The sequence below is a fragment of the Indicator indicator genome, chromosome 6 (genome assembly GCF_027791375.1).
Source record: "Indicator indicator isolate 239-I01 chromosome 6, UM_Iind_1.1, whole genome shotgun sequence".
Lineage (NCBI taxonomy): Eukaryota > Metazoa > Chordata > Aves > Piciformes > Indicatoridae > Indicator > Indicator indicator.
Window position 1 is genome coordinate 38094381 of NC_072015.1, and position 119742 is coordinate 38214122.

The 119742-nt window shown below is 40.4% G+C and overlaps 1 protein-coding gene across 1 annotated transcript; it reads left to right on the forward strand.

Moving 5' to 3' along the window:
* Window positions 1–45133: 45133 nt before the first annotated feature.
* On the forward strand, window positions 45134–109592 carry LPCAT1 (lysophosphatidylcholine acyltransferase 1). Its single transcript, XM_054381726.1, has 14 exons — window positions 45134–45424; window positions 52930–53072; window positions 54414–54628; window positions 60979–61091; window positions 62617–62677; window positions 64945–65003; window positions 70039–70073; window positions 72668–72722; window positions 78129–78211; window positions 90702–90827; window positions 97734–97887; window positions 98969–99067; window positions 102949–103087; window positions 109408–109592. The coding sequence occupies exons 1-14, from the start codon at window positions 45308–45310 to the stop codon at window positions 109590–109592; spliced, it is 1584 nt and encodes a 527-aa protein (XP_054237701.1). The 5' UTR covers window positions 45134–45307.
* The last annotated feature ends 10150 nt before the right edge of the window (window positions 109593–119742 follow it).

Sequence of the window (119742 nt, forward strand, 5' to 3'; positions counted from 1 at the left end):
CTAGGGAGTGCCCTGTGGTACAAAAAAAATAACAAAGCCAGCTACAAACTTGTTAGCTTAGTACTAGGAGTCATTTGCCATGACAGAACAGACATGAATGGGGTCCCAGAAGCTAACATAGAAGAAGGGAAAACCACCCTGAAATCAGAAATAATCATCCAAATTAAAGTTTCATAGAGAATTAAAAGGAAATCATTTCTGTTTTTCAGGAAAACTGAGCAGTTCAAGGTGGTTGTTGGTCTCAAGCTTCTGTGGACCCTAAGAGCTGACAAATGGCTAGGTCCTGGCCACAAGCCATGAGCAGATCAGTCTCGCTGAGAATTCTTACATGAAAAACACATAAAAGCATCAGCAGAGATATTGGTCTGGCAGAAGGTGAATAGTTTTCACATCTACTTGTTCTGCTTTGTAGCATCACAGCATCAAAGTAAGAAAATTAGCTAACCATTTTCCATCCCTCAATCATTAGCAACCTTTGTAAGAAATGAGTTAATATTCAGAATACTCTTAAAATAATTTGTCAACCCGAAACAAAAGACTCAAGCACAGAAATAATAAGATATACTTCAGTTTTATATAAATTAGACTTAGCTGCAATGAAAACTTCATAATCATCTAATTTAAAGCACAGTACCACAGGGAAAAAGTCATTCTAGACAGCTATTTAGACTGGTTTTCTCTGACATTAGCAGAGATGGAAACTGATGGAATGGATCTAAATGCCTCCTTCCAAGCCACTGACTCTAATGAAGATCCCAAATCCACTTCCAGCTAAGCATCTTCCAGTTACAATGTTGAACTGCATTTCAGTCTTTTTTAATAAAATATGAGAAATCTAATTGAGGCATTTTATCACTACAATATGGTATCTTATAAAAAGGAGTTATTAAAACCATCATACAGGTTGTTCTAGTAGATTCTGAAATATTAGAAGCTTTGGAACATCTGAAATCTGAAGGTATCTTGAGAGCAAGCCCTCCCTTCAGCACAGTGTCTGCTGTAGCATTAGGTTTGCAGACGTGGGGTTTCTTTGCAAATGAGAAGTTCAAATGCTTTCCAAACTGCTTTTGTTTATGAGAGATGAATTAAAGTCTTTGTTACCAGCTCAGTCTAAGAGCAGCATCATCCTCCAGATATTTACACAGATTTTTAGAAAGGATTCAGCAGTAATTTTCAGGTTCTACACAGGTCCATGCAGTTGATGGTTACTAAAATCCTCTCACACTGCATATAAAATGCTTTCTCCCACTTTGCTTCAGGAAATACTCACAAAAGTAACAATTCAAGTGCACTGATTGATAGAAACTGTTCTGTGGCAAGTCAGTCAGAGACTCAAACTAAACCAATGTCAAAGTAAATCTATTCTAATCAGCTTCAGTATGGCACTCAGGCTGAATTGCCAAGGTGGTCATTTCTAGGGGTACACACTACATGAAAAGTGTTATCTAACTGGAAAAGACTGCAGTGCTGTGAACCCTGAAGCCCCTTTAACAAAGAGCTGCTGAAACCCCATGCACACCTGTAGGTAGGACAGCAGTAAGACTGAAGCACAAATTATGTGCTGCTTTAAATACAACCCTTTAGGGTCTGAGAAAGCCCAGTGATAAAACCCCATCCATTACTCTTGCTGAGGCATAACAGAGGCAGATGTTCTTTGAAGACAAGTAGTCACTCCCACCTGAAGGAAAACAGAATGGCTAAGGGAGAAGCAGAGACAGAAAGCTTCCCTGTCTGGCCAGCTTCCATACAGCTGCTCAAAAATAAAAACTGCACTGGAATGCTTCATGTTCATGATCTAGTGTGGGATGTCCCTTCCAAGCCTGACTGATTCTATGATTCTATGTTGTTTGGAGTAAGGTGTGAGTTTCCTTCTACAGGAAGGAAACTTTCCTTTTAAAGGCTATGCCTTTAAAAAAATTTCACAGATCTTGAACAGAAAATGGTAAAATGTAAATAAATCACCAGTGGGTGTAGAAAGGGAAATAATGATAGTTCTAAACAATCCCATTGGAGAAGATAACAGACTCAAACTAGTTGTGCAAAACAATCTTGCTCTCCCTTCTGGCCTCTTCACTCTGGGAGATACTAACTTTGTGCTTCTGCTGGCTTCTGCTTGACCTTGGCTTCATTGTTTTGGCTAAGCCCCAACAGCTCTCTGCTCTTCCACTTGTCCCTTTGTGTACAGGGGAGTAAGGGGGAGGAAGGGGGAGAGAAGCTATTAGCAGCTCCCCCTGGTCTTTGACCAGGGGGGTCCTTGTGCTGTTTATTAATTGTAAATACCTGTAAATATTGTAAATACCTGTAAATATTGTAAATGCCTGTAAATATTGTAAACACTGTATATTTGTATATATTCATTGCATTTCATTGTAGATTGTAGTTTTGCTTGTAAATACAGCTTTCATTTGCTTCCAACTGAGCTGGTCTGGCAAATTTAATGTTGAAGTTGAGGGGGAATTTTTAATCCACCCCACCTTGCAAGTCGGAAGGCTGGGTCTGAGGGCATGAGGGGGTTCTATTTTATTTTAGATGTCTGCTGTGTGGAAGTCTACAGTTAAACTTTCAAGCACATTGTACAATGGAAATGCCAGGATGTGCTAGTTAATCTGCCACCTAATTAACATCTTAGCGACTATTACACGGTGGTCATCTATCCCAAGAAAAACTTACAGGCACAGGAAGGATAAATTCACATCTTTTGGACCCAAATCCATAAGACTGTCAGTGGCTCTGGTGGAAACAGCCAGCACTGAGGCTGTGGCCCTGGCAGTGTAATACAGGTTTGTGCATTCATATACATATTGCAATGACAGGGGGGAAAGGATGATCTGGGAGGGTTTTGCTACTCTAGACAGATAGCTAGATAAACAGGTAGATAGATAGATAGATAGATAGATAGATAGATAGATAGATAGATAGATAGATAGATAAAAATAGATAAATACAGATATTTAGATAGATAAATACATATAGATAGATAAATATAGATATTCAGATAGGTAAATACATATATAAAGATAGATAAATAGATAGATAAATATAGATAAATACATATAGATAAATACATATATAAAAATAGATAAATATAGATATTTAGATAGATAAATACATATATAGACAGATATATATAAAAATAGATAAATATATATATATATAAATAGCTATATATCTCTTAACATCATTATGTTTAAGGATCTAAAAAATAAATAGCTGTAGCAGTTTGAATAAAATTTCGCTCCCTGTGTTCCACAGTTATGTCTGTGTGGGACTGGGGTTTTTTACCTCTTTAAATCCTGTCATTTACTGTCTTATCTGAACTCAAAGCAACGTATATTTTAACAGATGTCTGAAAAAATATTCCAGTCAAGATTTGTCTGGAAGCAATTCTAGGAAATCTAACTAAAGTTCTGCTTTAAATAATGATATGGCCTTCTGAAAGCTATTCTTTTCACACTTCTTTTTTTTTTTCAACACAGTTTTGTGAGGTTCTAGTGAGTGATCTGAACTGCTGTTGAAAATACTACCAGAACTGAGTGCATTGGAAAACCCACAGCCTGGTTTTCTTAATTTTCTAATTTTTAATTTTTCTAAGAATTAATATTAAAAGATAAAAATGATATTTTTCTTTTCCTTTACAAAATGAAAACATTCATTGCTATACATGAACGGAATTTTTGAATTGGAAAAAAAAATATTCAAATTACCTCTGTTTAGCATATGTGAATTTCAGAAAATGAAGATTATGGAATCAGGAATGGGCTTTCACCACTCTTTTCAGTGGAGCTGCCTTAAAAAAAAAAAAGTAGTCTTTTTAGCTATAATGCATTTTTGCTTTTCACTGGCATCCGTCTAACAGACAGAACTGGTCCTTCCGCAGCCCTGCAGCTTAAAAACTGATATGCGCCCTGCCAGCTCCTCTTGCCGCATCAGTTTAGGAGCAGTGACATGATCGTCCTCATTTCTCAAAGCAACAGCTCCACCATTTGTTGGCCAGGAGCAGTGCATTCCCTGACGGCTTGTCAGGCCCTGGAAGCGCTGCCCAGGGAGGTGCTTGAGTCATCCTCCCCGGATGCGTTTAAAATGTAGATGTGGTGCTTGGGGATATGGCTCAATGGTGGACTTGGTAAACCACGGTGAATGGTTGGACCTTGAAGGTCTTTTCCATCATAAATGGTTCTACGATTCTACCGAAGGAGAGGCACAGAAAGTGAAGCTGGAGAGTTTCCCTAAAAAGCAGGGTCACATTTCAGAAGCGACCTGTATCTGTGTATCCCCCCACCCAGTCAACCTTGCAACGAACTGCCCTGTCGAATTGCTGCTCCCCAAACGGTCTCACGGTAGGGTAAAGTCTCTTTTTTCACAGTGCCAAGGGATGTGAGTCGAAAAGGGTGAGCAGGAATCGTGATTTGTGTGTTGCAAAGCAGCACACACTGCAAGAGAGTCGGTGGCATCCTTCCCTGGCACCAAGCGATGGTGGCAGGGTGGCATACAGGGATAGAGAAGCTGGCCCTTAGACAGCAGCAGCATGGGGCGTGCATACCAGTGGCATTAGGAAGTTCCCACTTCTGTGACATGATGAAAGGTACAGAACAAAACTGAAAGGCCAGCAATCATCTCTGATTTCTTCTATAAACCCATTCGGATTTCAGCAAACCGTACAGGCTGCAGAAACTGAGGAGTATTAAGCTTTAAGCAAAGACCAGAGCAAATGTGGTGCTGTGGAAACCATTTCAGAGGAAGAGTGAACTGAGGATAGCATCATACAAGGTACTGCTGAGTTTGCCTGGAGTAGTAAATGCCACTGAAAAATTACATGCAAATGGTAGAGGATGTTGTGAGTGGTTTCCTACAGTCCTAACAATACCACTATTACAAAATTACAGACTTTGTGACTCAAACAACTGGGTTTGGTGCTTAAGGAAGGATTCCAGTTTCTCCAGAAATAAAAGACCTAAACTGTACCTTATGCCTTTCTGCAAGGTTTCAAGGCTATGTGTGTCTGCATTTCAGAATCTTAAATTTATACCCTTACATTTCCATCAAGGAGCAGGAACCAATCTAGTGATCTCCTTGGGAAGCTCCAAAGACAAGCACTGTAACCTCAGTCACTCAGGAATCCAGTTCAGGTGTGTGAAGAACCGAAGAAATTGTGAGGATTACCAAGCAACTGGAGTGACAGAAGGTCCCTCAATAACTTTTCCTGTCTCATACAAACCATTTTCTTATCTATCTTACACACTGTGTGCCTGTACATTGATATAGGCTGAGCTTCACATGTTATGGGCAGCTGGGACAGGTCAGCACAAGAGAAGCGTAGCCTGCAGATCGAGGGAGGGGATTCTCCCCTTCTACTCTGCTCGGGTGAGACCCCATCTGGAGTACTGCATCCAGTTCTGGAGCCTCTATTACAAGAAGAGTCTGGATGTGCTGGAACATATCCAGAGAAAGGCCACAGGGATGATCAGAGGTCTGGAGCTCCTCTCCTATGAAGACAGAGTGAGAGAGTTGGGACTGTTCAGTCTGGAGAAGAGAAGATTCCAAGAAGACCTTATTGTGGCCTTCCAGTATCTTAAACGGGCTACAAGAAAGCTGGGGAGGGACTTTTTAGGGTGCCAGGTAATGATAGGACTAAGGGGGAATGGAACAAAACTAGAAATGGGTAGATTCAGATTGGATGTTAGGAGGAAATTCTTCCCCATGAGGGTGGTGAAAGACTGGAACAGGTTGCCCAGGGAGGTGGTGGAAGCCTCACTCCTGGAGGTTTTTAAGTCCAGGCTGGATGTGGCTGTGAGCAACCTGATGTAGTGTGAGGTGTCCCTGCCCATGGCAGGGGGGTTGGAACTAGATGATCCTTGTGGTCCCTTCCAAGCCTAACAATTCTGATTCTGTGACACAGAGGCAGAGAGAGCACATACCCACTCTGACACATTCTGCCTTTTTTGCCTTTGTAGAAGTGACCTCCCTGAGGTCTTTACATGGTTGTCTGATGTATGCCCATGGCTCTCAAGCCAGTCCCTGCTCAGCCTACATCGTTGCTTATGTAAGTATTATCTACCTACAGACCATGCCTTGCATTATGTATTACACATTATATACAACAGAGGTTGTTATACAAGCCAATCTTTATTTCAAGCTTACAAGTGGTTTGAGCATGTTTATTCTTAAAGACAGATTTATTTATAAGGCTATGTGTCTGTTGGAGGCCCAGCAGCACTGACGGATGCTGCATCCAGACTCCAGCAGCTTGCACTGTGATGGAGGCTGTATTGACAAAGGAGTTCCCCCTCCCCTGTTATTTTCCAGGTGATAGTCTCCCATGAAGCATGAATAAGCAGGTACTGCATTCATTCTTCTCATGGCATAATTTGAAGCACATCTGAAGCCCCATGCATTAGCAATTCAAAAAAGAATATTTTCAAACTCAGCGTAATGCCAAACATAGCTACAAAAGTTGCCCAACTTGTGGAAATAATTATCCTCCAGTGAGAACCTGAAGAAACACCAAATGGCAAAAGCTTTTACAAGAAAATTAATGAGAACATTCCTACTGAACTATCTGCTTCATATTTAAAGAAATGAGACATGTTTTCTTTGGGCATTGGTTAAGGCAACAAAATTTTTAAATCTGTAAAATCACACAAGATTGAAATGTAAATGCATTAATAATTAAGAAACCTTTATAATACTCTACAAAGGATATGAGGGAGATCATGTTAAGAGCACCTAAACGATTCTAAATGTTTAAAAATAATAGTGAAGCCTGTGATATGAATGGGGAAAAATAAATCTTTTTTATGGACATGCTATGGGCTTCTTGTATCCTGAAAAGACTTCTGGATGTCAACAGCTTTTACCAAATAGTGACTCTACATCTTGATTGTTTTGCCATTCTAGTACAGGAAATACACAGCAACATCATTTTATAGTTTTCATCTGCACCTTCAAGCCATAATCTGCTGGGGGTTTCACACATGACAAGGACTCAGGATTGTTCTCACAAGACTGGCAGGTCAGTTAAACTTGCATAATGCACTATAAGAACAATGCATTTATTACCATAACTTAATAATAAATAAATCAGAATATTTCTAGAGTCAGATTCTGTTGTGCTTTTTTTTGCCTCTTGAGAGAAGGAGAAGGGTGGAATGTCACACTGGTGTGACAAATGAAGATGACCTGAGCCCTGGTGCTTTTATGATCTGTCAATATCTTCCTGGTAATAAGATGCCCACAACTGAACACAGCATTGCAAGAGCATGTTGTGCATCCTAAAACCACATGAAGAGAGATTATTAGTATTGTACTCCAATATTTGATGATAGGGTGCCTGGTGAATGCAACCCAAAACCACATTGACCTTTTTCTCATAGGCACAATACATTGGAAGCTTATGGCTAATTTGTTACTTAATATCTGTTGGGAGTTTTAAAATTGGCCTGGGGGGAAAAAAAAAAAAAACACAAGGAGAAATCCATGAGTAAATGGATGGAATTTTCATTTTAAATGACCCTTTCTATTCTGATTTCTATTCTCTTTTATTGTTGTTTCGAAACAATAATTTGACAAATAAAACCCCACACTGAATGGCTGTTTACTGTACTTTCAGTGGATTGCTTTATATGACCCAAATCCTGATTGGTTTGGTAATATGAGGTGAGCCTTAAAATCAAAGTTACTAGCTCAGTGTGTTAAGTAGACTTGCAGTAAATACAGAGGCAACATATAATCAGTGAGGGGTTTGTTGTTGTTTTCTGTTTGTTTGTTTATTTGTTTGGGGGTTTTGTTGTGTTTTTTTTTTCTCCCAGAAATTACAATTTCTATTAAACTACTTTAAACAAAAACATAAATTAATTAAAAGGACAAGTAACATGATTAAAGAGACTCTTTTTTTTTTTTTTCCCCTGAATTTAGACAGCTGAAAGTTTTTTCCAAGTGAGCATCCATCTCTATTAATTGCTGTGGCTGAACCCTTGAAAGCTCAACAGAAGTCAGTCACCTTGTTTACTGTTAGCAGAGCCTGGTGCCCTAACTTTGTCTGCCTAAAGAGAGTGTCTAATGCAGCTGGAATGCTAATGGGTGACATGTTGCAGGGAAGAGGAAGCAGGTTATCGTATGCAGAACATTGACAACCCAAAGTGTTGGGTGATATTAAGCAACAAACACTTGATGAGCATGATAACATTGGAAAAGCCAAGTCTGGACCTGTTGCTAAGGTATGTCATGCTCAGAGAGTGGATTGAGTTCAAAAGGAAATGTCCTGAGTTGAAAAAAAAATAAATAAATACCAAAAAACCCAAACCAACCAGCCAACCAACCACCCTCCCAAGCAAAAAGACTCAGGGGAGGTACTATAAATATGGAATCATAAACCAGTGGATTCATCCTATCTCTGCAGTTACAAACACAGTTCTGTACTAGCCAGTCCATCTGCTTTCCTACTGGTATCTTTGGTGTTACCTTCCTCTTAGGAAACACAACACAAAAGACAGAGTGCAAGGAAGGGGGCCAAGCTCTTCTTGGTGGTGCACAGTAAGAAGACAAGGAACAATGGATGCAAACTTGAACACAGAAGGTTTTACCTCAACATGAGGAGAAACGTCTTTACAGTGAGGGTGACAGAGCACTGGAACAGGCTGCCCAGGGGGCTTGTGGAGTCTCCTTCTCTGGAGACTTTCCAAACCCACCTGGATGCATTCCTGTGCAGACTCCCCTAAGTGATCCTGCTCAGGCAGGGGGGTTGACTGATGATCTTTGGAGGTCCCTTCCAGCCTCTAACATGATTGTGTGATTCTGTGAAAACTGTGAGGTGTTAGTTTCAAGCATTCACATGTAAACCTAGTGGGAGAGCCAAAGGAGTTGTAAGCCTCCAAGAGCACCACCCAGCAGTGGATGAGCATGCTGTGACACAGACAGGGCAGCACAGCTGGGTAGATCTCAGTGCCCTTCATCTCAGAGCTACAAACACCCTCAAAGAAGTAATGCCCTACCAGAAGGGCTGCAAAAAGCTTCCTGCATACAGGAAGAAAACAGCAGCTGTGTGAGATCTGCACCTCGTTACACCAGGTGATGTAGATCTCTGCCAGCATCTTGTGAAGATGCCCACAATGTACAAGCATCTCCTAGACACACCATAGATTGTAACTGATTTTTTAGTACCATTAGTCCCTAAAGAAACTGCTCAAGAGTCCGAATAAAATCAAATATTTATTTTATCAGAACAAAATACTGGGTTTGGGTTGTGGTTTTTTTAAGGATGATCTACTTTTCTCATGAAAGGATTGCTGCTTCTTCCACAGAGTCAGACCAGCATGTCCCCATCCCCTCCCTCTTTTTCTTGGTTATGTCTCGATCTTCTAATTACATCATTCATATCAGGAAAGGAACAGGACACAAACAGTATGAGCAAAGCTCCATCAGGAACCTGTGGTTTCAAGGTCTGTGTAATAGTAGCTTTTGGGTAGTCTAATATTGCCTTAAGCTTTCGTGTTAGAAAAGCTAGGAACAGCAGTTTTTGATCACCCACTTCAGAAAGACATTTTTGAGGCTTAATCCATTACATTGCTTCGTATTTTGTGAAATCTAAAAATACAGATACAGAAGTTATTATTGCCCTAGGCTCGTGTACTTCATATGCATCATATGGATACAAGAGCTCATTTTTCATGAGACAATAGTCCAGATCTGTATTTTGTTCTACAACAGAAGCTTTTACTTCATCATGGGGCACACACCTTCCTTTCACGGTAACCCTGCTTGCATCAATCCGGACTTCAGTCACATTTGCACCTTCTTCATATGCCTGCCTCACAGAGCTGAAATGTACAGCAACAAGGACTAATGTGAATGATGACTAATTATCATTAGAGCTCAATAGTCATTTGTGGGAAAATATTCTGGCATATATTGCTTTCCCATTAAAGTAAAAGAAGGATCAGTGCAAAGTCTAACATTGTTTTAACATAGTCACGTGCTTGAGAAACAGAATCAGCAATGACAAAGGGATGATGACTACAAGCAGATAGGCAGTGTGATAGGTGATAATGAGGATTCTGGATTTAGAATCATTGAATCAGTCAGGGTTAGAAGGGACCACAAGGATCATCCACTTCCAACCCCCCTGCTATGGGCAGGGACACCTCACACTACATCAGCCTGGCCAGAGCCTCATCCAGCCTGACCTTAAACACCTCCAGGGATGGGGCCTCAACCACCTCCCTGGACAAACCATTCCAGGCTCTCACCACTCTCATGGGGAAGAACTTCTTCCCCACATCCAGTCTGAATCTACCTACTTTCAGCTGGGCAAGATCATAAACCTCAGGACTGAAAAGGTTTTTCAATTTGTCATCTAGTTTGTTTTCCACTCCCAAACCAAGATTGGGGATGCTTCTGTCTCCCTCAGAGAACTTTCTGCACTTTGAATCTAAGCAAGTCCCGAGAAGGAGGCTCTCTGGCATGCTGAGAGAATCTTTTCCAGGGTTCCACCATCCTCGTGAGAGTGCAGAACCTTTCACTGGTGTCTAAGCTGAGTCTCATGATATGCAATTTGAATCATTGATTCTTGTGTAGTTCTTAATGCACCTGTTCTCTTTAGCCAACATCACCTTCTGTAAAGGCTGCCAGTAAAGTTTAATGCTGCCTTCTCTTCTTGAGAAGAAGCTCACTTATTTTTCAAACTTCCTTCACAGGACATTCTCCAGACCTCTGATCATTTCCAGTTTCTTTCTCCAGTTCACCAGGCTCCTGCTTTCACAGTCCTGTCCTCTTCATACCCTCTGCAACTTTCTTTAACCCATCCTCTAAGTCAGCTGTAAAACTCCTGGGCAGGTAAGGCTGTCCATTTTGACAGTGATAGCAGTCACAAACAATCTTTAAACAGAGTTTTCCAAACAATTTCTACCATTTTCTTGCAGCCTTTCCAGAACATGCTTCCTTATGACAGCTGTGTCAGTGTATCACACAAGGCTGTGATGAACACCACCAACTGATGGGAGATTCATCATCTTGAGGCAGAATTTCACCAAACTGACACAACTTCTTCCTGACAAGCCTGCACTGTTTGCAGCTCATTTTGCTGCTTTCGTAGAGGTGCTCACAGGTGTTGGTTCCAATGTTTTTTTACTGCCCATGGGGCTGTGAGGAGACAGAAAATGGTCCCGCTGCAGGGGGCCCTGGGATGTGGGAGTCACAAGGGGCTGAGCAGGGATGTTCAGGGCAGGCAGCATGCTCATGACAGTTTGCTTACTTTGTGCCAGAACAAAAATCTCATCACTTAGCTGCACTGATTTCTTCTGACACTTCCCACCTTTTTTTAAACTCAACAGAAAAGTTTGTGTTGATGCCATTAGTACTGCTTTTCATACAGCCACTGCCATCTCTAAACCTGGCCTCCCTGAAAGCACAGTTTCATGGTTCTTCCTCCATCATTTTTGAGATATTCCACTCTTTTTTTCCTCTTTTACCATCACATTGTCAGGCAGCTACTCCTTGCTGGCAAGGATCAGCCCTTGGAGACCCTTCCACTGCTTGCCTTTTGCTGGCTCCCAAACCAAGGCACATCACTTCTGCATCCAGATAGAGCTGGGTGATCTGACTCCTCACCTAGTCATCTCTCAGCAGGTGCCTGGCTTGCTGTGGTCTTCAGATTGCTTGCTTGGTTTGATTCTGCCAGAGTTGCTCATCCAGCTGATGTCCTTCCTGATTTTCTTGCTTGTGGCAGATTTCCTCCCTAACTGTAGACATGACTGTGCTTTCTTCCAACAGGCAGAGATTTCTTAACTGTTGTCAGTTTCAGGGTAAGGGTTTTAAAGTTCTCTTCAGGAAGTCTTTTACTCATTCTCACAGCACAAGCCTTGTGTATTTGCAGGCTAATAGATGCCACCACAAGAGACAAACAACAATGTGAATTGGTCTACTGCAGTTTACCTTTTTGTCCCCAAGCAGGTGCTTGTATGCCAACAGGAGAGACTTCTGCCTACATACAGGCAGTGCCATCACTGAGGCTTTATATCCAGCTACTGCTAAGGGCTGGATTCTTTCTCAAGTTCTTCCCCACTTCATAGTGCTCCCCCATCCAGTCCTCATGCCCTCTGCATGCCTCCATCCTGCAGAGTAGCACTCTTCCTCTTTCTTCTTGCCTCCATCTGCTGCTCCAAAACCCACCCTTGACCAGCACAGATCACTCTGCTTGTTGCTGCTCACAGGAATGGGTTTGGCTGAGGCATAGGAAGTTCCATGGAAACAGGAGGAAAATTTTTTTCACTGTGAGGGTGACAGAACACTGGAACAGGTTGCCCAGGGAGGTTGTGGAGTCTCCCTCTCTGGAGATATTCAAGACCTGCCTGGATGAGTTCCTGTGTGATCTGGTGTAGATGATCCTGCTTTGGCAGGGGGGTTGGACTGGATGATGTCTCAAGGTCCCTTCTAATCCCTGACATTCTGTGATTCTATGTTCACAGGGATGTTCAGCATGGACTACTGATATGGTGACTGCCTGAGCTTCACTAACTGCTCAGCAACATCTCTGCTACCTCCTCCTGGGACTTTGCAGCAGCCTCCACTTGGTCCTTACACCCCTTCCTCTGGGAAACCATATGTCACTAGATAGCAGTAGGACCCATCCACCACCCGTATTTACCTCCAGGGAATGCTCATCCTCACATTGTGGTCCTCAAGATGTGTGTTTTCTACCTTTTAATTGGGTCTGGATACTCCCTGTTTCCCTCACTGCATCATGTGCTTGATTCAGCAGGAGACAGCTATGAGTGAATGCAGAAGTTGTCTGGCCTCCTCTGCTGAAATAGTGAAAGAACTGCTTTGCCAGGATGGCCAACAGACACAACTTCCTAAGAAACTTCTGCTTTTCTAAAGAAGTTCTGTTTTGGGGTTTTTTGTTTGGTTTGGTTTTTTTTTTTTTTTTTCAGCTAGTCACTGTGAGTAAATCCCAGACAAGTTTCATGTCATTTTTTTCAGCTTCAACTTTTGGGAGAAAGAAAAAAAAGCACAAACAAACAAAAAAAAAAACCAACAATAACTGTAAAAGTAAAAATTAGCTCATTCAGATTTTGAAAAACAAAATAATTATAAGATGCAGAGATGGGCGTGAGGGGAAAACAAGGTAACAACTTCAGAGTTTTAATTTTTGCAATTTTTATATGCATTGTTAAGTTTATTGGACTGTTAGCTTTTTGGACAAGTCTTATATTTTACATCATTTTGTAATGCAGCAAGTCACTCCAAAGCAGCTAAGTATGGTGGTGAAAATTGTTTCTTTGGTGACTGCAGTAAATAGTCTTTATGCCTAAAAAATCACAGAATCAGAGTCAACCAGGTTGGAAGAGACCTCCAAGGTCACTCACCCAACCCTAATCACCTAGACCATGGCTCCAAGTGCCTCATCCACTCTCTTCTTAAACACCTCTGGGAACACTGACCCCACCACCTTCCTGGGCAGCCCATTCCAATGGCCAATCTCTCTTTCTGGGAAGAACTTCTTTCTAAGATCAAGCCTAAACTTCTCCCTACACACCTTGAGACTGTGTCCTCTTATTCTCTTGCTGGTTACCTGCGAGAAGAGACCAACCCCCACCTGGCTACAACCTCCTTTCAGGTAGTTGTAGACAGCAAGGAGGTCTCCCCTGAGCCTCCTCTTCTCCAGGCTAAACACCCCCAGCTCCCTCAGCCTCTCCTCACAGGGCTGTGCTCCAGACCTCTCCCCAGCCTTGTTGCCCTTCTCTGGACACATTCAAGTATCTCAATGTCCTTCTTAAACTGAGGAGCCCAGAACTGGACACAGTACTCAAGGAGTGGTCCAAGATAAGAGGAGAACTCACAGTGCTCAGTTACAGTAGAGGATTAGCCCTGTGCTCCAGGGGTACCTCACCCTGCCCAGCTGCCTGGATCCAGCCCTGCTTCCCAGCTCACAGTCACACTGGGCTCTGTCATTCAGTCATGATTTATTTACCCAGACTGTTAAGTTGTCTTGGCATTTCCACAAGAACTTGTAATGGCTATGTAGCTGGCAGAGGGCGTGTGTACACAGCACAGCACAGCACAGCACAGTGCAGCATCAGATACCCATCTGGCTGGGAGGGAGCCAGCACACCTACGTGGAACAGGGGAGCACACTGCAAGAATGCAAACCTGAAATGCCCAGCCACATTCAAGCACATAAGGGAGTTAGCTCTGCACATGCATGGCTGATGTCCCCCAGACTAGCAGGATGAGTGCCAGCAGAGAGCTTTTGGTGCTGATATCTGGTGTGGAAGGCTGGTGTTCCCTGCAGAGGTAGTTGCGTTGCCCTGAATTCTCCTGGTGGCAAAAGGAGCTGATCTCTCAGGCTCTGCTGTGCAGCAACTGCAGAAATATCATCTGCTCTTTCCTCCTTCTTACTGAGTAGTGGCTACAACCAAAACAACCTTTATCAGAATATACTTATAATACTATTTATATCTTGAATTGTTGACATACTTTGTCAAATAATAGCTGTACATCTCACCCAGCTGACGTATGAAGTCCAAACCTGATTTACAAGTCATGACACTTTGCATGCTATTGCATTCATTTAAGAATCATAGAATCGTAGAATCAGTCAGGGTTGGAAGGGACCACAAGGATCATCTAGTTCCAACCCCCCTGCCATGGCCAGGGACACCTCACACTACATCAGGCTGGCCAGAGCCTCATCCAGCCTGGCTGCAAACACCTCCAGGGATGGGGCCTCAACCACCTCCCTGGACAACCCATTCCAGGCTCTCACCTCTCTCACGGGGAAGAAATTCTTCCTCACATCCAGTCTGAATCTCCCCACTTCCAGCTTTGTTCCATCATTGAATTGATTTATGGCTTGAGCTTTCGAATTATAAAGCACACTTGCATTCCACATTCCCTGTAACTTATTTGCATTACAGGACTTTTTACTTTGGTTATAGCATTTGCTTTACTAACTTGTTTATACAAATAGAAAAAAGGTGCTGTGTTTACTGAGCTGAAACTCTAGGCTATCCCTGCAATGCACAGGGCACCTTGTAGAAAGCACCACTGCTTTCACCATCCCACAAAAAAACCCTATTCTTGCCCTTGTAGAAGGCACCACGGCTTTCACCACCCCAGAAAAAGAAAGCTATCCTAGCCCTTGTAGAACCACACCACACACAATCCCATCAACCATTATGCAGCCCTGCAAAGGTCATTGCCTGATTCAAACCAATACCTTTGAGGGTGGCCTGCTTTGAACCACTGTTTCCCTAGGTCCATGCTTGTGCCTGACAGCCCACAGAGGACAGCCAGCATCCATTTGTACTGGTTTGTTGCACCAGAACTGAGCCCTGGGTACCTTTTTCGGGGACAAGCTTAATCTCTTTCTGTACTGATTAGGTTTCATTGACTATTTGTCAAGCTTCTTTTTAATCTCACACTTTTTGCTTTGGAGTCTGAGGTTCTTCAACTGTATAAAGAGTACATGTCTTCTAGGTGGGGGAAAAAATTAAGTGCCACATTAACATCCTGATCATTCCCATGTAAAATCTGAATTTTCTCACCCCCCAGTACCATATCTTTATAGAACCATAGAATCATAGAATCAGTCAGGGTTGGAAGGGACCACAAGGATCATTTAGTTCCAACCCCCCTGCCATGGCCGGGGACACCTCACACTACATCAGACTGGCCAGAGCCTCATCCAGCCTGGCCTTAAACACCTCCAGGGATGGGACCTCAACCACCTCCCTGGACAACCCATTCCAGGCTCTCACCACTCTCATGGAGAAGAACTTCTTCCTCATGTCCAGCCTGAATCTCTCCACTTCCAGCTTTATTCCATTCCCCCTAGTCCTGTCACTACCTGATAGCCTAAAAAGTCCCTCCCCAGCTTTCTTGTAGCCCCCTTCAGATACTGGAAGGCCACAAGAAGGTCACCTCAGAGCCTTCTCTTCTCCAGACTGAACAGCCCCAACTCTCTCAGTCTCTCCTCGTAGGAGAGGTGCTCCAGCCCTCTGATCATCCTGGTGGCCCTTCTCTGGACACCTTCCAGCATGTCCATATCCCTCTTGTAATAGGGGCTCCAGAACTGGACACAGTACTCCAGGTGGGGTCTCACCAGAGCTGAGCAGAGGGGGAGAATCACCTCCCTTGACCTGCTGGCCACACTTCTCTTGATGCAGCCCAGGCTCTGGTTGGCTTTCTGGGCTGCAAGTGCACACTGCTGGCTCATGTTGAGCTTCTTGTCCACCAGCACCCCCAAGTCCCTCTCCTCAGGGCTGCTCTCCAGCCAGTCACTGCCCAGCCTGTATTTGTGCTTGGGATTGCCTCGACCCAGATGCAGGACCTTGTTGCAGGGTCTTGTTGAACCTCATGAATTTGCCAAGGGCTCACCTCTCCAGCCTGTCCAGGTCCCTCTGGATGGATCCCTTCCCTCCAGCCTGTCTGCTGCACCACACAGCTTGGTGTCATCAGCAGACTTGCTGAGGGTGCACTCAATGCCTCTGTCCATGTCACCAACAAAGATGTTGAACAAGCCTGGTCCCAGGACTGATCCCTGAGGGACTCCACTTGTCACTGGCCTCCACTGGGACATGATGCCATTGACAGCCAACAACACCATGCAGTATGGCCATTGGCATTATCACTACATGCTGTGCTCTGTAGCTCTACACAGAGGGCAGTGCAGGATGCAGTAGAAGAATGCCTTCACAGAGAAGGAGTCCCTCCTTTAGGACAAGGAGACCTCAGCATCCTTCCTAGACCTTTTTCTCTGTTGTCATCAGTGCTCACCACTACCAGCTCCAAACTTTCATCTCAGCACAGAAGCAGGGTCCTGAGACAACTCGCAGCTTTAGTTGTGAAACTGGCAGAGCGTGAGTCTGGGTATGGAAAGACAGTGCAACAAAGCCAGTCTCACAGGGGAAAGCTATAAAGGCCTGCTGGGCACAGAGGAAGAGTGCTAACACAACCCCAGGAAGATCACAGGCCACTAAAGCAGAGGTTTTGCACAAATGAGCATCAGACAACGGGTACTGCCTGTGCTGCACACTGTGAATGTTAAAAGTGGGAGCTACCGTCTGAATCTTTTGGTTGTTAATTCTGCTTTGGCTTTGCCAAACTCCTGAATTACATCTCCATGTGACTGCCAAGTGCCATATTAATTTCTTCCAATCTGCTCAGAATGTTCCTTGGTTTTCCACCAAGCATGGATTCAGGGTGCTTTCCTGAGTCCTCAGCAGACCACGAAAGGGCATGTTCAGCACACTAGATTCATTCTTATATCAGATAACTTAGAATCATAGAATCAATCAAGCAGGTTGGAAGAGACTTCCAAGATCATCCAGTCCAACCTATCACCCAGCCCTAGCCAATCAACCAGACCATGGCACCAAGTGCCTCATCCAGGCTCCTCTTGAACATCTCCAGGGATGGTGACTCCACCACCTCCCTGGGCAGCACATTCCAATAGGCAATCTCTCTCTCTGTGAAGAACTTCCTCCTAACATCTTGTCTGTAGTATCTCCTGTTCTGCTTCCAATTTCTGGCTCAATGCAAGGCTCAGATAAGACTTTCCACTTGTCACTATTGCTGTTAAAGGTTAAGTCTTCAGCTCATATCAGCCCCACTGACAGTTTGCCATCTTGACTTCATATGGCCTCTGACATGGGGGGCTTTAAATCCACAATGTGTCTGCAGCATGTAACCCACTGTGTAAGCTGACATATTGGTCTGTTAACAACTAATAATTCATTGGGAGGAAATTCCATTGCTATTTAGTATGTGTGCACATTTGTAATGACAACTTCTGCTTTAACAAGTAAAAAATAATCCAGAGGCTCTTATGAGCAAATCAAACGGGTTGTGGCAGAGACTGTCTGCACCTAAGAATAAAGCAATAGTGGTGAATTATCCCAGAGAAAAATAAATCAGATTTACTACATGGGAGTATGTGCAGCTTCTCCTGAATTACTCCTATGTCATATACTGTGCATGCCAGAAGTGCAAGAGAGCTCAAATGAAAGCTAAACTGCAAGTTGGGTATTTCCTGACTCATGCACAGCAAACCAGAACTATTATTTTAATCACTCTGACATGTGAATGTATTGATGTAGCCTGACATCCTGCATTTCCCTGGGGAAAACAAGCTATGAAAAGTTCTTTTTGCATCACTTCACAGGTGCCACAAATGAGCAGAATTCCCTAAGAGAAAAAGAAATAACCCAAGTTCATGACTTGAGCAATACAGAAGTTCTCAGCATATATCTCTACTCTGCCTTCGTGAATTTGTAGTCTTACAAGAACAAAATCAGTACTCAGGCATTTTGCCTGTGTTGGGAGACTGAGGTAAGGAGGCATGCATGTGTTTGTGTGCAGTGGCACCTGACTGACCAGCTAGATCTGTCTCAGAAGAGAGTGACTTCTTTAATTAGCTTTTTGATTAGCAAAAACCTCAGTGATGATGTCATTAGGTACTATATGGAAATGTCCCTCCAGTGACTCAGGGTTCCCAGAGTGCAGGAGGTGGCATTGATGCCTACTTCATTCCTGGGTGGGAATGAATGGGGGGGGGGGGGAAGGGTTGTCCTAGTTTAGAGCAGGACAGATTGCTCTGTTGCTCCAAAAGGGGCAAAAGAACAACGCTCACACAAACAGAATGGATAGTCATGGAAAGTCTAAATGGGAAAGCAATTCACATGCTACAAAAACTACAAAGCATAGTGGTGAGCACAGCAAAGCATGTAAAGTTCAAAGAAATCTCCCCAGTCTCATCTTAACACACAAGTTCCTTTACACTGCTGAGATGAACGTGATTAAAGTGAGATAGTGCTGAAAGATCATTCTTAAAAATTGTGTAGATCTGTTTTCTGTAGGGTCCAGTCTGGGTTGTAAAGGACCTCCAAAGGTCATGGTTCAGTGAAATATTTTTTCAAGAATACCTGGATTTGCCACCAGATAGACCTAGGTGGTTGGCTACAGATTGAGATGCTGCTATTCAAGCGGGTGTGCAGCACAAACCATCGAAGAACCAGAGCCTGGAGGCAAATGAAGAAGCAAAATATGCCAATATGAGGAGCAGTTTGCTGTTTTGGGGAGCAACGGTGTGGGAATGATTAGTGGGAACACAGCTTCACTGATATAACTGAGCTCTGGGTCAGGATCATACAAAAAAAAACCTCTGATGAGCAAAACAGGTGACACTGGTAACATCACCCCAGTCTACATGAGCAGATTCTGGTTCCACTGCCCAGCAACAAGACTGCAGAGTCTCTTTTACTTTAAAATATGTAGTAGCTCAGGAAATGAGACTCTGACTGAAACACTTTGCGTTCAAATCCAAATCCTCAAATTCAAGTCTTTCCTGGGGTAAGGGAGAGTAGATAACAGGTCACTCAGGACTCTGTAATTTCTGGGTCTGGAGCAATAATCTTCCCAAAATAAAACAAGTCAGAAGGGAAGGAAAGAGAGGAAAACATAACTTAGCAAAAAGGTGATGGATGTGGTGTTGTAAAAGGAGAGGGGAAATGTGTGCGTCTGAAAAGGACTCGGGAAGTGACTTGATAGAAAAATAATTTTTCTAGAAAAAGTGGACACCACGCAGAATTTATTTGTGCAAATGCTCTGTCTTTTGGGAAAAAAAAGTCATATTTATAAAAATAATATACCAAGGAAAATCATATTTATATCACTGTGTTGGATAATCATCTGTCTTTGCTTTTTATTTTGCATAATGTTAAGAGGAGAAGACTGAACTGGAAACTGATGATCTATTCAGTGTCTGAGAGTGCATCAAGCAACACAGAAATATCAAGCTGAAATTTTAGAAGAACTTTTCCCCAGAATGCCTAAATAAAAGTGCTTGATAAGACAAGGATGATTAGGGGACTTGAACACCTCTCCTATGAAGAGAAATTGAGATCCCTGGGGCTATTTAGTCTGCAGAAGAGAAGACTGAGAGGGGATCTGATCAATGTGTATAGCTGAGGGCAAACCAAGGGCAGAGATACTCAAGTAAACATAATCCTCAATGATCTTGTGGCCAAGAGAGCCAATGGGATCCTGGGATGCATCAAGAAAGGTGTGTCCAGCAGGGCTAGGGAAGTTCTTCTACCTCTCTACTCTGCCCTGCTGAGACCACACCTGCAATCCTGTGTCCAGTTTGGGGCTCCCCAGTTCAAGAGAGACAGAGAACTGCTGGAGAGAATCCAAGGGAGAGCCACGAGGATGCTTAGGGGACTTGAGCATCTTCCCTGTGAAGAGAGACTGAGAGCCCTGGGGCTGTTTAGTCTGGAGAAGAGAAGACTGAGAGGGGATCTGATCAATGTCTATCAATATCTGAGGGGTGGGCGTCAAGTGGAGGGGGCCAGGCTCTTTTGGGTGGTTCACAGTGGGTTCAAACTTGAACATAGAAGATTTCACCTCGACAGGAGGAGAAACTTCTTTACAGTCAGGGTGACAGAGCACTGGAACAGGCTGCCCAGGGGGGTTGTGGAGTCTCCTTCTCTGGAGACTTTCCAAACCCACCTGGATGCCTTCCTGTGCAGACTCCCCTAAGTGATCCTGCTCAGGCAGGGGGGTTGGACCTGATGATCTCTTGAGGTCCCTTCCAGCCTCTGATATACTGTGATACTCTGAGATACTGAGATGCTCTGATATACTGTGGTACTCTGAGATACTGTGACACTGTGATACTGCGACTCTGGACATAGATAGGACTGTATTTTCAAACAATTGTTTCTGGGGAGCTGGTTGGAGATCTGGGAAGCTTGGTTGCAGACACATACCAGCTATTCATATTGCTAATGCAGAGAGTATCACAGATTCATGAGGAAACCCTGGAGCAAAACAGTTAATAATATCATGTAAACATTTGCCACACCGAGGTCACATATGACTGACACACAGCACTGCCGATTTGATAAAACACTTTTGTAGACTAAAACAACATAAACCAGGCTGTCACTCATTTAAGCCTTAGCCTCAAGGCTTATTTAATACATAGAAGTGAAAGCCAAGTGTGTTTTACTGAAACTCTGTCCTGTTTCTCTTCCATTGGTGCTGGAAGGACCATCAGGAGTTCAGTACATGTTGGAGGAAATTGTGGTACCTATCGGTGAATGACACTGCTATTTGTACTCTGTGCCCTACATGACCCAATCAATTCTCTGTTGCAATAAACACCACTGCCTGACTAAAGAACTTAACCTGAGAAATGCTGAACCCCCCAAAAATGTCATTTGACCTAGATTGGATTTTTTTTGTTGTTCTTGTTCGTTCATTAAAATTGTTCATAAGGTTCCATTTCCTGAGGCAAACCAAGGGCAGAGATACTCAACTAAACATAATCCTTGATGATCTTGCATTGAAATATCAGTGCTCACCTACTGACAAACATCTTAATTAGACTCTTCTACTCAAGCATTCAAATCAGCATTTCCACCCAGGAATTCATAAGTATTAAGCCTTACTTTAAAAGCCTACCTTCTGTGCTTCTCTACTGTATTACTATGCATCAGCCCTTCTGTCCCAGCTCAGGATTTAAAACAGAATGCCTTTGCATCTAAACTTAGAGTTTTGGTTGATGTAACAGCAGACTATTCTTGTCCCTTCATGCCTCTTTTGCAAAAATGATCTGTTCCTACAGAGAAATGTGTGGTGCTATTGCAGTTATCTATCTAGGTGAAGAGTTTCCTTGCTGTGGCTGTTACAATCAGCTTCTCAGGATGCTTTCGCTCATTCAGCCTCCTGGCTAAGATAAGAACAAAGTACCAGTAAACCTGAGCTAGGCAAAGACTAAACAAGGGTATTTTTCTCATTCCTTGCAAATTCAGCTATCTAGAAAGGTTTAGCAATACTCTACTTGATATCAGCTTGCAGATTAGTTGTCTAACCTACCTCAGCGAGGGAATCACAGAATCACAGAATCAACCAGGTTAGAAAAGACCTCAGAGACCATCAAGTCCAATCTATTATCTAATACCTAACACCTCCTGACAACTAAACCATGGCTCCAAGTGCCACACCCAATCTTTTCTTGAACAATTCCAGGGATGGTGACTCCACCACCTCCCTGGGCAGCTCATTCCAATGGCCAGTTATTGTTTCTGTGAAGAACTTTCTCCTCACCTCCAACCTAAACTTGCCCTGGTACAGCTTGAGACTGTGTCCTCTTGTTCTGCCACTGGTTGCCTGGGGAAGAGAAGGAGGCCACAGAGTTGAGGAGGCTGTTTATTCCAAAGACAGTGTTATATGTTTCAGTCTATGCTAACTGCCTCATCATCTGTTGCATTAAATCTTGAAGACTTTCATAATTTATGTAAGGAAAATTAAGAGTAAAGAGCAAGAAACATCCATTTTAAAGCTCACTGTTTCTCAGAGAGAAAAGTCATTAAAAAACCCTTGAGAACTGAGAAAAATGCTTTTAAGATGTTGTGGGAAAGGGTACATTTTTTGATGTTTGTCAGGTACTGAAAGACAAAGGCTGTACACAACCTTTCTTTGCAGACAGCATGCACAGTGCTTTAGTGCAGTGGTTGCTGTGACAATCTAAGGACATAAGCACAGCAAGATCAGTAATCATCATCCCTTATTAGATCAACTCATATTTGGTAAAAAAAATAATGTTAGGTTTTTGGGCATAGAGGCTCTTGTGTACATGAAAGCTTGTCTTCATTTTCCAACACATGATAGCGTTGGGGATATCACAGAATCACAGAGTCAGCCAGGCTGGAAGAGACCTCCAAGGTCATCAAGTCCAACCGATCCTCCAACCCTATCTAATCAACTAGACCATGGCACTAAGTGCCTCATCCACTCTCTTCTTAAACACCTCCAGGAAAACACTGACCCCACCACCTCCCTGGGCAACCCATTCCAACAGGCAATCTCTCTGTAATGAACTTCTTTCTCAGATCAAGCCTAAACTTCCCCCTGCACAGCTTGAGACTGTGTCCTCTTGTTCTGTCGCTGGTTGCCTGGGAGAAGAGACCAACCCCCACCTGGCTACAACCACCCTTTGGGCAGTTGTAGACAGCAATGAGGTCTCCCCTGAGCCTCCACTTCTCCAGGCTCAACACCCCCAGCTCCCTCAGCCTCTCCTCATAGGGCTTATGCTCCAGACCCCTCCCCAGCTTTGTTGCCCTTCACTGGATAAATATTATGAAAAACACAACAATGCAGTTTCTTCAGGTTTAGGTTCTTTGAAACCTCTTTTAAAGAATCTTAGGGGGAAAAAGGAAAAAAAAGGCCTTTTTTTGCCTGCCTCACCACTGTTACAATCACTGTGACTGACTTCAGTTGTTCATTTTTGTCATGGAGGTAAACACCAGTGAGTGGCATGAGTCCACTTGTCACCATTGTGAAGATTTGTCATGGAAATGGATTAGCCTTCACTTTCATCTTTGGCAAGCATGATGACATTGTGCTTATGTTGCACATCCAGCAGTGCAATTTTGAGTGGGGACTTTCTTATAAGAAGAGAAGATCAACCAGCAGTGAAAAGGAATGCTCATGTGGGGACAATTTCTCAGTCAGATGGTGGACCACAGGCAAGGAGAAAAGGGTTATGTATTATTCTTATGAATGTTTTTTCTGGTTCTGGGTTTGGATGTATCCTTTAGCAGTGATAGCAGGTCTCTTTGGTTTGAGCTTTCCCCAGCAGAAGGCAGAGAGAGGCTTCTTGCTGCAGCCATCACTGTTGTGGCCATCCTGAAGGAATGGTGTAGGCAAAAGGGGAAAGAGCAGTGGCTTTGAGACTGGCCCTGGGTACACACAGGAGGAACTAACTGAACAAAAAAGGCTGCTGCATTTTTTCTCTTCTTTACTATCACTCCCATCTCACTCTCAAGGCCTGGTATTCCCAAAAGATCTAAAATCAGTAATATTCTTCCTTGCCAGTGGACTCAAATCTCAAAGAAGGATGTTTGAATGAAGAGGGCAGACATTGCTTCTGGCTTACAGTAAGAAAAAAGAGAAGAGCTTTGTGTAACAAAAAGATGTCAAAACAGCAAAACTCAAGTACTATTTAAACGAATAGTAAGTCTTTCAAATTCTTAGCTTGTAATATTGTGGGATAGTGTGGTTACATCACAATGATTTAAAATGTTAAAACCATAGGCAATTATACCATACAAAGTTGTACTAATGAATATAATGTATAGAGTCTTCCTAAAAGTAGAAAACAAAAATTAAACAAAAAAAAAACCAAAGACTTGTAATATTTTAAAAAGTGAGTTATATGGGGTTTATTACCCAAATTTTGCAAGATATTTTGGGAATTAAAAAAGAAAAAAAATATATACATTTACTTCTACTCGTGCAAAGAATGAAACACTACAACAATTTCCCAGAAAATCCTGGGTACCCTGGCTTGTATTAGAAGGGCTGTGGTCAGTAGGTTGAGAGAGGTTCTCCTCCCTCTCTACTCTGCCCTGGTGAGGCCACTTCTTGGAATATTGTGTCCAGATCTGGACCCCTCAGTTCAAGAAGAACCTCAGAGAACTGCTTGAAAGAGTCCAGCACAGAGCCACAAAAATGATTAAGGGAGTGGAATATTTTCCTTATGAGGAGAGGCTGAGGGAGCTGGGGCTCTTTAGCTTGGAGAGGAGGAGACTGAGAGGTGACCACATCAATGTTTATAAATGTGTGAAGGTTGAGCACCAGGAGGATGGAGTCAGGCTCTGCTCAGTGATGCCCAATGACAGGACAGGGGGCAATGGGTGGAAGCTGAGGCATAGGAAGTTCCATGGAAACAGGAGGAAAATTTTTTTCACTATGAGTGTGACAGAACACTGGAACAGGCTGCCCAGAGGGGTTGTGGAGTCTCCTTCTCTGGAGATATTGAAAACCCACCTGGATGAATTCCTGTGTGACCTGGTATAGGTGATCCTGCTCTGGCAGGGGGGTTGGAATTGGATGATCTTTCAAGGTCCCTTGCAGCCCCTGACATTCTGTGATACTATGACTAATCTGAATGCTCATTTTCAAAACTGCTAATATCAAAATAAGCAGTAGCTGCCTACATAAATGAAGTTTTTAAGTGTGTGATTTTTCTATATTAGTTTTTCCAACATTTAAATGAAAGCTACAATCCAGAGAAAGAAGGCTTTCTTCAGTCACTTATTTCCTTTTGTTATTAGTCTTCCAATGATAAGCAACTTGTTTATTGCTGAGGAAATGCAAGGTCCATATCCAATGGAAATATGTTTGCTAACAGACTGCATGGAACAGAATAAACATTTAATTCTGTCATTTTGAAATTCCAAGAGGATCAGCTAAGCTGTAATTTGTCATGTTATTCTGGTTTTGAATATTTCATAGTAAACTGTCTGATTATACAAATTCACTTGGCTCTCATGTTAAAGGAATCTTTGCTTTTAAGTAATACAAGACAGAAGAAGATTGTTCTCAAGAAACTGGGGAGTGGGAGTTCTCCTATGGAAACAATCCTGCTTCTCAAAAATCCCACCAGTTTACAAAACACTGCAAGTGACTCCACTCTGAACTACTTTTGCTTGCCAAAAGACTTTCATCTGCCTTCATCCATTTAGAAATTATCCTAGAGAGTTTTGGGTTATTTAATAGGAGATTAAAGTGGAAATGATAGAAATGTTCCCTATAATTGATTTTAGTCTCTTTAGTCTGAATAATACTTTCCTTTATCTAAAATGCATGAGCCCATCTACATCTGTGGTTCATTTTGTCACAAAGCTACACTGAAGCTCCTTTCTGAAAAGGAGCTGATTTCTGCCCATATTGTTTACTCTCTTCTCCTCCTTCTTCAAATATTAAAGCAGTACCACAATCAGTTTCAAATTCTCAAGCAGCAGAGTTTTGTTTCCCTGATGAATTGTTAGGTCATGCTGCTCAAAAGTGACACACAAACCCCAGAGACAAATAGAGACAATAAGCAAACGTGCTGTGATATATTTATGCAAATAAGCTGATGAAAAATGTGCTCAGTTATCAACCTTCCTTGTGCCTTTTGAAGTCTGTAATCACAGCTGATGTGTAAAGTCAAAGAAAGCTTTGAAGAAGACTACCATTTAGATTATATACAGCAGTTGTCTGGCATCATTGTAACGTTATTGGTATAATTGGTGATCTAACAAAATGTTTAAGTTTCACAGAGTCTTGACTTCACCACAGTAAGTTGACTAGAATAAGTCAACTTGGAGGCCTGTGGCCAGTGGTGTCCCCCAGGGATTGGTGCTGGGTCCAGTTTTGTTCAATATCTTTATCAATGACCTGACTGAGGGGATTGAGAGTACCCTCAGCAAGTTCTGATGATACAAACTGGGGGGTGGCTGACACCTGTCAGGCTGTGCAGCATCCAACGTGACCTGGACAGGCTGAGAGCTGGGTGCAGGCAAACCTCATGGAGTTTAATAAGTGCAGGGTCCTGCATCTGGGGAGAAATAACAACAGGCACCAGGACAGGTTAGAGGCTGCCCTGCTGGAAAGCAGCTCCACAGAGAAAGACCTTGGAGTGCTGGTGGACAGCAAGTTCTGCATGGGACAACAATGTGCTCTTGTGGCCAAGAGAGCCAATGGGATCCTGGGGTGCATCAAGAAAGCTGTGTCCAGCAGGGCTAGGGAAGTTCTTCTACCTCTCTACTCTGCCCTGCTGAGACCACACCTGCAATCCTGTGTCCAGTTTGGGGCTCCCCAGTTCAAGAGAGACAGAGACCTGCTGGAGAGAATCCAAGGGAGAGCCACGAGGATGCTTAGGGGACTTGAGCATCTCCCCTGTGAAGAGAGACTGAGAGCCCTGGGGCTGTTTAGTCTGGAGAAGAGAAGACTGAGAGGGGATCTGATCAATGTGTATAAATACCTGAGGGGTGGGTGTCAAGTGGAGGGGGCCAGGCTCTTTTGGGTGGTTCACAGTGATAAGCCAAGGAACAATGGGTTCAAACTAGAACATAGAAGATTTCAGCTCAACATGAGGAGAAACTTCTTTCCAGTGAGGGTGACAGAGCACTGGAACAGGCTGCCCAGGGGAGTTGTGGAGTGTCCTTCTCTGGAGACTTTCCAATCCCACCTGGATGCCTTCCTGTGCAGACTCCCCTAAGTGATCCTGCTGTGGCAGGGGGGTTGGACCTGATGATCTCTTGAGGTCCCTTCCAACTTCTGATATACTGTGAGAGTGTGATAATGCAGAAGTGATTTTTTACAGATGGAAATCTCCTACTGAGTTTGTGTACCCCCCTTGAGTCCCTAGCCTGCATCCCTCCCCACCACCTGGGGAGGTCATCTGCAGAAAGAAGAATGATGTTTCTCTGTTTCCTGTATTCTTGCTCCATTTTCCTGCCTTTGCAGATTCAGGTTCACACACATTGTGTTCATGCACATTCAAAAGATGATTTGGGCTACACTATCAAAATAATGAAATTTTGATAGAGTTCAACAGGGTAAAAATAGCAAAAAAACTCAAGACCCAAACATATCAGCTCTGTCCCAAAGTTCTTAAGAAGTCATTTTATGCCTTGACTGAATGGCTTAATTCAGAGATCTGAATGCATAAAGACTGTCTAACCTCACTGAGAGATGAAAGCTGCACCTACAGCATGCATGGAAGTACTGGACCCTCCCAGGAAAACCAAGTTGTTCATGTTGGTGCTGAGGAAGACCAGAGAGGGAATGCATCTCAAACTGAAGTGATAGAAGAAAACATTTCAGTATATATTCATGCATTGGATAGGAAAAAAAAAATCACAAGGATTTCCTTTCCTTTTAAATAAACACAGAGAAAGCATCACCTTGTCATTTGCAGTGCATAATTCAGAGGTCGATCAAAAGGTCAAAAAAATAGTTTAAAACTGCCTCTAAGAGTGAGAGAGAGACTTTAAGACCTCAATCTCTTTAACCTATCAAGGAGAAAATTGAGAGGAGAAATGATTACACAGTATAATTATCTCCAAAAGGGAACAATACTAGTACAGATATTAAGGAGATTTTCAAACTGGCAGAGAAAAATGCAACAAAAACTAAAGGCTGAAAGCTAAAGCCTAACATACTCACTTTAGTAAGCAGGCAGAATATCATAATGGGGAGGGTAGTTTGTCTCTGATGCATGGTAATGGAGGAAGTAGCAGATTACCCACCTCTGATGGTCTTCAAATTAACTATTTGACCGAAATCACAAAGGAACTACAACTTCTTATTGAAGCAAGCATCAAGAAAATGTTAATAGGTACAAAACAGGCTTCTTGTAATCTCACTCTGGGAAATGACCAGACTACTTCAGGTGAAAAATCAGACATGCACAAACACCAAATCAGCTTGAAGCAGGCTTCTGAAAGTGGAAATTTTACAAGACTGTAGACAAATTAAATTAATTCTTAATTATAAGCAGCAGTCACTTTTGTTTTTTCCTTTTTTTTTTTTTAAACTCCAAACAACCCTTGAGTTTTACTGGTCTTCTGCTAAGAATACTAAGCAAGATGATTCACAGCATCAAGTCATTGCTAAAGTGACCACTTTCAAATATACACAAAACTACTGTAGCCTCATAGCAACATTCATACATATTTCTAACAGTCTTGATTAAAATCTCAGGTAAACAAATAAGATTTTAGATTAAAAAAATAAAAAAAAAAATATTCTTCATGAGGATCCTAACCTTTTCAAGATGCAGTATAACATTGACAAGGATGCAGTGTATTGCTTAAACCAGAAAGAACCTGAAATACCTGGCAATTGAGTAGGTATTTTTATACAGAGAAAAGATACCAGATTTTGAGAGCTTTCAAGTTTCCTCACAAAATTTTTTTTATTTTTTTCAAATATTTCCAGCAGCTTAGTTCCAGGGCTAAAATGCATTCTAGCCTTTGAGACAGTTCTTTACTAAAGGCAGACATACCCATATGCATATTGTAATGTGTACTCATGCACATGGCTCAGATGCAAGTAACAGAGTTTGGCTTCATGTTTGCAAATTACATTTTTTTTTTCTCCCCCTCCTCTAAAATCCAACTGTTGTAATGTAAGCCTTATTAGATTTTATACTTATTATTAACCTGGAGGCCCTCCAGCCTCCTCCCTACTCTCTTTCCTATTCGTTTTTATACTTCTGACCTGATGCAATCTGCCTGCAGGGGCAAATACAGTTATCTCCTTCTAAATTAAAATTGTAACTCATTTGGTACAGTTTACACAAGGCCTCAGCTTTGACACATGCAATTACTACAAACATAGGAGGAACATGATTGCTGAGAGCCGCCAGAAATAGAGTTTAATCAGAAAACATGGAGTTATTCCCACAGATTTATAATTTCACCACTTGCTATCCTTTTATGTTCCTGAGTGTTCAGATAATTAGATACACTGGTTTCTTGCTTCCCAAGAGGCCAGGGAAAGCAAAATTCCTACTTTAACAAGATGAAATTATAATACAAACAATCCATAACTTTTTTCATTGTTGTTGTTGAAATGACAAATTTACACAACATTAATTTTAGTACTTACAAAAGGTTACAAATAATTTGTTCTGTAGTATTGGTGTGTATCTCATAAGGTAGACTTATGTGAATTAATTACCCATTCAGATGGATTGCCCAGTCTGCCAGTTTTTACTCACATGAGAACCCCTAGGTAGCTCACCTTGCCCATCTTAAAAGACAGCTTTTTAAAATAAGTCTTCAAAAAAGTAAGTTCACATTCTGTGCCACTGATTGGAAATGATCCTTCAGTCTAGTGGATCAGACTGCAGATCTGAAAAAAAAAAATGGAGGTGCTGCAAAACCAGCTTCATAGCCCTGCCTCATCTCTGTGCCTCAAGCTCATCTCTGAAAAAAAGGAATTTTAAATGCATTTGATCAAGTTCAGTGAAACAGAGAGCTAAAACAACAAAAAAACTCCATCACTCACTATCATTAGAAAGGAAGATGTAGACTTCAACTACATGCTGCCTTGCATGATGGCATTACATTCTGAGGAGTGGGGTGTCCATGACTCAAATAGTTTTACAAATGAAAGCATCTGAACAGTAAATAAAAAGGAATAGACATGTGAAACATTGCAGGGTTTTCCCAGTCTTTTTACTGAGCTCTGAATGCATTCATTTTAATTATACTTTAATATCAAGATTCCCAGGCTGATTGAAGGGCCCCTGGGAGGTCTGTGGGTCAAATAAGGAGTAAGGTTACAGAAAAGGGTTACAGAAGAAGAAGAAAAAAAAAAAAAAACTTTGGGTAAAGAAAATGCATGGTTGATGATGCACTCTGCAGTACATATGTGGTCCTGGAGCTCTGGCTGCTTTTCCAAGAGGCCACCTGCTTTCTATTTTTGCCTTTTATGTTAGCCATTAATTTTGCTGCCACAGGCACAATTCATACTTATAAGGCTGGAGGCTCAGACAGGAGCAGCTGCTGTTTCAAATGGCACTACTCCATTCCCAAGACAGCCAGCTCAGCTGCAACAACATCAGTGACCTGGATACACCAAATTCACCAAAAGACAGACTTTCCCCTCCGTAACATACTGTTTTTCTGCTGAGAACAAAGTGAATCCGTAAGGCTAGAAGGAAATAAGGTGCAAGTACGGCAAAGTTAAGGAAAGAAAGAGTCTGGAAGAGCAACAAAGAGAAGCAAAGGTGAAGGGGGGGGGGGAAGAAAAGAGGAAAAAGGGGTTACATAAATATTAGTGCTGAGGTTGCCAATCTGCCTCATGCAAATTGCTTGGTCTAAAAGCTGTTTGGGTTAGTGGCCCTGAGCCACTGGGATACACTGGCGTTCTTGTAGCCTGAAAAAAACCCTCTACCCAAGACCCCACACTCGGTGGTCTCTACAGGAGGAAGGTGAAGCACCTGTAAAGCCATCTCAGGTCTTAGCGAGTTTATGAGCTGAGTCCTGGGAAACCTGCAGTGGGTTGTTTTTCTTGTTTTGGTTTGGTTTGGTTTTTTAAGCCCATTTGGTTACATCCCAGCCTGTTCTGGGAAAATCCAATCCAGGGATTTCCGGAACATATTTCACAGAATCACAGAATCAATAAGGTTGGAAAAGACCTCAAGGATCATCAAAGTCCAACCTGTCACCCAAGACCTCATGACTACTAAACCATGGCACCAAGTGCCACGTCCAATCCCCTCTTGAACACCTCCAGGGATGGTGACTCCACCACCTCCCTGGGCAGCACATTCCAACATCTAACAACTCTCTCTGGGAAGAACTTTCTCCTCACCTCCAGCCTAAACTTCCCCTGGCACAGCTTGAGCCTGTGTCCTCTTGTTCTGGTGCTGGTTGCCTGGGAGAAGAGACCAACCCTCTCCTGGCTACAACCTCCCTTCAGGTAGTTTTCAGAACTGGAAATGGAGGCAGCATGGCTCAAATCAGCCCAATGCTATTACAGGTGCAGCGCTTGAATTGTATTGATGCTGATATGAGGACACAAGGAGGCAACAGTCTGCAGCCTGGAGCAGGGTCGTGAAGAGGTGGAGGAGAGAAAAGGACCACAGTTGCCCAGAGCAGTCTGCTTTATGTCACAGAGGAAAAACACCCCCTGAATCAGCTGAAATTTCATCATGCCCCGGTGAACCAGGGGGAGTTAGAGCCCGGGTACAGCAACAGCTCACAGTGAGTGATTTTGCAATATCCTGAGACGGACTGTTCCCTGTCTTGTCCTGTACAACCAACAAAGGCCATCAAATTTGTTTAGTAGCATCCACGTTCAAAACAAACAAAAGGAAGTGGCTCACCACAGAGTGGATAGGAGAGCTGCAAAACTCTTTGTCAAAGAGGCAGCTGTGGCTGCAAGAAGTCTAATGGGGCTCAAAACAAGCTTGCAGGAATGCTTAAAAGATCCTGAGTGTTGTAAAATACCACAGCAGGCTCAAGAAATACCCTCAGCTGGGAAAACTTTAAAAGGAAAACATTTTATAGATTTGCTTTTATTGTTCCCCAGCCATCTGCTTTTGGACAATGTTGAAGACAGGAAAATCACAGAATCAAATGGATTAGTTGGCCCATGATCTGTACCAGTCCAGACACTCCTCTCCTCTTAAGACTGATAAATCCTTCCAGCTTCCACTTAGCAGCAGCTGGGAGATTTCCAGAGCTGCAGCTAAACTGCTGTGTTCAACAGCCACATTAGGACTATCCTCCAAAAGTATGTCTAATCCCATTTTTAACCTGTTTCTGGTCCACAACATCTTGCAGCAATGAACTTCGAACTTTGTTTATAAGTGGTGTATAAGGGCACTTCATCTTTGTTACTTTAAATATGCCATTTTGCACCTTTGTTGAAAGTGCTCTACTTGCCACATGACACACACACACACACAAAAGTAGAATATCTTTATCATATTCTTTCATATATATATATTCATACTTAGATTATTTCCAGTTCCCATTACCATCTTCTGTTATGCTGACTTTTCATTGAATACAGACTCTACATTTGTACACAACTCTGCTGCACTCCTCTGTCCCAGTTCAGACATTTAAAGGCACAGAAATTGAGTCTAAGGGAGTTGGCTAGGACACTGCATAGTGTAATATGAATGTATAGCAGTGGGGAATCCACAGCACATTAAAAACACAAAAAAAGAGGGGGGGAAGGACTGGGCAAAGGGATATGCTGTGATTCTGTGCAAAGACTCACCCAAAAGCTTTGATAAGTGCTAATCCCTTTCACGTGTGTGTCTGTCCAGAGTGTCCAGCCACCAGACTGAAAGTGTCATCAAGAAATCAGCCAAGAACACACTGCCTGGGGACAAACCATGCTGGACACCTTGGTGGCACTGCTGGTAAGCCCAAGTTAAACCTCTAGAGTGGGTTTCTTTGGGGGGAAGTTGTAAAGAAGGAGGTGTTGGTCTCTTCTCTCAAGTAACTAGTTACAGAACAAGGGGGAATGGCTTCAAGCTGCACCAGGGGAGGCTTAGGCTGGGCATTAGGAAAAGAAGTATTCACTCAGGGAGTTGTTGGGCACTGGAACAGGCTGCCCAGGTGTTTCACTCAGAGGTGTTTCAAAGCCATGCAGGTGTGGTGCTTGGGGATATGGCTCAGTGGTAGGCTTGGCAGAGTAGGGTTAATGGTTGGACTCGATGATCTTGAAGGTCTTTTCCAGCCTAAATGTTTCTATGATTCTATGATTCTATTTTTACAATGGCCATGAAAACAGATAGTAACAGCAGTTAAGTAGGAAGGAAGACAGGAAAAAAAAAAAAACCAAACACTTGTGTAATTAATTTGATTTGTGATGCCAGACAAATTATTCTTCTGTGTCTGAAAAGAGAGATAAAAGCAAATGTATACAATTCTAGTGTAAAGACAAAAATCTGTTACTCTCTTAGAGTTGGAATTATTTGCTGGAGCGACATAGGTTTCCACTAGGTGGTGCTCCTAGCTTTAGAAAAGCCATAAACGGATTAACCTGCTGCAACGAAAGGGCAGGACCAAGTGGTTTCCTGGGTTGGTGAACGAACAAACGTGAAGTGTCTTCTTGAAGATCTCAATCCACCCTCCTAGATCCCCAGGCTGCAATAATTTTGCTCTTTCCTCACGTCTCCAAATTTTATCCCAAAAGCATGGTGGGTTACCCAGTGTGCAACAGCCAATATACACAGAGAGGAGGTTTTGTATTTATCTCAGATTTACATAAAGCTGGGACCTAGGAGGTATTCCACAGAGCTAGCTCTACCTATTTACAAAGTTTCACACATTTATACAAGCCTCATAACATACTCCCCCTGACTATGCATTCCTGTTGTTATTGTACTTCTTGACTGGTTTACATCTTCTACACCTTCAATTTCATAGAATTGTTAGGGATGGAAGGGACCTCAAGGATCATCTAGTTCCATTCCAAACGCCCTGCCATGGCCAGGGACACCTCACACTACACCAGGCAGCTCAGAGACACATCCAGCCTGGCCTTAAAAACCTCCAGGGATGAGGCTTCCACCACCTCCCTGGACAACCTGTTCCAGTGTCTCACCACCCTCATGGGGAAGAATTTCTTCCTAACATCCAATCTGAATCGACCCATTTCTAGTTTTGTTCCATCCCCCCTAGTCCTGTCATTACCAGACATCCTAAAAAGTCCCTCCCCAGCTTTCTTGTAGCCCCCTTCAGATACTGGAAGGCCACAAGAAGGTCTCCTTGGGGTCTTCTCTTCTCCAGACTGAACAGCCCCTACTCTCTCAGTCTGTCTCCATAGGAGAGGAGCTCCAGCCCTCTGATCATCCTCATGTCCCTTCTCTGGACACCTTCCAGCACCTCCAGATCCTTCTTGTAATCGAGGCTTCAACTGGATGCAGTACTCCGGGTGGGGTCTCACCAGAGTGGAGCAGAGGGGGAGAATCCCCTCCCTCACCCTGCTGGCTATGCTTCTCTTGATGCAGCCCAGGCTCTGGTTGGCTTTCTGGGCTGCAAGTGCACACTGACAGCTCATGTTGAGCTTCTCATCCACCAGCACCTCCAAGTCCTTTTCTTCAAGGCTGTGTGGAGAAAAAAAATGATCCTCTGAAGGAAAAAAACTTGAAACCAAAAGCTGCACACTTCAGGACTTGTTCTAAAAACATGTTGGAATATAAAGATTAGCTTTAAAAAGTATATTAATTAAAGAAATGCCTATTGTACCATTTGTAAACACATCTTTACTGCAAAACACTATTAAGTTGACTCCTTTTCTATGAGGAAAGGGTATTAAGCAGCAGTTCCAGGTGATGAAGAGCAACATTGTGGGTTAATTGATCTGTGCCTTTTGCAGAGGGATATAAACCCACAGTTTTTGTATGTGGTCTGGGGCAACAAATTACTTGCAAGTAACCAGTTTCTTTATGGTAAATGACTCAAGACCAAGAACTAAAAGCATAGTGTGTGAATATATTAAAATCATATAAATATATATCTATAAATATGTATTTATATATAGATAATATAGAGATATGGATGATATAGAGATAGAGATAGAGATAGAGATAGAGATAGAGATACAGATAGAGATAGAGATAGAGACAGAGATCATAGAATCAGTCAGGGTTGGAAGGGACCACAAGGATCATCCACTTCCAACCCCCCTGCCATGGCCAGGGACACCTTACACTAGATCAGGCTGGCCAGAGCCTCATCCAGCCTGGCCTTAAACACCTCCAGGGATGGGGCCTCAACCACCTCCCTGGACAACCCATTCCAGGTTCTCACCACTCTCATGGTGAAGAACTTCTTCCTCACGTCCAGTCTGAATCTCCCCACTTCTAGCTTTATTCCATTCCCCCTAGTCCTATCATTACCTAACATCCTAAAAAGTCCCTCCCCAGCTTTCTTGATGATATAGATGATACAGATATAGATTAGAGATAGAGATAGATAGAGATAAGGATAGAGATATAGAGATATAAAGATATAGAGATGATATAGATATACATATAGATATAGATATACATATACATATAGATTAGATATAGATATAGATATAGATATAGATATAGATATAGATATAGATATAGATATAGATATAGATATAGATATAGATATAGATATAGATATAGATATTTTAGGGTATCAGGTAATGATAGGACTAGGGGTAATGGAACAAAAATCGAAATGGGTAAATTCAGATTGGACGTTAGGAAGAAATTCTTCCCCATGAGGGTGGTGAGACACTGGAACAGGTTGCCCAGGGAGGTGGTGGAAGCCTCTCCCCTGGAGGATTTTAAGGCCTGGCTGGGTGTGGCTATAAGCAACTTGATCTCATGTGAGGTATCCTTGCCCATAGCAGGGAGGTTGGAACTAGATGATCTTTAAGGTCCCTCCCAACCCTAACAATTCAATGATTCTATATAGATATAGATAATGCAGTTGAGAAGCTTCTGTTGAACTGGGAGGCTGACAAGCTATATTTCTTTCATGTCAGAGAATGAGCCCATGACTAGGAGTTTGACATTCATAAGAAGGGAGAGGGCCAAGCTAAGAGGGTGTTGCATGTAGACTGCAGAATATGTCATGGTTCATTTTTGAAAAAGCTGTATAGAAGATTCTCTTCATCAGAAGGCAGCAAATTGATGGCACAAAGAGGCAAGTTATGGGAATAAAGTTATTCTGTCCTTTCTGAAGAATCCTGCACAGGAGTTAAAAAGGAGGAGACAAAAATGCTTTACATCATAGCACCATATTTCATCTGAAGAAAAGATATTTTCTGAGAAACTTCATTTGAAGTCATTGTTATTCCCTGACTTCACAAGGCAGTTGAACCCTGGAACATATTTCAGTTTGGCTAGCTTTCACGCTTCACTTTTTCTCTCTGTTGCTGTCTGTGATCATTGCCCAAGTCCTTGGCTGCTGGTAGATATCCTGCACAGTTCATTAGTTTAACTTCTTAGCCAAAGAGGTAAAGTTCACCACTTCTGGACCAATGGCTATTCAACCAGAACACCGTATGACCACCTAAGTACACCTCCGTAGTTTCTGCCTCAAATCCCAGACAGTAACTTTTACATTAATTTCCATTTCAATTAAGAAAGTGGTTGGATTTTTTTTTTTTTTTTACTTAAAACATCTAGTGGGAATGATGAAAGCCTCAGAAAGGAAACCTTTGAACCTTCTCTTTTCACTGGCCCTTCCTCAAATCTCCTTTTCTCCAATTTAACCTGGCTCTGGATGCTTTTAGCTTCTACTTGCAGTCACTGAGTCTTGTTATAATGTTTTCTGCAAGGTTGGAGTCATCTACCATGAGAAAGCTCCTTAAGTGCATGTAAATAGGAAACCTACAGAGCACATCAGGCTCTGAATTTCTTATGAGATGTGGTGTTTTTTTTTTCCAGACTGTGGAATATTCTTTTTTGTCCTGGTTGAAATCTCACTTAAAGGCAAGTGTTATTTATGAAGGCAGGATGCAATACTCTAGTAGCAATCTCACTCATGCCACAAGCAAAGGACTGCTGGAGCAGACATACTCAATCCAAACAGGAGAGCCATGTAATTGCATGCTTCTTACATGAGTGGGAGATTGAGATTTGTATTGGGAGGATTGGCTAATTCTAGGCTGATGATCCTCTTGCCCTCTTAATAAATTCACCATCTCTGAATACTGTTTCCCTTCTGTCTGGCTGACTGTGATGTGAGCCAGAGAACTGCAGCACACATTAAAAGATACACATAAAGTTGCTCCACTGAAGGGCTACAACCACCATGCAGGCATGCAACAACCACTGATTCCCAGATACAGCACATGAGTAACTGTATTGCCAGCAATGTGCAGGGGCAGTAAACTCCCCCCACTACCTTTAGCAAATCCTCTGCTGGCTGACCTGTGATTACTGGAAGTTGTGGGTGGAGTTGTGGGAAGTCACACACAGGAGCTTAAACCTCATGTAAGACATTTTGTTTAACAGGGGCTATGCAGTGGACCATCAGTAGGACTATTCTTCTCTGACACTGAGTAGATTGTCTGAAATCCTTGTTAAAGCTTTAGGAAAACAATCTGATCCAGCCAGCCATAGCACACCATGGAGGGAGTAAGTGTTCACTAGCAGGGAGTTCCTGCTGACTAATAATTGGATATCCAGTACCAACTTTTTCCACTTTACACAAGTGGCATTAAAAAAAAAGTGATTATCTTTTGCCAGTGAAAAAAGTGTTAAAATCTGAGTACAAGATTAGCGTAGAACAGGGCTGTGCAATATGTAACTGAATATTTTCAAGTGATTATTACTACTTGACAAGGTAGTCAATGCATTCATTGCACCATCCTTATTGTTTGTCATTATAGCTCACTGTTGTAAAATATTTCCATTGACATGCTACTAACAGAAAATGTTGTATTCAAAGCATTGTCTTTTTATTGGTCATATGATCTTGAAATGGATAAAATCTGCAGAAAAGCTAGGTACAATGAATCACATTAACTAAGCACTCCATCCTCCAGCACCTAGAAATCATTCACAGCATGAAGAATAGCTAAGTGATACTCAACTCATATCTAAATTTAACTGCTGCATCACGTTAATGAGAGATAAAATGCCCTGAGTCCACAAACAGATGGTGTTAGCCCACATTAATAAACTCACTGGAGAACTTAATATGCTTAGATCTAGATGGGTTATTCCACTGGATGACACAGCTGATGACGCATCCTGAAGCAATGTATCTTTATTTGGCTGTTCTTTACCGTCTTACTCAGTTCTACTGGCTACACTGTCTGCTCTCCCTGCATCCTATCCTGCCTCTGGGTTATCCTGACTTGCAGATACACAGGTGCAGTCCTTTGGGGTTCTTATTTGTGAAAGTCAAATGCAATTGGAATAAACCACTTACTGTTGCACAGCCATATTTTGTACTTTCACGGGTCCTTGGATTTTACTGACCCCAGGACAGACCTATGCATCCACCTGTATTTGGAGAGGAGTTGGTATATCCTTGCTCTCCCCACCAATACCCAATTACTTCATCTCCCTCTTCCCCCAGCAGGATGGGCAAGGGTACAGGTAAAAAGTAAGAAAGATATGGCTGCTTGGTTTTGCCTTGCCTTGTCTCATTTGATGGCCGCAGCTGCTAGGGAGCTGGCATGGGCAGGGGCATGAGCTGGGCATAAAGCTACTGGCACCACTGTGAGTCCCATATGGTCTCTTTTTCACCACAGGCAGTGATTTTGCCTCCCTATAATCTACCTCTCAAGGCAACACATTGCATATGGACAGTCTTGCCCAGGGATCTTTTGGCAGTTCTTCCTGTTTGCACTTCCAAAAGCATAAAATGTTTGTATGTCATATTTTGTATATTTAACCAGTGTTACTAGCTTATAGTAAATAAATATTTAAAACATATTAAATAGTAGGCTTTAATACTTCAGAAAAATTAAATTAAGCATTTCATCTGATTGAAAAGCGGTATTGGATTTGATTGGATCATGCTATTAATTTCACAAAGGGTGTTTCTGGTGAATTTATTTACATGAATTTGATCCACCTTATCAGCAAACTCCATGTCTATTTCAGAATATGAATAACAGATAAGGCTTCCTAAAATAAATCTTTTGGATACTGCTTTACTTATCTTCTGAATAATGTTAATCTAGTCTTCTTCAAATAAAGGTTGCTCTATACAAAACCTCTGTAAATACTCAGAAATGAGAAATCATAGGAAGCAGGAAAAAGAATATGTGCAAACTCAAAGTTCAAATATGCTGGAATTCAAAAGGTATTTTCACATATATTGTAATATTTGCACAAAGATTCAAGTGTAGAGTCTGCAGACAGCTTAAGATGTTCTTTTCTACATTATATACTGTAATCTGGAAGATGGAAACTCTTGACTCAGCAGTTAGTACTCCAACTTGCAGAAATTACCATAATAGTCATATGGAGCTTTAGTTGCTGTATACCTGGGCATGAGCTTTAAACATGGGCATAGAAAATTTGTTTCTTTCAAACTTGAGTGCATTCATAGAATGTGATGAGCATGTGCAAACCACATTAAGCACCTGAAGAGTCACAGCAAATAATTTGAGGATTTCATTCTGTACCATCCAAGATCATCTTATGTCAGGGGGAGACTCAAACTGTTTGAAACAGTCCTGTTGTGACTAGAAACATGAATTGCTTTTAGCTAAGACTAGTGAAGAGAAAGAAGAGGAAGAAAAGAAAGAAGATGTAGATACATAGAAACAAAAAGCATAGTAAAGTACTGAAAACATTTGCTGCTCTAACTTGCACCTAGACCCCTTTACCTGTGCTCTGTTTTCATCTTCATACACCTTATGTGTATGACCGTTTACAAGGATGTGGGTTTTCAAGTAAGAACTGAGAGAAGTTTAGTCTAGATCTGAACCACCTGTAAGAATCAATATATTTAAAGGTCAGTGAAATATTACCAGAACCACTATGGCTGCTTTCTTCTGAGTTTCAGTGCAAGAATAAAGGAGAAATAAAATACACAAGATGAACTGAGGTACTCTTGACTAAATGATCAAATACGCTCAGATCCCAGAGCAATTTGTTCCACAGTCTTGGACCAGCATTTGGAAGAGTTGAGAAAGGCTCTAGCTGTCCAAACTTCCTTTTCATCATCTGGGGAAGGATGGAATCAGCACAGAGTTCTCCTTAAATTCGCTTACCCTCATAATGCTATTTCCAGTAGCATGCAGGGGCAGAGCTTGTGCTACAAAGTGTGGACTGCTCAGCACCTGACCATGACTCTATGATATCTAACACATCTGCCTTCTCCTATTCAGTACTGAGAGGCTATTATCAGATGAGTACTGATGAGCTTGTTCACTACTGCTGAAGCCAATTTGTGAATTAGAACATTGGGTGAATTAGAGCATTGAGGTGAAAAGTATATATTAATTTATTTCTTGGAAACCCTGAATTATGTTTCCTAATAATTCACGAACAAGGGAGGTCTCTTTTTTTCTCTTTTTCCTTTTTTTTTTTTTTTGTCACAAGGGCTGCTTTTTTCTTCAGGTTGACACATCCAAGACAAATACAGCACTACCAAAACAAGAAACTCCTCTTTCTTCCCACAGATCTGTCACTGACTCCAGCTGTTTTTTTCCTTGATTGAAGAAAGTTGGAAGGATTCTGCATTTCCTCATCAATCAGAAGACATGAGTATGCTTTTATTGCAAAACCTGTACTACTATTAATAATTCAACATGAACATAGAGTTTTCACAAAGTAATTTTTTTTCAAATATTTTTAAAACTTTCCCTTGTTTAAACACTGGATAGATTTGCAATAGGAGTCATGAGGGGGAAAAAAAAAAAGATAAAAACCAACCCAAACAAAACACCCACTACGGAATATGTGAAATCAACTGTGGAAAAGTTGTTTTAAGGGTGGAGGCGTACCTGAATTGTGCTTGAATAGGTATCACCTGATTCTACTAAATGGCTATCAAGGTCAAGGATCATCATAAAAATCAAAGCAAAGACCTAGGCAAGGAATTTTCTTTTTTTTTTTTTTTTTTTTCAAATAAACTGCAGTGCTATGGTAAATGTATTTGTTTTTTACGAACATTTATTTGATTTACTTTAGAGAAAACCACTTCAATCTCACTGTTAACTATTGGACACTTCTTTTCCTACTTCAGGGCTCACAGAAGCGTATTTCGTAATTAATATTTGTCTGCTTTTTAGACTTGAGTCCTCTTATTTGCACAGCTCCCTATAAATCACATAAATGAATGACAGAAAGGACCAATTACAGCTTTTGTGTACCAGGATAGAATGGCACTTCTATGTTTGCACAGGCTCATTGTAATGGTTTCAGGTTCCACAGTTTCCCTGAAGAGACTATTTGAGAGCTTACTGCAATTTATTCTCCTGATAGTCAGCCTCAACATTTCCTCTTCCAATTGTATTGTAATACACTTACATCCAACATATCACACATTTTCTCCTCTTACAAAACAAGGTAGATTCCATACCTCTTGCAATAAATTCGTCACCTCTTCTTGTGTCCTTACAAGCCCTTACTAGATGAGCTATGTACCATATGCCAGCCTTGACAGTAACATCAGAGCTTCACGATTTGGACAAGAAAGTACCAATTAAACCCCAACACTTTAGACATACTTTATTCAATCTCCAAATTAAATCACAAAAATTATACTAATTTTAAAATAATTTTATTATACAATGTATTCTAAGCATAAACTACACCCCAATTTTTTTATGCATGCTTGCAAAGTCTTACCCCAATTTCTCAGGGTCATATAATAATATTCCAGGAGCAAGTTTCATCGTGTGTCTCTGAAAGGATCCCAATGAACTTTTCAGCTCACTGCACAGAAGCAGAAGTATGGCCTATTCCGCCCTGCCACAAGGGCTGGTGCATTCACCCCTCTGTTTGTCACAGGTCAAACTGGTTTCTTTGCAGACTCCCAGCCTGCCTTTCCCATTCAAGCCCTGCCATGGGATTGCTCCTGTTCAAGGGCTCAGCTCCTTGACTGGGTTTTCAAAAGAAACAGAGCTTAGATCCATCTTTTCACAATTAAAGGGACTACAGAGATAAGGAACCACATTCCTGCACATTTAAGAAAGCCAGGTTGTACATTTTAATTTATCTGAAATTTGAAACAAATGAGAACCAAACTCCAGGGAAGCAATTCTTCACTTCCTAATAGTTCAGCGTCACAGATTGCATCGGAGTGGAAGGGACTCCCAAAGGTCATCTTGTCCGACCCCTCTGCAGTAAGCAAGGACCCCTCCAACTAGATCAGACTGCCCAGTTCATGCATGTTCATACAGACTCTAAAACAACTAGAAGATGGCCATCAAATTACAACTCATGGAATGTTATTCCTATGCAACAAATGTAGTTCTGTAAACCCACAGTCTTCTGGAATCTCTTTTGGGCAGTACAGATGAGGCAATTGAAAACAATGAAAGCAGTAATACTTTTAGAATACTGCTTCTGTGCTCGGTAATAGAGAGCAGATGCTCTAGTAGCAAAAGTTTAAGAGCTAAAGGAAGAGGCAGATGTCTAATACTCCACTAGATTTTATAGTTGTGGAAGACAGTATAAATACAAAAACCTCTGATGTGACTAATAATAACATTATTTTTGGAAGCTGGAACTAGCAGAAGAATGCTGATTGCATCTAGCTCACAGATGAACCTGTTTCAATACCCTCTTTGTATCTTGAGCCCTACACCCAATGGACAGTGCACAAGGGCATGTGCTAGAGCCCTCTTAACTGGCTGCATGCTGGGTAGCTGGTGGCTGCCAGCTCCTGCCTACTGACCTGACAGAAAAGCTTCTACTGGCAGGCAAGCTGGGCAGATCCTTGTGGGGAGCTGCAAAGAACTCCTCCCTGGCCATGCAGTATGCAGGCCCTGTTAGAGGGAGTCTCTGCTTCCTTTTTCAAGAAATCTGTGATTTATTATCGAAATCAGTCCTGTATGGCTGAACTAGTCACTGTCTTGAAGTGACTGGAGGAGAAAAGGAGAAGGCAGCCTAACTGTTCAGAATGCAGCTAAAATACTTTAGAGAATTTAAGGTTAAAAGGGATCATTCCATCACATACTCTGGCCATGGGACAGTAAGTCTTAGCAGTAGTCCCAGACTGAACCAAGGACCTTGTTTATGATTAACACTGTTACATTTGCAATAGGTTATCTCAGCTCCTGACCACTGATTCTTCTGGTTTTTCCTCCATTTTAAAAATGTTGTACTTCCTCCTTGTGAAGGTATGTGAATGTTACAATAAAGCCAACTCTTGCAGATCTTTTTTTGACAAATTACATTGATGTAACTTTTTTAATGTATTAAGAGGTTTTCTCCAATACTGCAATATTTTGGCAGGCCAATTCTCCACCACCTGATCTGTAATGTTCTAGTATCAGTCTCTATTTAAATAGACACAGTAATTGATTTCCTGTACACCAGTCCTGGTAGTACATTCAACACTCGTAACGAACACATTGCTGTGGGACCTTATCTGTAATTTTTTGCTTGAAATAGTTTTTAGATGATCTTTTCCAAGGCAAAAGCTCTGGTTCCAAAGGCATGGCTTGCATTCCTGGAAAATCCATACTCATTTGGCTGTGCAAGCCTATTTGAAAGTGTTAATTTTACTAAGCAGCCCAGATGTCATAGTTTCTGCTCTCACAGTAGTTTATTTTACCATTTAGCACATCCACAAATTTTATTAACAGCGAGTTTATTTGGATCTTTGGCAAAAATCTTCAAACATGCTGGGCCTGCAGAACTTTGTAAACCCTGATGACTTCAGGAAGACTTCAGGACAAGGGGCAATGGAAGGAAGTTGAGGCATAGGAAGTTCCATGGAAACAGGAGGAAGAATTATTTCCCTGTGAGGGTGACAGAACACTGGAACAGGCTGCCCAGGGGGGTTGTGGAGTCTCCCTCTCTGGAGATATTCAAGACCCACCCAGATGTGTTCCTGTGTGATCTGCTATGGGTGATCCTGCTCTGGCAGGGGGGTTGGACTGGATGATCTCCCGAGGTTCCTTCCAGCCCCTAACATTCTGTGATTCTGTGAAGACTAACCCCTGAAAATTTTTCTGTTCTTTCGAAAGTCAAAAACTATTCATGTTTAACACATTTAAGAGCATTAGCCATTAGATTCATGTTTAACACATTTAAGAGCATTAGCCATTAGATGTAGACGTTACTAACCGCAGGACTCAGAGACCATTGTGCAGTTTTAAACCTGATGATTAGGAACTGTGGAGAGATGTGTTTTTACGGTTTATCATTTTTAAACCTGATTAAGGCGATCAGAATTGCTTTGTAAGACCTGTGAGATGCCTGCTTTTAAAGCTATTTTACATATTTATCAAATGATTTACCTATCGTTTAAACTGCTTTGGCTATGATCGGTATTACAATGTCAGGAATTCTACAGTCATTCCGCTTGGTCTTTTGAACACAGGCAGAGCACTTCTGTGTTTCTCGAGAACTTCCAGTGCGAGGTGTCCCTGCCCATGGCAGGGGGGTTGGAACGAGATGATCCTTGAGGTCCCTTCCAACCCTAACGATTCTATGATTCTACACTTAAAAGATTTATAAAACCTCAAACTTAGGTATGTTCTTAACATACCTAACATTCTGTCAAGATCCCAGGGTAGAGATTAGCTAGATTGTTAATTAAAAAACGGCTAGGTTTGCTCGGTACAGGGAATTCCCCACACCCCCGACAAACGTCTCGCCACGCGATGTTTCTTGCGGGTACGGCTGAGAACTGCATGTAGCAATACCGATGCCCGTGCTGTTACGGATGCAGCACCGAAGATCCGTCTCCACCTCACAGATTCCTCTGTACCCCTTCGGTTTCTTAAAGAAGTCGTCCCAGCTGTCCCACGCCCTGCGGTGCCCCTACCCCGCGACCCGAGCACGCTGCCGGTACCTGCCCCGGGCGCGCACTTGAGCGGCCGCAGGTCCCCCATCCCCGGCGCGACCGCCGGTGCCCGCCCAGCTGCCGCCTTCGAAACGTTTCTCGTTCGTGATTCGTAACAAGGCGTTACAGCGGAACCGAAGCCCCTCGGGGCGGCGGGCGGAGCCGCTCTCCCGGCATGCCCCGAGGGGAACGGGTAGGGGGTGGGCGCCTGAGGAAGAGTGGGCGCCTGAGGAAGAGCGCGCGCGGCGGCGGCACGCGGAGAAGGGAGGGAGCGAGGGAGGGTGCACGCGCGCGCGCCCCCTCCCACTACCACCACTCTTCCCTCCCCGACGCGGAAACCGGCGCTCCGCCGAGCCGCTGTAGCCGGCGCGCAGGGCGCATGCGCAAGCCCCCGGGAGGGCGGGGGGCCGGCGTCTAGTGGCGAGGGAGCTGGCTGCCGGTGCTACCCACCGCTACTCAGGCACGAAGCCGCCGCTGCGCAGCGTCCGCGCCCTCTCCCGTGCTGGGCCGCGCTTAGTCTTGCTCTCGCCATGAAGTTGAGCAGCCGCGGCCGGGGATGCTGCGTGGCCGGCAGCCGGGAACGCGGGCCGCCGCCGCGGAGCCCCTTCGTGCACCAGCTGCGCTTTAGCCCCCTGGAGAAAGCCAAGGTAGGGGCGTGCAGGGCCAGTTCCTCGCCCTCTTCTTGCCGCCGCCTCTTTCATCTGCTTCCCCGAGTCCCCCGCGGCGAACCGGGTGGCGGGCCGCGTCCAGCGGCGGGTGGAGACACCCTTCAGCCGGCGCTTTGTGAGCCGCCGGGGGTGGCGGAAAGCCGGTGCTGGTGCGTGCGCGGAAGCCCGGTGTGTGGGGGGCTGCGGTGGGCCGGCGGGGGCGGTGCGATGCCAGAGGCGGGCGGGGGCCTGGGGGTGGCCGTGAGGCGCGGGGGGTCGCGGAGCCGACGGCCACTGTGGTGCCAGCCGCTCGGAGGGCGTGTTCCTTAACTTGTTCACTGCCGTTTTCTTTAGAAAAAAAATACATGCTTTTATAAAAAAAAAAAAAAAAAGGTTTTGCATCGTTTGGTTGTCTTTTTTCTTTCTTTTTTAAATGGTGGGCAGGGGAACATTCCTGCAGATCCCCTCTTCTCCAGCGTCAAGTTGAGGAATGCCGTGGCCGAGGCATCCCGTGTGCCTGAAGTTTGGCCCCTGCATAAATAATCCCTGCAGTATAATTTATCCATGGTACAGATAACGTGAGATGTCAGGGATCGATATTAAAATGCAAATTTGCAATTGCGTGGCTTTGGTTTGGTTTTTATTTTTCCCCTCCGTGCCTCTGCCTCACTTGCCTCACACAATGAGCAGTAGGTGGTTGGATATTCAGAGTGCATGGCCTTTGTCAGAGGCTTTCGGTAAGATCTGGGTCACTTGCTGGATGAAGAAATGCCATCAAAGACTCACCTATTACGGGGTTGGATGGTTTTGGTACTTTCACCACTGAAATACGTGAGTTCCTTAAAGCTTGTTGTTTTGAGGACCTAGCAACCTATAGTACCTCTGTCAAGATGGAAATTAAGATCCACTAATATTGAACCTCTCAGATCAAGGCACTTTAGATCCCGCTGTAATTTAGTATACATTCCGAGTGAAGTTCATCATTGCACTGCCCAATTGCTGTCCAGATACTAAAAACATGTATGGCCTGACTTGCAAAACACCAGATTGTGTCTCATCTTAAGTATCTTGCAGCCAAGGAATTTGTTGTAGACGCCAGTGGAAAAGATTTCTACTTCTTTTATTCAAGTTTCCCAGTATGTATTCAGCTGTTGCAGATAAATTGTTTGAATGGGAGAAGGGAAAAAAGGTTTGTGTCATTTGCCTCATTCAGTTTATAAGTAGAGCTTCCTCAATAAGTCATGTAGTTCTAATGACTTCTTTTCCATGTAACCTTACTTTATTCCTTAAGTCATTTTTTTAATGTGATTAATGAGTTAGAAGTCTTCCAGGGAGCAGAGAGAAGCAGAGATAGCATGTGTTTATATGGACTAGGATTGTGTCTAATTATAACCATAAGTCTTTATATTTTGCAGTGTTAATGTATCCTTTTTAACATTTCTTTCTACATGGTTATTTTTAAGGAATTTTAAAAATATCATTGAGAGGGCAGAGTATCAGCTCCACAGTTTTTGCAATATTGAGTCTCATAGGAGCTGCAAGTATTGTTGATCTCGTTAGTCCTGACACACTTAGCTGCTTCACCAGTAAAGTAACTGATCATAGAACTTACCTGCTTCTGTGTATGACCTGTACATGACCTGTACATATGTATGAGATGTGAGCTTTGCCACTGGATTTCAAGGATTTATTATTTTCAGTGAAAACTGTAAGACGACTTATTTAAAGCTCTGTTGTTATTTTTTTACAGCATGTAGACCAAAGGAATAGCCTGGCCAGCGGGTGTGTGTAGCTCTTCCTTTTTAAGTGAGCAATCTTTTGTTGATGTGCAGTGACACAGAGTTCTTTAACCCAGTCTTTCTTGCAGCCTTATTATTTCACTTTTATGTGAGGAAAAAACACACAAGCTGAATGCAGAACTGTGATACATTTTTGTCTGGCTGCAATGATGCTCTCCAAACCTCTTCACTGATTAAAAGAAAAGTTGTACTCAACATAGAAGCTGTTGAAGAAGAGCTGTGGAACTGTTCTGCTTATGAGAAACGCTGCTCCCTCAGAAAGGGAGGCTTCTTGAATGGGGAGCTTTACGCTGCTATAAGACACTGTATGTTTTCTTCTATACAGCCCTGGCATGTTACAGAGGGTTGGGTAAGGTGTATTACAGCTGAACTGACTTCCTGTTCAGCTGTAAGTGCATATCATGGCCAGTATTTCTGTCTGCCCTATGAATCTCACAGGGGTGAGTTCTAAGGTTGCAAAACCTATCGAGGAAGGTGAGGAACGTGTGGGCGCTAAGGAGAAGAGAAGAAGTTGGTGGGCATAGGGGACTGGGAGGCAAGACTGCTTTGTCTGTCTGTTTTCTGTTGCTGGTGGTATGCCAGATAGCCCCATTATCTTTGCTACCACCTCATCACTCCCTCATCCTGCACTCAGTAAAAGGTTAGATTAGGATTTTTTCTCATTAATATATGTACCCAAAGAGCTTTAGAACATAGACTACAGGAGTGGAAAAAAAAAAGTAGAAAGTAAGAGGACAAAACAACCACAAAGGGGAAGAACAACAATAAAAAAAATAAATTTGAGTGCCAAGGAACTGTTCACATCATCTTTAATTAGCTTTATAAAATTGGGAGATAACAAGTGTAAATGCAGTAAGGCTATTTGAGAACTGAGTCTCAAGGTTCCAGTATTTCTGCTGGAAACATTTCTTATGGCTGTTTTACCTTAATCTGATGATGAGAGCGGTGGTCATTTTTGAAGCTGCCTGTTTTATTTCAGCACTGTAATAACAAGATTATAAGAATGATGGGCATGATTTCATTAGATGTGAATTTTGTTCATCCTGACATCTTCTGGTCACCTATCACATAAGTCGAAGCTCTTGATTACCTCTGCAGAACAGAGGTAATCAAGAACTGGAACTGCTACAGAGTGTTTGTAGCTTTGTTTCCCATCCGGTTAAAACCAACACAATACTATTTTCCTTGCTTTTAGTGTTACTGGCACTTTTATTGCGCCAGTGCTGGTGCTCCTTTGGTGCCTTGGTGAGCTGATTGGGCTCATTAAACCAGCATATTACTGTGTTTTTCTGTATTCCAATTGTTTTCTTTTTCTGCGATTGCTTTTATTCACTCTAATGAGCTCTACTGGCTGATTGCAAGCTCAGAGAAGTGCTACAGCTGACTCAAGGGGAGGATTGAGAGTGAACAGGACCACCTTCTTCAGCAGGAATGATCTGTTAGATGGCTTAGTTGCACATGAAAATTTCTAGTCCTGTATTTATGTCCCCTTTAGGAGATCAGGCAAATAACAAAGGAGATTCTGTGCTTGTAAGCTCAAAGCTGTGGAATGCTGTCTAAAAAAAGCAGCTATCTGAGACTGTCCTGACCTGGTAGATAAGAAAGTAGAAACAATTTTGAGTAGTGAAAAGAGTATGTATGTTAAAATTATTTAATTGGCACAGCTCTGATTTTGTATCTTTACCCATATATTATGTATCAGTTGTTTTAGAATGTATAAATATTCTCAGATGTGTTAATAAACTTGTCTTCAATTACCACATTGGTGTCCGTGACCAGTCTGCCATGTCATATTTATCTGCATGATTTTGCTAATCAGGGAACTTGCAGAGTTGAAAGCAGGTAGTTAGAGAATTGTTGAGGGATTAATTCCTATTTTCAGTGCTGGTTTTGGTGAACCGAGGCTATAGAGATGATAATAGCAAAGAAGTGAAAGTATAGGGCAAGATTAGTCTCTTAGAGGTTTAAAAGACAAAACCTTTGTGATGTTAAATTTGCAGTTAATTATCTGTTGTCTTTGTTCGGTATGTGTAAATTTTGTTATGAAGAAGCTGGTTTTCTAATTACGTTTCTCACCTTATCCCTGAATTTCGAAGACCTTTTTTTTCATCTTTGTGCTTGAAAGGTGTGATATAGACTTTCAAGACAGGAAACAGACAGAGGGAAGGAGAAACAAGGCTACTCCGTGATTCTCTTCTTTAGTGCTTAGATATGTAGAACTTGATGTGTTGGAGAACTTTAAAAAGGACTTAAGTTCATATTTTTATGCCTTCATTGTGAATTCATATTCAAATCTGAAAGCAGAGCCTCTAAGCAAGGAGAACATAGACCTGTTTAGTTTGTGACTTGCCTTACATCGGATTGAATTTCTTCTGATGGTAGACTGAGGTGTCCTAGTGCACCCTTCTGTTACGAGGTGTAAGACCATTTTCTTCTGTGTATTTCACAGCATACATAGCAACTGCTGAAAACCCAAGTGGGAGCCTGTAGACCAGCAGATACTAAATGAGCTGTAGTCAACCCTCTTTTGAGAAAACCAGTCATGAGCTGAACCTCCCAAGATAAAGCTCCAGATGGACCCTTAGGGTTTTTTAAATGTATCTCAAAACACAGGTGTTTACATATGAGTTATTACCAGATACAGTTGGAATTTTTAATAGGAAACATGTCTGGGGAATGTCCTAAGTACACAGAAATGTGATCATGGAAATAAGGTGTAACACTGTGACAACGCAATGCCAGCAGTGTATGTCTGCTTCATTCTGATCTCTGATGGAGGCCACTGCACCTGCCTAACTTGGAACTGCCTCTTGCTGGCCATTTCCACCACTGTCTTTGGACACAGAAGACCTTTTCCATGTTTTCTTTCATGACCTGATGGAGGCAACTAATGTGATGTGGCTCTAAAGTGATCTTGATAAGAAGGACTGCTACAGAGATGCAAAGGGCTGAATGCCTCACCACCTGCTGTTCAGTTTTGCCTTGGTATTGGAGGAGGCTTTGAGGAGTGGTAGGGAGAGAGTGTAAATCTCAGAGGACTATGTTCTTACCTGTACTTTCCCCCTCCCCCCCTTTTTTTTTTTTTTTTTTTTTCTTGGCAGCTGGTCCTTCTCATTTTTTGAGCTTAGAAAGCAGCTGCTCTCTTTTCTCCAGTTTGCAGATGTGAATGCTGCCCTATTTGCTGCTGCACGTGGTGGCCTTGACTGTGGTCACAGAGTTGCATGAGTTACTGTGACTTCAGTACCTGTCTGACCACTGCAGTTTAGGAAGCTGTACTGGTTCACCTGGTAAACTAGCCTAACCTGAGAGAAAAAAAAATCATTTTTTCTTTCAATTCTGTGAACTGAAGCAGTCTACCCAGGGACTGGAGTCCTGTTTTGTGGCATGAGAGCGTGGCTGTTATGAGAGCATAGTGCCATTCTGAACCACTGCTGCAAGATCTGATTTTGAAGTGGTCTAATAGCTTAGGGCTTGGAGGTGGGCACCTTGGGCTTTTCTCCTGCCTTGTGTCTTCCCTGCTTCTGGAAAAGTGAGAAGAAGCAGAAACTAACTCATCAGTCAAAAACTGAGCTGAATGATGACTAGATCTGCATCAGGGAAGAGAAGAACATGAATAATGCTTTCCACAGCAGCCTGGAGATGCGTCAGATTAAGCACAACATGAGACAGCACCTTATGCCTCATTACTCATCCTTGCCCAGCCACCGTGGTACTGAAAAATGCCTTTCTACCTCACCTAGAGCACCTGTGAGCATGTAATGCATTTCCTTTTCAATTTTCTTTCTTTACATGTCCCTTCTGTTTCATATTGTTGTCTTCATCTTCTAGCCCCCACTGTACACGTTAAAGGAGCATTGGTGCTACCTCAGTCAGCTTCAAAGCATTTTCAGTTCCCTCTCAGAGGGAGTCATCTGAAGCTGAACCTTCTACCACTTTAAGAGTTTTTTCAAATTTCTTTCTGTTATTTGAGAAAGATGAGACTCTGCTTCCTAGAACTGTGTGCTGGAGAAGCTGCATCGTTGCACACACAGTTGATAAGTTGTGTTTGCTGGAAGATCATTGGAAACAACTCCAAACAGCTCAGGAAAGGCTCAGCTTTTGGGAGAAGTCTTCAGAAGACTGCAGGAGAAATTCCAACATGACATTTTGCATCAAAGTTAAAGGCAAAGGACTAACTGGGTTGGAATGGGCTCTCCATGATCTAGAGTGCTGGGAAGTGATGCAGAAGCAACTAGGTTCACCATAGCTTCTCAGGAGAGTACAGCTTGAAAACCTCATCTCTCCATGGAGTTGTGCCTGTTAGCACAGACCTGGAACTTGAATTCATATGTATGTCTGGATGTTTGTTCAGAGGTCTCTGCACAGTGTTCCCTGTTGTGGTTCCCCACAGCTTCAGGTTTCAAGAACACATTACAGTAGAATTGGTGCCTACCCAGTCCTGGAAGGTCTTAGAATCATAGAATCAGTCAGGGTTGGAAGGGACCAGAAGGATCATCGAGTTCCAATGCCCCTGCCATGAGCAGGGACACCTCACACTATGGCTAGAGCCTCATCCAGCCTGGCCTTAAACACCTCCAGGGATGGGGCCTCAACCACCTTCCTGGGCAACCATTCCAGGCTCTCACCACTCTCATGGGGAAGAACTTCGTCCTCATGTCCAGTCTGAATCTCCCCACTTCAGCTTTATTCCATTCCCCTTAGTCCTGTCACTACCTGATATCCTAAAAAGTCCCTTCTCAGCTTTCTTGTAGCCCCCTTCAGATACTGGAAGGTCACCTGGGAGCCTTCTTTTCTCCAGACTGAACAGCCCCAAATCTCTCAGTCTGTCCTCATAGGAGAGGTGCTCCAGCCCTCTGATCATCCTCATGTCCCTTCTCTGGACACATTCCTGCACCTCCAGATCCTTCTTGTAATAGGGGCTCCAGAACTGGACTCTAGGTGGGGTCTCACCAGAGCTGAGCAGAGGGGGAGAATCACCTCCCTTGACCTGCTGGCCACACTTCTGATGCACCCAGGTTCTGGTTGGCTTTCTGGGCTGCAAGTGCACACTGACAGCTCATATTGAGCTTCCCATCTACCAGCACCTCCAGGTCCCTCTCCTCAGGGCTGCTCTCCAGCCAGTCCCTGCCCAGCCTGTGTTTGTGCTTGGGATTGCCTTAACCCAGTTGCAGAACCCTGCACTTGGTCTTGTTGAACCTCATGAGGTTGGCTTGTGCTCACCTCTCCAGCCTGTCAAGGTCCCTCTGGATGGCATCCCTTGTCTTCCCAGGTTGGGTCCTCTATTGCCATATGAACGTACCCTGCTGGTGCAATCTGGTATATCACTGGCTGGGAGCAGCTGTGGTGGACTGACTTCTCTGTAGTGCAATAAGAATAGTATGTATAGATGCTAAGTATTTACTTGATGTAAGGCTGTGGAAAGGGGGAAAAGCATGTGGGTGTATTCACTGACAAACTAGGGTCTGAAGAAGCGTGGAAAGGGACTGCTGCATTAGCTTTAAAGTGTGCTGTGCTATAGCTGTAATTGAGTGGTAAAGACAAAATTGTTACACATACAGTGCAATTATGTGTTGGTGATTAAAGTGTATTCTGCTGGTTTTGACATAAAATATTTTTAAGTTAAGATTTAAGATTGATTGCTGGGAATTGTTCACTTTTGCAGTTCAAGACTGTGTTAGAATAATGCATTTGTCTTGGGTTTTGCAGATTGCCTTCATGACCTTGACTCTGTTTCCGATCCGACTCTTTTTTGCTGCTTTTATGATGTTGCTGGCCTGGCCTTTTGCATTCATTGCTTCAATGGGAACTGATGAGCAAGAGCTTGAAAAGCCCCTTTCCTGGTGGCGAAAGTGAGTCACTGATGCAGTGAAATACTGAGAAAAATCATTGTTTAGTTCAACTGTTTGAAATAGCAAAGATGGGGAAATACTTGATTTGTCCCACAGACCTCCTTTTCTCTTCAAAATATCCAAAATATTACTTCAATTTCCTCTGATAGGAGAGTGAAAATACCTTAACTTCACCAGACAACCCAGAAATTACAGGGAGAAAAACTGAGCATCTTTGGCCTCTTATCTTTATTGAGAATGTAGCGTGAAGCTTCGCTGTGACATTCTTCAATTTCAGCTATTCCTGTAACGTCAACTTCTTGTTATGAAGATTGACACTGTGGAATGTGCCCAGATTTCATATTCTAAATTGTTGTTTTAAAATGCTTCACTCCATTGTTGGCTACCCTCTGATGAATTTACAAAACTGCTGTTGATTTTATGAGGGCTTGCCCCATTCTTTGGTGCTTATTAATAAATCTGTGCTCGCTTTGATATTGGAATGCTAATTGAGGTTGCATATAAGACAATGTTTACCCATTCATGAAAACTGCCATTTGAGGAGCAAGGAAGCATCACCATTCTGTAGAGAACTTTTAAATTGGGAGCTGGCACTAGCATGAGGGAATCTGATTGTATTTTGCATCACAGGAGGGAAAGAGGTTGAGAACCACAGAGGCATGTCACTTAAAATTCAAAATAAAATGTAATCAGTATAACAAATGAAGGAATAATGGACTGCCTTCAATTTTACATACCATTCTTTTGAAGCTTTTTTTATTGTCCCTCCTCTATTTAATCCATTTTTCAGTGTCAAACTGCTTCCCAGCCTCCAGTCCCTGTGAGGGTAATGATTTGTGGTGTTTGGTTTTTACACTCTGCTGGTTCAAAGTAAATATTCTCTTTTCTTGACAGTCAGACAGTTTTAAAAACAAACAAAACTCTACAAAAAACCCCACAACCAAACAAAGAAACCCAACATCCCCTCTCCCATCTCCCCCTTCCCCTTCCAAAACCACAAACAAGCAAAAGCCCCCTGAGCAAATCAAAACACCTTAGGAGGAGATGGGGGGAAAATGGAAAGAAAGGAAGTATTTCCAAAGCTCCCAGATGTGTTCTGTAGGCATCCCTGTGTTTGAGAATCTCTGCTGTACATTTCTGCAGTGCTTTGTTTGGGTAAACTCAGGGTTGTGGCATTCTAGCTATAACCTAATAGCATTTTTCATGACTGGGGTTATTAGAGCCTTTTTGGGTGTTACTAGAAAGCATTATTAGCTACTGTATACACGAAACTCAGTAGTCATAGTCAAAATGTAGGGACAAACTAAATCCCAATCTTACTGTTTTATCAACTCTTTACAGGATAGTGGATATTTTACTGAAAGCAATCATGAGAATGATGTGGCTTGCTGGTGGATTCCACTGGATAAATGTAAAAGGCAGACGGGCGTTGCCGGCGGAAGCAGCAATATTAACCGTGGCTCCCCATTCTTCCTACTTTGATGCCATTCCAGTAACTATGACCTTTGCCTCCATTGTGATGAAAGCTGAAAGCAAAGATATTCCTGTTTGGGGAAGTAAGTTGATAGATACTTAATTTTGTCAAGAACAATTAAAAATCACTATTTAGGGAGTTCACTGCTTGTGTATGAGAAGGCCTAAAACACAAAGGAAGTTTTGCTGTGTAACACATGGTGACATGTGGTTGGGTTTTTTTCACTGGTATCACTAGAAAAAATGTGGGGGGTGTTGGCTTTTTTTCCCTTTGCCCAAAGCTGAATCATTGTGCAAAGTCAAAAGAATCTTACAGTGCTCATGGTTAAATTTGCAGTGAAACTGCAACATTTTGAGACCTGAAAAATACAAAAGCAAAGATGGGGCTGTAGAAGCAAAGGGTGAGAATACAGAGAAAGTTCACCAAAACTTCTTTCTTGGTATGAGTTGGGGTACTATCCTAGAAATACATTTTAGGACTCTTGTCTTCTCTGAATGATACAATGCCTTGATGGAGTGCTGCTAGTCTTTCATGCAGCAAAATTGTTCCAGGCAGGGTGTGAGATGAGCAAGAGCAGATTATTGTGCACTCAGATTTAGTAGTAAGAAATTAAAATACCCAATGCAATAGTGTTTGATTACTGTCTTTGGATTTATCAGCATAGATGCTCACAAAGACTTGAGATAGACCTGCGATTTTTGGTGCAGTTGTGCCAAAAAAGTATAGAAGTCAATGAGTCTAAAAGCTTACAACCACACAAAGTCTGCATGGAAGCATTTTGGAGAACCCCATCATGTTGTGACCAGGGACCAGCAAATTTCAAAGAATCTGAGTCTTGTTACGTTTTAAAGGTAGTATTTGAAAAGGACAAATGATTTTTCTTTCGCCTTGGGTAGGGGCTCTTTAATTTGAAATTCTAAACTTTGCAGCTAAGTGGAATCAGCCTGTTAGTGTTCCCCCCACAACCTTCTAAAGCACTCAGGGAAGAGAACTGAGATAGTTCTCACTGAAGAAATATGGGTCTTTGTGTTTAGAAACACTTCTGAGATTCATCAAAACAGTCCTTCAACCCGTTTTGGAAAAACCTGCTGTAAAGTGAAGGTATCATCACATATTTCTTCATACACTGCAAATCAGCATTTTAAACACTGTTAAATCACAAGCTTGAATGCCAGCATCCTGTGCTTTGTTGGTATTGTAGCCTGCCATGAAGGCACAAATAAGCTCGCCAGTTCTGAGTGGTATCTTGAAGTTATTGCCAAGCTTTTTTATTTGCTCCTGTCCTTCAAAACTTTTCATTTCAAAATTCAATCTTTTTTCAGGCTCTGGGCACCCAGATGACTCTGCGATATTTCAGCTCTCACAGGAGCTTTTTTTGGAGAGACTTAACATAGTTGCACTGTCACCTGTGTATTGTTTGGGTTGGAGTCCTGGACTCACTGGATTTTTCTTTCTTTTTTTTTTTTTAATTCCATCATAAATTCAGTAACTATTTACTTCTCATTTAAACTGCTGCTGGAATATGGAAAGTACCATCACTTTTTTAAAGCATCTTAGTTGATACCATTTATGGAAGTTACAACCTCCAAGCACATGAGAAACCTGCAAATCAGTACAACTGCTTTCATAAAATACTTTTTTAGACTTAGTAGAAAGCTAAAACACACAGCTGTGTGTCAACCCACCACACCTCATACAGATATAACAGGTGTGAGAGCAAACTGAAATCTGTGACATGAAAAGGATCTTTGTTCCTCAAGAAGTTCTTGAAGGAAATAGATCACATTTTGAAAGACCAACCCAAATACCATGTAATTTACTTCTGTTAAAGCTAGAGAGAACACTGGTTGTTTACCTTCCACTACTGACCTGTCCTTGTCCTACAAACTGCATGTTTCCTGCCTTTCTCTTTGAAAACAGGGAGAGAAAAAAATTCTCATTAACACTGTCTCTACATCAGGAGTGTTTGGTTTCTGTTCTGTCAGATAGCTCCTCTACTACAAGAATTCATTCAATGTGTTTTTAACTTCACTGGTTGGTTCAAGCTTGAGTCAAAGAAGTATATTTTTCTGTGTGTGATTATTGCTCTGATAAGATACTACCACTAACTTTACTAATCACATGTACAGTACCATAGCTACAATAACACACTTTCTGTAAGAACAATGTAAGTCCAAGTGAAACAGATCCTAATTTTGGTTCACTTCAGTTTTGTAGATTGATGCAACTTTGTGCATTTGTTGTGTGTGAGTTTGAGGGGTGTTTTTTTAAGGTCTCTGTGTCTATATGCACAGGAAGCTGTTTTATTCTGGAACCTCACTATTTTCCTCCCCCATAACCTTTAGAAGACTTCGTATTTTCTCTTCAGGAAAGAACAATTTCTCATTAGGAAAGGCATGAGTTCAGAACTTCATGAGCAATGTCCATTTGTATAGGGCAACTGTTTAAAAATTAAGCCTAAGACAGTGCTTTTCAACCTTTAAGCTTCATATTTTTGTAAGTCCTAAATGCAGAATGCACAAGGACAACTGCTGTTAGAAAAAAATAACCTGTATTTTTTCCCATAGCACAAAAAATCAAGGAGTAGATACTGCAAATGGATATCCCACTGCAAGGCTACCTGTATTACACAGCCTGCCTCCATGGCTCTATGGGCTCCATCTCAGTGTCTCAGAGGAATGTCTGTGGTGGCATTTCATGTGGTTCAGGGGAGAGGCCAAGTGAAAGCCTCATGTTCAGCATTCCCTACTTTTGCAGCAGATCTGTCATTATGATGCTGTTTCTACAGTGGTGAAAATGTAGCTGCCTACTCAAAAAAACATGTGTGAATACACCTTAGAAGAGCAGTGTTTAGTGCCACGTTACCCTTCCATTGCTTTTTGTGTTTTCTGATGCTTTGTGGACTGATAGTGATGCTGTCAGTATAGCTTTATCTACTGTGTGGTTGTAACTGTCAAGCATTATGTGAGTGGTTTGCTGCAATACTTTCTTCTATCATATGTTAAATAGCACTTCCTGTCTTGAGTTGAGATAAGATTTCCTCACCTAATTTGCCTGGAAGCAGAGGTGAAATACCTTTTTTCTTTTTTTTTTTTTTTTTAATTAATTTTATTTTATTTCCCCTGTTTTCCTGAAAAGTTCATTGACATCAATTGCATGTGTTCAGCTTATCAGAAATAAACTTTTGCTTTGCATCAGCTGGTGCTTGAAATGATCTCATGGCAGTTATGATTCTGAAATGGGTTGAAGCTGCCACCCTGCAGTTAATTAAAGCAATACTGAACTCTCTTTAAAAAAAATGCTGTTTTGTGCTAGAGCAGCTTTCTCTTGTTTACTCTGTCTGTGGCATTGTGGCTGCCAGCAAGGCAGAGGTTTTCATGAATTCCTGGCAATACTGTTTAAACTGCAAGTACCTGCCTAAGAAAGTGGAGTACAGTGTTTGTCACCTGTCCTCAGGACTACTTGTAATGAGCTGAAATTGGGGACAAGAGTCACTACAAGTAGGATTGACACTGGATAGAGAAGAAGCTCGAATAATGACACTGCAAGAGGAGTTTTGTGAATTGAGGGGTTCTCTGCCATCTCTGAATACTCAAGCTGTGATTTTTTTTTTTCCTTACCTGATTACAGTTGGTCTTGGACAGAGATTGTTGGTCTTGGACAGTTAAATTAAACAGAGAATGTTAAGGTTGTGTTCTGTTTATTAAGCATATTGTACAGTTCTGCTTGTTTCCTTTAGTTGCTCAGTATGCCAGCTGTCTGAAGCATTTTCATGCATGCTGCTTTTTACTCCTGCCCTGACTTTGCCCTGGTCCTGCTTATTCCTTAACTCATATGCTATCTTTTAGTACTGTCTCTAGGCTTCCCTGTTTCAACTTGACTTCTGACCATGATCTTGTCTACCTATTTGATGTGTATCTCTTTACAGACCCTTGTCCCTGTTCCTGACTCTTTCTTGCCCAGATTGACTTGGGACAGCCTTTGAATTTTCAAATCTCTAGCTACTTACTGAAAATGAAAATATGTGGTGAGAATAAAGATCTCTGTAATGCTGTACTCTCTTTTCAAAAGTGTTTATGAAAAGAGTACATAAGGAGAGACAAGTACAGAGCTAGCTCTCACTTCATAGGCACTTTCAGCTTCTAAATGATGACTGTAAGTTTTAATTTCACTTAAATTTTTGGACTTGGCCACTAAGGACCTGGCAGCTGCTGTCTTAGAGGATTGTAAGTTGCTGTTTGATGTTAATTCTGTCTGCTTCTTAGTCTGATGCCCAAGGAAGTAAGACTTAATATGATCACCTTGTCTGTTAGGCTAAGCTTGATATGATGGGTTGAAATAGTGATGATGTCATATTTGAAAGAAAGCTGATAGTTTAAATGATACTAACTTCTACAAGCTGCATCAAAGCAGTGTCTGAACCAAAAGAAAAGAAGTGAACTTGCCTTGCAGCCTATTGTGTGTCATGTAATCAAACAGATACGGCAAATCCATAGGAAAACCAATCTCTTGATTGCCTGTTCTTTTTCAGCATGTTATAATAGTTATTTTTTGCAGGTGGCTATGTTGCTCTCTCTGGTGTTGTCCGTTTGTAAGATAATTTGCAGGGGGTTATTTTGTAGATTGGTAAAATTGCAGTAGCTTGCCTTTGTGAAGCTTCTAATAGTGAGTACTATTTGCCTGTCCAGTTTTCAGATACAGAGTACATTAATGATTAGATGGTAAGGTGTCTGAAGTTTCTGTTGTACTGCCCTAAGTAAAATCTATCTACTTGCTTCCTTTCGTATGCTATAAAGAAGAACTTGCTTACAGCATACCTCAGATAAATGCCTTGCAGCTGTGGAATCATGTTCATTCCTTGGCCTGAAGTAATCTGTATTTGATCAGTTGGGCCTAATGTGAAAAAACTTCAGGGTGAAGGCTGAGGATGTTTGAGTCTGCTTTGATTTATGTTACTTGATAAAGTTGGGTTTGCTGTTGTTTTGCTTTGGGGTTTTGTTTTTGTTTGGTTGGCTTTTTGCAGCCTTCCCACAGCAGTAACCTCAGCTGGCCCATGCTCCTCTAGCAAGCTCTAGGCCCATGCTTTGCTCCTCTAGCAAGCATTCTTCTATGGATATTGTCTAAGAGTAGGCATGTAGGAAGAAATGCAAGAATATGATAACTTTTCTCTGTTGTATTGTCTCCTGATCTTCAGCAACTTGTGGAATAAAAGCAGTCTTCTAGTAGTTGGATGAATGTTTTGGAACTTGGGGTAGGGTATGATGGATTAGTTTCAAAAACTGTGAGTTGCTCTCTAAAATGCCAGTGGAGTAACACCAAAACCAGCAGCTGTACAGAACTGTAACTCCTTACACTGTTCTTCACTTCAAGCACTGGCTGATCCACTAATACAGCAAGTCTATCCTTGACAAAAGATGATCAGACAACTAGTGTCGGCAAACTCATTTCGTGCTGGTTGGAAATTCAAAAGCTATTTTATATTTGTACTTTAGACAAGTAGAATACATAATGATTTAGTGGCTCTTCAAATGAGATTACAAAATACAAAAATGACAAAAAGGTTTTTGGAGATAAAATCTTAAAGCACAAAGCAGTATATTTGGAGATACTTTTTCTGTAGTGCTTTTTGACAGAGTAGGAGAGTTGTATATGCCACTAACTATTTTGTGAGTGGAACATGATGTTGTTTATGGCAGATATGCAGGGAGAGGATATTGTGGATTCATTTCTGATTCTAGCTCATGCTCATATTGTGTCTGGCTTTGTATGAGGGGTTTCCACTGAGCCAGGAAGAGCTTGACTGAGATCTGATTCACCTAGTATGAAGAACAGGTTAAAGGCCAGAAAATAAGCATGCTTTCTCTTTCATTCTGATTTCCCAGAAAAGATAGCATAATCCATATATGGAATATCTTTGGTGTACCTTCAGTGGTGCCAAGCAGTCACAGAAGATAAAATCTCCAAGGACAGTGGCAGTTTGACCCACAGGATGTCTACTGGAACCTCTTGCATAGGGAGATTTCTGCTGCTTTGCTGGGCTGGAGGTGGCTGTAGATTTTGTGATTTTTGTTGGTCAAAGGAAATAGCTTGCAGTCAGTCACAGCTGCTTCATTGCAGAAAACTATGCATAATGCATACAATCATGTTTTAAATTATCTGTGGTGTATGTGTATTTGTCTATTAAAAATTGAGCAAGTACAAAGTACCAAAATGGTAAAAATGGTTTTCCTCACAGAAATTAATGAAAATATTTCCAAAAATTGCAATAATTCATCTGAGTATTTAATTTTGTAGTGCGATATAGTAAAGTAGTTATGTAATTGTACTGAAACGTATGTCCAGAGGACTGCTGGTAGGGGAGAGAATATTTTTTCAAACAGAGAGGACAAAATCAAGTCTGGTTTACTTGTATTTGTTTCCCTCCCTCTTCAGCTTTAATCAAATACATCCGACCTGTATTTGTATCTCGATCAGACCAGGATTCTCGCAGGAAAACTGTTGAAGAGATAAAGAGGCGTGCTCAGTCTGATGGTAAATGGCCACAGGTACTGTATACTACCAGGGTGTAACTGATGGTGTTTGGCTTCAGACATGGAATTTACTTATTCCCTGTGTGATTCTTTAGATGGTTTGTGGGGCACGGTGGGATTTCCCTCTCCCCCCATTTTCTAGAAAATACAATGTGAGATTCTTAGCTGTACAAAACACTAGCCTTTCATTGTGATGCATTTCAGGGGAGACTGGGTAAGCACATGAGAAGATAGCTCTAAGTGATTCTGAGCGTGCTGTGGTCTATCTGTTTAGTAAGTCTTCCAAGAAGAAAATAGCAAGTGCTCATCAGAATACTTGGGGGAGTATTGGGTGTTCTAGCCCTTCTTGAGATTTTCACATGCTGTCATTATGGGAGATGTGGTACTGATCAAGACACTCCAAGCAATTCAGATGTTGCAGTAACCAGAGTACACCTTTATTGGACCATGTCATGAAAACCTTGCTAAAATAAGTGTCTCAGGGCTTTTTTCTGCACCTGAAATGTAATTGTAATATGCCTTGAAAGAATTATGGGAAGGGAGGGATGATTACCAAAGCTGTCAGTTTTCTATAAGCAGAAGACTCTTTTGAAAATCTGAAGCCACATTTTTGTGATTTTTTGACATTAAGATGTAGTATGTCTTTCATGGCAGTGTTACTAATGCAGTGATGAAGACTGCAGAAATATTATGAACAGTTACAAACAGTGTGACAGAGTAATACAGAGGTTTCACATTAAGAGTTTTATCAATAGATGGCAAAGCACTTTAAAAAGTAAATATTCTTACTTACAGATGAAGAACTTGAGTTGCAGAGCTGAAGTGATTGCCAGAATATCTAGCAAGCTAGTACCAGTGGGCAATAAACCTAGTAATGTTAATTCTAGTCCATTGCTTTGTCCCCTTACGATCTGTATTTCCTTTAAAAGTCTTTTTCTGAAGCCAAACAAAATTTCAGCAGTTGTTCGCATTTTGCTGTCTGAACCTTTTTTTTTTTCCTATGACCTAAGCACTTCCTCTGAATTTAGTTCAACTTGAGCATTTTTTGCCTTGTTAGAATTCTGTTTAGGTAGTTTCAGCCTCCATCATTCTGACATCTGTACACATGCCAAGCAATTAATGCAAAAAGAAAATAACAGTCTTCAATTTCTTAACATGTAAGCAGGTAGCTTAGGAGGAAGAGTTTTGTGTTGGTGCAAAACAGAAGATGACATTTTTCTCAGCACCAAAACATTTTGTGAAAATTCTCTTGTACTCACAAGTGTTTCTGGTCACTGTCAATGTTCCAACTGAATACAGTTATTCTGAAAGGTCAGACAGAAGCAAATTCACAGATAAAGAATTTTGGTTTTTTACTGTTGAGACAGAGCTTTAATCAACTTCTTTATTGAGCACGGGTTTTTTGCCTGTAATTGAACTGTTTTTCTCTGACCTTCTTTTACTATTATCAGCTAATGTTAGCTTTAAAAAGATGTGTTTATAAATTAATCCACATTGAAATAGTTCTTAAAAGTCAACTTTTTTTTTTTTTTACTTCAAGATAATGATATTCCCAGAGGGCACTTGCACAAACCGATCCTGTCTAATTACATTCAAGCCTGGTAGGTATTACGCTCATTTCTCTGTTCTCTACAGAATGTTCTTGTATCCTCATTTTCTGAAATACCACTTTCATTGTAATTTGCTTGCTGTTGCAGAAGTTGAGTTAAAAATCCTGCATTAGAAATTTTCTGATGCTACAAAAGGATTGTCCTTCCACTGTTGGGTGAAAATATTCAGGGTTTTTTTTTCTTGGATTTTGAGTTGCATATGAACTGGAGGCCTAATGTTTCTTCCTGGCTTTTTGTTTGTGGTCATCTTTTCTGTTGGTTACCTTTTTTTTTTTTTCCCTTGCCCCCACCATTTCCTGTTTTGGGTACATCAAGCAACATTTAGATATGCTGTAATGCTTAAGATATCTTTGTACATCTATTTCATGTGCTGCAGCATTTGTTGCATTCTGGTGAAAATGGCACAGGAATCTTGCCAGTATAGCACTGTTAACAGAGGCTGTCATTTTTTAGAACAGCTTTTTAATATCCACATTCTAAGCTCTTTTCATTTAGTGTCAGCCTTTTAATTAGATTCGTAGAGGCTATAACACTGAGCATTGTTGCAGCTGTAAGCTGCAGTTAGGGTAAGAGAAAGGCAAATATTGTGGTGAACTACCAATGTTTAATGTAAACTTGCCTTCATGACAGGGAGATGGTGAAGTGAGGCAGTTGTAAATATGTTTTTTGACTCTTCCTAGGTTTCTGCCTAGCTCATTGTGTTCTAGTCTTACTGTGTCTTGTGTTTTGTGTTGCTTTTAACTTAACTTACATATTGCTCTTAGAATATCATGCAGTGAGCATTGCGATTCCTTGCACTGAATTATTTGGCTAAAGAAATACCAGAATTGTCTGATGAGCAAACACTCAAAAAGCTTTTCTTTCATCTTCTCTGGGCTCTTTAGTTTCAGATGAATGAGCGATCATTAGGAGACCATCCACTTATTTCTTTCCCTCTTCACACTCCCATTCTTTCCACCCAAACCCTGGCCATGCTCTAAGTCTTTCATTAAAGCCCTCATTTCCTGCCTTCCCTCTGCCATAGATATTCTAGACACCATCTACTTTCTGCCTCAGATCCTCACTCTATCTTCCCCTCCAGTAGGAGGTCTAGTATATGCTGCTCTCTGCCTCTTAACTGTCACACTTTTCCTACTGGAACCTGCTTCTGTATCCATCCAGCCTTCCAGAAATTCTTTGCCTCAGAATTCCTCACATCAAGTTATTTGAGGTCTCTATCCAAGTAGCTACTTTCAAAATGCCTTTTCCCATTCCACTCATGTGACATGCACTCCTCACTCTTAGTACATAGCTTTTCGGTTTTGTTTGTGCAAGCTAGTTATATAGGGCAAGGTAGTCTGGTTTTGATTAAATAGTGGTGTTGTCATCTGTCACTCTGCTTTTAAAATCTTCAGATTCTTTCAAGAGTTGCCTAGCCTGGTTGTTCTTCAGACTGAATAGAAAGTATCACTGGGCCAAGGACCAAATCTGTGCAGGATCATGTTCAGACAACCTTCTTTTAAAGATATTTATACTCCATTAACTACTACTACTTTTATATCTGGGCCATTAGTCTGTAAAGCAAATACAATGCTAAGAGTAGAGTATACTTGCATTGTTTGGTTCTTAATCCAAGTATTAGGCAGAACTTAGTAAATCGCTCTAAATAACATTGTTTGAGTGAAACTGCTTTTGTTAAGTGTTTTTACTAGAAAAAGATGTTTGGAGAAGTCTTGAGCCAAGATAGTTATGCTTACCCAATTTTTGTGCTAGAAACCAAGAAAATAATTAGCAAATGACACACATTTTCGTAGCTACAGAATAGGAGTTAGATTAATTCTGTCATTCCGGAATGATAAATTTCCTATACATTGCTGTTGCTCAGCTGAAAATAGAAACCTCCTTTTGTGTAAGAGAACTTAAGTTCTTCACCAAAAAATACTGCTGACCAGAGCGAACATACTGGCAGCTATCCTTCACATACTGCTTTTGGTACTGGGCTTTGACCTGTATATATGACAGTTTATGTAAGTGGTAGAGGATAATTTAGAAAATGTAAGCAAGTACTCTTAATTTTTCATCTGCTGAAAAGGTGGGTAGACATTGTCATTCTCCAGTGCTTGCTTTTTAGATTACTTTTGAGACTACTTTCAGATCTTTTTCACTATCAACTACTTCCTATGCATATCAGCCCATTAATTGCACACTTTTTTTTCTGCAATAAATCTCTACTGTACCAAAATGAACCATAAAGTAATTGTGCCTTGCTTGCCTTCTAGGAGCTTTTATTCCTGGAGTTCCTGTACAGCCAGTGGTTTTACGTTATCCAAACAAACTGGTAAGTTCTGCTTGCAGTGTTGCTGGAAATAAGGAGCATTTTTCCTCTGAATACGCTGGCACTTCTGTAATCCTTTAGGTTAGATAGTTTGGTTTAGAAATTTAGAAAGCATTAATAAATGCTTATTGACTAAGTATGTAGTTCTTAAGCCTCCACCATTTTAAATTGTCTCAGTTGAGACTTTTTATGTGTCTCTTCTTAGCAGTTTACTCCTAAACAGTGCCCTGAAAATTATTCACAAGTCAGATGTTGATTTCTGTCTAGAATCTGTGTTTCAATGTGCTCCCTGTTCTTGCAGTGCATGTTGGAGAGTTTGCTTAATGTCACTTACTGCTGGAAGATGCTTCTGCACCTCATGCCTGTGGTGCTGCTAGTCACAAATCACAGCAACTAGCTAAATGATAATAAAATAGCATGTTGAGGAACTTAGTATCTTTATAAGGTGTCTTGCTCGTGTTTTACACTCCCTGTGCACTTGGCTAAGAAATGCTAAACATCCAATATAGGCATTCAATATAATTCACATACAGGTTGTATGGAAATTACTGTGTTTACAATATCTAAATTAAACTTTTTTTTTTTCAAATGCTTGTAAAGATATATGCAAACAAATTAAGAGAAGGGTTAGTTCATCTACTTCAAGATACAGCAAATCAGGGAAGAGGGATTATTTTTTTAATTATTTTTACCTGCTGTAGATACTTTCCTGTCCTGCTGCAGCTGGAATCTTGTCTGTCTGCATTCCTTGGTTAATGAGAAGATGCTTCCTAGTGAACTTAACAAGGTTTATATCTGAAGTTTCTTTTTGAGCCCTCTGAGTTTGTTTTCATGTATAGTTTGTCCCATTTTAAAATAAAAGATATATAGGGGAGGGTAGGAGGAAATAAGCACTACTTTGCCTCTTTGCTGATGCATATCACATCAGAAGCTCTGATGTCATCTCTCTTTGACTAGCCTGTTAACCCCCTGATCTAAGGAAGGATTTTATTTCCTCTTGGTACCCAAGTGCTTGTTTTCTCTCTGTTTCCACCTATTGCTCTTCTCTGTCAATTTACAGGTTGATATAAAACATATGCTTGATTAAAAAAGAAAACAACCTAAGCAAATTTAATCTACATATACCATTATTTGCTCTTCACTGAGACTGTGTGATGACAGTCAGCTAGTTTGCAGTAACAGACCCAAAAATTATCTTTGCAGATGCTGTGACAGTTACAGCAGCCTGTTATGCTCACATAATATTAAGTGCGTTGTAGCAGGCTGCCTGGGGTTTTTGTTACATAATTGTTTTATTTGGGGGAAGAAAGATTATTTTCTAAGAAGATTTTTAAACTTCTATTGTTCTGCCAGGTTAAATTGCAAATATGTGCATGGCTGAGGTCATCCTTAATATACCTCATTGCATCTGGTTAGTAGTAAACTTTTTAATAAGAATATGAAGTTATCAAATGTTAATTTGCAAATATCTTTAAAAATCCCATTTTGATACTGAAATACCCCTATTACCCATAGTACACAATATGCAAAGTTAGTTTACAAACTTCAAATATTCCTAATAATCTTTAACAGAAATTGTTGTCTAGGTATCTGTTGAACTTGGCCTGAATCTGTGTATGGAACTTCACTTTTTCCTACTGCTTTTGTTTGCTGTAAAAACACTTAGTTTTAGTGTCTTAATGAGTTACTTATCTTCCTAACAACTACTTCCACTAAGTGTTAATGAGGGAAGGGATGATTGCTATTATTGTTTGATCTTCAGATTAGCTTGGTGGCTGCAGAAGAGCTGCAGCAAAGTTAGAATGAGGAGAGAAAGGAGGAACGTGATGTGATAGCTGAAGGTGAGGTTTATTTTGCTTAGGATGCAGTTTGATAGCAAGTAAGAACAATGGAGTGAGGAGAGAACATTGTTTTTCATACACTAAGACAACATTCCTAGCAAACTTTGATTGCCTCTGGCTTCCTATTTGTCTCTTTTGAACACTGCATATTATAATTTTATGTTTAAGAAGGAGATTTCTTATTCAGATCTTTGAATAGCCATTGAATTCCAAATAAGCATTATGTGCAGTCACCCTAGTGCTTTTAGCATGAATTGCCTTTTCTGACCTACCTTCAGAGCTCTGAGCTTCAGAGGATAGATGAGAACAGTCTTGAACTTGAGTACCACCTGACTGTTTGGGAGGCTTTTCAGGATTAGTGCCAGAGGTGAATATGGTAGGCGTTATGCATTCTTACAGATCTATTTCTTTGTACTCTACTGAAGCACTAAGAAAACTACTTTACTTGTTCTATAGTGAACTGAAACATACAGTAAAAATGATGATGTAATTTCAGTTATTTTCTAGCAAACAAATCTCATTCTGGTTGCCATGAAGAGTACTTTTCCTAGTCAGGGTTGCCCCCGAATACCTTTCTTCCTTAGGCTTGTCATTGTTTGCAGTAGTGATGCCTCTCATCTTGCATCATTTTTATTTTTTGTTGAGAGTAACATTTTAGCATGTTGCTTCTCTTGATGCATGAGCAGGTGTAGACCTGAAATTTGAAATCTGCTTCTTTTTACCTCGTTTGGTAGTATTTTGTATGTTGGATGCTTAACAACTATTGCCTATATTCTAATTAAAATAAATGCTTTAATGTTTCCATCCATAGGTTCTACAGCAATCCTTGTTGTAATTCATTTTCATGCTTATTTTCTTTGTAAATATAACTTTTCCTTCACTGGAATTTTCTGTCAGAGGGCTGGAAATTATGGAAGGTTTATATACATGTTTAAATATCACAGAGACATTTTAAGTGTACTTCTATGTCCAAGTCTTTTCCATAGGTAGCTGTACTATTTGAGAGGTTTGGCAGCATCTCTTGCCCAGCTTTGGTGCATCAGGGTTGACTGAACATGTAAGAACACAGCCAAGCTGCTGTCTGAAGCTTGGCATGGTTCTCAAGTATCTTCTTATGTCTAATATGAATTATATGGAAATTGTGCTTCCACACGATTCATAGGATTTATTATCTAGATACAAAAGTTTCAGAGTGAGCTCAGAATACTGTCAAAGTGAATGCTGTCCATAAGCATGAACTGGGAGCTGTGATAAATATAAAAGGTATCTAAACTAGGAACAGAAAATACCAGTTCCTGTCTGCTGTTTTCATCATAAAAATAGATATGCTGGCAGGATTCTCCTACAGAATAGGTCTGTCTCTTGCAGACCAGGGTCCTGTTTTCCACTACATAGGATTCATAGCTGTCATCCCTGTTGCATCCTGATCTTCTCAGTAAGAAAAAGCATGCATATTTGCTGTGAAATTCACATTGGGAATTTCTTGCAAGATTGTTAATATGTGGCTTACCAGTTTGTCTTGCCAGCTAGCAGTGCAGTGGCTAGATTCTGAAAATACCCATTCACTGTTCAGTGATCTGTTGCCCAGGCAGAGTATCTTTATAGAGCTCACTTCTTATTTTTGTCTCCTTCTGCACAGTTACAATTTAGAGAGCTGAGCTGCATATGTGTAGTGCTGTGGTGGTGTTCTCTATGGCAGAGCTAGTCTCTGATTGGAGAAATTATCATCTGTCTACATTGGAATGATCAGGGTTTGTCAATGAAAGTTCCTTGTAGAAAAAACAAATCCCATCATGACCTTACTTGCAGTATTACCCGAGATATCAAAATTGACAAAACCAGTTTAACAGTAAAACTGTAGATATTAAAGTTCTACAAGATCACTACATGGAGAAGTCTATTTTCACACACATATGTTGACTGCTAGAGATTGAATTGTTCTTTATCATGCTTTGTTTCATTTTAAATAATAGTTGAAAGCCAAGATGTAAATTTTTAGTAGTCCTTCGTGATGCATTGATCTTGCTCCAAGCTATTGATCTATCACATTAATCACATTTCTCACCTTTTTTTGGATGTGTTGCTTTCTTTCATTTTCCTTTTTTCTCTGAATGGTAATTAAAACATGACCTTGACTTGAATGTGGTCTTGATTTTTCAAGATCATAGAACATGTGTTCACCTAAACTCTCTAAAATGGTTTTTGGGTAGAACTGAACTGAACTGAAACATTTTCAGTAGGTTGATAGAAACATCTTTCTGATCTGATTGTTTAGAATCCTGTGTTTACCAAGTCATCTTATCATTCAATTAAGGAGTTCTACTTTTTTTCCAGTTGGTCAAAACTCATTTTCATGTTTTTGGGTTCTACACTTAAGTCTCGTCTACAAGTATTGCTGGTTTTTCCTATGCTGTTTCTTAGTCCTACAGTTAAAAATGGAATGACCTTTATGGCCATATTCCTTCTTTTCACCTGTTACATACTCTTTTTCATATCTCTGCTCTCTTTATGCTGTGTGTATCTGTTTCACTTTTTTCACTGCTGTTTGTCCTCTTAGTATTTTGCACACTGCTCACCTCAGCAATCTAAAGTGCTGACAGTCAGTCTTTCCTGAGAGTAAATTAGTATGTTTAGATGTCTGTTTTGATTCTTGGATCAGCCAGGTGGATGTATGCTGTCTGTGAGTAAAGGCAACTGAAAAAATACTGGTTTGAGGTGAAACATAAGGGCTTAATTGTCCTACTGCTTGATGTCAGTTGAGCAGACTTCCTTTCATTCATCTCCACCAGTCCCAAGTACTTCAGCAGTGTCAGTGTTCACAGCTGTTGGTGGGATGTCTGAGTAAAGTGTAAGGACATCCTGCTGAGCAGGATTGGTTAGGAAAATACACAAGGGCTCTGCATATCAAGGAACATCAGCTTACAGTAAATAGCCTTCTTTTCCCAGGCTAGCAGCAGTTGAAGAATGCTTGAATATTTTTTTTTTAATATGGTTTTTCTGTGTTTAAAAGCTGGATTATTGGGTATTTGCTAGCTACATAAAAGGTTGAGTGATTTCCATGGGGACTAAGAACTTCTTTCAAAGAGAGCACTAAAGTTTCCATGAAAACCTTTTAGTTACATGCTGTCAGTTACACATAATGAAACAAAAGTGTAAAGCACAACAATTAACTGCAGCTGTCGTGCTTCCTTTCTTAGGATACAATCACATGGACATGGCAAGGGCCAGGAGCGTAAGTGATTTACATCTTACTGCTTATATCATGGTTGTTTTTCCCTTTGCTAGTTTTTATGTACACATCTTACAGGTTTGTATCAAATAGTATTTGCTGGTTATTGGATTATTCTTTGGCACTAATTTATGTCTTCTATTATTCCCTAATTATGATAATGTTCAGCTGATGGAATCCAGGTATAAACAGTATAATTCTGCTGCTATGATTTTGGTGGTTTGCAGAATGGATTGTAGGTTTTTATTTATACTTTATGTGTGTGTGTGTGTATGTTGGGGGTTTTTGTTTGTTTGGTTTTGGTTTTTTAGGGTTTTTTGGCCAAGTACCTGAAGTAAGACAACTTGCTGCAGCTTTATGTATTTTATTGCCTGCAAATCAATGTGGTGTATCCCTATACAAAACCTATATGGCTGTGTTTTGAAATGGGTCATGGAAATAGTCAACCCACTCAGGGAATTTGGAGATAGAGTTTCCATTATCTTGTCTGAATGCAGCCTTGATTTTTTTTTAAACTTGTTTTTAAACAAAATGTTAGTCTAGAGTTTCCTTGGCAAAATCCATGTAATACAGAATACTAAAGGAAGCAGTTCTTGGCTTGTTTGAAAAAATGGGTTTGGTTTTTAGCATTGTTTTCATGTTGAAGTTGGAGCAGAAAGTCTAAAATACTTAGATAAAGATCAAAAGAAATCCTGAAACCCAAGTAAATAAGATTTGACTCTGTGGTTAATGGCTTATCATTAGCCTTCTCCTTGGGAATTATTGTTGCGAATGTCACACCTGAGATCCAATATTTTAGTAGTAATAGGAAAATAGTTGGATTAGCAAAGATTCAGGTAATTTAGAATTTTGTCAATTAATTTTGCACCTTCAAATGGACTGTGAAAAAGGTCTGATCAATGTCAGGTCTAGATTTGGAGACATGAGCTTCAGCTTTTAGTTAAATCGAGTTGGAAGTAGGTGAATTCATGATAGTGTCTGAAGTAAGTAGGTACTGGCATTTACTTCAGGCAGGGATTTCTGTTCTTTCCTTGCTGGTTCCTGCTTCTTCTCTTGCACACTGCAGTTCATTTAGCAAATTAACTCATCCAGAGGAAAGGCAAGTAGCTTACTTCCAGCTTATTGTCCTACCTGAGGAGTCAAGAATGCATAGAAGTAAGAAGAGGGAAGAACTTCTAGGTGTGTTGTCTCAGCTCACTTTAATGTGTACAAAATCCTTACTCAGAAGTGCTGACCTGTGCTAATGAAGTTTAATTAAATTAAGGCTGAATCAGATTTTGAGGTAGTATGTTATGTTATGCAAATTCACTGGGTCAGTTTAAATTACAGTTCTACTTAATTAGGATTAATTCTCCTGAGCAACTTAAAGTGTTTCTGATGTCTTCACTTTCTCAGCAAATTCTCTTTTGTCAGTATTAGGTAAAACTTAATCTGGAAATAATGGTGGTTCCAGGAGTATTCTGGTTGTTCAGAGTCATTGTAGTCTATAAAACTGATTGAAAACCTATCACCTGGAAACTATACACTTTTTTATGGAAAGTAGTGTCTTTTACTAGTTTGACAGTAATCAGAGCAGATAAGCTGACTCTCCCTTGAAAACAAAGGTAGCATAGAACTTAAATTTTCTCTACATCAGACTTGAGTTATATACATTTTCTATATTTTTTTTTAATTGATATTTATAATTTAGGGTTGATATTTATAATTTAGGGTTTAATCTTTGAGGATCACAGAAAGCTGGCAGAGAGCAAAGTGTGCTTGTTGGGGTTTTATAATGCTCTTTGACAAGGACCAAGAAAACAGATTTTCATGTTTCCTGTTGGTGTCATAGACTTTAAATCAAACATTCCAATATTGTTATTGCTCTTTTGCTTTAATGTGTTGGAAGTCCAATAGGAAAGAAGAGGGGGAAAAAAACCCTATTGCAGCCTTGAATAAGTGTATAGCAAAATTAGTAGGGTGTTGCTTCTAGGAACTGCACTTCATCTGTCTAAGAGGATTTTGATCAGCCCTCCCCTCACAGTGGTTGCTGTAACTGCCTAGATACCGTATAAAACGTGGCTACTGACTCTGTTCTCCAATTTAGGTTTACTAAATCCTTTCCTGGATTTGAGTCTTACTGCTTTCTAAGGTCAAGTTCATTCCAGTGTCTTGTCTTTGGCTACTAAAGCACATATACCGCATTTGATTAACAGATGTCTGAGGTATAAAGACCTTCTGGTTCCAAATCAAAGATAATGATAAAATCCTAGTAGTTATAACTGATCTTGCCAATTCTGTGCTATGTAAAGTTATTCCCAGAACAGGCTTACATACAGCAAGATATCATGTATGCATAGTGTGTCAAGACAGAGTATTAGCACCTATATATCTTATTACTGCTTTTTGTCCTGCTTTGGGATATCTTTCAAGACACAGCTTCAGGGTAAATTGCTTTTGTTCCACCTTACAGAATGTCATGTATAGAAGTATGCTCAAAGACCTTTTCTGTTAATTTTTTATCTGAATATTATCATACCTATGAGTGGAAATGTTTCTCGTAGACTTTGGAGCATAATGTACTTAATGTAATTGTTGTTTTCCTCTATCCTTTTCAGGTTAGAAATTCTGTGGCTCACTTTGTGTCAGTTGCACAATTCTGTGGAAATAGAGGTCAGTAAACAGTGTATTCTGAACAGTATCAGAATCCATAATATTGTACTTAGTTCTGCAGTAATAGTTGGTATTCAAACTCTCTATGTTAATGCAATCTGTAAAAACAGAGTAAAATACCACTTACATTTTAGACAAGTGGCTTTTGTATCTGAAAATGTAGCCTAAAAATGGAACAACAAAATACAAGCTTTCCACTTGACTCAATACTTTTTCTTATTTATTTAAATTGGATAAACTTCTGACTCTGTTTAAAGAGTCTTTTGTGAGCACATCTTTTGTATTTTAATTGCCTGATTGCTATTTGGCTAGTATATCAATTGCATGTGTTAGATTATTTAATGTATCTGGATGATTTTTTCATTATTTTATTAGGCTGCCCTGTTCAGAACATGAAATCAGAAAATGCAAAGAAAAAAATATATACTCTTAATTTTGTTTTAGGGAAACAGTGTGATCCTGTAGTGAAAATGCCAAAAAAAAATTAAAACCTTTCCTTTATAAATTGCTCTCCTTACACATTTCTGTGGAGAGTAGCAGTATTTTAAAGGTGATGTATATAATATTTGACAGCTGTTCTGCGATTCTTTTGCTTACATTTTTAAATGACTGATGGGAGTGATGGCAGTGTAAATTAGCAGGAAGAACTATTGCACGTTTACATGGGCATATGTTACTTTTGTAACATACATGCTAATCACAATACTTGTCACTGCTGTGCTTTGTGTTTACTTTTTCCTATGCTATAAATTCCTCTAAAAAAGTAATGAAGCCACTGGAACAGTTTGTTGCATGTGTTGTAGAAATTTGTGGTTTGTGTTATAACTTCAGTTGCATGTTTTCAACTATTAATAGTATATATAAAGAAATAAAATCTTATTTCCAAAATAGTGACCTGCTTTTGGTGGAAGGGCGAGGGAGTGGCTGCCTTACACAGGGATAAGAGAGGCCAGCTGACTGGTAGGATTTTTAGTCCATCTCAGGAATATGTTTTTCAGCCCTAGGCATGTACAATGGCTTCTTTGACTCAGAAAAGAACTCTGCTGATCATTCTTGATTTTTTCTTTTGAGGCAGCAGCTGCCAGCAGATGCTCACTTTCTGTAGCTCATACAGATCTTGCATAAGGACAAGTTATGATCTTCAGTCATCTTAAAAAGAAGTTACTAGCTAGTGACTTTCTGAAGTACTCCATACTTAAAATAGGAGCTGGAAAAGGGGTTGAGGAGCAGAACTGTTTGTAAGGCTGCTCACAAGTATGAGGCAGATGACTTGAGAGCTACTTACTGAATTTGTTTTTGTAAGAAAATGCAGCTGATTTAGGAACATAAAGGAAAAGTGAGTTGTTCTGTGTTACAAGTCATGGTTTTCCCCCAGTCTCCCAAGTTGATTGGCTTTTATTCCTGCTTTGTTCTGTTAGCACAGGGACATTGGCAAGTAACAACCAGCCTTGTTACCAGTATTATTGGTGAAGCTCCAATAACATGGAGGGGTGTACAGCAAAACAGTATGTTTTTGATTAAATGATAGCTAGTAAGGTCTAACAGCCAGGAATCAAGATCTGAAGTTTATTAGTCCAGGCTCCTCTGCATATATGAGTGTTCAATACCAAATGTGTATATTGAGAAGCAAGCATCTCTGTAAATTTTAATAGGTTCCTATAAATATTAACTAATCTACCCTGGACATGGAACTAACATGCAAGCAGTCTTGCAAAGAAAGGATACGTGATCATCTGCACATGTAGTTTGTTTTGGCTCAAGTCAGTTTGTTTTGCTGGCCTGTCAGCTTCAGTGTTCATGAATCTATCACAGCCTGCAGCAGCTGAGAGTTCTCTCAGTTTTGTTAGTGGTGCCAAAATCATCATGCTATTTCTCCACTTCATATAATCACAGAATGTTAGAGGTTGGAAGGGACATTGAGAGATCATCCAGTCCAACCCACCTACCAGAGAAGGAACAGCTATACCAGGTCACACAGGAGCACATCCAGGCAGGTTTTGAAAATACCCAGACTCCACAACACCCCTGGGCAGTCTGTTCCACTGTTCTGTCACCCTCACAGGGAAAAAAAATTCCTCATGGAACTTCCTATGTCTCAACTTCCACCCATTTCCCCTTGTCCTGTCATTGGGCAATTGCTTGAAAAGGTGGCCCTGCTGAAATTCAAGGCTGTGATCCTGCTTGGTATTCTGTTCCTACCACACAAGATCCTGAACTCCAATATCTCATGATTTCTACAACCACAGACATGTTGAACACCTCTGAAATGATCTCATGTTCAAACTTGTCCTGTGTTTAAATGAATGACTTGATAGCAATGTGCAAATCAAAGAAATAAAGCAGGGCTTCAAGGAACAACCTTTCCATCTCTTTTAGCTTCACACTCTGTGTGTCCTTGTGTGTTACATCACAGCAGGCTGCTACGCCTACTTGTAAACCTCTGGAGGCAGGAGTTATGTTTTCAGTTACAGTGGTGCATGTAAGGAACACTGCAGCAAAATCCAAAATGAACTGAAGATTTGTCCATCATTGACTATTTCTAAGTAACAGTTACACAAACATCTAATGATCCTGAAAACACAGCTAACTTCATAGGTCTTGAGATTTGCTTAAGTGATAAGTTTTGTGCTCGCTACTTGTTATTTCCTTTTTTAAAGGCCAGTGTGAAATTCCTAGGTCATCATTCCCATTTTGTACTACTGATAGGTAATGATATGAAATACAACTAAGCTTATTACAACCTGGATTTCTTCTTCAGGATTTATGACCATTTTGTTCACTTCAGGGCATGAATTATCTCTTGTGTTGCACTACTAAGGGAATTGTATTGGAATTAGGTGATCCTGGAGGCCCCTTCCAACCCTAACAGTTCTGTGATTCTAAGATCCTCCTGAAACACACAACAGCTCCTCTTTCTCTGCATCAAGTTGTACATCTGCACCAGGAGTGCTGCTTCCTGACCTTCCCTTCATGCTGCAGGCAGGAAGGGCCAGGCTTGTAAAACTCCTTCTTCTGGTCCTCCTGTGGTGTTGGTCCTGTTCTCAATCCCAGGCTCCAGCATCTGCAGTAACACTGTTGCTGCCTCTAAGAAGAGCTCATCAGCACTTAATTCTTCAGGTTTGGCCTCTATTGCAGGGGATCTAGAATCCATGCAGATGAAATAACATCACTCCAGCTGCACTTGGGAAACAGGGAAAAGTTCAAAGCATGAGTGAAGCACACATCAGCAATGATGGGAAGTTCAATGAGGCCTTGAGCAGCTGACTCTAGTTGAGAGGTGTCCCTGCCCATGGCAAGGAGATTGGAATAGGTGACCTCTAAGGTCCCTTCATCTTCCCAAAGCAGCTCCTGCTCCCTCACCAGAGCTCCCTTCATCTTTCCAAAGCAGCTCCTGCTCCCTCTACACCATTCTACACAATCCTCCACCATACCTAAACAGCTCCTGCTCCACCACCACCCTTTTTGCACCCACCCCAGAGCCAGGCACAAGACCCTCAACCAGCCAAGACACCACAGAGAGGAGCTCAGCCCCAGTAAGGAGGCCCAGCCAGCATCCATGGATGATGTTGGAGTAGTCATCAACCCTCTTCCTACCTAAACCAGGGGGCCACCAGGCCCCCCAGCCTTTGTCTCCCCCCCACCCCCAAGTGTGCACCATGGGTACTCACCAGTGAGGAGAGGAGGATCCTCAGCCCAGATGGGCTCAGCTTGGGGCTGCTGTCTTTCCTGGGGCTGATTAAAAAGGGGAGTGGGTGGGGAGAGCAAAGTGGCCACACCTGGAGGGGGAGGAGACTGCAAGAGCCCAGGTGCTCTGGGTTTAGAGGAGAAAAAGGGGGAAAATGGGGTGGGTGGGGTGGAAAAGGGGCAGATATGGTAGGACAGGGGAGGTGGTGGTGAAAGAAGGGGGTTTTAAAATAACTTTATTTTCCAGAAATGTTTCATAATGCACAACTGCAGTTCATGGTTAGCTTTGCCTCCATGCAAAACCAACAAACTCATCAATACTTCATCAAATAAAGCACAACGGTGGCTGTTACAATGAAATCTTTCCATAATTATCATTTTGCTTGGTAGGAAGATCTGTGCTTCTCAGACAAGTTTTAACAACAACACAAATAAGTTCTGCAAGAGTGAATTTTCTCCTTGGATACCAGCAGACACCACCAGGATGATGAAGGGACTGGAGCATGTGCCCTGAGGAGGGGCTGAGAGCCCTGGGGCTTTTTGGTCTGCAGGGGAGAAGACTAAGATAGGATTTAATAAATGCTTATAAATATCTGAGGGCTGAGTGTCAAGAGGGAGGGGACAGGCTCTGCTCACTTGCACCCTGTGATAGGACAAGGGGCAATGGATAGAAACTACAGCACAGGAGGTTCCACCTCAACATGAGGAGGAACTTCTTCCCTGTGAGGGTCACAGAGCACTGAAAGAGGCTGCCCAGAAAGGTTGTGGAGTTTCCTTCTCTGGAGACTTTGAGGACTCACCTGGATATGTTCCTGTGTGACCTGTGCTTTGGCAGAGGGGTTCAACTGGAAGATCTTCAAAGGTCTCTTTCTACCCCTAACATCCTATGATCCTAGTACTGCACAGGGGTGAGAATGGGAGTGATCCCTTCTTGTTCCTTCTGAGAAGTTAGTCACTTGGTAGAAGTGGGATATTTTGTGAGTTTTATAGGTTAGACTGGCTATGATCTTGGGGCTTACATCAGATTTCAATGAACACTTAAACATTGCCAAAATTTAGGAATAGGTCATTCCATTCCAAAAGCTGCCTTTTCAGTTGGAGGTCTCCAGTTGTTCTGGTTTAATTTTCCCCTTCCGACCTCAACTGTTCTGTGATTCTGTGGCCATCTCCATTTATTTATTTATTTTTCTTTCACCTGAGTATTAATAACTAGTGACCAGTTTGAAGGAGAACTTTTATCAAAACTTCCAACAACAGAAGATAAAACCACTTCTGATGTGATTTTGAGATGTGCAGGGGAAACAGTATATACCTGATGTCCTGAGAATTTGAATTCTGAATATTTAAATTATACAACAATGTCAATGTGGCAGGTGCTTTTCTTGGTTATCTGGAAAGAGCTGGACAGTAGAGGATTTAAAGAGTTTGTGCAAGGAAACACTAAGATTTGAAATTATTTTAAATAATTTAAAGAAAAAAAAAATCCCTGCTCCCACTTAGGAAAGGAAGATAAAACTGTCCTTGGGTTCCATCAGGTAAGGAGTGAGCAAAATCATATTTCTAAAAGTGTGATGCTTTCTGAAGTGTTTCAAGAGTTCCCATTTTATGTTTCTTGTCATCCTTCTGTTGATAGCATTTCATAAGTAGCAGCAAACTAGTGCTGTAAGAGAGAGAATTTAAAATGTTCACTGTTGTTGGTATAATTCAGTTTTCTTTGTGCAGTTTCTACCTGTGTATATTCCTTCAGAAGAAGAAAGAAAAGACCCAGTGCTCTATGCCAATAACGTCAGGCATATAATGGCAGAGTAAGTATATTGTAATAGAGAATAAAAATAGATGTGGGTTTTTCATTTTAGATCAAGAAGATGGCATGAAATCAATTCAGCATAGTTGCCTACTTGCAGAGAAGCATGTAGTCTGTAGCACTGCATACAAAACTTTTTATCAAGTAGTTGCCTGCTTTACTGAGGAGGCCAAGGAACCAGAAATACAGCAGGAGCTGTAGGAGTTACTGGTTTGGTTTATTTTATTTATTTTATTTTATTTTATTTTACAGTGTCTTCATCTAACAAGCCAGGTTTGCTTGCTGCTGGGGGTATTTGGTCTTCTGGGGGAAAAGGTGTAGCTGAGTTTTCTGAAAGTTAATGTGATTTAATTTTGTGCTGTTGAGGTTGGATTTTGAGCTGTGACTTTTAAAATGAGATTTCCTATACTGTTAGCCTGTGGTTATTGCAAAATGTGAAGCACAGGAAAGCTGCTCCTTTTGGAAACAGAGCATTGCTGCAATGAAAACGAGATGAAGATGAGTGTTAATGTGATGACACTTGCAACCCTTGTATATAGTGTATAATAACACCAACATGACTATGCAGACATTCAGTCTCTCTTGTTGTATTTTTGATTAACCTCTAATGTTCTTTTGTTTTTGTCATTACAGTAAATCTTCCATTAGTCAGTAGATGTTCTTTTCACTCTTTACAGAGAGCCCTCAGACCATTAACTCTTGAAAGATTTATGAATCCTTCTAATTCTAATTTAGAAAGAAATTGTCAAATCTTAATTTCCTTTGTGCGACTCCTCTTCAATTTCTAAATTGCTAGCTTCACCCAAAGGCCAGTGAATAGGTAGAAACTGGTAATTCTTTGGTTGTAAGCAGAACTCTTGTTGGGCCTGTAACAGTGGATCAATATTCAATCCATTGTAAAAAGAGACATTTCTCAAAAAAAGATAAACCCAAAAGTATCTGTGGGAATCAACCTGTCCTAGAGTTAGAGTGGCCTCAAAGAGTTCTGTAGTTCATTTAAGACAATCAGCTGGCACTACATTAAAGTGCTGTCCTCAGACTTTGGGTAGAAGCCCATGTTATTAAACCTTTGTTCTGAACTCCAGTCTGCTGGCAGGGATTGTATGGTATAAGAAGAAATTTGGAAAGCCTGCAGAAATTTACAACAATTTGCATTCTGAAAGCCTTCCTTTCTGTGTCTGTGAGAGAGACGATTTTCCTCATACTTTTTTTTTTTCCCTCCTACCTCTTAGGAATTAGGCATTTGGGTTAACAGAAGTGGGGTGCATGTCTAAAGGGAAGACTGTCAGAGGATAGCAGATATGGCTTTCTTTGAGATGAAGAAGGGGTTGTAAATGCTGTGTTGATGAGAAAGGAAAAAATAAATGTTTGGATATCAAAGTTCTGAAGTTAAAATGAAAGTAAAACAGAGCGCTAATGCCTGGACACCTGTGGACCAGTTAAAATAACATCAACATAGCCAAAATTTATTTACTTCTGACCAATTCCAGATGCTTAGTTTTAGTGGCAGTTCTTCCAGCTCTCCCAGTACATTCATGTGGCTTTTGGTACAGCAGATACAGGTCAGATGCTGTCAGTCTGTTCTGGAGCTGTAGCAGTTGGGAGCTGTAGCAGTTGCAACTGTTTGGTGCTAGCATTGTTCTCTGTGTTGCTGAATAAAGAACAGTATTACTGCTTCATCTAGATTTGTCTCCTTTTCTTGAAGATTGAATTGGTGGCAATGTACCATTTTGATGCCTTCAGGACCTATTAAGATGTCTGCTTTCTTCTTCCTCACTGTCTCATTTTTTCCAGAAGAAGGGTCTAATCCTACTTTGATATTTTACAGCAGCAGAAGTGACATTCGCAGATAATAATCTATTTGTGACTCTAAAACCTATGTTGTGGCAAAACCTCATTGACTTGCCTCTGATTTCAAGGGGATTTGAAAGACCTTACCAAGAGTAACTGTAGATAATGATTTCCACTCCTGAAATCTGTTTGCTTGCATTGTAATCTTGTCTCATGAACAGCTTCTGTTAAGTGTTGAACAAATGGCTTGACAGGATGTCTGATTCTTGTGCTGCTTCTGCTTATTGACTTTGGAGAATTTTTGGTTTCATCTTGTTTCTCTGTGGGTAGCCACAGATGTGAGTAATGGGAGTCTCCAGATAGTTTCTGTTAGCTCACTTACAGTGATAACCTGAGAGTTTGCTTATATATATAAAGAACATTTGATGAAGGAGATGGTGCCATTCACAGAAGTTTGCTTCTGTAGGACATAATTTTTTTAATTTTTTTTGCAGGGTAAATGAATTTAATTGCCCAAAAAGTGAAATCCAAAGTTAAAGCATAACTCTTCTCCCATGCTTCAGGTGCCCCCAGGCAGCCATATCAGTACAAAGGAAATGCCATATTTTAACTACTGTAGCACTCTATAGGTCTTTATTGTATTCCTTCTCATCTGGCGTGACAGGGATTGTATACTTCTGAAGATGCATTTCAGTGTTAACTTGCCATTTGTATCTTTCATCTTGTTTTGCTGCCACAAACCATCCATTTGAGTATGAACATACTGGTTTGTATTTCCTGGACCTGAACCGTTGTGCTGGTTTTGGCTGGGATACAGTTCATTTTCTTCATAATAGCTAGTATGGGATTTTTTTTTATATGTGCTGGAAACAGTTGCTGATAAGACCAGGGATGTTTTATCTATTGCTGAGCAGTGCTTACACAGTCAAGGACTTTTCTGCTTCTCACACCACCCCACCAGTGAGCAGGGAGGGGACACAGCTGGGACAACTCATGATAACTGACCAAGGGATGTTCCATACTATATGATGTCTGCTCAGCATATAAAGCTGGAGGAAAGAGGAGAGGGGGATGTTTGGAATGATGGCACTTGTCCTTTCAAGTAACCGTTAGATGTGCTGGAGCCCTGCTTTCTTGGAGATGGCTGAACAGCTACGTGCTGGTGGGAAGTGGTGAAGTCCTTATTCCACTTTGCTTGTATGCATGGCTTTTGCTTTACTTATCAAACTGTCTTTATCTCAACCCACGTGTTTCCTCACTTTTATTCTTCTGATTCTCTCCCCCACCTCCTGGTGGGTAGTGAGTGAGCAGATGTGTGTGGCTTAGCTGCTGGCTGGGATTAAATCATGACAGACATGTTGGGGATGATGAACTTGATGTGAACGTTGTGACCAGAAGTTAGTCAGTCCAAATCACTGGTTTGCAAGCACCCTTCCCTGCTGCTTTTCAGGACCTCATTTTGTAGACTTTTTCAAAACTAAACCTAGTTTATGTTTTCATTAGTTCAAGCATAACATGAAATGCTGTTTTGATGGATGGTGTTACAGTATTGAATCAGTGCTGATCTGTCACCAAATTCCATGAGAATCCACATGATATGTTTCATTTTTTAAAAGGCATTGTCCTGTCAGAAAATTAATTTAAGGCTCACTACTTCTTTCAGTTGCACCTGTGGCTATTTGCTTCCTGCAATACTAACTTTTACTGATGTCTTGTATCCTTCTCATCAGGAGGCTGAGCAAGATCCAAGCCTTAGTGGCTGACTGCTTTACAGAATCTATAAACATCCAAAATTTCTTTCTAAAAGAGTCTCTTAATCTCAGCTCTGCAATTATCTATTGTAATGTATGTGATCTTCAACCTTTTTTGTTATTGACAGATAATTTATTCACTAGCATTGGGCCAAAAACTGGAATCATGCACAGTCTTGTTACAGCCACTCAGCTCACTGTTTCTTCTTCTTTGGTAATTATCTGTATAATCAGAACTGGAATTACTCATGCAGGACAGCCACTGCTCCTGATTACTTACTCCATGCTTTCTTCTGGATACTTTGGATAATGCACAAAAGAGGCATGCATATGAGATTAATCTGCTGTTTAAAATATGCTCCCTAGTTATTTTCTATCAATGTGTTTTGCATTTGATTTTCTCATACAGCCTATCTTGAAATAATCTGTTTTGTTTGGTCTTTCTGGCCTTGTTCTAACTGCTACTTTGTTTAGTCAATGTCCATTTCATAGAATCATAGAATCACACAACTGTTAGGGTTGGAAGGGACCTCAAGGATCATCTAGTTCCAACCCCCCTGCCATGGACAGGGACCAAAAGGAAGGAATACAAAACTTGAAACAAAGCAATACTTCTGTTATGATATCTTTTATGCACTTATGTGCAAGGTACTTTGCAAATACTTGAAAAGGATAATTCTTGCTTCAAAGCACTCATTTTTTGACTACAGAAATATAGAGGTTAGGGACTTTTTGGGATGTCAGGTAGTGATAGGACTAGGGGGGAATGGAGCAAAACTAGAAGTGGGTAGATTCAGACTGGATGTTAAGAAGAAGTTTTACACCATGAGGGTGGTGAGACACCGGAACAGGTTGCCCAGGGAGGTGGTGGAAGCCTCATCCCTGGAGGTTTTTGCAGCCAGGCTGGATGTGGCTGTGAGCAACCTGATGTAGTGTGAGGTGTCCCTGCCCATGGCATCTACAACGTGCTATTGGGAAGTGTTTTTAAAGTCACTTTAAAAGCACCAAAAATGTTGAATGCTTTTAAATATGGCAATAGTCTGTGTAGGTTCTTTCTTTTAAATAAAGAGAGTGTGGTGGTACCTTGAGTTTTCATTCACTTCATGTGTTCTTTATTGCTCTGATACAGTTCTGAAACCACCATGCTAGTAAGTCCTGCTGTTTAGATGCTTGAACACCTAATTTCATTAGCACTTCTATTCAGGAAGACATCTGGTAGTTGTAAAGTAATGTGTAGAAATACTGCTTTAAAGAGAAGTGTAACTCTTCTCATTAACAACTTTTGTTCTGCAAAGTTTGTTACATTGCTATCTATTAGTGCTCAAATATATTTAAAGGACTATGCTAATAGCTCATCTTTCAGTTAGTTGCATGTAATTAGCACTATTAATTTTGTACAGAAATAAGCCAGTGGTAGTGCAGGCAACTAATCGTGAAAATCTACATTTTTCACAGAATCACAGAATTAACCAGGTTGCAAAAGACCTTTGAGGTCATCAAGTTCAACCTATCACCCAACACCAGCTAATCAACTAAACCATGGCACCAAGTTCCTCTCCCATAATCACATGCAGAAGCTGCTATAGACATAATTATACACAGTCCTGTTGGTCACTTATTAACATACTACCACAATTTGTTCTGCTTTAATTTGCTAATTTGTCCTACAAAGACTGTATTCAAAATAGGGAAGAATATGACTTAGATGGTGAAATTTGGGAAAAGATGCAAGTTAAAATACTGCACCTTTGTTGATTTTTTTTTAATGCATATAGTAGATGTTTAGACTGAAACCTGATGGAAACTGGACACCTTTGCCCTTTCATTTTTCAAAACTGTAGCTATCTTATAGCTGAAGTTCAGCATCCCTGATTTGAGCATTTTATTTTTCTGACCTTTGTGAGTTAAAATTCGGTCATTATAGCCACACCCCTGACACTAGCCAACAGCTTTAAAATGTCTTTTGTAGTGAGTCTAGAAAGGCAGATTTCCTGTAGAAATAACCAAGGTGTCATGGCCTGGTTTACATTTTCCCAATACCTTCAGTTTTCTTTGCCACTGACAAGCATTTTAAAAATGTGGGGTTTGTATTGACAGGAGATGCTCAAATCAGTTGAAGTGCAGAGTGTTAGACACAGAACTCGACAAGATCTGTCTTCCATATGTTTTCTCTGTCAAGTTCTTGCCAGGATTACTTTCCCTTTGTTGGAGCATGTATCAGCTTGAGCAGTGAATCCTTTTTTCCAGTGTGCTGGTGAAGGCAAATGGTATTACAGATAGTCTTCCCTATCCATTTCACCTTTTGTCATCTGCATAGCCAAGATCAGGTTATATATTTTTTGCCAGCTTTGACAATATCAGAATGTGATCTGTGCCATGTGATATGGTAACACTGTGCTGAAGAACATCCATGAGGATGTAGCTTTACAGTAGCTAACTGTCTGTCTCATGGCTGTTTGGTGTATTTTCAGTGCCAGGTAAATCTAACTTTGCAAAACCTGCTGCGCTCTCTGCCGCTGCTGTCTGAGGTTCTCCGTCTCATTCTGCAGCAGCACGGATTGGGTGCTCAGCTCTCAACTTTGAAATTAATGACTTCTTTGGTAATTTTTATATCATCAGAGGGAGGATCAGTGTAAGAGGAATTACTGAAGTGCTGGAGTTAAGAAGCATCCATTCATTTAGGTTTTGGGCCATATATAAAAATAGAGATAAGAACTACATGTGCACTCTCGTTTATTTCTGCGATCACTGTAAGTGTGGCAATTAGGCCAACATAGCTACTGAACAGGGTTAACTCTGTGTAGCTTCTTGCTAAGTTTATTTTCTCAGGAAAGAAATAAATTTTTTAAGTCAATATTTTGCAACAATCTGGTTTGAACTAGATTTTTGAATGCAGGCAACACAGAAAGAGCCTGCTTTGGTTTTTTTACCTCTTGGAAATATGTGATGTGCAACCCTACAACACCAACCATTACAAGACCCATTTACTTAAGGGATATCTGCAACTATAAGCAGGTTCTTTTCCTGCATAAAAACGTCATGAGATACTATATTCTGGATGTGAACTCCAGATGCTCATGACAAGATCTTCATTTGTTTGGAGAATACCACAAACTAGGAGTACTCCAAGGAGAGAAAAGCTCCTGTCTACCCTGGCCTTACATAACTAAATAGGTGACAGCTTTTCAGCTTGTGGATGAAGAGAGGGGGGTGGGAAAAGAAGTGCAGAGGATCATTTTGAAGGTCAGTAAAATCATCAGTGTTGTAGAAATGCAGAGTGAGGACATTTTCTTACTTTCCATAGCAGGAGATAGAAAGCACTCAGCAATAAGTTAGCTGAAAGTAAATGCAGGTAGTCTTTAAAAATGTGGCCAAAATTGTGCCATTTAGTACCAGATGCATAACATTAATTAATCAGAGGTGAGATGGGGGTCTTTAAAAACATAGCCAAAATTGTGCCATTTAGTACCAGATGCATAACATTAATTAATCAGAGGTGAGATGGGGGTTAGACTTGATGATCTTTACAGGTCTCTTCCAACCTCTAACATTCTATGATTCTATGACATATGCTGTAAAATCAGTGAGTCTGAAACATAGTGGTACAAATAATCTCTGGTTCAGAAAGTTCCTAGTTCCTGAACTAGACTACTGGTACGTGGGGTTACTTGTCAACCACTTTTTGTATGTCTTCTTCCTAAACACCTGATCATGAGGTAAAATACCAATTTTGCATCCTTTTAATGTTTTTGATACTTCATAAAGATTATAGCTGATGTAAAGAAGTCTTTCTGAGCAGCTTATGGACAATTCAGTTTAGTTCACAGTTCTGCTTACTAGCAGTGAAAAACTTTTTGAAAGTGTTTTTATTGAAGCACAGTTTCAGAATGTCATAATATTGCCTGTACTTTTTTCTTTCACTTTGCATAATACCACAGCAGTCACATTCTGGTTTATGTTCAGAATTTTGCATGCTTAGTGGGTTGGTATGCAGAAAATGAGGAAGCTGGTAATTTATTTTTGTATTGTGACTGCACAACTGTTAGAGGTAGAAGGCTGTGTGATGTGAGAAGCCAGGATATAACAAATGCAACTTGTGTGTAACAGGTTGGGTTTGCAGGAAGGCTCTTGGGTTTTTTATTTGGATTTATTTTGAAGTGACTTGCTGACTTTGGAATTTCATGTATTGTGATATTAAAGGTAAACAGCCAGCATTTCAGGGAAGGTAAGGAGGGAGAAAACCTCAAGGTGTGTCAAGCTAGACATGCACATCTGGCCATATAAAACTACTCATCATTAAAAAGGCTAGGCTGTGAAAGCAGAGGTAGTGTGAAGGAAAAGATGGGAGAGAATGCTTCCAAATGAAGATACAGGAAAAGCTGTTATGTTCCTAATTTATTAGAAACACGGGGTTGCACTTCCAATTTGCATCTCAAATTGGATTTTTTTTTTTCCCCTAGCAGTTGAATTGAAGTAAAGAAAGATTGCCCTGGAGATAAGTTGGAATAGTCTGGTAACTAGTTCTGTAGAAATCCTGAGATGCAGTCATACCCAGGCTTCAGAATGAGCTCTAGCATGCCTGTCTTTATTCTAAGAAATAAGTCTTAGCACAGATAATGACCTTTATATGTTCCCCATCTTTAGTTTCTTTACCATTCTCAGCAGAAATCAAGATCTTTTATGTTAACACTGCTAGCCCTATTCAACTCGTGATTTCTCTTCTGAACTCAAGAGACATTTGCAGTGTATCTGGTCTCAGCTGACCCTATGACTGAACTTCACTGTGAGCAAAAGTTCTTTATTTTTTACCTCTGCAAGTCCAGATGCATATTTGGACACACCACTTCCATTAATTCAGCTTTTTTTCTAAGTCCAAAAGCTGAAAAATTGCCAACAGGTGAGCAAAAGAAGATACTTCTATCCTTCTCAGTCCTCTTTTCTCTATATGTTGGTGGGCATACATGCAGACATTTGGTTGTACTGGAAGTTTTCGTGTGCTGATAGCGATGTTAGTCTGGCCCAAATACTGCTCCTTCTGTAAGGGATGCACACAGCTATAGAATGATGCAAGTTGTATTTTCCCCTATGATTTGGCAGAGCCTGAGATGACCCTTGCTTTAGTTTGGAATTTTTTTCTGTATCATAAGTTTGGCTTGGGTTATTTGTTGTCTTGTGGTTTGGGGCGGGGGGGGGGGGGGTGTTGGTTTGTTTTTTTGTTGGTTGGTTGGGGTTTTTTGTTTGTTTTCTTAACTACTCTTTGGCTAGGCTTCTTCAGCGTGTTTGGAGAATATGATTTAGGAGAAGTTGTTTAAATCTGGCATTGGTTCTGGGATGGCAGTCAATCAATCTTCTACCTTCCCCCTAGGTTGCGTGGCCTGATCTTTCTTAGTCATCCTTTTGATGTGTTTGAAAAGCTTCTAGCTTTTAATTTTAACAAGGTGTTGTTACTTGTTTTGGCTTGCCACCTTATGGTTATGTTTTAACTCATCTTTCTTCTCTGTTTTCCTTGAATGAACACAGTTAAAAAAAAAAAACAAATAAACAAACCAACTAAACAAAAAACCCCATGTTTGTTCTAATTACCACCTCTAATCAGTTGCTGAGTCATACTGGGGTTTGGGGTTTTTTGGGGGGATTGTTGTTGGGGTTTTTTTTCTGTCCCTTCAGAATTTTTTTTAATAGGTGTCTTGTCACTTCTCCTGATTCCCATATGTGGTGTGGGTTTTTGTAACACAAATGAATGCTTCACCCTTTCAGTTTCTTCTTTTAACTTATTTTTTACTGCCTTCCTCTTCTCTCTGTAATTGTCCTGTGCTCCAGCTGATCACTCCTAAGTTTCTGTATTCCTGTTGTATGCTATACCTACTGTTGCCTTAAGATACAAAATTTGGTATAATGTGCATGGCTGGATAAGATCTTTGATTATTACCACATTCTTTTATGTAAGCCACGTTGGGTAGTACAGCCTATAGCGTGTCCTTGCTGCTCTAGGAGTTCAGCTATTTCACTGACAGTTGACAAAGAATCATAGAATGGTTTGGGTTGGAAGGACCCTTACAGATCATCTAGTTCCAGCTTGCTGCTGCCATGGGCAGAGAGGGACGCCTTGCTCAAAGACTCATCCAACCTGGCCTTGAGCACTTCCAGGGTGAGGGTATCCACAAGTTCTCTAGGCAAGCTGTTCTAGTGTCTCATGACTCTCATAGAGAAGAATTTTCTCCTTCTAAATCTACCCTCTTTCAATTTGAAACTGTTACTCCTCACCTTATCACTCTACTCCTTGATAAAGAGTCCCTCCCCATTTTTCCTGTGGGCCCCCTTTAAGTACTGATAGGCCACTAGAAGGTCACCCTGAAGTCTTCTCCAGACTGAAGAGCCCTAGCTTTCCCAGTCTGTTGTCACAGTGGAGGTGCTCCAGCCCCATAATCATCTTTATGGCCCTCCTCTGGACCTGCTGCAAAAGGTTCATAAGCTTATTATTTTGGAGGCCCCAGAGCTGGACACAGTATTCCATGTGTGGTCTTGGGAGAGCGAAGCAGAGGGGCATAATTGCCTTCCTCAACCTGCTGGCCATGCACCTTTTGGTGCAGCCCAGGTTGTCATGGCTTCCTAGGCTGCAGGTGCACATTGCTGGCTCATACTCAGCTTTTCATCCACCAACACTTCCAAGTCCTTCTCCACAGGGATGCTCTGCTCAGAAATTTGTAAGTGTGATCTAGTGCCCACACAACACAAAAGAAGAGAATAGGAAGTAATCTAAACTGGCAGGATAAACTCTCCTTTCTTCCACCCTTTTTTCTTCCATGGGGCTTGATTTTCTATTATGTAGTACCAATTATTTCTTATTGTATAATGTAATGCTGTGTTGAATACCTTCTGATGGACACAAAGCTGCGCCAGGGGAGGTTTAGGCTGGAGGTGAGGAGAAAGTTCTTCACAGAGAGAGTGGTTGGCCATTGGAATGTGCTGCCCAGGGAGGTGGTGGAGTCACCATCCCTGGAGGTGTTCAAGAGGGGATTGGACGTGGCACTTGGTGCCATGGTTTAGTAGTCATGAGGTTTAGGGTGACAGGTTGGACTCGATGATCTTTGAGGTCTCTTCCAGCCTTCTTGATTCTATGATTCTATTGACAAGACTTGCACTACCTGATCTAAGGCAAGTGGAACTTTGAAATGGATTTAAGTCCCCACAGCATGGGGCAGTTCTTAATCATTTTACACAATATTCATTACTGTCTTAACCGTGAGTCTATGGATGAAATGCTTATCACAAGAACCTCTTGTCCATTCCGTTAAGTTGGCTTACTGATTTACAGATATTACTAAGAAACTTCATAGGAGGAGTGGAGTGATGAAACAGAAACAGATCAAGAAGTGAAAAATTGGGAGGAACTCAATTGCTTAGGATCACTTAATCTGATTTTCAGATGCCTTTTCAATGTACTTCAGTTCAGTTGGCGTTTTCCTCTTGGTCCTTCCTGGTTTTCCTTCATGCAAGGGAGAGGCTGTTCATCCAGAATCACTACCCTTCATGTCCTTGTTTTATTCCATATGTAGCTTGTAAATAATATCTAATTTTTAAACACATTTGGTACTTTTGAGCTTGAATATCTATTAGTGAGATGTACTTCCTGAATATTTTGTTTTCTCAGCCTTAATTAAAGAGAAACAATAATGAGTAGCTTTAATGTTAAGTGCATGTCTTCCTAATGTATTTGAATTCCTGGTTTGACAATTAATTGGTGGACCAAAGAGAACTCACTTATGTTATTTACAGTGGTGTTCAAAGGCCTTGTAAGAAGATTCTGGGGAAGAGGCTACTTAACAGAAATTAATTGGTTATTGCATGAGAGGTAACTGCCATTACAGATCAAACTGTCTATAATGAAGCATAGAATTGAATGCAGTTTTCATCATGAAGTCTAAATGACTGTGGCATGCCCTTAGGGCTTTATATCAATCTTGCCATTACTGTGTATTAACTTCACAGATTTAAAAAGATGGTTAGCAGCGAGGTAGAAGAACCTACAGATTAAAAGAGTGAAAGTAAGTCAAGAAAAAGATGTAGTGAAGACTTCAAATTAGAAAAGATGACACAAAGGAGATAATACTTTGTACTAATATGAATAAAAGTGTCATGGAGAACGTGGCAGCTGAATAACTCATAAGGAGCAGTGTTTGCTTTCTAAATTGTGTCTTCAGTGTTTGTACACTGAAGTTTTAAATGCTTTTTCCAACCCAAAGTGTCTTTCTCTCAGCCTTGCCACAGCAAATGCAGTGCAACTACAATATTAGGATTTCCTTGAAATATCTTCTGGTGGTGCTATTACTACAGAGGATCAAGTTAGAAGTAAAGCAGAGTTGAATACTTAATTGTTTGGCATTTTGAAAATTGGGAGTATTTTTTCTTCTCTCTTTCTTGCATCATATACTTTAAAATCACTTGGGGTTTAACTCTACTTGCTTTTTTATACTTTGTTCTAGCCATTCTTTATAGAGAAATGTTGCCTGTTGGATAATTTTAATATTATCTGAAGGTAATAGTTGTTCTGCTCAGGTGATTATTAATTCATTAAATATGTTAGAGTACTAATAAGATACATATTTTATGTAATTATTAATCTGTGTTTTTGTTGTAGATTAGTAACTTTGAAATCCTCGTTATTCACTTCTGTGAAAATATTAAGGCATTTAAAGTCTATGTGCTACCTAATTTTCCCCTTGCATTCTTCTATGTTTTCATGTACTTACAAAGTCAAAATAGATTTTCTGCAATGGGTAGAGTTTCCATAGTTCATTCTTTGTATGTGAACTTTTTGTATGTGCTTCCTTAGCTCTTCAGAAGAGAGAGCATCATTGTTGTAGGATTTCTTGCTATAAAAAAGAAGTGATGACTCTGCTTAGTTTTCTTAGATTGTCTTGCTTACTGTGTTTCTTTGGTTTATTCAAGGGCATTGGGAGTGTCAGTGACAGACTATACATTTGAAGATTGTCAGCTAGCCTTGGCTGAAGGACAGCTTCGTCTGCCTGCAGACACATGTCTTTTAGAATTTGCAAAGCTTGTGAGAAGCCTTGGGTGAGCATACACAATATTCATATGTAAGGTGCATTTTTATTTTATATGTGTGTTTATATAGTTTTCCCTTCATATACCGATATTGCATTTGTGAATGTATATGGAATGCTGCCATATTACAATCAAGGAAACATTAATATGAAGTTAAACCTGTACTATTCTCCACTTGTAAGCGACACCCCTGGATCCTAATGAGTAGACTAGGTTGTAAAAGTCATATTTTCAGTCTGAAACGTGAGCAGAGTGCATCTGAAGAGGGTCAGGAATCCTGCAGGATTCCTCGTATTCGATACAATTAAGAGCCAATTGCCCTTTTCTGTGATATCTATGAAGGCACAACAGTGCTGCCACTGCAGTCTTGGTGACTGGCTGTGGGCAGAGGGGTCAGCCTTTCACAAGAATCATGAAGAAGTGGTTGACCTTTTGGGTAGGTTACTGCTAGATGGACTTTCTGATGAAACTGTAGCTTAATATTTGCAGTATGGCTCCTCTCTTCTTATAGCTTCAATTCTCTCTGGCTTTACCCTTCCGAAAAGCTTTAGCAAACAGTGAAAAAATTCACATAAACCATGTAGTAGAACTTACTGCTGCTGTTTCCAGTTTTTCTCCTGTTTCTCCTCTCATTTTATTGAATAACCACAGACTAAATTATCCTGTAATCACCCTATTAATTGCTTTAATGTACGAACACCCTTTTCCTGGGTTTTTTTGTATTCTCTCCTGAAAGCACAGAACGTAGTTTCAAATTTCCAGTCTATACTTTACTTCCTTTCACTATTTTTTCCTTAAACTTCCAGTTTGTATACATTAAAAAAAAATCATTGGAGAATAAGGAATGTAGGACAGTATACGTTATCCATTCTGGCTCTGGCCAGCCTGATCTAGTGTGAGGTGTCCCTGGCCATGGCAGGGGGGTTGGAACTAGATGATCCTTGTGGTCCCTTCCAACCCTGACTGATTCTATGATTCTATGATTCTATGATTCTATGATTCAGATGACAAGCATATATTAACTAATTGTCAATATCTCCATCTGAAAATACTTCCAGTAGGACAGGAGAGACTTCTAAGGGGAAACAAAGATTCTTGCTTTGTTCCAAAGGTTCTGAATTTACCACACTAAAAAACAAAACCCAAACAAATAAAAACCCACCCCAAAACCCCCTCGCTTCTCTCTTATGCACTTGATAATCCTGGGATTCAGTTTAATCCTCTTTTTAAATTGTCTAGCTCTTCTCTGCTCAATTCAAAGCTGTTCTTTCAAATTATGTTTTTCTGGGTTTGGGTTGGTTTTTTTTTTTTTGGCCTCTGAAATGATTACATGCATTTGTGAATTAAGTTCTCCATAACCCAAAAGTTGTCTCATTTGAGCAATTGTACATTGGTGAAGTTACTATCCTGTCCTGATTTGGGTATGTGCCAGTAGGAAGGCTATTATGGCATTTTTCTGGCACAATTGGATGAAGATTGTAATATGACTTAATCTCTAATGCATGTTTGATGGTGATGGCAGTCATTTTGCTGCTTATGCAAAGGTTTTGAGGCCAGGGAAGCATTAACATCATCCAGTCACATCCCTAAATGACAGGAATGGTAAATTTTATCCAGTGGATTTTGCATCCAGTCTTAATACTTGGTTTTGAGTAATAACATACCTTCAAGGTACCATCTAGTTTTAAATACAAAATTTTTTTAGTAAGGCTTAGATTCTTTAGATTCTGTGAAATCAAGTTACACCTCAATTTGCTGTACTGGAGAGATTTCTCTTCACATTTATATATACATAAATACATATATACATATATATTTTTCTCTTCAATATTATGTATTGAATCTATGCTCAGCTGGATGGGATCCAATCCAGAAGCCATTCAGCCACAGCACTGAGTTCTCATGCTTCATCTAATGAAGAGCTTGGACTCTGTTATCATAGCTGTACAGCTGCCAAGTCACAGCTGGCTGAAACTCAGCTGCCTCTTACTGAACTCTGGTGAAATGACTTCTGTATCAATGAGATCAATTGATCACACTCATCTCAAATTCTGTATTCATTAGTCCTCAAGCAATTATGCTTCTGTTGAGCCTGATAATCCATGTCTGACCAATGGGCTTACTACAAAGCTATGTGCTGTCTTTATTGTAGCTTTCATGCATTGTAAATCCCCTGTTTCACTTGATAATTTCCACAATTAATTACCCCACTGTTTAAAGTGATTCACTATTTTTACTTTGACTGGACCTATTACCATGTTCCAGGCACTGAAGCTTGTTTGAATTTTCTTTCTAAAGACATCTTTGAATATCTTCTCCTTAAGAACGTGTTAATGCAGTATAATTAAGTCTCATCTCCATCTTTTTATGAGAGATATTTTATGAGTTGCTTTAGGGTAGTTGATTTCAAGGAGATCCTTAAGTTTTGATTTGGATTTATTTGCTCCTATTGTCTCAAACTTCTGTTCATTCTAATTCCTGCATTCACTTTGCCCATGGATTAGAAGGACCTTCTGACCTTTCTAATGGATCAATGCCACCAGTAGGTCATTTGGGAATTTGTAGTTTTCAGTCAAATTATTTTCTAATTTTTTTTTAAGTTGCAATTATTCTCAGTTTTAATTGCTTTCTTTCTCTCCTCTCTTAAAAAAAAAAAAGAAAAAAATCAAAACAGTGACAACAAAAACCAAGCTAAATGTAGCACATATTCCAATCTTAATGAGAAGATACTTAGTGACAGTGTTATGCTTGCTGTTAGATAAGGCTTATAAAGTCATGTCTTGATGTAACCTGAAATTTTACTCAAATAATCTTAGTGGTCCACAGCTTTTGCATCTTTTTAGGGCTTAAATTAAGTATTGATAGCCTTCAACCACATTTAAGGATAATCTGCTGCTTTATGCTGTTGGTTTGGGGTTTTTTTGGGGGAAGGGTTGTTTGATTTGGGTTGATTTTGTTGTTGTTTTTTGAGGGTTTTTTTACTGATCTTTTTCTCGTGTTCATCCTTCAGTTCATGATCATTCAGTACTCTGCCTCTGCATTATTTACTGAATTGCTTCCTGGCTGTTTTTCCCCAAATCTCTGACTTTTAAAATTCCAGGTATAGTTTGGAACATCTAGCACGAGTGGATATGTCTCTCATCCCTCTGTTTTAGTCTCTGCTTTATGCTTTTTCTTACTCATTGAAAGGTTTTTTTGGCAGATGTTCTTTAAAAATTTTCATATCTCTTTTCTACTTTTTTTTTTAAGGAGGCTAGGTAGCACTAAAACTTGTGGAAGTTGGCTTACACTTTGTGCATCAGAAAGCAATAAATATAGAAAGTATAGCAAGAACATAATATGGTATCATAGTGAATGTGTATTTTATTGTTAGTATATATGTGACAAAGACCTTTGGTTGGTTCTTGATCTGGTGTAAAACAGACTCTGAGGTTCTTTGTACTTTTTGTTAAAGACAGTATGGCTTTGCTGATGATGTCCACTTCTTTTAAAAGGCATGGTTTGCACCAAATCACCAATTTCAGGTCAGATTTCATAAAAATCCCCTGTTCTTGCCTTACAGGCTTCTTAGCTTTCTCGGTAGGGTTATTCTTAATAATTTTTATCTTTAACAGTGGGCAGCAGTTATTGTGGACTTCTTTTTAAGTCCTGAACTATCTCCTTTGCTTTCCTGAGTGTGAATATTATTGGCGGTGTATATAATTCACTCATAAGACTAGTATATCATACCTCATTGTATTGTGGTAAGAATAAAATTAATTAAACAGCAGTTCCATTTTTACTGCTCTACAATATTACCCAGTTGGCTATGAAGATTCTGCTAGGTAATGCCCCTGTAGACTTGCATGATCTGCAAGGAAAAGACAATTATCTCATAGGCCAGGTGCCTGTCTATTCTTGCTCAACAGCCTTTACCATCCAGAGTACATTGCAAACTTCTGCTGCCTATATGTGCCTGAAGTGGTGCTCCAAACCGTAGGTAAAGCCTTATATACCCACAGTAGTAAGTGTTCACAGCTAACAGCAGCATGACTTCACTGTTCTGAGATCATCTATAGCAAGGAAAAGAATCTCTGGAGGATGTTGTCCATCAGTATTCATGATAAAAGCAATACTGCCCATTACAGGAGGTGATCACAGATCAGGCTTAACCCAGAAAATACCAATCAAGATAGCCCCTGCCTTGTGAATCAAGGCAAAGTGTGCCAGAGTATTCAGGTCGGTTTTGCAGATGTTCAGTATGCTTTCTCTGTTAGGACAAGAAGTTGCCCAGAAGTCCATCAGCAGACATAAAATAATGTATCAAGCTTTTCTGGCTTAGGGCATATTTCACTGAGTTTGCAATTTACAGTAGCTAGCTACAAGATCCAGCTGTTCTTATGTAACTTCCATCTGTGAGACACTAGAAGGTTTTTGGCAGGTTCCCAGCATTCAAGAAAGGAGTTTGTTTTTAAATAGTCAAATGCAGCTTAAAACTAGCTTTAAGGAGGGTAAGACTTCTTACTTGCTGAAAATAGTGGCAATTATGCTGAAAATATGCTACCTTCAGGGATTTGATTTTCCTTGTGAAGTCTGCTGTGAAAAATTTCATGTTCACAGCTGTTAATCTTGAAAAACATCCTTTTCATTTTCAGGGACTTGGAAATGGAATTTTCAGGGACTTTTTGTTCTGCAGTGCACACTGGCCTTGAGAAGCGAAGTAAAACACCAAATGATGTTATGTATCATAAAACCTAGGCCGTACATGGAAACCATTAGCTAAACAAGCATGATTTCATAAGCACAGACTTTCTAGTTTTTCTAGCCTTCCTTAGGATAAAAGTAACAATTTCAAACATTCAAACCATTTCACATTGGTTTGGAACCTGTTATGGGATTTGGAACACCTGGCTCTTAAAAGACTTGAGCATAGTAGGTCATGGTCATCCACACATCAATTACTTTCTGATTCTGAAAGTGAGCCTTGGATTACCAGGAGTACAATGCAGTGACACTCATGCTGAAGCTGTGAGTTTGTCTCACTGATCCATATGGTCTTTTTGAGATAGGCTCACATCTCTTTTTATGTTTACAAAATCCAAACCACAAGGTGTCTGTCAGATTCGTGGTAAGCCGTATGATTTGCCATACAAGATTTTGCCTTCAAACCTTTCAGGTTTCCAGACTTAATTGGGAAATGTCACAATGCTCAAACACTTCCTGCCAAACAATTACTCCCTCAGTTCTAGAAGGTGAATTTTGAGTTAGTTCATTGCAAATCAAGCCTCTCTGATGTAGAGACAGATGTTAAGATTGCGTATTCTGTGTCAGTGGTGGCTTATCTCAGGGGAGGATTTGAATGCCAGCTGGTCCTCATCCTAACCATCCTTAAAATCCATTTCAGCTACTGCAGTGAGGATGTATTATCTGCAGACACTTCTTAGATGTACTCCTGCACATGAGAAGCTGAGTTCTGTGTTCATTTCAAATCCTCTGTGGATTCTGTTGTCATTGTTCCTGCTACTTTTCTACACAATCATGGAAAATGAATGCTTGTAGCTCTTTTTATAATGCATAGGACAAAAACTTAATACAGGTGGTTTAATGCCAAGATGGAGACTATATGAATGTTCTGTAGGGCCATGGGTTTCTGGAAGAATTCTTTCATGTGCAGGTCTTACAAATCAGAAATACAGGACTTGGTATTGTTTAGTTTGTATGTTTTTAGTAAGTCAGTTTAGATAATGGCAGAGAGCATAGTAGTTGTGGGTTTACTTTTAAAATAGTGATTTGGTTTTTTAGGATAGCAAATCAGGGTTTGGAGCTGACATATCAGATAATCTTCCTATCAGAAATGCTCTTAGCATTTTTCAGAAGCTCCTGAGGATGCAGATATTAAGTATTTTATTCATTCTTGTCACTGAAAGGAAGCTGCTGAGGAGTCCAAGCTGCTTTTCTTTGTCTGCAGCAGCAAACAGCAAAACAGAAAACCGCAGGAGAATATTATAGAAGACTGCATTGCCTTTTGTCTTCAGGCTGAAAAGTTTGGCTGCCTACATTACCTTACCCTAAAACAGTTCAGAGGAAACCTGTGAATCAGGATTTATTTGATGTTGTGTTAGGGAGGGAATTTACTCTTCCCCCACATACCTGCAGCACCATTCATTATATTCATAGTAAGGTTTTTTTTTTTTTCTGAAGTTAAAACAGGAAGTTTGACTTAGAGAAAAAACAGCAACAAAAAACCCCTGAGAACTATGCAGTAGACATTTGCCTAAATACACAGCTGTTCATCAGTCAAAAGTCTGGTTTTGCAATTGGAAGGACTGAGGGAATTTCTGTAGCCATGTTAAATGCTATAACTTGGTTTGCATCACCTCCTAATGGTGTCCAGCTCTGAACTGATTGTGAAAAATGAGGACTGACAAACTGGATTAACGGTGTAATCACTATTATGTAATCCTTGATTTCTTTAGGGAAGATGCATCAGGTCTTTCCTGTTCAGTGACATTAGTAAATTTGGAAACATAATTGGTTTATGTTACTGTCCTACCATACAGCCATATTCAGGTGACCTAAATCTCACCTAGTTCTCCACGCCTGGTATCTATTAGCTAGTTCTAGGCTACGTTTCTTGTTCACGTTGAACTGCTTTACACATACAGCTTATAGTCAAGGTAGAATAAAGGATACAGATTTGTGACCAGGATTCCTAAACCCTTGCAGTAATCTGTAATAGAGTTCTGTATCTGTACTGATAGGAGCCTTAAAATTACAAGAGTACATTATTTTGTAATAAAGTTGCCTAGTAATTCTGATTCCAGATTTTGTGATGTTTTACACCGTTATCATCCATTGCTTCATTTGGTATATTGAAATTTGTGTTGTTAACACTGGGTTTATTTCTGTAATGAGCAAAAATAATACACTTCCTAGGCTGAAGCCAGAAACACTTGAAGATGATCTTGATAAATATGCTACAAGTGCCATGAAGATGAAGAAAGAAAAGGTTGATCTTAAAGAATTTTCAGTATACTTGGAATTTCCAGAATCTCACACGTTAGAAAGTATGTTTGCGCTTTTTGATGAGGTAAGAAACATCATATTTTAAAACTGTACCAGGTCTGGTAGGAGGAGTGTGGTGGAGTCACCATCCCTGGAGGTGTTCAAGAGGGGACTGGACATGGCACTTGGTGCCATGGTTTAGTAGTCATGAGTTCTTGGGTGACAGGTTGGACTTTGATGATCCTTGAGGATCCTTGAGGATTCCAACCTTATTGATTCTGTGATTCTGTGGTAAACTCTGCTGTGGCTGAATTCTGTTCCAGCTGAATTCACTGAGGCCTGATTTGGGCTAAAGGCTTTTGGGCACATCACCACAAGTATTGGATTACTGCCTTTCCCTTTCATCAGAGCACCTATCATCAGCGAAATAAAGCATTCATTCAGATAGAAGGAAAGTGGGGTATCAGTTGAATAAAACTGATTTTTCTCTCTAGATACAAAATATGAAGAGGAAGAAAGATGCCTTCAGATTAAGCTTTTGCTGCTGCTTCTTGCAACTGAATGCAATGGCTATCAGCTGATACTTCACTTACCTTGTAAACAAATCACTTTTTTCCTTCTCAGATGCCTGAAACCTGAGGGGCCTAGGAACTTGGCAAATGAGCCAGTCTTTATTCATCTGGCAATCAGTCAGAATGGGGATGTGTCTGTTGTCTTTGTCTGCCCAAGGTGCTGTTTGGATTAGGAGATGGATATGTCCACGGTGTTCTCTCATAGACCAAAGAGTATATATATATCATGTATTCAGGACTTAAATTAGGCTACTTTGCCTTCTCTTTCTCTGGTTTTAATTTCAACCTGGTAATTCAGATGTTTTAACATAAAAATCGTCAATGTGCAAGTGAAGAGTGGCAATAGTAGCACTGTCTTCCATGAACATTTGAAATAAGATTTCTGACTGACACTGAAAAGGGCTTGCAGAGCTTTGATGACCCAGGTTCTTGCTCTGATTTAATTCCACCTCTTTGAGACTGTTTTTTGGAGCAACATATGTAATAATATTTCTAAATATTTTGCTTCTTTTTTTTTTTTTTTTGCAACTGTTAGTTATTCAGGAAACTTGTCAGACAAACTGCAGTATTCTGAGGTGATGTTTTCCTTCACAGAATGAAGATGGCATCATTGACATTCGGGAATTTGTCATTGCTCTGTCAGTTGTCTGTAAGCCATCCAAAACGCTGGAAACAATTCAGCTGGCATTTGAGGTAAGCAGCATTTTCTTCCTCTATGTAGGTTTACTTATTTTTAGAAATTTTTAATGCTGGCATTAGACTTAACAGAAGCTTGTTTCATATGCCCTTCTAATACCATGTTACATTTTAAAATAACATTAAAGGGAAGTTAAATTAAGAGGCAATGTTTAGAGGGAATAAACTTCAATTTAAATTGTCTAAAATTGTGGAAGTCCACACTTTGAAACTGTAGTCTGTGGAACCTTTTCAGCATGTTGAATCTCAAACCTGAAGTCCTTTGTCGTGATTCCTCTAAAATAAGGGCTAATGAGTCATGCTTACTACTTTAATGTTTCAATCAAATCTTATTTTTCAAGTTAATACAATATTTAAAACCTATTCCTACACATTAATAGAGATTAATATTTTTACCCTCTACTGTCTTCTTGGTAAGTTTTCTTTCCCTCTTAGTCTTACCATGTTGGTCCTGCAGTCTCTGTCCAGACTTAATGCTTCCCAGAAGTGCTCCTGATCTTGTTCTAGACTCTGTCCCTTGTGGTAGCACCAGCATAGATGGTTAATGCAGGCTTTTGGGGAAAGTGACAGCAGCAATACTTAATATTTGCCAGTCCAGTGGGTTTGTCTGACCCCTTGATTTATTACTTTTATAATTAATTAATTTCTTTAATATTGTTATTCCAACATGCAAACTCTGCTGCATCCTGTATCACCTTATCCCTTTGCCTTAAACTCACATGGTCTTTGGTGTTACTAAATCTAAAAAGTGCTAACTCCTGATGCTGTCTTCACTAATGAATGCATGGAGTCAAGAACATTCAGTTCCATGATTCTACATGGCAACCTTATTGAATAATTGTTTTCAGCTTCTGCAGCATACCTCTCTTAATTATGCTTTTTGCTGAAGAAATGAGGTTCCTCTGCATGTTTAGTGTTCACATCTATCACTCTCACCCTTTTGGGGTATCATACAAATTTAACAAAGAAGGGATGAACAAAAATACGTAGTTCCTAAAAATTTGGGGGAAATCTGCCTCTAATAGCTGTTACTTACTGCTGCTTCTGAGGAAAAACCCAAAAGGTGTTACATAATCCATTTGATCTATATAATGGCATGGAAAAATGGTCAGGTACTCTTTGGTCATCTCTGTGTCTTCATAGTAAAATGAAAAAGCTTGAAGTAAACTTGAAGGTGGCTATTGGGCAGTATTTTGGTGAAATACTGCTGCCATGATGTATAATGTGCAATATGCTTTTAGTATTTTAGAGGAAGAATTGCTGAGACTGGGCAGTTATTTTCTTTTTGGAAGCGCCTAAACTGAGTAAAATTGTTTCTAAGAAAATTTCTGTTCTTCACTATCTGCTCTGTTCTTCAGCTCATAATATGTAATTTTGAGTTCCCCGGTTAATTGCAAAATACTAAGTTTTATTTGTAAAATACTAAGTTAACTGTAGAACTTCAAAACAGTTCTAGGCATATATTAAAAAGGGGAAGCAGTCAGCAAGAGAAAGCAGGTGTGGTTCATTTTATCCTGCTAGTGATGATTGGAAGAGCTAAAAAAAAAAAAAGTCTTGAGGAAATTTTGCTTACCATGTTCTAGAAAAAAAAAGGCAAAAGAGAATCTTTTTCATCTTTTTTTTTTTTTCCTTTTTCTTAATCCTTTCTTACCCCCTGCTCTGGGTTAGTATACAGAAGGATACTCAGGCAGTTTATTGGGAGCTGTTGAGGGATCTAGCCAGTTCACAAATCATTGAATCATAGAACTGTTTAGGTTAGAATAGTCCAGCTGTTAACACCTAGCACTGCCAAGTCCACAATGTGTGACCTTGAACAGGTATCTCTCCAAAGTGCCTTGTCATTTGTTTTCAGGGATAAAGAGCAACATTTCACATAGCTGAACAAGTTTTCAAAGTGGAATTGTTTTGTGTATAATTGAAGAACTTGAAAAACAGAAGTTACTGAGCCTCCAGAGTTCTAAAGCATTGAGCAATTAGAAGGGAGGATTATAGTAATCAAGTTTAAGTGCTACACATCCTCCCTTCCCAATTGCTAAGGAAGCTAAAGGGTACTGTGAATCTCACCAGTATGATCCTTGTGAGCCTTACCATCAAGTATCACCTTAGGAGTACTTGATCTGTGAAAATATAGTGGGTTTTATTTAACAAGTGTGTTGCTATTGCCCCTGCTCCTTGGCAAACAGTGTGCAGGAAATGGCAAGATTCCTGGTCTGAGCTTGACTCTTGTAATTTTTTTCTTTTGCTGACTTTTTTTTAATTCCTTTGGGGCATGCTGTCCCATGGCAGCAACTTCTGCTTGTATGAAAAATACATCCTTATGCCCATTCTCTTCAGTGTCATTAGTTCCTACCTTCTCCATGATGTAGAGAAACTAAAAGGAAGTTTCCAAAGCAGCATTCTTTTATGTGGTTCAGTGTTCCCAGTGTTGTCTTGCTTGAAAACAACACAAGGATGTTTCAAAAACTCTTATCTCAATTTCCATTACACAGATAAGTGGAGTTATTTTAGGAAGTTTAATGAAGCTGTACTTGATACAGATGTTTTGAAATACTTGGGTCAACTTCTTCAGGGGAAAATACTGTGCAAACATAAAGATAAAATGAGGCTATGAACAATTTATTTTTAGTTATAAGTCTCCTGCCAGTAGTAAAACTAACTCATTCTGAGGGGGAACTCTCCCAAACACATCCTAGGCTGCATCAAGAAAAGCATAGCCAGCAGGGTGAGGGAGGTGATTCTGCCCCTCTACTCCACTCTGGTGAGACTCCAACTGGAGTACTGTGTCCAGTTCTGGAGCCCTTATTACAGAAAGCATCTGGAGGTGCTGGAGCATGTTCAGAGAAGGGTCATGAGGATGATCAGAGGGCTGGAGCACCTCTCCTAAGAGGTCAGACTTTGAGAGTTGGGGCTGTTCAGTCTGGAGAAGAGAAGGCCCCAAGGAGACCTTCTTGTGGCCTTCCAGTATCTGAAGGGGGCTACAAGAAAGCTGGGGAGGAACTTTTGAGGGTGTCAGGTAATGATAGGACTAGGGGAAATGGAAAAAAACTAGGAATGGGTCGATTCAGATTGGATGTTAGGAAGAAATTCTTCCCCATGAGAGTGGTGAGACACTGGAACAGGTTGTCCAGGGACGTGGTAGAAGCCTCATCCCTGGAGGTGTTTAAGGTCAGGCTGGATGTGGCTCTGAGCAACCTGATTTAGTGTGAGGTGTCCCTGCCCATGGCAGGGGGGTTGGAACTAGATGATCCTTGAGGTCCCTTCCAACCCTAACAATTCTATGATTCTTTGCTTCAGGACGTAACAATATGCAAATCATTATTTTTTAGAACAAGTACCTGTAGAAAACTAAGCCCATCACTGCATGGAGTAGCATTCTTGTCATTAATACAATGCTGTTTATATGTAGGCATTTTTTGCAAACTGCCTCTCAGACCAGTTAGATTTGGTCAAAGAAAAGGAGTTTTACATCTGATGGTATCTGCTTTAAGTTGACCTAAATCTGTTTCCTGATTCCATAGACTGCCTTAGAGTTTAGACATATAGTTCAGTGGCCTGAAAAATAGTCTCAATTACATATCTGAAAAACATATTAGCATTAAACGGTCATTTCTCTGACTGTCAGTGAAATTGCAGTGTGTAGGCCTGTAAATGTAATTTTCTGATCAATTCAGCAAGCTTTACTTTCTAAGCATATCCAGGTAACTAACAATCAATGCTGTCTTCTACCCAGACTAATCAGAAGTCCTTTATAGATCACATTGATCTGAAAGTGACTAGAATTTCTGATACCAAATTTCATTTTGCAATTAGTGTGGTGCTGTTCCCAGAGGTTAGTGTTCAGTTTTGCAATGACTTTACCTTGCTGTCTTGATTCGTAGCTGTACCAATCAGAAAATGGAACTATAACAGAAGAGGATTTAGCTCATATTCTGAAGACTGCCATGGGTGTGTCACAGATTAATGTTACACACCTTTTTAAAGCTGTAGATGAAGAAGAAAAGGGAGAGATTACATATGGTAAGTATTCTAAGTGGATTTGAACTGTCACAAAATGTCAAAGGTGTTTGAATTCATGTTGCCATGCAAACCAGTTATTTCTATTAAACTTTACCTCTTTCAGTTGACTTGTCTTTAATATTGATAAAAGCACTGCACATAAAGTAAACTCAAACATGTTTTTCAAACATAATTTTCCCCTTTAATATCAGCTGTCACATTTACATGTTTTCAGAGATTTTCCCTTCCCTTAATCCAGGCAATACCTGGATTAGCTCTTTCAGCATATTCTCTCCTGTGTTCCATGTATGTGAATATGTGTTTTTAAGAAAGCTGTCTTCTCTCTGTCCTGTTGTTTTGTCTCTTGCATTTGTTCCCCACTATTTCTGCCCTGCCAGAATACAGGGAGATACAAGACTTTCTACTCCTATTTCCCAGCCTGGTTTTAAAATAAGCCACAAGTGGGAGGGATAAGAGAGGATGGAGGAGAGGTAGGGGGGGGAATTGAAGGGGTATGATCAATACATAGTCATACTAGGCATATATAACAGCTCAATATGCAGGTTATTTGGAGACATAATTGCAGTTGAAAACTTGAGAGAGCTGGGCAAATAAATTATGCTGGGAGTCAAAGGGTGGAAAGCTGCCCAGTAGAGAAACACTTGGACATACTGATCAACAGCCAGCTGAATATGAGCCAACTGTGCCCAGATGGCCAAGAAGGCCACAGCATCCTGGCTTGTGTCAGGAATATGTGTGTCCATCAGGAGTAGGGAAATCATTGTCCCCTTGAGGCCTCACCAGTGCCGAGTACACCTTGAGTACTGTGTTCAGTTTTGAGTCAGGTCCAGAGAAGGCAGCGAAGCTGGTGAAGGGTCTGAAGAACAGGTTCTCTGAGCAGCTGAGGCAACTGGGATTGTTTGGTCTGGAGAAAAGGAGGCTGAGGGGAGACCTTACCAGTCTATACAACTATGTGAAAGAAGGTTGTAGCGAGGTGGATGTTGGTCTCATCTCCCTGGTAACAATAGGACAGGAGGAAAGCACCTCAAGTTGCACCAGGGGAGGTTTAGATTGGATATCAGAAGAAAATTGTTCACTGAAAGGGATATCAAACATTCAAATAGGCTCTCCAGGGGAGGTGGATGAATCAGCATCCCTGGAGGTGTTTAAAAGACACATAGATGTGGTGCTAAGGGACATGGTTTAGCACCAGACTTGGCAGAGTTAGACAATGGTTGAACTCAGTGATCTTAAAGGGCTTTTCCAACTGAAACAATTCTGTGAATCAAAGAACTTGTGTGTTACTTCAGATTCTTCCTCTTTTTTGCTGTAAGGTTCTGAATTTAGTTGTATCATATAAATATGAACTGAGTTGTTGATAGCCAACATATCACATCTCTCTGGTAAAAGTGCTTATGGCATGCCCTGTTTTTGTAGTTTTCCTTCAGCATAACCAGTATGTGTTTAATTTGTCAAAACAACAAAAAAAACCCCTTACAAATTAAGGCATCTGTTCATCTATTTTAGTAATTCCTGTGTTTCAATCACACAATGTGTATGTACAACTTCAACTACCAAATTATTTTAGAGTTACAGGAATGAGACCCACGGACACTGCTCTCCCTTTCTTCATGACTGATGTGTGTTGTCTCCTTGATTTCTCCTATACTATGCCTTTCTGTACCTTGTATCTATCACATCCCCAGCATTCCCATATCCATCCTACATTATTGCCTATTTCCTTGCTACTCTTCATTGTTTTCTCAGCTCATTTGAGTGATGACTCAACTCTTCTTTCCCCCTACCCTGCCTCCATCAGCAGCTTCAAAAATACCAGCTCAGAGTCTAAGTTGGCAAGCCTACCACAACTCTAATTTTGACATACTTTATTGTTTGGGGATAGCTAAATTTGAAATAGTATAGAAGTGAACTCAGACCAGTTCATGTGAGTTAGCAAAGAATTAATATTTTAATATACATCTTTAATAGTACTTAGTTGCATTTAAACCTGCACTTTACTCCTGATCGTGGTATGTTCCCAGCACAGAAAATCTGGACCAGATCCACAGCAGTAGCCACTGAAGTGCTTAGTTCTCATTGTCACTATTTTTTTACCTGCAGTCAAAAGTAGTCTTTTGTGAGGCTACACAAAGTAGGATGGTGTTTACATCACTTTTTTGAAACTTTTCTTGAGTGTTTTTCTGAGAGAAGTGTTCATTGCACCAAGATTTTAACATACCTGAAAGTTTAATAGTAAGAGTACATGTCCCAATTTATTGTGGTAGTGAATTAGAAGATGAAAATAAACCTTCTGGAATTGAAAGTTCTTGCTGTCAATATTAAGTCCTTTGCCTTTCCTGAGAATATCTGCAACTTTCCACATACTCTATTTATTGCATTTAAATACTGAGAAAGGAGTGGTGGAAAATTTGCAGACTGCATCTTTCTGAAGGCATTGGCCGGACAAGTTCTGAGGAATTAAAACTTTGTATCTGCTGGAAGAATACTGACATTGGCTTCAGATACACAGAAGAGGGGTTCTGCTCACAAGCTCCTTCTTTCTAGGATGTTAGAATGTGCAGTAGGAATATCAAGTCTTCAGTCTTACTTGTAAGAACAACAACAAAAAATTCCAAAGCATCTAACCTAAATTGCCACATGTATAGCTTGAACGTGTCCAGAGAAGGGCAGCAAGGCTGGGGAGAGGCCTCGAACACAAACCCTATGAGGAGAGGCTGAGGGAGCTGGGACTGTTTAGCCTGGAGAGGAGGAGGCTCAGGGGTGACCTCACTGCTGTCTACAACTACTTGAGGGGAGGTTGTAGCCAGGTGGGGGTTGGTCTCTTCTCCCAGGCAACCAGCACCAGAACAAGAGGACACAGTCTCAAGCTGTGCCAGGGGAAGTTTAGGCTGGAGGTGAGGACAAAGTTCTTCATGGAGAGAGTTGTTAGCTGTTGGAATGTGCTGCCCAGGGAGGTGGTGGAGTCACCATCCCTGGAGGTGTTCAAAAAAGGATTGGACGTGGCACTTGGTGCCATGGTTTAGTAGTCATGAGGTCTTGGGTGACAGGTTGGACTTGATGATCCTTGAGGTCTTTTCCAACCTTATTGATTCTGTGATAGCAGAGTCCTTGAAGGCAGAGAAGGGAAGGCCCAAAGGGATATCTCGGGTTACAGGTAAACAATAACCAGTATCAAAATTAAGATTTTTGTAACGACGTTAATCATGTTGGATCTGAATTGTTAGAAGCCTGGATTTTTGTCATGTGTTTGAAAGTGCACTAGTTGCCCAATACCTGAATGTTGTTTCAGTTCTCTAAAAGAGTGTACCGTTGGCTTAATTGTTTAGATGCATCTTGATTCCGAACCTCATCTCTGTAATCTATAGAGAGAAAAGATTTCTCAGTCTGAAGACATAATTCTGGAGAATTTGAAAAGGTTCTGTAGTTGGGCATTGCAAACTCTAGGAAACTCTCCCTTTGGTCTTGATAGACAAATGATGAAGTGTTCTGAAAACTCTGCCTTGCTTGCCAATAACAAGAAGGGGGAATTGTCAGTACTGTGGAAAAACTCATGGATGAATGTTCAGAGAAGGAAGAATTATTTGTTTTTTTAAATGCAGTATGCTTACTTACTAACCACAGTTAGTAATGATTAAGTTCCTGTACGCTAAGTAATTTGTAGCTGAAGGGGATCAAAACCTAGAGAAATTTGCTGAACATACAGCTTCCATCAGAAGCATCAGGTAGTGGGGAGGGTATTGAAAGGGGAGGAGAAAAACCTTTTGAAGTTATTGTAGTACATATGTAGGCTTAATGCAAAGGTATAGACAGCAGTCTTAACTCCACTTCAGATTCTTACCTCCCTCTTGTCTCTTTCCTCTTAGTAGGGGCAGGAAGCAAAATTTCTTTTTTCCCAAGTGAATGACTAAGGTGATCCTTTCCTCCATTCTAATGCTTCACAGTTGTTTTAAGCTTGAGCTCCAAGACCTGTGATTAGATGCTGCAATAACTCATTCGTCCCACAGTGCCTTGTCTTGTGCTTCTGATGAATGAGGCAAATGGGATCCCAAGCACTTATCCTCTGGGCTCTGCTCTGTAGAACTTTGATAAATACTCCTTAATATCTTCCGACCCAAAATGTCAGCCTATTCAGATCAATCAGAAACATTATGCTCTTCAATTCAATCCTCCCTGGAATCTAAGGTTTTTCATTTGGATCCAGTACTAATAAAACATGGAGGTATCTTGGGTGCTGATCTGGATATAGATGATTGTACTTGTGGGATCAAAGCTGCTTTAAGGGATTTTTTAATTTCTTTTTAGAAAAGATAACAGTAGCTTTTTAAAGAATTACTTAGAATGGCGTTTGCAGTAAATATTCTAGAGTTCCAAACCAAAAATGATTATGCTTAATGTGATTGTAAGACCATCTTTGGTACTGTTGGTTGAAATTTTTATACTTGTCTTACCTTAGTTAGGCTAAATGTCAGAATGAGCTTTCCCCCAAAAATGTTTTTTCATGGTGCACAGTTTTTGTGTTGTTACAGTAAGTAGCAGATCTTTGGGATGATGCTAAAGCAGGCCAGATCCAGTTAAGGCTGATAGCTGATTGCTCTCTCCTTGTTAACTGCAGAAAAATAAAGTACTGGGTTGAGTTCACTGAATGTGCTTAACTGTTTTGTTTCTGGTTTGCACTCAAGTGTTTCTAATGTGTTGTTGCAACTGCTACTGCTGTTAAGTATTTTAAATATAAAATAATGTTCTATATATACAATAATTATATTAAATATATAATAGTGTTCTTGGTTAAATATATAATAATGTTCTTGCTGAAAAAGGTCAGATGCATCACATTCTTTTAAATAAAGGTTGAACTTGCATTGAAGGTTATCAAGAAAAAAGGTTGTGTGGTATGCATTTCAAACATTTAAGATAGTTTGGTTATTTTTTCATCTGAAGACTTTATAATTTGGATGATCAATCAACCTGTTGTACCATACAGGTTTTTCAATGTAGATAATAGCATTGGTTTTCATGACCTGAACATCATCAGCTTTTGCTGAAGTTCCAGGGTCCAAAATACTTTAGATCTATATAAACTATGGATAAAGAATCCTGTATTTTGTTTGTGGAAGGATGAAGTTGTGTTTATTGCCTTCTCCCCATCTATCCCTTTGCAACAGTTCAGAGGCAGAGCTGACTGCAACTTCCATGCCCCTGTGAGACACATGACAGTCCCTTGCCCTTTGCAATACTGAGACAAACACACAATCCCAGAGAAGGGTGGCAGAGAGGGAAAGCTGGTGCAGTTCCCTTCTTCCACATCATTCCAGTTGTACCAGGAGGAACAAGACATCACTACTTTTGAAAGGGTATTTCAGATGTGATCTGTGCTGCACTGCAGGAAGCTCACAGTGTCGTCTGATCATGAGCTTTTCTGGGATGTGACAGTGAATTTGAGTGGGCTGTGTGAGATGTGTGGTAGGTGACTGAGTTAGTGATAATGTTCAAATCCAGGTTTTTCAAGTGTCACTTTATAAGAATAGCATCTTATGTCTTGGGTCCTGTACAGTATCTTGTGTTCAAATAAGATCTGAATAAACAGTCATAAGGGCAAAGTGTGACAAAACTTCAATGTCTGATTTTTATTTTTTTTTTTTAAACACAAAATGTTACTTCTTGATGTTAAGGATTCCCTGCTCCCCCAACCACTGATCTTGCTTGGTTTAGTTTCATTAATATCTGACATAAAAATCTTTTTTATTTTTCCCCCACACAAATTGTTACAAAAGTAATTATCTTACCACAATATTATTCTCTGAAATATGAGGGCTTTTAAATGCTGAAATCTTGAAAGCAGAAGGCAGCAATGACAGCTACTGTCAGACTGAAATTAATCATGAGTGCAAAGCATTAAATGGCATGTTTGCAAAAGACTTCCCAGACTTTAAGAAGTGACTGCTCTTGCTGTTTGTTGCTCCTCAGCTGGAGGGCTTGTGCCCTTTCCCCAGTGAGCAGTGAGATGCTATGTCAGGATATGTGGTGCTCCTCATGCAGTTTAATGCAAACCTGAGACTGTTTACCACTTCACCATACAAGCTAAGCTCTGGTCTGAAGAGTTTTAAAAAGGGCTTAGATAACTCTTGGTGGCATCTCAGCTCTGGGGATGTGGTGAACTACTGAGAAGCTAAAAAACAAGTTATGGGGATAACAGTATGTTAACTGCTGCTATTTTTCTCCAAAGTGATCATGCAATATATATGTATAAGTATGCAAATTTAGTGTCCTTCTGTTGCAAACAGCTAATTCAATGTAACAACAATTTTAATTTTTTTTTTCAGATGAGTTCTACAGATTTGCTGAATTGTACCCACACTTTGCAGACGACTATCTCTATGCTGATCAGATGGGAGCTGAGAGTAGCTTGGATACTTCATCTCTTTCTGCTCCTAATGGTATCTGTACTGACTTCAGCCCTGAAAACGCTGAAGATAAAAAGAAGCCTCTGCAGAAGAAACTGAATTAACACTACAACTGTTACCTTCCTCTCCTGGTGAGAGGATTGTCTTTTCTTGGGATTTTCATAAGTCACTCCAACTATACAGCAAATACCAGTTTTGTGTGTGAAAGTTCTTCTACATTAACACTGTTCTTTGACTCGTGTGCTATATTTAACAACATGCTCCAGGTTACTTTGGGGAAGGTGTTTTTATTTTTTTCAAAATGGTCTTTGAAAGGCAAAAAATGTGAATGTGCTTCATGATTAATGTTGATATTTAAAAGGAGGCGGCACACTTATTTATATCCCATTGGCTAGTCTCATGTACAACGTGTCGCACAAACTGTGCATGTATAAAGAAACTGTAGCTACTATGGTGTTAAGTGCACTTTGGTGATTAGTGTTTTCCCTAGTTATGGGGAAGTTTATCTGGGGCCAAACTTTGCTGTCCATATTTGCGTAGTCAGTCTTGTTGATATCAGTGGGAATATTCTTGAGTAAGGCAAGCATGTTTTGGCCCTTCCTTTTGGTTTCAGTGAACAGTTTGGAAACAACCATTGCAAAAGCTTGCTAAGGATTACTTTTTATTTTTGAATGAGAAAATTGTTTCTCTTTCAGTAGAATGGTAGAATGAAAAGAAAGGCTCCTTATCCTTCACCCCCAACACTTTTCTACTGTAATCTTCTGGATGCAATTAAACATGATTTTTTTTCCAAACCAACATGCCACATACTGTTTGCAAATATATGACAAAATTGTTTGTTCTTTTATCTTATAACATGTCCACTCAACATTTAAATGGGAGAGGTTTACACAATTGTATGTAATCTACATTTATCAGGAATCACAGGTTTCTTTTGTAGCAAGCCTGTATATACAGATAACTTAGCCTGAAACACGTTATGAAAACTTTGTATCAGCACAAGTTTGAAAAGACTGGAGTTGCTTCAGAGGCCAAGCCAGAACATCCTGAAGAATTGATAGTTAAATCTCTAAAGCAACATAACATATACTGCATATAACGCATATGAAGCTTAAAATACTTTAGAACAGTTTTTTAAAACAAACGAAAAAAAAAAACCCAGACAACAAAACCCAGCACCCACTATTAATAACATTATCTTTCCTTTTGTAAAGCTAAATGCCTTAATGACCAGTGGAGGTCCCCAGGAAAAATTTAGATTGTTATAAAACCACAGGACTTCACTGATTGGGAAGTGTGACAAAAGCCTCAATGATTAGGAAGGATATGATGACCCTGTTACAAGATAACTCTGAAGGCAACTCTATTATAAAGAAATAAAAAAAATACTTTAAAATAATTTCTATGTCTAACTTTGTAGGGCTGCACTCAAATATGATGGTTTTGTGATTGGAAAACTGTTGAGAGTTGAAAGGAAAAAATTTTAGCAGAAGGAAATCCATTTGTACCAAATGCTTTTATTACTAATTTTTAAATAGCAGGAGATGTTTGAAAGCTCATTAGGGTATTGGAATGTGTCCTCAGAAATCCCTCTGTGTGGCAAGTCTCCAAACTGAAACTGGCTCTAACAGAAAAGGCATGGGAAGTGGGGGGAAGGAAAAATTCTGTGGAGGTAGGTCCTCCTCTGGTGGTAATTAATTTTTTTATTTATCTAGGTAACACATGCCAATCTGACAGGGCTGCAGCAGACTGGCAGACAAGACTTGAATTGAAACTGATAATGAAAAATAGGAGAAAGGATTTGAAAAAATAAGGAATGTGAGGAGCTACACTTAGGTAGAAATAGCCAACTGCACTAACAGAGAAGGGAGTGTCTATTGCTGCATAAAGCATCTTGGGGTAGTAATGGTATAAAGTAGGACAAGCTGAGCACTGTTAACCTGTTGCAGAAAATATACTTGTTATGGTAGGACGCATCAACAGCATAGTCTGTGAGGAGTGTGGTAGTATTTCTGTATGATAAGTCCTTACCTGAAATACCTGGCTATGGTGGGGCACCTGAGAAAAAGAGGGAGTAGCTGAATAGAGTCTGGAGGACAGAAAGTACTCAGGGGGAAAAAAAAAAAAAGAGATAAAAAGTATTCTTTAATCCAAGGAAGATGTGAAAACAGTCTTCAAATATGGAAAAAGTTGCTATAGAGATGGTAGAAACAATCTTTTGTCCATGTTGATGGTAGATACTGACTGTTCATTTTATTGGCAAGTTCAGCACTAGGAAAACTTCCTTAGAATACACTTGAACTATTCCAGGTTGGATGAAGGAACCTCACATCACTGGAGGTTTTGAAAATAGGACAGCTAAAATGGAGACACTTGGTTTTGGTTGGACATGCCCCATGGTCATAGGGATAAGTCCTGCAGCCTGCTTTCTGTGTTTATACAGTATGTATTTTAGTTGGTAAGTAAGGGAAGGTACATGAACTGTAGTCTGGGTGCATCACATCTTTCCAACAAGATTTTTTAAAACTATTTTTTTTTTAAACTAGATTCTTAAAACTAGCTGTGTAAGGTAGTTATCATTCACTTTATTTATGAGCTTTGGGATTTTCCAGAGTGCAGGGATGAGAGAGAGTTCCCAGACTAACATGTGTGAAAAGATGAAAAGGTAAGCTTAGTATCCCATGGGCAACTTGAGGTGAGAGAAGCTGCAGAAGAAGAGATACTCTGTCCGCATCGGTGAAAGTGCAAAGAAAGCTGTGGTTGGCTACATATGAATGTGCCTAATTAGCTTGTGTGGTTTGTGTAACCCAGGGATCTGTGTTCTGAAAGCCAAAGGGGACATTTAGTTTCATATTTGCTTTGGTTGAGGGAGAGGTTTTCTAATTGCGATGAGTGCAGGAGCTGCACTTGGGTGTAACTAAGCCTTGCATAGTGTTTGGGTTGAACTGCAGCCTGAAGTAGACAGGCCCTTAAATAGATGCCACAGTCTGTGGTGAAGCAGTAGTGAAAGTCATGTGCATCAGTGAGTTTGGTTCAAAGCTGCTGCTGAAGAAAATCCATGACCAGCACATTGTTTGCTTGGTGAGCTTGATGGAAGCAAGCCACTAAAAACAAACAAAAAACCCAAACTGCAAAACGACACTTCAATTTTTGGAATTCATTGCAATGCTTTTTATTGTCAGGTTGTTGAACAAGGTAGAGACAGAACAGGATGCATGGTAGGTTGAAGTTCTGAGCAGCCTGCTCGGAAACACTGTTGCATCACACCTAATGTCGCAAAAGCTGAGATGAATATAATCAGGTGATTTTTAGCATGGGTAGAATATAAGGCTGTAATATTAGACTGCATTGCAATGACAGAAAAGCCACATTCCTGTGGGATGGCAAATACAGAGGGGTGAGACCTGTACCACCTTGGATTACTGCAGCAGGGTTCATTACAAGTCCTCTGCTGACCTCTAACTCTAAAAGGTTTTAGTAGTTCTGTGTAAGTACCCTTTTTAAAAGGCACCCAACTGTGGAACAGCTGGGTTGTGGCAGGCAGTCAAGTGGCAGTGGCTTGCTGCAATGTCAGGGTGGAAGCTGAAAGCTTCCTTCCCCTTGACCAAACATTGACATGTGAATGCTTTCAATTGAAATACTACAGATTTTACAAACAGTTTTATTTTAACTAGTGGTATCAACAGCCCCTACATTTACAGGGAGACATACAAAGGAAGTACTTCAGTTCTTTGCAACAATTTAACCTAAGTGATCCTTAGGCAAAAAAAAAAAAAAAAAAAAAGGCAAGGGGGTGGAAGTATTTGACATTTCTCATGAGCATTTTACTGCTTTTATGTAACACTGCCATCTCTTGCCAGTAGAGCTCTTGCATCAGACTCAGCTTTTACATACTGCATGAGACACCCAGCCAAAGCTCTGCGACTCTGCTGTGGTTGACAAAATACTCCGTATTTTGAATGTACTTCAATTAACATGGAAAACCACAAAATGTATCTTAAAAGCATCTTTGAGTTTTGTTGGGGCTTTGTTGTTGTTGTTTTCTGCATTTATTCAAACAAGACAACTCCACTGTAACCGAACATGCACCGCATGATTAAACCACTGTGTCGACCACAGTAAAGCAGCAAGTGCTATTACAGGTTCCTCAGGAGTCTGTTGCCATAAGCAGATAGACTTAGAAGGCGTGGTAGGCAATTTGTAAGCCTAGTGGAGAACTGAGGTTGTACACTGAAATTTATTCATAGAATGGTTTGGGCAGGGACACCTTCCACTAGACCAGATTGCTCAAGGCCTCGTCCAACCTGGCTGTGAACACCTTCAGGGAGGGGGCATCCATGACCTCCCTGAGCAACCAGTTGCAGTGTCTCACCACCCTCATTCTAAAGAATTTCTTCCTAATATCTAGTCTAAATCTAACCTCTTCAAGCTTAAAACAAGCCCTTGTAAAAAGTCCCTTCCCAGCTTTCTTGTAGGCACTCTTTCAGGTACTGGAACGCTGCTGTAAGGACTCTTGGAGCCCTTCATTTCCCCAGGCTGAACAGCCCTAACTCTCTTAGCCTGTCGCTATAGGTGAGGTGCTCCAGCCCTCTGGTCATCTTTGTGGCCTTCCTCTGGACCCACTCCAGCAGTTATGTGTCCCTCTTATGCTGGGGGCACCAGAACTGGATGCAGCACTCCAGGTGGGGTCTTACAGTAGAGGGGGAGAATGTGTCAGTGCATTTGTTGTAGCTAGAATAATCTTACTATGATTAGAGAAACCAGACTTGTGTTTGTGTTTGCTAATCCCACTTGGAAGGTATAAATTCTTACTTTGCAAGGGTTGAAAAGGAGACGGGCAGTATGGAAGTGATGCAGCTCTTCAGTGGCAAAGCTGCTGGCAGTAAATAGTTTTGTCCATGTCTATTTATTAATGTATTCATGCAAACTGTGAGCTAAGTTTAAGCATTGGGCTAGTTGGATTTTTTGATATATATATAAAAATGAGGCATTTCTATGGAAAAGGGATTGTTGCATTCTGACTTTTGCATAGCTTGACAAATTTCCTAAAGCAGATTAGTTCTCTTACAAGGCTGGCTTTGGTATTGCTTTTAATTATTCTTCCTGCTTTTATTTTGCCATGCAGTAAGTACAGCTTTTTATGTTAAGCTGTGTCAGCCACATTCTGCTCTCAGCTCCTTCAGAAATGGTATTCCCATTTAAAGATAAACAAGCAAAAAACAAAAAGCCCCAAATGTAAAGAATACAGGTTGCAGAATTTCAGCAGCATGTACTGTATCACTGAAAGCACAGCTTTATGTGTATTATGGGACTGAACTAGAATGGAGAGAAAAATATTTTGATTTTTAAAAACTGAGCAAGTTAGATGAATTTTCCTTTAGGTCAGAATTCAGGTCCTAAGACTCTAAAAGGCTGCATTCTGCTTAATGTGAAGATTTAGGGGAGTTGTTTTGTTTGGGGGGCTTGGGGTTTGTTATTTGTTTGGGGGTTTTGGTTTGGTTTGGTTTGGTTTTTGGTTGTTTGGGGTTTGGGAATTTTTTTAAGTAGCATTTTCATGAGTTCTAGATTTAAGAAATGAGAAAGATGTTTTACCTTAGCAAAACTCAAGTTTGGCTCCTTAAATTGTGCAAACCAAGGTCCCTGCAAACCAAGCACTTCATGTGGTTGGTTACCTTCTAGGTATATGGACTTCAGCTAATGCGGAAAACATAAATTACCTAATTAATATGGCTGGAACCTTCACAGAAAAGAAGAGTAGATCTAACATGTTTGAAGGGGAAAGTAAGAATTCGTCATCAGTGTCACTGATAATTAGTTTTTAATTAAATTATTAGTTAATCAGTCCAGCAAAAGTCCAAAATCTGTTTCACAGTTGAGCAGGAAGACTGAGATAGTCATTCAGGTATTTTTGCAGTCCTGACTAGGTAGAAATTAAGCCAGCTGTTCTTCAGTCAAAGAATGATTTCTTTAAGGTACTGCAGCATTGTGTATCCATGTCCAAGTCACTGGCAGTGCAGCCAGTGAGGTTTCATCTGCTCTCCCAAACTTTTTCCTCTGAAGACTGGGAAAAAAGTATTAAGACCATGACAGGAACCTTGTAAGACCCTCCTTAAAGGTAAAATTCTCCAGCATCACTTCAGAGGAACAAACACAATCATTCTGTGCTATAGCTAAGAAAAGGTCATACACCAACACATTATGATCAAAACATGCATTAACTTAAATAATATTAAGGTAAAACTACTGAGAGAAGGCAGCAACAAACAGATTGTCCATTAGACATGCCTGGACTTGTGCCTGTGAGTATTTCCTGCATCTCGCTGTGATCAAATTAAGGCAGTTTCTTTCTATAGGAAACCTTCAAGATGAATTTCAAGATAATAAATTCTTTGACTTTTAGAAGTGGGGGAGTGATTTGGTTTGTAGAAAACAGCTGCTTCTCCCCAGATTGTGTGCCATGCTTTATCATGTGTAATGGGATTAAACTGAAGTGGGTGATACCAAGAGGGCAGAGGATTTAAGAGGCTTATAAAAACGAAGGGTGTGTGTTTCTGTGAAGTGTGCTGAGACGTTTTTGTAGCAGCAGACACTCCTGTGTAGGCTCTCTCTCAAGTTCATTAAGCAAAATAATTTTTCTAGTTGTGTGATAGCAGCAGCTGCTTATCCATTTTTTTTTTTCTTCATCAAAGTGGCAGAACAGAGTACACTTTTGCAGGCCAACCTCAAGAGGCCATCTGCCACCCATAAAGACATACTTGCAGTTTTCAAATTGTCAGTTTCTGGGAATGGAAGCAGGAGACTCACCTTAGTACAGATTACACCTGTGTAAATTATTCCCATGAATTAATTTATTTGTTGGGCTTTATTTTATTATATACATTTTTTTAAAACAACATAGCTGTCATGCTGTTTATTGTGAGGTGATTTCCACAGGGCCATAAGAACATCAGAGCTTATTTGAAGTTAGCTAGGAGAACTCAAAAAAGGTGCTGTACAATATTCTGTCAATATAATGTTGTTTCCTTTTTTTCCCACTTTTGATAAAGAAATGTCAAAAGCAAGAGAAAAATGATAATGACTTTTTCAATATTTTGATACTATGAATGGGGTGGTATTTGTGAGAGCCAGTTCTGGGCCAAACAGTCAGCTGGAGAAAAATCAGGCGGAATTTGGTCCTGAACAAGCAAATAGAAAAGCCCATCAAGGCTAGCACAGCAGCAAAGCTTTGACTGTGCAGCTGACCTTTTCCCACAGTAAGGAAGGATGTTTTCTCCCTCTTGGGCCAGTGAATCCAGTTTTCTGTATCTCTAACTCTTGCCTGTGCTGTCTGTTCCTCGTAGGTGTCTTGCAGCTTGAGGGAAAAAACTCCCTGCCTCTTAGGCTTAAGTGGCATGGCCTTTTCTCCCTGAGCTCTAAGCAGCAAGTGACTATTGAGGTCCTATTCTGGTAATGCCACCCAAAACTAGGGGCCTGTGTACTGCTTTAGCTTCTACCTGCCATTAGGTAAAGGGTTGCTTTTTCTTCTCACACACTTGAATGATTGCAGGTGTGTCTAGGTGGCAGCAGGTCTGAAAGAGCTTATGGGAGTCTCCTTATTCCTGTGAACAGTAAGAAATTATATTTAGAAATTAGTACAATGAAACCTTAAATTGGATTGACTTCTGACTCACTGTGTCACTTTCAGTGTGTGCCTGTTTACTTCCACGTTCCAAATGCAACATCTATAAATGTGATTGCAAAAATCTTCCCATGGATACTGAAGAAAGCTGAAGCTCAGACACTTTTTCATCCTACCATGGTACTGGAAATTAAATTAATGTGACAAGAAGTTATTTCTAAGTCTAGGAATGTGTATGGGGAAACCCCAAATACATGTCTTTTATTCACTATCCAGCATGAAGACAATTTTGTATTTTAAATGCTGAAGAAATAAACTTCTAAAGATCTTGTATGCCCCAAGTATATATTTTGTCCTATGTTTTCTTTTATAATGGAGTTCAAGCAAAATATTTCTTACATTTCAGAAGGCAATTGTATATAGGTAGACAAAAAGCAAAACGTTTGCAGCTGCTTGTCTGTATGGCTGTTTGCATTTGGTGATTTGTTCATAATGTCTTCTTGAATTGCTCTAAGTGTAATAAGGGCTCCATATAGATCTGTAACGTTAGAAATTGATGTCAGAAGGAAATCTCCTTAGAAGTGATAGATTTTATGTCCTGGAGGAAGACCAGGACTAAGCATCTGCTAACGTTGTATTACGTGCTATACAACTTCAATGTTGAGGCATTGTGCTGAAAGTATTTGGCACCTGCTCAATGGGACCACTTCCTAAACCTTTTTGTAATTCCCAGCATTCCTCCAGGTGTGCAAGACATTTCTAATTTGATTGCAAGTATGATTTCCTCTTTTTGGAAGAATAAAATTATCAACAAGCAGTGAAATCATTTTTACAAAAATGGGTTTGATATCTTGAATTATTGTTTAACTTGCATTCAGGATATAATTTGTATATTTTTTAAAAAATATTGCTGGTTTTGAACACATTCAAGAACTTCAATGCAAAAAAAAATAATAAAAAAGTTAGCCTTTTACATGATTAAATTTTGGAATTTTACTACTGCTGAATGCAAGAGGATGCCATGAAGGGGATGCTTTTAGTTGAAAATCTATGCTGACAAAGCAGGAAGCTGTGTTGTAGGAGCTCACTCACAAGGTGTTACACGTTTGTTCCATCAGTGGTGCAACTTCTGTTGACTTCAAGGCTGCTCAGACAGACCATGTGTTTAAATAGATGCATATTGGCTGCAAGCTTTTAATTAAGCCCTTGGATATGCAGTGTAAATCTGTAATAATTTATAGTGCTACTGGACAATAACAGTCTGAATGTGTGTTTTCTGCTGTAAATTTCCCTCCTATGGCTCCTATGGTATGTGTACATAGACTATTACCTTTTACCTGGACTGGCTACACTCCATAACTGAAAATTAAAAACAAGCAGTGCACTCAAGATGACCATAGCTTGTGGTGCCAATTGTGGAAATACATTTGCAGAATGAAAAGTATAGCCTCAGTGCTAGAAATTTGATTTTTATATTTTTTATTAGCATGCATGGAGACTAAGGATGGTATTTTTTAAAAATGAACTTGGTTTTGTACATTTTTCAATGTTTAAAACTGTACGATTTAACATTACCTCTGAATACCAGTGATCAGTCAGTTCTTACAGGAAATACCTCAACTTGAGCATTCTCCTCTTGTTGTCTGATAGGGTGAAATGGACTATAGCATGTGATGAACTGAGCCAAAATGATGTAGATGCTTGAACTATGCTACGTAAGTCATATGATGATTTACTAAAAGGGAACTAAATGATACACTGCAAGTGTTGATGTGCAGTATACAGATATGGCTCGTTCTGCCCAGCTGGACATTTTCCTTATGAATGGCTTGTAAATTTGAATTTTCAGCCAAATTAAAAACGAAACAAACAAAACAGTTCAGTTTTCTCTGCATTTTATTTTAATAAAGTTTTTTTTAATATAAACAAGGTTTACAATAAGGGAAAGGATACAAATCGTAACTGTGAATAAGACTGGGTCTGTGTATGTCATGTGTGTGTGCCCATGGCAGGGGGGTTGGAACTAGATGATCCTTCAGGTCCCTTCCAACCCTAACAATTCTATGATGTATGTTCTCCTTGGCAGTGTGTGTGTAGGAGAGTGGCATTTGTTTCTCTGACAACTGCAGGTATGAATTACAGGGGTTCGAGAGGTTTTTCACAGAACCATAGAATCATTTCGGTTGGAGAAGACCTCCAAGATAACATTGAGTCCAACTGTCAATCTGACACCACCGTTAAACCATGTCCCAAAATGCCCCGTCTATGCATTTTTTGAACACCTCCAAGGATGGTGACTCCACTTCCCTGGGCAGTTTATTCCAATGCCTGACCACTCTTTTCCGTAGAGAAATTTTTCCTAATACCCAATCTAAATCTCCCCTTGTGCAATTTTAGGCCACTTCCTCTTACCACTTGTTACTAGAGAATAGAAACCAACACCCACTTCACTACAGCCTCCTTTCAGGTACAGTTGTAGAGAGCAGTAAGATCTCCCTTCAGCCTCCTTTTCTCTCTGCTGCTCCTCACAAGACTTGTTCTCTAGACCCTTCTTCAGCTTTGTTGCCCATCTCTGGACACGGTCCAGCACCTCGCTGTCAATTCTTGGCAGTGAGGGGCCCAAAACTGAATACGGT

Coding starts and splice junctions, on each gene's coding strand:
- LPCAT1 (XM_054381726.1), top strand. CDS start 45,308: ATGAAGTTGAGCAGCCGCGGCCGGGGATGCTGCGTGGCCGGCAGCCGG. Junction 72,723..78,128: donor ACAATTCTGTGGAAATAGAG/GTCAGTAAACAG, acceptor TTCTTTGTGCAG/TTTCTACCTGTGTATATTCC. Junction 78,212..90,701: donor GTCAGGCATATAATGGCAGA/GTAAGTATATTG, acceptor GGTTTATTCAAG/GGCATTGGGAGTGTCAGTGA.